Source organism: Emys orbicularis, chromosome 21 (genome assembly GCF_028017835.1).
Source record: "Emys orbicularis isolate rEmyOrb1 chromosome 21, rEmyOrb1.hap1, whole genome shotgun sequence".
In the NCBI taxonomy this organism is placed as follows: Eukaryota; Metazoa; Chordata; order Testudines; family Emydidae; genus Emys; species Emys orbicularis.
In genome coordinates, this window is record NC_088703.1 from 4,924,506 (window position 1) to 5,037,316 (window position 112,811).

Below are 112,811 nucleotides of genomic sequence, written 5' to 3' on the forward strand. Positions count from 1 at the left end.
CCCTCGCTGCCCCTAACTCCCCTGGGCAAGGCTCTGCCAGGCCAAAAAGTAACCCCCGGACCTTTAGGGTTCATAAACCCTCCAGAACTGACTCCTGGCCTCTTCCTTTCTTCCCTGAGCTGTCCCCTGCCGGCCCCTTGCAGAGCCTCCGAGTTCCAGCCGAGCTGCCCCTGCCGGCTGATGCCAGGCCCGTCAGCAGGGGGGACTTGGGGGCAGGCTTAGTGATCACGAGGGGGGCCGGAGAGCCAGGGAGGGAGGGGCACTGAGTGGAAGAGGGGGCCAGCTGGGAGGTTGCTCAGATTGACCTGGAATAAGAGGCCCCATTGCGTTGGGTCAAGCCAGGAAGGTTACTTCCTGTGGGGAGCAGTGTGGGGGTAGCAAGGCAGTTCCCAGGCTGCTGCCCACCCGGACGAGTGACTGGGACAGGGGGACGGGACTCAGACCTAGGGGTTACAGCGTTGACAGTGGAGGGGCCGATGGGTGCTGCCCTCCCCTCTCACCCCTGCTGGGGGCAGCGCCGCTGGGCCTGATGCGAAGTGTTTGGTCTCCAGGGCTGCTGCTGCCCTCATCCCAGCTGTGTAGCCCACGCTGCCCCATTAGCCCCCCCAGTTTGCAGGCCAGCCAGCCTCCCGTGTCAGATCTCCTCCTGCCCCTGGCCTGCTTGGCGCTGCCCTGGATCCTGGCCCCATCAGGTCCTGGGGGGGCAGCCCTCGGCCTCCTTGGCTTCCTACCTTATTGTAGCAATAATCCCTTCCCATGAGGGGTGGGGGCCTCCGAGCAGGCGACTCCTGTGTGACACTACTGCTTCCTTAGCACAGGGGTGCGTGCCTACCCTGTGACGGGAGCTCCATTCATCCACCAACGGTTCTCCTGCCCTCCGACTGCAGCCTGGTTCTCAGCCCATCCCCAGCGCAGTCCGGGCAGAGCCTGGCACCTGGAGTGCTCCCCCCAGAACACTAAACCCCCATGCTGTTCCCAGGGGGCAAGGCCACCCTTGCCAGGACTGGACGCGAGCGGTGTTACCTGGGATGGCTGCACTGGTCAAACGCACGCACGCCAGTGCCAGCAGGCTGGGCGTTCCCCTGGCAAGGGTTGGACACAGCCATGCACAGAGCCTGATGGATCCCACGGCGTTCAGAGCCGGTTTGCGGTAGGGTCGCCCTCGCCATCACCCCAGCAATAAAGTCCACATACCCGGGGCTCCAATGCCTTCCCTTCCTGCCGCCACCCCCTCCTCCCCCCCCAGACAGCGACCTATGCTCTGCCCGTGGGCACATGACCCACCCCCAGCTCGGCTAACGTCACCTAGACTGCAACCCTGCTTGAGAGGCAGTTGGGTCTAATGGTTAGGGCAAAGGGCCTGCTGGGAGTCAGGACTCCGGGGTTCTGTTCCCACTCCTTGGGGAAGTCACTTCCCCTCCCGGCATCTCCCTTTCCCTGTCCTCAAGGGGGACAGAAATTCTTCCTCCCTGCCCCCTGTTTGCAAAGTGCATGGTGCCGTTGAGCGGCTGAGGGTTTCTGACGTGGCGAGGGTAACAATCTCCCACATCTCAGCAGGGGTGAAGTCCCCGCTTTGGCTTGGACACTAACCCATCGCGCCGTGGGGTGCCCCCTGGAGCCTGTGGCATGTCATGGGATTCTGCATGAAGCAGCGACAACACCAGGAACCAGACCGACGAGGGGGGGACTAAAAGGGAAATGTTAGCTTTGATCGCAGGGCTCTCTCAAACCTCTCCACTGTGGTGGGGGCTGATTCCACCATGGCCAGAGGGGTGCAGATCACTGCCCCCTGGTCGGTATCCCCTGCCATCTCTTCATTTCATCTTCTCGCCTGTAACAAAGAAAAACTCCTTGTATATTCTGTACAAATGAAATCCGATGGAAACCGAACCCAGAGACACCTAAAGGGCTGAAGCTAAAGTGACCACAAACCATGTTATCACTGTGTGATAGTCTCTACCGCTGGCATTTTCAAACCGACTAGCGATTGTGGGGTGCCAGCTCTAAAGGGGGGGTGTTGCTGAGCCAGCTGCCTTCTGGCAATCAGGCCCCGTTAGGCCATGTCGAGGCAGGGGAGCTGCCCAAGAAATCAAATCGCTAGCCGCTCTTGAAAACCTCGGCCTACGTCCCCAATATACTGTATGTATCGGTGTGCTGTATTTATCCAAACTGAGAGCACTCGCCTTTTTAATGCCGTTTAACTTTTTATTGTATATTTATTTGACCTCTTTGGGTTTTTTTTTTTTGTCCTGTTTAATCACAAGACTGAATCGTATGTGAAAAAATCTGCCTCAATAAACCCCCTTTGGAATAAGAAGCAGGTTCTTTCCCCTCCTTGTTACTGCATTGAGCTAGGTCTATGCAGCATTCGTTGGTACAGATGGGGGCACACTCTCACTCCCCCGCTGAAATGCAGCCACCTCTGGGGCGCATCGTGTAGCGACGTCGCACAGGATCAGTTTAGGATAGGAAGTGAAGGAGAATCTGTTATCCCATTGAAACTGCAGGGGGAATCCAAGCTGGGCTCTGCCCTGCACCTCAGGTTTGACACTGACTCGTGGGTGGGTGGTGGTGGGGAACAGGACATGCCCTGGGAACTTCAATGAGCGCAAGGTTTCAGGTTTAGGTCTGTCTGACTGTGCCTCCAGCAGCACATCACCCCCTAGTGCCCAATGCACCACTTCCTGAGGTTTCCTGGCCCCCTCCCGACCAAGCCCTGACCCTGCTCAGGCCCTGGTGCGGGGCAGCTGCTGCAGGCCACCTGCGTAGCATGTGGTTTGTCTCCTGTGTGCCTCTGCTCATGTGGGCATTTCACACACACACGAGCCTTTCCCAGGGAAAGCATTCTGTGCCTTCTTCCAAAGGGGTCAAACTCTGGAAGGGTCATTTGCTAAAGTATCGGGGATTTGCTTTGCCTGGAGCCAGGAGGAGCCTGATCCAGAGCCACAGGGAGGATGGGGAGGGACTGGGTTAGAGGAGCCCTTTGCTGTGATCTGCAGCGGGGCAAAGGGGATCCCAGGCAGATGGGCTGTTAATCGGAACTGGCCTGGGGTGTGAGAGACGGGACATCCGTCTAGCTGGGCCTGATAGTCTGAGCTGGTGGGGATGGGGGGAGATACTGGACGTTCAAGATTTGCGATATTAAAACAAAATGAATGTGACAGATCCCGCTCTGCACTGCTCGCTCCGCCGCGTGGGCCCCATTTCCCATCCTGCGGGGCCTGTCAGAGCCCCCCCTCTTCCCTGGAGTTACAATATTTGCCTTCCTGCAGCCTCGGAGAGGCCCCCAAGACTTGGCTTCCAGGCCCAAGAGCAACTTGCAGGGGTTTACATAGTTAGCGAAGCGAGAGCCCAGCTGACATTCCCCAGCGCAGGCACAGGATCAGCTCAGCGGGATGCCACTCGCCTGGCAGAGAAGCTCCCCCTAGGGGCAGGAGAGGGGTGATAACATCAGCCCCCCCCCGCCCTTCTCCAAACCTGCCCCCGAGACCGCACCATTAGCAGCTTCCAGGAGCCCATTGCAATGGGAGTAACTCCATCTGCGTCTATTTCCCCTGGCCGATGTTCGCCTGTCACCGTGACCCTGCAGTGCACCCACCCCGAGCTGGGAGCGGTGCCTGGTCCCCAGCACCAGAGTGGGCTGATGCGTGGGAGCTGGATGGTAATGAATGGGCGTTCACCTGACTGGATCCTGAGAGCCCACAGGTGGCTGCTTAGGCCCCTGGCAGGCTTCCAGCATTGCAGAGGAGAGCGAGGTGAGCCTGATTGACTCCTTCTGTGGCCCTGAGCAGAGCTCCCTTGTGGAAGGGACGGGGGGGGACGAAAGGGGCTGTAGGGGCAGCTGTTGGGAGAGACATTGCCATGGGCACATAGTTTCTCGAAAGGAGAAGGGGGTGTGTATGTGGGGGGAGGGAATCTCTTTGCCCTATTGTGACTCCACTTGCTGGTGCCAGCAGGGTCCCCCCGTGCTCCCAAAGGAGCAGGGAAGTGCTGAGACCCCAGCCTCTCCCCCCCCCAAAAAGGTAGGGAGCAGTGGGGGGGCCCAGCCTTCCCAAAGAATAGTGGTAATGGATCTCCAACAGACAGCTCTTGTGAAGGTGGGTGTGGGCCAGGAGGGAGTGTCTCAAGGGCCCTCAACTGCCTTCATCTGGCCTTGCTTGGGTGTCTCGGATTAGAATAATAGAATATCAGGGTTGGAAGGGACCTCATGAGGTCAGCTAGTCCACTCCCCCTGCTCAAAGCAGGACCAATCCCCAGATTTTTGCCCCAGATCCCTAAATGGCCCCCTTAAGGATTGAACTCACAAGCCTGGGTTTAGCAGGCCAATGCTCAAACCACTGAGCTATCCCTCCCCCCCGCAGTCAGTCACCTAGGGGCTGAAATCCGCTGGGCCCCTTGAGCTGACGGCCCCTAGACACGTGTGTCTTGGAGGAGGTTCTCAGGGGGTGTTGTCGGCTCTGCAGTAGGGGCTGTCTCTGTTCTGTGTTTGTACAGCCCCTAGCACAATGGGGCCCGGTCCAGGACTGGGGCTCCGAGGTGCTACCATAATACACCTAATAGCAATAAAAATGTACAGCCCCCTAGCACAAAAGGTGCCTGGTGTTATGTCTGGAGTGCCTAGCCATTACTGTAAAACACCTAATAGCAGTGAAAAAATCGCTAGCCCTTAGCTCAATGGGGTCCTGGTCCATGAGGTGCTACCGTAATACATCTAATAATAATGGGGAGCTGACTGGGTGCTTGTGCCTTGACCCCCATGCACAAGACTGTTTCCCCTGGGATTGGCTGGGAGGGTGGGGAAGATGTTAGCTTCCTAAAGGCTTGGCTGTGCCTAGAGCTCAGGCCCTGATTTCTGGAGGGGCTGAGCCCCCCAAAGCTAATGGGAGCTGCAGGTGCTCTGGGCCAAAGTTTCCCTCCCCCATGCTGGGCTGAGGAGCTCTGTAAGGTTTATTTATATGGATGGATTGTTTTTTAGTAGGTTTGAAATTTGCTTTCAGCCGCGGCTGCCAGGAAACTTCCCGGACCGTACACAAGTACACCCACCCACGGCTTGTATTTATTTCCAAGAAGCAAAAGTTCCTCAGAAAAGAGGAGGAACTGGTTTTGAACCAGCCAACCTGGGGGCAGAGGCTGGGACTCATGGAAATACTCCCGCCCCTGAAGTCCCCAGCAAAGATGCCCCGCTTCCCGTTATGTTCCTCCTAATGTTTATTTAATTGGGATGCTCCTTTTTCTAAAGACGGGAGTGCTCCCCAAGTTGAGTAAGGATCGGGGCACAGCAGGGGGGCCTGTGGGGCAAGACTTGAGAGGCCTCAGCAGAGCTGTGTGTGTGGGGGGGGAGAGATCAGGGCTGGGCTAGCAGAGGGCTGCGGGTCGGGCTGGAGGGGGAGCCCAAGGGCTGCGGGATAGAGGGGCTGTGGGATAGAGGGGCAGCGATCGAGCTGGGGGGGGGCAGGGGCTGTGAGCTGAAGGGGCAGTGATAGAGCTGGGCAGGAGGAGGCCGGGGCTGTGGGTCGGGATTGAGGGGCACTGGTAGAACTGCCCTTTGGCTGGCATGGGCCAGTTCCTTCCCAGGGCTGTTGGTGGCCAGCTGCTTTGTGCCTGCAGCCTGGGACCCCTTCCAGCCGCTGTTTGCGTTGGCGGTGGCTGGGGGTGGGGCAGCACCTGCAGAACCTGCCCAGAACAAAGCCCCTCTCATCCCGCACCCAAACCGGCCTAGGCCTGGCTGCATGCAGGGCAGGAAAGCCCAGCCTGCCCTCAATCCGCTTTGAGGCTCCTGAGAGGGTGCGGCCGGGTCTGCTCTTTCCCATGTAAACAGGGCGGGGCTGGGGCTGTAAGGCTCCGAGAGCCCCTGGCAGAACTCCCAGCAACTCGGCAAGCCATCTGCTCAAAGACCACGCATTGCACACACATGAACCTGCACAAACATGCATTGCACACGCATTGCACACAAATGAAAATGCTTTGTACATGCATTGCATACGCATGAACACACATTGCACCCACATGCCCCATACACAGAGGCACATGCGCGGTGCATACCATTTTGCAGAAACATGCCCGTTTGAGAACACACACACAATCTCCGCACACCCAGGCATGCGCGTGTACCCCACAAACCGTCGTGTCCGCCAACACACGGGAGCCCATGCACATCGGTACATGCTTGACTGCATGCACACCCCCGCCAGATACGCCAGCAGGACGGGGCGCCCGCACGTGCGTATCTACCCTCACCTGCTCACCCACACGCAGGGGCATGAGCTGGGGCAGCGCCGGTCTGCGGCGGGGTGCCAGGAGGGCCCTGGGTGTAGTTGACACGCCCCGGGTGGCTGGGTCGGAATGCTGCCCAACCTGTCGGGCTCCTTCTTCCCCCCCAGGGCAGGGAGGGTGGTGCAGGGCCAGGGCAGGAAGCTGACTCTCTGCTCAGCTTCCCCTTGCCCAGGGGCAACTGCCGCTCTAGCTCTGCATGGCCAAGTCTCCATTACTCCTCCTAGCAGTGGCTGGGAGCCCTCTCCTTAGGGCCCCTTCCCATACCCCTCCCCTCCCTCCTGCTTCCAGTGCCATTAGCTAATAATCCCCAGGGCACAATTAAGGAGCAAGTTCTACTCCTCCCCCCCTTCCCAGTGCTGTACTCAGGAGCGGATAGGGACAAATCAGCTCTTTCTGGTCTGACTCCTCTGTACTTAGATTGGCAGCGCTTCGGGGCAGGAACCGGCTTTGTGTTCTGTGTCTGTACAGCGCCTGGCACAATGGGGTCCTGGGCCATGGCTGGCCCTCCTACCCAATACTTGAATAAAGCTAAAAGCAGTAAGAATGGACAGCGCCTAGCACGACAGGTTCCTGGGGCATGGCCCAGTGAGCTGGGACTCAGGAGACCTGGGTTCTCTCCCCAGCTCTGCCCTGCTGGGTGAGTCACTTCCCTGCTGTGTGCCTCAGTTTCTCCATAGGGAGAACGACGCTGACACCTGGCTTTGAGCTGGCTGGCTGGCAAGCACTACAGAAGAGCTGGGGAGTGACAGGTTGTGGGCAGCTCCGTGCCAGCCTGTGTCAATGCTGTTCATTCTGCAAATATTTGGCTGCCCTAGACTGGAATAGCAGGTTTGGTTCCGTTTGCTCCAAAGGGGAGCCGACACATAGCAGGGGCCAGACCCGAGTAAAGACCAGGAAGACTGAAAGAGGTGTCAGTCCACATCCAGATCGGGCTGACCCGAGCGTTCGTCCTGCTCCCCGCAGCCTCAGACCTGGCTCACGTCCAGCGGCCGGCATGCTCCACCTCTGACAATGTTTGAATCCGGTGGGTTTCAGACAGATCTGCTCTAGGAATTATTGTGGGGACGTTCTCTGGCCTTGGGATCTATGAAAATCCTCCTGTTGCAGGGCCTGAACCAAAGTCTCCGCGATGGGGTCAAGAGGTAACTTTCCTGCTGGGCAGGTTATTCCTTCATTGCCCACCAGGGGGCACCTTCCTCTGCAACAGCTGGTGCTAGGGCACTGAAGGAGATGGGATACTGGGGTAGATGGGCCTTTGGCCTAATCCCTACTTCCTTCCCCTTATGCGAACAGCCCTCGCTCAGCAGGTCTCACGCTGGGAACATCCCCAGGCTCCTCTGCTCTGTCCTCTCCCAGGCCTAGGCAGTCACGGCTCCAGCCCCCAGGTCTCTGTGGGTGGGGGAGCTCCCAACCCCTCCAGCACTGGGTGGCAGGATGTTTGTCTAAGGCAGGCCATGCAGAGACGAGAGCAGCAGTGAGTGGCTCTTCTGAGCCCTGGAGGGGGAGTAGGGATTATGTGTCCACCTCCCTTCCTCCCCTTGCCACCTTCCTGGGGAAAGGGGGAGGGGGTATGGGGACCCAGAGACGGGGGTCCCCGATGGGGAAGCTTGCTCCCAGGATGGTCACATTAGAGCTTCTTCCAGGGTCCTGGATGTGTTGACAAGTGCCATGTACAGATGTGCAACCCCATGCCTCTACATGTTTGTGCAAACATGCCCCTGCGCATGCGTGTGCCAACACATGTACAAACACACACTGCACACAGACATGAGCAAACACCTCTGCAACCATGCCCGGCACCCCTCCATGTGCAAACACACAGGTGCACCCAACGGGCAACTCTGCAAGCACGCTGATATCACACACAGGGGCTGGAGCAGATCAGAGAATCTGGCCTCTTGTCTCTCTCATCCTCACGCCTAGCACTGGCCGCTGCCTTGTCCCCCACGCTCTCCCCACTGAGGTGACGGCCTGAGAGCCTTCTCCTCTGCAGCCCCTACCCGCTGCAGGGGCCTCCCTGGACTCGCTTGGGTGCAGCCCTCCTCCCCCGTCCTTCTAAGGATGCCCGGGGAGAGGCAGAAGGGTGCAGGAAGGACCCCAAACCACGGGCAGAGGGATCAGGCTCCCCAGCGTGGGGGGGGGGGGGTACTGACAGGGGAGAGAGGGGTCCCCAGGCGCGGGTGGTCCCAGCAGGGGGCGCTCTCTCTAGGGCAGCGGGGCACTGACGGGGTGGGATGTTGGGGGGTGGGATGTTCCCCCAGCAGAAGGGGAACACAGGAGAGGGAATTGTCCGCTGCCCCTCCCCTCAGCGCCTTGTTTCGTGGGGGACTCCAGTCACCCATGGAGACAGACGGGGCGGGGGGCGGGCTGCCCCCCATCTGCCTCCAGTGGGGGACAGCAGGAGAAGTAGGGGGTGGCTGGGGCGCCCCGCCGCGCTCTCCCGAGGCAGGGTGTGGAGAGAGGTGGCGGGGAGGGTGGGGGGGGGGGAAGAGTCGTCTGACTTCATCCCCGGAGCTCGCCATTGGCCCCGCGGCCCGTCACTCACGGCACTTCCTCCTCAGTCCCGGCCGCCCGTAAAGTTTGGGGGGAAGAAAAAGAAAGAAGCGGCGGAGAAGAGCGAGAGGCGCCGGCCGGGTCCCCGTGCGCCCCCAGCCGTGCCAGCATCCGTGCGCCCCGGCCGTGCGCCCCCGGCCGTGCCAGCGCCCGTGCGCCGCGCCCCTCCGGGATGCGCTGCCCCCTTCGGATGTGACAGCCAGACCCGGACGCCTGGGCTCGGGGTGCAGGGGCGGGGGAGTCTGTGCGTCTCTCCGGGGGGCTCCATGGCCTCCCCACCCGCCTGCGCCGGCCCCCCGGCTTTCCCCTCTTCCCCCGGGACCTCGGGAGGCTGCCTGGCAGCCCCGGAGCCCGCGCCGCTGGCGCCTGGGTCCTGCGCCGCTTGCCAAGGGGTCTCCTTCCATCTCCAGATCGGGCTGACCCGGGAGTTTGTCCTGCTCCCCGCGGCCTCGGACCTGGCTCATGTCAAGCAGCTGGCGTGCTCCATAGTGGATCAGAAGGTAAAGGGGGGGGGGGGAAGGAAGCGCGACGGGGCGGGTGTGGGGCGGTCTGGGGGGCAGGCGCTGCCGGAGGGACCAGATAACTCCGGGCCCAAGAGGCGGGAGAGGCTCTGTCGCTCTCTGTGTGTGTAATTGTGTCTAGATCGTCCTGTGTGTGTGTGTTTGATTCTAAATTGGTGTGTGTGTGTGTGTGAGAGAGAGAGAGAGGCCATGTGTGATTGCATGTTGTGTGACTGCGATTGTGTGGTGTGTGTATGATTGTGGTGTGTGACTGCGATTGTGTGGTGTGTGTATGATTGCGGGGTCTGTGTGTAACTGCGATTGGGTGTTGTATGATTGCGCATCTGTATTGTGAGTGTGTGACTGATTGCATGTTGTGTGTATGATCGTGGTGTGTGTGTATGACTGTGCGATTGCGCGTTGTGTGTATGATTGTGGTGCATGTGGCAAGAGTGTTTGCATGACTGTGTCTCTGTATTAAGACTTAATGTGTGTGCCTGGAATTGCGTGCGTCCACATGGGTGTGTGTCTGGGAGCCTGCCTGTATCAGCTGCTTGGGCTGGGAAGGGTTAACTGCAGTTGTGGTGTTTTGATGCTGTACTGTGCATGGTGGAGGGACAGGCAGGCCTGGGACAGGGATCGATGGGGAAGGAAGTGGGGTGCAGAGGGGAGGTGGGAAGCTGTGTGGGGGTAGATAGGGTAATGAAGCCGGGCAGTGGGGCCAGACTCTGGGTTGGGGCTGGGTCCCATCTCTGCCTGACTCCCCCCTGGGGGCGGGGGTTTCATTTGGTTGGAAATGGCAACTTTTGAGATTTAAGCTCTGAGTTCGGCGCTCCTCGTCCTCCCCCAGGTAAGGGGGTCCTCTGGCCCCCGCTCCCCAAAACAGCAGGGCTTCAGCCAACGAGTGGAAACTCTGCCCGTGGCTCCTTGCCTGACAGGAAAGGGATGAGGTTTTCTAGCTCCCAGAGGCCCAGCTGGGTTCACGGAGGCCCGTAGGATGAGCCAGACCTGAGGGGACCCCTCCATCCGCGTTCTGGGGGGTAACAGGGAAGGAGCTGTGGGGCCAGGGTCTGGTCTGGATGCTTGGAGGTCTGGGAGTTCAGGGCTGGGTATCCGTGCTGGGAGTTTGGGTCTGGGTGATGAAGATTCTGCAGTTCGTGTTTCAGGGACACCCTTGATTGCTTGATTCCCAGTAACGAGCTCCAGGACTGACCTCCCCTCACATATCCACACATGTCGTCCGTCCCCCCGTCCCCCCCGCGCTGGTGTCCTTCTCCCCTTCGCCTGGGATCTTGGGGCACAGGCTGTGGAGGCCTAAAGGGAAGGGGAGCAGAGGGATGCATCACGAACCTATTTCATGCCCCCCCCCCCCCCGCCCCTGGTCCAAACTCCGTGCTGTTGGGGCTACCTTTCCAGTTGAATCTGCAGTCCCTGCACGGGAGCCATCAGGGCTGGGAAGCCCCAGTGGCTGGGGATGAGTCTCTCCCTCCCCCCCCCGCTGTCTGGGGAAAGGGCCCCGTCTCCCTCTGCTGGATCTCTTAGCTGGACCCAAGTTATACCCTGTCCCAGAGCCTGGGCAAGGAGCTACTTAGTGGCTGGCTCGGACGCCATTAGTCAGAACTGATCCAGATCACTAGCCCTTGAGCTTGGCCCAGAATTGGTTAATCCCCGAGGCCTTGGACACAGTAGTTTCTGGCGGGGGGTGGGGTGGGAACAGATGCCCCAGTGTCAGAGAGCCCTTTTGTGGGGTTTCGGGAGATGTCCCTCTGGGAGTGTAGTGCACTCATTGGGAGGGGGGGGGGGACAGGGACAGGAAGGGCACTGTGGATGTGAGGCATGCAAGGAGGGGAGGGTGCTAACTATAGGGGGCACGTGGAGGAGCCAGCCTAAGAGTAAACAGGGGCAGCTCTTGGATGAGAGACCTCAGAGATGTGCAGGAAGAGGCTTTGAGGTCAAGTGGGAAGGGCACAGGATTGGGAGCCTGGACTCCTGGGTTCTATCCCCAGCTGTGGGAGGGAAGTGGAGGCTAGTGGTTAGAGCAGAGGAGGAGGAGGAGGAGGAGGAGGGGGGGGGCTAGATGTCAGGACTCCTGGGTTCTGTCCCCCAGCTCCGGGGTTTAATGTGGCCTTGCATTCAGCACAGGAGACTGTAAGGCCTTGGGCAAGTCGTGTCCTCTCTCTCTCTGCTCTCCTTGTACTCTACTGGGCTTTGAGATCCATGGATGCGCAGTGCCACTGAAGAGTTGTGTTACTCTCTGTAGGGGGCACTCTCCCTTGGATGCAGTATAGGGGCATCGCCTGGAGGCCCCAGGCAGGGATCAGCCCCAGCCTGGTGCTAGGGGTTAGGGTGCTGCTGGAGGCGCTGTCTGCTATAGGAAATGCAAAAGCAAGGCCATGATTGCTTGTGGTTATTAAAGCTCCCACGGCTGCTTTTCACAAGGAAAGGGCTCTTAGCTCAGGTCTCCTGGCTAAATTCCAGTCTGGGTAATTGTTTTCCACTTCCTTAAATTCCTGCCTGTAGTTTCAGTTTGGCTCATGCTTCACTTCCTCCGTTCTGAACCATCGAGAGTTTGTGTGGCTGTTAAAGAGCTGCTGCGCCTCACCCCAGAGGTGGCTGCATTTCAGTGCTGGGTGTGGGAGCCCTGTATAGAGATCCACCATGCTCCACCCCAAAGGTGGCTGCATTTCAGTGCCAGTGTTTAAATTTTGCTTGGTGCTTTGTGGATCTTCAAGGGCCCGTAGAAATATGAGCGTGCCGGTTACTAGGCCTTGCCCTGATCTTGATCTAGCCTTGAATAGAGGGCCGGTCCCTGATGCATGAGCTGGCCCAGAGAAGAGCTCCCTCCCTTCGGGTTTATTGCCTGCTGTTATGTGCCTGCTTCCTGCAGATCAGTAACAGTTTTGGCAGCAGCTGGGAGAAGGGAAAGCGTGACTCAGGGATTAACCCTTGGCTGGCCAGCCCAGGAGGAGGAGAAAAAGGCTGGGTTTGACCATCCCAGCTCTTTGGAGATGCCCTAGAGCGGTCCAGCTGGCCTCGTAACTGGGGTGTGTGTGGTTGTTCCCACTTCCCCTGTCAATGCCGCTCCCCCCAAGTCTTCTCTTCTGGTGGGTCTACAAGGGGAGCAGAATGGGGCATCAGAATCACCCCCCCCCCCCCGCTCTCGCAAGACGCCTTCTGCCCCCCAGACCTGCCTCCCTAGCTGGATATCCATTCCCTGCCTCCAGAGACAGAGGAGCGAGGGAGGGAGACAGGCTGCTCCCCCCAGGCCGGCACTGGGGTGTGGTATCACAGGGGGGCTGGGATCCACCCCCTGCAGCCCGGGGAAGGCCCCTAGGGGAGGTGAAGAGGGGATTCGCCAGGCTGCAGCTGCTTTTGTCTCTTAGGGGGCTGCCACGCTCCACCCCAGAGGGGGCTGCATTTCGGTGCTTGGAGGAGATTCCCCATAGCTTACCAGGGACAAGGCGTGAACTGTGCGCACGTACTGTCCCCCCCCCTCCCTCCCCCCATCAGTTGTCCGCATTTTGGAGCAGGGACTGTCTGTCCTGTGCCAAGTGCTGCACAGACACAGTGAGGGACGGGGCTGTGGCTGGGCTCCTAGGCACTACCGCAATACAGCTAATAGCAATAAAAACGTACAGCACCTAGCGCAATGAGGTCCTGGTCCAGGAGTGGGGCACCTAGATACTACCATACTACATCTAATAGTTATACAATACAATACAGAGTAAAACAGCCTCTGGCATAATGGGGTCCTGATCTGTGACTGGGTGCTACCATAATACACCTAATAATTAGGATCACCTGGGCATTGGCTGATCTACCACAGGCTGGGTCCTATTGGGGTGGGGGGCACTGAACCAAGGTAGAAAGAAGAGCACTTGGGGGGCCTTCAAGAGACCAGACACGTTGTGAGGAGCAAGGCCCCGCTGGCCTCGTCTCCCAGCTTTGAATCTGTAGCTAACTGGGGTGGACTTTGAATTCCTGGGATGTTATCAGGGACTGGGCCCTGCCCATGGAAAACGCTCTGGCCCAGCGTGCCTGTGCATGGCTGCCCTCTGCTGGGCGGTGTCAGAACCGCTCACTCGTGTGTCATAGCCTCGCTGCTCGTGGAGATTCTCCAGCGGTGCTGGGCTTTCCGGAGAGGGGGCCTGGGTTCTGTCCTTGCTGCTGTCGTGAGGTCGGGAGGCCAAAGTCTTGGGAGGCTACAGGTTTTGTACGTTACATGAGACAGCAGGAATGGGAGTGAAGCGTCATGACAGGTGAGGGCTGGAGGGTCTTTCAGGCTGCTAGATTTTAACCCTTTTGGACTGGAAAATATGATCTAAAAATCCAAATCTAGGTGAAGTGTCTTTTTAAAACAGTAATACTCAAAACCATTTCTCGCCGTATTTTTTTTTTTTTTTAAATCCTGTTTGTACAAATATCAAACCTTAGATTTTAGGCCTCAAAAGAAACCAAGTGTCCCCAGGAATAGTAAATAATTATTATTGAACAGAATGTGGTAGCACGTAGAGATGTCTAGTTTGTGCCCCATTGTGTCAGGTGCTGTACAAAACATGGCAAAAACAGCAAGTCTCTGCCCCGGAGAGCTTGCAGTGTAAAAGACTCGACCTACCAGCAGGGTGAGACGTAATTAATACAGCTTCTAAGTGGTTACTATAGTATTAATGTCGCTAAATAATTAGTAGAGGTGCTCATTATCTTCTCTTTTGCTCACACTTCACCCAGAAATGATTCCAAATAAATTTACAATTCTCGTCATTGTATTGCAAATCTTGTGAGATTTTGGGTTTGTTCCCCCTCCCCCCATAAATAACCTGACTCCTGCAGCTGGGGATTACCTGTGAATCTCAGTTTACATTTTTTTGTTTTTAAAATGTAAGTTCTTGTGGTTGTGGACAAAAGCTTGAAAATATGGGCCCTGAGATTCTATGATATCAGAAGGCAAATGAATAACCCCAAATCTATTATTTTTAAAAAAAATCTCATGATTTTTTAAGACAGTCTCATGATTCTTGGGGTCTCTTTTTTTTATACTCTTTTTTTTTTATGCCTCTGCTTCTGGGGTGGAAGGAACGCAGCTCTCTGAGTGCCATGGAGACGCTGCCCAGTCGTGTGGGGTGGGGAAGTGAAGAACTCTTCCTCCCTTTACCCCTACAGGGAGGATTCAGGCTGGACAATTGTCCCGGCCCCACGGCGGATTAGGTCTGACGCCGGCACGGGTCTAGCAGCCCGGCTCACAGTCATTGACAGTCACAAGTGGGTGGGACCGTTGGTTTACGGGGGGTTCAGCTGTTCAACTCCCCCTGATTCACTGGGGAGGAAGTGCGCCTCCTACTGACCCACCAGCGCCGCTCCCTGCAGCCTGGGATCTATGGGCAGCCCGTGGCTGCACGGTGCAATGCTGCAGCTTGCACCGTTGACCTGTGGGAATGGGGGGGGGAAAGATGCTGTAATTAGCCCCCCTGCAGCTGCCGCCGCCCTGTCTCCCTGCACCTGGGAAGCAGCGAGCTGCTCCCCTTGGCCCGCGTGCTCCGAAACACTCATCCACGGGGTTAATCTCCTGTGTGAGAATCGAGACGGGCAGCCCTGGTGGTGGGATCCAACGATGCATGGCAGTGCCAGAGCCGGGGTCTCCTTGCACCACAGGCCTGGAAAGGAAAGTTAGGCCCCAGGGGCACCCTTTGAACTTGGCGTCCTGTTAGGTGGGAGTTACCCTTAGTAGGCAAAAGGGCTCTGGGAGCCAGGACTCCTGGGTTCTTTCCCCAGCTCTGGCAGGGGAGCGGGGTTCAGTGGTTAGAGCGGGGGGGCTGGAATTCCTGGGTTCTTTCCCCAGCTCTGCTTCTGACTAACTTAGCATCCTTGGACAAGGCACTTGGCCTCTGCTGTTCCTCAGTTCCCTCCCTGTGTGGTGGCTCCTCACAGCCCCTGTCGCCCAGGCCAGAGTTGTTGTTGCTGCATGGAGGAGCCTGGCTCCTCAGAGGAGGAACCGGGGGGAGGTGGGGGGGAGTGCAGCATCGGCACCTGCGCCCAGCCCTTCGCTGAACTCTCTGGGCCCCAGGCCAAGAGCCCTGCTTCTAACCACGTCCTGACAACAGGCAGCCGGCTGCAGCCGCAGAGCTGGGGCATGAGCCCTTTCCCCGAGGTCCCTCGTGGGCTCCTTGCCTCCCCGCTGCCTCCCCCCTGCCCAGAACCAACCAGGCCTTGGCCCTGTTCAACCCAGCTTGAGATGCAGCTTCCCCAGCCCCTCCCCTGCTTGGCTCTAGCTCTCTGGGGCAGCCTTTCCTTCCTGTCTTCGGTGGTCCCCAGCCCAGTGGTATCTGGGCACCACACACTCTCTGGTGTATTTATCCTCATAAGCCCTCCCTCTGAGGCACGGTGGTGCTGTTCCCCCCCCACCCCATGTTATAGATGGGGAAACCGAGGCACAGAGGAGCTAAGTGACTTGTCCAAGGTTGCACAGAGGAGCCTGTTGCAGAGCTGGGAACTGAACCCGGGGTCTCTTGAGTCATCGCCCAGCCCCTTCCCCACCTGGCCCTTCATGACTTTAGTCATGTCACCCCCTAAGCCCAGGGCACATCACGGTTACACCCCCCCACCATCCCAGCCCTGTGGCTCCTACTTCATGTCCCAAGATTCCCTGTGTTCTGCTCAGTAATACCCTGCCCCCACTTGCCCGCACCCGGGCACTGGCCTCGTCCGGAGCTTGTCTGGAAGGGTAAGATGTTGAGGGAAGGGTTGTCTGTCTCCCTTCCCCTCCTTCCATCTGCAGTACCCTGTCTGTCCTCCTGTCCATCTTCTGTCCATCTGTCCTCCTGTCCATCCTTCCGTCCACTGCCTGTCTGTCCATCTGTCCATCCTTCATCCACTCCCTGTCTGTCCATCTATCCTCCTGTCCATCCTTCCACCCATCCACTGTCCGTCTGTCTCTCCATTTTATCCTCCTCTCCACCTTTCAACCTCCCTTTCTGCCCATCCACCCACGCTGGGGCTGGCTATCTCAGCGCAGATCGGTCTGTGTCTCGGCCTCCTGGTCTCAAAGAGAGGAACCTGCTTTTCCGATTTCAGGCCTAGTTCTGTCCGTGCCAGCCTTGGGGATGTGCGCTGAGCTCTCCGGACAGCTCCCCCTGTGAGTGAGGGGTTTTATTGTCGCTTGGCTCGTCATGAGAATGAGCTGGGCGGTTTTGGGGGGGTGGGGGGGTGTCTCTGCAGAATCGCCATGGTGGCATTTTGGCTTCTCTGCAAAAGCTGAAGCGGGGTGGTTTGATCCGGGTCCCAGCACCTCTGAATCCGTCCTGGAGTGGGGAGTTGGGTTCAGAGAGCTGTCCCCGTGTGTGTGTGTGGGGGGGGGGGGGTGAGGTGGGGGGGTGTTGGTGTTGGAGAGGGAAAAGGTGTCTTGCTCCCCTGAGCTGAGCTTGCAAGTTGGCTGATCAGGGTGCATCCGTGGGTGTGTGAGGCGACTCCTCCTCCTGGCGCCGATGGAGTGGAACGGCCCGGGCCCTGCTTGGGCAGGAGGAAGGAAGGAAGGGGCCGGAGATCAACTGGAACCAGATCGCTCCTCGCCGGGGCCATCTCAGAGCCAAAAATAACCCCGCCGATTTGCATAAGCAGCTGGAGGGAGAGCGCGTTAGCCCCTGTGCCCAGGCTGGCCTTTGTGGGCTCTGCCATCAGATGGGGGGTTGGGGGGGGCCCTGCCAGCTGACACTGGGGGAGCCAGAGCACCCAGTCCCACTGTACCGCTGGGGAAACTGAGGCACGGGGGAGCTGACGTGAGTTGCCCAGGGAGTCTGTCTGCGGCTGAGCAGGGCCCTGCTGTCCACTGATGGGATAACACGTCCTCACCTAGCAGGCTGCCCCAGGCACCTGTGCATCAGACCCTCGTCCCCTCCTGGCCGGAGGAAGCCATCGGGGCAGCCGTGGGGCCTTTGGCCTGGGATCCTTTCTGTCTCCTCCAGACCCTTAAACACCCCATGTGCCAGCCCCATCTCCTGGCACCAGCGTTGCCTTGGGGATGGATCTGGGTGGGGAGCTCTCGGAGCAGAGGAGGGGATGCACTAATGGGTCGCCGGGCCCAGTCTTTCCTCCCCAGCTCCTGACCTTGGGTGGGACCCCCAAAGTCCAGGCTGGGCTCAGCAGACATGGAAGGTACTGGGGGCAGCTAGAAGTTTGCAACAATGCAACCACTGCTCCCCACCAGCTGCTGCAACTCCTGTGAGCTAGGGCTTAGAGCAGGGCGGGCTGGGAGCCAGGACTCCTGGGTTCTGTCCCCAGCTCTGAAAGAGGAGTGGGGGCCAATGGTTGGATGGGGGGCAGGGCTGGGAGTCGGGATTCCTGGGTTCTATTTTGAGCTCTGTCATTGATTCGCTGTTTGATCTTGGGTGAGTCACTTGCCACCTCTGTGCTTTGGTTGCTGAATGCAGGCCTGGCTGCTCCCGGCCCTGCCCCTCTCTGGCTCAGTAGTGGGTGGGGGTGTCTTGGGCTGTATATGCCCCCATGCAGAGGCGCACTGGCTCGGGGTGTTCCCTGCCAGCCAACAGGGTATGGAGCCGCCTTCTGCTGGATGTTAGGTCTGGTGAGCTGCGGGAGGGGCTCTGAAGAACATAAGAATGGCCATCCTGGGTCAGACCAGTGGTCCATCTAGCCCAGTGTCCTGTCTTCCGACAGTGGCCAATGCCAGGTGCTTCAGAGGGAATGAACAGAACAGGACATCATCAAGTGATCCATCCCTTGTCGTCCAAATTTCAGCTTCTAGTAGATTTAGGGACACCAAGAGCATGGAGTTGCATCCCTGACCATCTTGGCTAATAGCCATGGAGGGACCTGTCCTTCAGGAACTGATCTCATTCTGTTTTAACCCAGTTATACTTTTGGCTTCACAAAATCCCCTGGCAATGAGTTCCACAGGTTGACTGTGCGTTGTGTGAAGAAGCACTTCCTTTCGTTTGTTTTAAACCTGCTGCCTATTGATTTCATTGGGTGACCCCCTGGGTCTCGTTACCTGAAGTGGTAAATAACACTTCCCTAGTCATTTTCTTCACACCACTCATGATTTTATAGACCTCTGTCATATCCCCCATAGTCATCTCTTTCCCAAGCTGACCAGTCCCAATCTCCTCATATGGAAGCTGTTCCATACACTTAATCATTTTTGTTGCCCATCTCTGTACCTTTTCCAATCATATCTTTTTTTTGAGATGGGACGACCAGAACTGCATGTAGTATTCAAGGGATGGACGTACCATGGATTTCTATAGGGGTCTTATAATGTTCTCTGCCTTATTATCTGTCCCTTTCCTAATGGTTCCTAACATTCTGTTCACCTTTTTGGACTGTCCTGTATGTTAAGCTGGTCTTTTCAGAGAACTATCCACAATGACTCCAAGATCTCTTTCTCGAGTCGTAAAAGCTAATTTAGACCCCCTCATTTTGTATGTAAAGTTGAGATTATGTGCATTATATGCATTACTTTGCATTTATCAACACTGAATTTCATCTGCCATTTTCTTGCCCAGTCACCCAGTTTGGTGAGATCCCTTTGTACCTCTTCGCAGTCTGCTATGGACTTAGCTATCTTGAGTAATTTTGTATTGTCTGCAAACTTTGCCACCTCACTAGATTAGTTAGGAATATGTTGAACAGCACAGCCCAATACAGATCCTCGGAGGACCCTGCTATTTATCTCTCTCTACTGTGAAAACTGACTGTTTATTCCTACCCTTTATTTCCTGTCTTTTACCCAGTTACTGATTCATGAGAGGCTCTTCCCTCTTATCCCATGACTGCCTAAGAGCCTTTGGTGAGGGACCTAGTCAAAGGCTTTGTGAAAGTCCAAGTACACTGTGTCCACTGGATCATTCTTGTCTACATGTTTGTTGACACCCTCAAAAAATTCTAATAGATTCATAGAATCATAGAATATCAGGGTTGGAAGGGACCTCAGGAGGTCATCTAGTCCAACCCCCTGCTCAAAGCAGGACCAATTCCCAACTAAATCATCCCAGCCAGGGCTTTGTCAAGCCGGGCCTTAAAAACCTCCAAGGAAGGAGACTCCACCACCTCCCTAGGTAACGCATTCCAGTGCTTCACCACCCTCCTAGTGAAATAGTGTTTCCTAATATCCAACCTAGACCTCCCCCACTGCAACTTGAGACCATTGCTCCTTGTTCTGTCATCTGCCACCATTGAGAACAGCCGAGTTCCATCCTCTTTGGAACCCCCCTTCAGGTAGTTGAAGGCTGCTATTAAATCCCCCCTCATTCTTCTCTTCTGGAGACTAAACAATCCCAGTTCCCTCAGCCTCTCCTCATAAGTCATGCGCTCCAGACCCCTAATCATTTTTGTTGCCCTCCGGACTCTTTCCAATTTTTCCACATCCTTCTTGTAGTGTGGGGCCCAAAACTGGACACAGTACTCTAGATGAGGCCTCACCAATGTCGAATAAAGGGGAACGATCACGTCCCTCGATCTGCTGTTACTTATACAGCCCAAAATGCCGTTAGCCTTCTTGGCAACAAGAGCACACTGTTGACTCATATCCAGCTTCTCGTCCACTGTAACCCCTAGGTCCTTTTCTGCAGAACTGCTACCTAGCCATTCGGTCCCTAGTCTGTAGCTGTGCATGGGATTCTTCCGTCCTAAGTGCAGGACTCTGCACTTGTCCTTGTTGAACCTCATCAGGTGAGGCGTGATTTCCCGTTACAGAAGCCGTGTTGACTCTTCCCAACATATCGTGTTCACCTGTGTGTCTGATAATTCTGTTCTTTACTCTAGTGTCAATCAATTTGCCTGATCCTGAAGTTAGACTTAACCGGCCTGTAATCGCCTTGGTGTCACATTAGCTCTCTGCTGATTTAAGCGATAGGTTACCTACCATAGTTAGTAGTTAGCAATTTCATATTTGAGCCCCTTCAAAACTCTTGGTCCTGGTGGTTTATTACTGTTTAATTTATCAGTTTGTTCTGAAACCTCCTCTATTGACATCTCAATCTGGGACCACTCCTCAGATTTGTCACTGAAAAAGAATGGCTCAGGTGTGGGAATCTCCCTCACATTTTCTGTAGTGAAGACAGATGCAAAGAATTCACCTAGCTTCTTCTCTGCAATGCCTTTGTCTTCCTTGAGTGCTCCTTTAGCGCCTTGATTATCCAGTGGCCCCACTGATTGTTCGGCCCACTTCCTGCTTCTAATGTACTTACAAACAGTTTTGCTGCTAGTTTTTGTGTCTTTTGATAGTTGCTCTTCAAATTCTGCCTTGGCCGGCCTAATTATACTTTTACACTTGACTTGCCAGAGTTTATGCTCCTTTCTGTTTTCCTCGGTTGGATTTGACTTCCAGTTTTTAAAAGATGTCTTTTTGTCTCTAGCTGCCTATTTCACTCTGCTGTTTAGCCATGATGGCATTTTTGGGTCCTTTTACTGGGTTTTTTTTGGGGTGTGTGGGTGTGTGCATAAATTTAGTTTGAGCCTCTGTTATGGTGTTTTCAAAAAGTTTCCATGCAGCTTGCAGGCATTTCACCCTTGTGACTGTTCCTTTTAATATCTATTTAATTAGCCTCATCATTTTAGTGTAGTTCCCCCTTTTTGTAGTTAAATGCTGCTGTGGTGGGTTTCTTAGGTGTTTCCCTCCCTACATTGATGTTAAATTTAATCGCCATATGGTCTCTATCACTGAGTGGTTCAGCTGTATTTGCCTCTTGGACCGGATCCTGTGCACCACGTAGGGCTAAATTAAGAATTGCCTCCGCAGGGTATTTACCACATGGCTCTGCTGTGTCCCCCAGCACTGAGCCATGACCTCCCCATCCCATGTCTCTCTGTCTGTCTGTCTGTCCTCACAGTTCCCAGAGTGCGGTTTCTACGGGCTCTATGACAAGATCCTGCTCTTCAAACATGACCTGTCGTCCGCCAACATCCTGCAGCTGGTGCAGGTGGCCGGAGACATCCAGGAGGGGGACTTGGTGGAGGTGGTGCTCTCAGGTAACACGCGCGGGTGTGTGGATGAGGGAGAGAAAGAAAAAGGGCTGTGTGGGTCTCTACACGCCTTCTGTCCCCTGCTGGAGGGGATGAGTCCTGCTCTGTGTGTGTGTGTGTGTGTGTGTGTGTGTGTGTGTGTGTGTGTGTGTGTGTGTGTGTGTGTGTGTGTGTGCGCGTCCCTGCTGCCCCCTGCTGGAGGGGATGAGCCCTGCTCTGTGTGTGTGACACCACCACACACTTGCCATCCTTTCCTAGACGCTCACTAGCCTATCCGAGCTCTTCCCACGCAGCCCGCTCTGCACTGGCTCACACCTGCCAGCGCCGTAGGCTGTCCAGCTGCTGATCCTGTCCTGGTGGTGCTTGTTCCCCAGCCCGCGGCAGCGATCCTGACTCGGTGGCGGCGGCTGTGTTGCTTGCACTGTGTTGGCAGAAGGCTGGGCGGACCGATGGGGCGCTGAGGGCTGGGCGGGGCAGAATGGGGCCGCCCCCGGGGCTGGCGAAGCGGGTGCTACACCGGCACGACACTGCCCCTTGGCACGTTGCCGTACGACAGGCAGGGCCTGGTTCGGGATGCTTCATGGCTGGAGAGGACGGGACACAGTGCCACGGGGTGCTGGGAGATGGCAGGGGACAGGACGTGTCTTGGTGCCAGGGGTCCCTGGGAAGAGGCTGGGATATAGCGCCAGGTACCCGGGTACCCATCATGGCGTAGTCACTCCGGGGCTGAGGGTGGGTGGGGAGCTTCCCCATGCATGGCTGTGGGCCGCTCCCTGGCGCCATCGCTCTCCTCCGCTGCTCCCCGCCCACGGCTGCTTTCGCTCCTGCCGGTGCCCAGGTGCTGTTTTGAGTCAGGGCCGCCCGCGCGCGCCCCGGCAGGAAGTGGTTTGGGGGCCGGCTCCCTGGCACGAGACCTGGTGGGGGGAAGGGCAGGGGCGCGGCAGCTCCGAGGCCCGCGGTGATGACGTTTCCCCCCCCCACCACCCCCCACAGGAAATCCTGCCCCGCGCCCGCCCAATCTGTGCCAGCGGCCCCCCTGTGTTAGAGAATCCCCTCTCGCCAGCAGGGGGCGCCCCTGGCACCAACAGGGGGGTCCGGCCACTGCCCAAAGCGGGGTGTTGGCTATGGATCGTTACGGGGAGGTGGGCGCAGGGAAGTGGATCCAGCCGGGCCCACATGCTCCCGGGGGCAGCCGGTGGGTCTGGACTGGGCCGTGCTGTTCCCTGAGCTCCCTCCCTCTTGTCCACCAGCCTCGGCCACCTTTGAGGATTTCCGGATACGTCCGCACGCCCTGAACGTGCATTCATACCGCGCCCCGGCCTTCTGCGACCACTGCGGGGAAATGCTCTTCGGCCTCGTGCGCCAGGGCCTCAAGTGTGACGGTACGGAGCCCAGGGGGAGGGTGTGGGGGTGTCTCCCCATCTGAGGCCAAGGGACTGGCTGACTCACGGGGGTGGGGAATGGGACACGGGGCCTTTCCCCTGTAGGCGATGCCGGCTCTGATCTGGCCCCAGGATGGGGGACTGGCTGGCGCAGGGGGGTGGGGAGTGGCTGTTCGGTGACCCTTGTGTGTAATGAGTTGAGGGGGGGTCTCAGCCCAGTTTGAAGGGGGTCCCACTGCACAAAACAGTAGGTGAGAAACAATCCAAACTGTCCACAAAGCCCCACAGACTGAGCAGACATAGGGTGGGGGCACTCCTATACCCCTGGGGGGGCGATCTCTCTAGGGTGGGGGCTGGCATCGCTTTTCACCCCCCAGGTCACCTCTGCCTGGCCTGCGGGGTTGGGGGGGCAGAGTGCCTGGCACTGGGGAGCTCTGCTTTTGACCTTGGGGGCACCAGCGCGTGGCTGTGGCCCCTTCGCCACGTGTCCTGTCCCAGCCTCGGGACGCAGCCGGAGACGGAGTCATTTAGCATGTAGGTAATTAACCAACTTAATGCTTAACCTGGGCTCCGAGCCGTCCCGTTAAACCAGTGTCCCAGCCGGATCCACGCTGGGGCCTGCCCCACCCCTTGGGCTGGGACCGCTGCCCAGAGCCATGCCCCCTGCCTCCCCATCCATCTGTCTCTCTTACACTTAGATCGTAGCCTCTGTGGGGGAGGACTGCCTTGGTCTTCGGACAGCGCCATGGGGCTCTGATCCTGCCATGGGGCCCTGATCCCATACTGGGCCTCCCCCACCCCCGGGCCCTCCCGCCGCCCGTCCGGTCAGAAATGTGACGCAGGCGGCTCCTCCATATTGCAGGTTGTGGCCTGAACTACCACAAGCGCTGCGCCTTCAACATCCCCAACAACTGCAGCGGGGCCCGCAAGCGCCGCCTCTCGGCCACCTCGCTGGCCACCTCGCAGTCCCTGCGTCTCGCCACCTCCGAGTCGCTGCCCTGCGCCTCCGACGAGCTGGTAAGAGTCCCCGCTGGGTGGGGATGGGGACCGCTCGGCTCTGCATCGCGGGCCAACCCTGGATATGGCGCTGGCCGTGCGTCATGGCCACCTGAGCTGTGTGTCAGGCCCCCTATACTGCCTGGCTCAGGGAGATTCTTCTCAGGCTGGAGGGGCAGGGTCTGGGTGCTGGGGATGGGAGCGGTCTGGGGTCCATCCTCACTACTGCTGGGTAGTTTAGAGCCGTGGCCAAGGTTCATGCCCCAGGAAGAGTGGGGGTGGGGGTGGATGGGCAGCCCCTGGGTGTCACAAGTTCAGGTCTCGACCCAGCTCTCAATGTACTGGGTCCCCAGCTGGAAGTCCCACCACCCCGCCCCATGGCGGCGCTAACTGGCCCCCTCTGTGGCTGCTGCAGCGCTGGGTTGGCCATGGAACGTGACTCCCCCTCCCCTGTGGCTGGTAGAGGGCAGGGCACGGGGCCTGCGCTCTGGAGCTCTTGCCTCCATGGGTTATAATGCCCACTCTCCCCCACTCGCCCTGCAGAGCCGGAGCTCCATGGAGACCTTGCCCCGTCGGCTCACCAGCACCTCCTACATCGGGCGCCCCATCGAGCTGGACAAGCTGTTCCTGTCCAAGGTCAAGGTGCCCCACACCTTCCTCATCCACTCCTACACCCGCCCCACTGTCTGCCAGTTCTGCAAGAAGCTGCTCAAGGGGCTCTTCCGCCAGGGCCTGCAGTGCAAAGGTGAGTGGGGAAGGGAGAGCGGGGGTCAGGTGGGAATCAGCCATTCTCCAAGAAGGGCCAAGGTAAGGAGAGGGGAGCGCTGGGTGCACACGGCCGGTGGAACTCCCTGCCACTGGAAGGTCCAGCGATGCAGCTGGATGTAAGAAGGGGCTGGGTATTTCTATGGGAAAGGGCTTCCACTCTCATGCTTCAGGGCCTGGGATGAGTATCAGAGGGGACAGGAAGGAGATTCTCCCCACCCGCTCCACACCCACCCCTAAAAGGGAGGAGTGCATGTGCTTTCCTTTGAAGCTTTCTTAATTGGCTGCTGTTGAGAGGTGGGACACCAGGCTAGATGGGCCCGTGGGTCTGATCTCGGGTGGCAGGGCAGCCAGGAGACTGGCTATAGAACAGAAATGGCTCCACCCCGCTCTGAAATTATTCTTATTTATTAGGTACATTACGGTAGTTCCAAGGGGCTCCCGTCATAGACCAGGACCCCCTTGTGCCAGGCACTGTACAGGCAGCTACTTCTGGGGTGGGACGTGACAGCTGTCTGACAGAGAACAGCAACAGCATACAACAGTGAGGGGATGGGAAGAGGAGGAGAAGCCTTTACCTACAGGAGGGGGAGATTTCGGGAGGGGCAGGAATGGACACGGCTGGTGGGGTTTGGCTGAGACCCTGGGGCTTGCAGCCTGGCTGGTGCAAGGAGTCGGGGAGGGGGTTTGTGTCTTGTTCTGCCATCTCCCCGGGAGGGTGGGGGCACTGTCCCTGCCGCTGCACAGCGCCTCCTGGTGAGACTGTGGGGTACTGCAGGGCATTTTGGGAAGGGGGGCGGGACGGTGGAGAGACAGGGCCGGAGACCTCCGTGCTGGCACCCCCCTGACGCTCACCCCTCTTTCAGACTGCAAGTTTAACTGCCACAAGCGCTGTGCCACCCGGGTGCCCAATGACTGCCTGGGCGAGACGCTCTTCAATGGCGGGGGTGAGTGGCAGTCGTGCGCGGGCGGAGGTGATGGTGGTGTCTTGGCGCTACTGCCCAGGGGCTGGGGAGGGGGATGGGACTGGGGGTGGGGATCCAGCCCTAGCCCTGGCTCACACAGCGTGTGGGCTGCAAGACGAGTCTCCTTCGTCCCCTGCCCGCCCAAGGGCTGGGATCCCAGCGTGGCAGGGTCCTGGGGGGCAGTTCTGGACACCCGGGGTTGCAGCCTGGCACCGGCAGGGCCCCCCCTTCCCCCGGTGCCGTTCCCACGGACTCTGGTGCTTCCCCCCCAGACGTGCCCATGGAAGACGCCAGCGACCTGAGTGATGCCGACAAGAACTCGCTGATGGACGAATCGGACGACTCGGGCATCATCCCCGGCTCCCACTCTGAGAATGAGCTCCGCGGAGGGGACGACCCCAGCAAATCCCAGGGGTACAGCCCTGCCCCCCGAATCGCCCCTGCCCTGCCCCTCCCTCCCCAGCAGCCTGGGCCAGAGTCCCCCTGGCTTCAGGCTACCACCAGCTGGCAGCTGCGTTTCCTGGTGTGGGGAGCAAATATCCCCTGACCACTTCGCCTCTGGGTCTGGGGGACCTTCCCTGGGATTTCCTGTCCCCCCCCTCCAGCTCTGATGACCCTCAGTCCTGACCCACAGCCCCCCCAGCTACCCCAGCCCTGGGCTCCCCCCGCCACAGCTCTACCCTTACCCCTCAGTCCTGACCCACAGCCCCCTTCCTGCTATCTCAGTTCCGGGTTCCCTCACCCACAGATCTGCTGATGCTCCTCGGTGCTGATCCACAGCCCAGCCCCGAGGTTCCCTGCCTCCACTCCCCCACCCCCCGCAGCTAACGTGTCCGGTTGTTCTCCCCCCCCCCCCCTCCCCAGCTCCATGGGCTACATCCCGCTGATGCGGGTGGTGCAGTCGGTGAGGCACACGACCCGGAGGTCGAGCACGGCGCTGAAGGAAGGCTGGGTGGTTCACTGTAGCAGCAAAGACACCCTGGTGAGTGGGGGCCAGTTCCTCCGGGGAAGCCAGGCTCAAGAGCTGGCTGGAATGGGACGCTAAACTGTATTATACTGCACCGCCACCAGGTGGTGCTGTGAGTAAAATACCCTATTTAAGCTAACCTCAGCTGTCCCTGATGGACGCAGCCGGGGTGGGTAAGTGAGCTCCACAGCCAGGCCAGATCTGGTACAGGAGGATGAGGAGATGCCAGGAGTGGGACTAAGAACAGAAACAAGAAACAGCAGTCAAGGTTGCAGGCAGAAAAAAACAAAAAGTTGCAGGATCTCCTCAACATGCCCCTCTTCAAAGCCCCACAGAGCTTTATCTTTGACAAACCTTCACACCGGACAGACTGGAAACAACTGGTCCCCCCCCCCCCCCCCACTACAGAAGGGATGTGGGCAAATTGGAGAGAGTCCAGCGGAGGGCAACGAAAATGATCAGGGGGCTGGGGCACATGACTTACTAGGAGAGGCTGAGGGAACTGGGGTTATTTAGTCTGCAGAAGAGAAGAGTGAGGGGGGATTTGATAGCTGCTTTCAACTACCTGAAGGGGGGTTCTAAAGAGGATGGAGCTGGGCTGTTCTCAGTGGTGGCAGATGACAGAATAAGGAGCAATGGTCTCAAGTTGCAGTGGGGGAGGTTTAGGTTGGATATTAGGAAACACTATTTCACTAGGAGGGTGGTGAAGCACTGGAATGGGTTACCTAGGGAGGTGGTAGAATCTCCATCCTTAGAGGTTTTTAAGGCCCGGCTTGACAAAGCCCTGGCTGGGATGATTTAGTTGGGAATTGGTCCTGCTTTGAACAGGGGGTTGGACTAGATGACCTCCTGAGGTCTCTTCCAACCCTAATAGTCTATGATTCTAAGATTTTACAAGATCTCGCATTGCTGCCAAGCTCCAAAAAGAAACTGGAGATATCCAGCTATCGTCTTTAATGTGTGCTATGGGGAAGCAGGCAGAGCATGTCTTTAAATCCTTTGACTTTAGCGAAGCCAGTCACAGAGATGATGGTGAAAAGGTTCTGGCTGTGTTTGATGCATACTTTATACCTCAGAGAAAAGTGGTTTATGAAAGAGCATGTTTCCACCGGAGAATTCAAGAACCAGGGGGAAATGTTGAAAGTTTTTTAAGAGCTCTGCATGCATTGGCTGAAAACTGTGTTTCTGGGAATGCAAAACACGAAAATATCAAAGACAGGCTTGTTGTTGGGTTAACAGATAAAAATCTTTCACAGCAGCTCTGATTGAGGAGGGATTTAACCCTAGCCGCAGCTATCCAGAGAGCAAAACAGTCAGAATTAGTCACACATCAGAACAAAAGGCAGGAGCAACTTGAAAAACCTAAAAGTAGCTTCGGCTTGGTCTACACTATGATGATGCATGTCCAGCTAGAGGCGCATGGTGTAATAATTGCACCAAATATGGACATTTTTCAGCTGTTTGCTGCACCAAAGCAGTCAGGGAGTTGACTTGTATTACAGACAATCAAGAAACATGGCTTCTGGGATCTATCACTCGTGATGATGTAGAGCCTGCCTGGAGAATGAAATTGAATACTCATGGCAAGACTATTGACTTTAAATTGACTCAGGAGTTGACGTCACAGTCATCTCAGAAGGGGCTTACAATCACCTTTGACTTCTCCCAGAGCCGAAGTCACCTGACGCAGCTCTGAACTGCAGGGGCCAGTTCACCACAGAAACAACTTACAGAGACAAGAACTTTGTGTTCAGAGTGAGATCAAAGACCCAGCTGCAGCGTGGCAGCCATGATGTCCCAATTTTATAGGGACAGTCCTGATATTTGGGGATTTTTCTTATACAGGTGCCTATTACCCCCCCACCTCCTGTCCCAATTTTTCACACTTGCTATCTGGTCACTCTAGCCATGATGGGCCTAGCGAGGAGGGTGGAAGAACTCGACGGAAGATTTGATGATATTGGGCTTTTGAAAGGAGATCCAGTACAAATCACTGTAAGAGACAATGCTGAACCATACAGTGTACAAACACCTCTACCAGACAGACCATGGAAGAGATTAGCTGCAGACTTATGTAAATTCAGAGGATAACATTTTGTGGTTGTTGTGGGCTGTTTTTCCAGGTATATAGAGATAATGTACTTGAAAGATATAACATGTCGCAGTGTTATCGAGAAACTGACGTGCCTGTTCGCTCCCTTTGGCATTCAAAACAACCAGTGATGGACAACAAACCACAAAGCGCTGCAGCAGAATTTAAATTTTTCGCACGAAATATGATTTTGATCATATTTCCAGCAGCCCACATTACCCACAAGCAATGGAGAGGCTGAGAGAGCTGGGCAGACAGCCAAGGAAATCCTACTGCAGGACGATCCATTCCTTGCTCTTCTGAGTTACAGATCAACACCAATAGCAGCTACTGGATCCAGTCCAGCACAACTCCAGATGGGAAGACAACTCAGAGCTACTGTTTCAACTTTGGAAAATAGCCTATCTCCAAATTGCCTCGTCATGAAGAGAATAGCCAAATCGCGTAAGAAGGCTAAAAGAGCTAATGGACACTTTTAAGACAAAAACAACGAGGAGTCCTTGTGGCACCTTAGAGACTAACAAATTTATTTGGTCATAAGCTTTTCTGGGCTAAAACCCACTTCATCAGATGCATGGAGTGGAAAATACAGGAGCAGGTATAAATACATGAAAGGATGGGGGTTGCCTTTACCAAGTGTGAGGTCAGTTTAACAAGACAATTCACTTAACAGCAGGATACCAAGGGAGGAAAAATAACTTTTGAAGTGGTAATGAGAGTGGCCCATTTCAGACAGTTGACAAGAAGGTGTGAGTAACAGTAGGGGAAATTAGTATTGGGGAAATTAGGTTTAGGTTTTGTAATGACCCAACCGTTCCCAGTCTTTATTCAGGCCTAATCTGATGGTGTCCAGTTTGCAAATTAATTCCAGTTCTACAGTTTCACATTGGAGTCCATTTTTGAAGTTTTTTTGTTGAGGAATTGCCACTTTTAGGTCTGTTATTGAGTGACCAGAGAGATTGAAGTGTTCTCCTACTGGTTTTTGCATGTTATGATTCCGGATGTCAGATTTGTGTCCATTTATTCTTTTGCGTAGAGACTGTCCAGTTTGGCCAATGTACATGGCAGAGGGGCATTGCTGGCACATGATGGCATATATCACATTGGTAGATGTGCAGGTGAACGAGCCCCTGATGGTGTGGCTGATGTGGTTAGGTCCTATGATGGTGTCCCTTGAATAGATATGTGGACAGAGTTGGCACCGGGGTTTGTTGCAGGGTTTGGTTCCTGGGTTGGTGTTTTTGTTGTGTGGTGTGTAGTTACTGGTGAGTATTTGCTTCAGGTTGGGAGGCTGTCTGTAAGCGAGGACTGGCCTGTCTCCCAAGGTCTGTGAGAGTGAGGGATCATCCTTCAGGATAGGTTGTAGATCCTTGATGATGCGCTGGAGAGGTTTTAGTTAGGGGCTGTGATGATGGCTAGTGGCATTCTGTTACTTTCTTTGTTGGGCCTGTCTTGTAGTAGGTGACTTCTAGGTACCCTTCTGGCTCTGTCAATCTGTTTCTTCACTTCAGGAGGTGGGTATTGTAGTTTTAAGAACTCTTGATAGAGATCCTGTAGGTGTTTGTCTCTATCTGAGGGATCGGAGCAAATGCAGTTGTATCTTAGATCTTGGCTGTAGACAAAGCTGGAGGCATGGAGGTAAGTATAGCGGTCAGTTGGTTTCCGGTATAGGGTGGTGTTTATGTGACCATCGCTTATTAGCACTGTAATGTCTAGGAAGTGGATCTCTTGTGTGGACTGGTCCAGGCTGAGGTTGATGGTAGGGTGGAAATTGTTGAAATCTTGGTGGAATTCCTCAAGGGCCTCTTTCCCGTGGGTCCAGATGATGAAGATGTCATCCATGTAGCGCAAGTAGAGTAGGGGCGTGAGGGGACGAGAGCTGAGGAAGCGTTGTTCTAAGTCAGCCATAAAAATGTTGGCATACTGAGGGGCCATGCGGGTACCCATAGCAGTGCCACTGACTTGAAGGTATAAATTGTCCCCAGATCTGAAATAGTTGTGGGTGACGACAAAGTTCAGCCACCAGGTTTGTTGTGATGGTATCGGGGATGCTATTCCTGATGGCTTGTAGTCCATCTTTGTGTGGAACGTTCGTGTAGAGAGCTTCTCCATCCATAGTGGCTAGGATGGTGTTTTTTGGAAGATCGCCAAAGGATTGTAGTTTCCTCAGGAAGTCCATTGCCAACATTTTTATGGCTGACTTAGAACAACGCTTCCTCAGCTCTCGTCCCCTTATGCCCCTAATCTACTTGTGCTACATTACCACTTCAAAAGTTATTTTCCTCCCTTGATATCCTGCTGTTAAGTGAACTGTCTCCTTAAACTGACCTCACACTTGGTAAGGCAACTCCCATCCTTTCATGTATTTATACCTGCTCCTGTATTTTCCACTCCATGCATCTGATGAAGTGGGTTCTAGCCCACGAAAGCTTATGCCCAAATAAATTTGTTAGTCTCTAAGGTGCCACAAGGACTCCTTGTTGTTTTTGCTGATACAGACTAACACGGCTACCCCTCTGAAACTTTTATAACAGACGTCACTCAGTTAGAGAACTGCCCACTCTAGAACCTGGTGACCATGTTCGTGTCCAGTTGGGTAGAGAAGAAGGATGGACATCTCCAGCTGCCATAAAGAAAAAGAATTCAGCGCTCAGGTCATACGTGATCGACACCAACAGTGGAGATGTCAGCAGACACCGTCAACACCGATAGTTTGTTCCTCAGCAAGAGCAAACTCTGCGGATTGCGTCTGCAGGACAAGATGACGACTCCCCAAGGTTTCCAAATCGACCACGGTCCCTCGTTGCAACTGCTGGCCAGCCAGATGGCCGAGTCGTTCCGCGTTTGGGTCTTGTAACTAGAAAACCAGCAGGATTCAGAGAGATGTGACAAACTGAGCCACTGTGAATGGCACAGACAGCGTGATGGTGTAAATAGTGCACATGGTTGGAAGGGAGATGGAATGGGATGTTAAACCATATTAGACTGTTGAGCCACTAGCTGTGTGTAACGTACTTTAGTTAAGCAACTCTTGGCTGGTTCAGGACCATGATGCCGGCCTGGGGTAAAGATGGACTGAGGGGGACCCCACTTCCCCCCCCACCCCGAGCTGGGCTGTGACCATCTGCCTAGGGCCGAGCCACCAGCCCCACGCAGTGGTAGACACCCCCATGGGAACTAAGTTTGTTTCTTTCCTCTCCCCAGAGGAAGCGTCATTACTGGCGGCTGGACTGCAAGTGCATCACGCTCTTCCAGAACAACACCTCCAGCCGCTATTACAAGGTAAGCGCCCTTTGCTCTGCCTGGGGCTTGGCCTCCGCGGGACCTGCCTGGTATGGGAGTCACAGGGGAAGAGCAACCTGTCAGAGCCCACCTAGCCCGTCCCCCTGCCCCGCGGGGTGCAGAAATTGTTCCTGATGGTCTGTTTCCCCAGCAGAGATGGAGATGCCCCTCAGGGCCCACCGAGCCCATCCCCACCCAAGGCAGAGTCATCCCCGACTGTCTGTTCCTCCTAGGGAGGTGGGGGAATTGTCCCTGACGGACTGTATCCCAGGGTTTGTAGGTTTCAGTGTCCCCAGCCCTTCCCTTGGGGAGATGTTTCCCCAGCCTGGCTGATCAGGTTCTCCGGCTCCTCCATTGAGTTTCACGCTGTAACTCCCGGCTGTGTGTGTGTGTGTGTGAGTGTGTGTGTGTGTGAGTGAGTGTGTGTGTGTGTGTTGTCACCACACCCTTTGTGTCAGCGGCCCCACACTGATGACTCAGACTGCTCAAAAATCTTTGGACAAAAAAGTCCTTTTTTCCGTCAAAAGACATTTTTGGCACCAAAAAAGGGAAAAAGTTTTAATTGTTGAGGGTTTTTTTTTTTTTTTAATGGAAATTCTCAGCAAAAAGGCACCCGCTTTTTTTTGTATGTTGAAGTGATGTCGAATTCCCACTGTCTCTTGAGTTCCCCTGCCCCTTCGTTTTCTTCCCCTTGGAAAAAGTTGGTGGGACGTGAAAGTGTGTATTGTGGGAGGAGGGGGGGGGGAGAGATTCCACTCTTTTCCTCCTTTCCACTTGAAAAGTTTTGGGGGGAAATATTTTCAAATGTCTGAATTTCTCTCCGTTTTTTAAAACATTTTACAAAAATATTTCCTTTATTTTCCACTGTGGGGGGGAAAAGAAGAAAGAACGCTTTTTTTTTTTTTTTTTTTAAACAAAAAAACGGTGTGTGTTTGGGGAAGAGAAAATGAGGGAAATAAATGGGGGGGGGGGGGAGAACCCTGAAAATTTGGAGGGAAATCAAAGGGCCCAGAAGCCAGGCTGGGCCGAGCTACTCTGCATTTGGCCCCTGAGCTTGCGGGTGGGTTCCCGTTGCAGGAAATCCCGCTGTCTGAGATCCTGGCGGTGGAGCCGGCCCAGACCTTCGCTCTGGTGCCGCCGGGCGGCAACCCGCACTGCTTCGAGATCGTCACGGCCAACGCCACCTACTGTGTCGGGGAGAACTGCGCCCCCGCCCCGTCCACCGCCAGCCAGCAGCACAGCGGGGTCGGGCTGGAAGTGGCCATGGCCTGGGAGAGCGCCATCCGCCAGGCCCTCATGCCCGTCATTCTGCAGGATGCTCCCAATCCTCAGGGACAGGCCCCCCAGAGTGAGTGAGAGCCCCGAGGCCTGGGCTGGGCTCCGGGGCGGTGGGGAGAGCGGGCCCCTACCCTGCTCCCTGCAGCACAGCGCCCCCTAGCACCGTGTTGGGTCATTGGGGCCAGCGCTGACTGTGAGGGGAGAGCGCCCCCTATTGAGCCCACACCCCGCTCCCTGCAGCACAGCGCCCCCTAGCACCGTGTTGGGTCGTTGGGGCCAGCGCTGACTGTGAGGGGAGAGCGCCCCCTATTGAGCCCACACCCCGCTCCCTGCAGCACAGTGCCCCCTAGCACCGTGTTGGGTCGTTGGGGCCAGCGCTGACTGTGAGGGGAGAGCGCCCCCTACTGAGCCCACACCCCGCTCCCTGCAGCACAGCGCCCCCTAGCACCGTGTTGGGTCATTGGGGCCAGCGCTGACTGCGAGGGGAGAGTGCCCCCTACTGAGCCCACACCCCGCTCCCTGCAGCACAGCGCCCCCTAGCACCGTGTTGGGTCGTTGGGGCCAGCGCTGACTGCGAGGGGAGAGCGCCCCCTACCGAGCCCACACCCTGCTTCCTGCAGCACAGCGCCCCCTAGTGCCACACTGGGACATCGGGGTCCTAAAGAACATCACCTATTGGGTCACCATCACCGCCCCCTGCAGTGCTCTGGGTGTCTCCCATCCCAGTGCAGGCTGGTCCCTGTTTGGATCGTCTGGGAGCCCAGCCCGAAGCACCAGCATCCTGTCAGACCCTTCTGGGCCTAGCCAGGCAGTGTCCCAAGTGTGGGAGGTGATTGCCCTGCAGGGGGCGATGCCGATCTCACCTGGGGAACACCGAGTCGGTCCTGGGGATGGAGCTTGGCGTCCGCGTGGCTGGGAGGATCTCAGTCCTCAGATGCTGCAGTTCCCTGGGGATCAGGGTTAAGGGCTGGGAAGGGGGCGGGGACTTGACACGCCATTCCCCATGTAGGATTTCATGCCCTGGACACAGTATACGGGGGGGAGGGGAATCCTGATTGGCTCAGGCCAGGCCTGTCTGGTGCCAGCTCCTAATCAAAGGCCCCTTTTCCCTTCCCAGGGCAGGCATCGCTCAGGATCTCCGTGTCCAACAGCCAGATCCAGGAGAACGTGGTGAGTAGAGGCCACGCCCCTTCTCTTTCTGCCACGCCCCTTCTCTTTCTGCCACGCCCCTTCTCTTTCTGCCACGCCCCTTCTCTGTGTATGTCCAGACCCAGGAGAATGTGGTGAGTAGGGATTCCCCCCACCCCATGGCTCTCTGTCTGTATATAAAGAGTGGAAACATGAACCAGCGGCTAAGGAGGAGGACAAAGGAATAGCATGAGCATGTAGGGACAAAACCAGAAAGGCTAAGGCACAAAATGAGCTACATTTAGCAAGCAACATAAAAGGCAATAAGAAGAGGTTGTATGATTACCTCAGGAGCAAGAGAAAGGTGAAGGAAAGTGGAGGCCCTCTCCTCCTTAGCTGGGAAGGAGAACTAATACCAGGTGACCTCAGGAAGGCGGAGGCATTTATGCCTCTTCTGCTTCAGTGACCTCTGAAAAGGTTAATTTGTGACCAGATACGTAACACAATTAATGGTAACAACAAAAGGGAAGAAGTGCAAGCCAAAATAGGGGAAAAAACAGGTTAAATAAGATCGCTATATTCGAGTCGTCAGATGACATTCACCTGAGGGTACTTAAGTTGCTAGCTGAAGCAAAATCTCAGAACTGTTGACAATTATCTTTGAGAACTCCTGGAGCACGTCAAAGGCTTTGTGAAAGTCCAAGTACACTATATCCACCCAATCAGTCTTGTCCACATGCGTGTTGACCCCTTCAAAAAATTCTAATAGATTGGTGAGGCGTGATTTCCCTTTGCAAAAGCCGTGTTGACTTTTCCCCAACATATCGTGTTCATCTATGTGTCTGATAATTCTGTTCTTTACTATAGTTTCAACCAATTTGTCTTAACTGGCCTGTAATTGCCTCTGCAGCCTTCTTAAAAACTCGGTGTCACATTAGCTCTCTGCCAGTTGTCTGGTTCAGAAGCTGATTTAAGCGATAGGTTACCTACCATAGTTAGTAGTTCTGCAATTTCATATTTGAGTCCCTTCAAAACTCTTGGTCCTGGTGACTTATTACTGTTTAATGTATGAGTTTGTTCTGAAACCAAATCTATCAACACCTCAATCTGGGACCCCGCCTGTCTCTATGCCCCGCCCCTACATGTGATGGACACCCTCCCACCCACCCGGATGGGCCGACATGACCCTTTTTCTTGTGCTGTTGCAGGACATAGCCACAGTTTACCAGATCTTCCCAGACGAGGTCCTGGGCTCAGGGCAGTTTGGAGTTGTCTATGGAGGTGGGTTCATGGGGAGGACGGGATGCAGGGCCTGCCACTGAGTACCTCTGGGGTGGGGTGCGGTGGGTATTTGTACAGGGATCGCTCACCCAGCAGTGCACTGAGATGCAGCTGCCTCTGGGGTGGAGCGTGGGTGGGGGCTGTTTAATGGCTGCACAGGAATGCTGCAGATCAGTTCGGAAGGGAAATGGAAGAAGACTCCCGTGTCCAACCCTATTTTGGGTAGGGGAGATTAGCTGGCTTGGCGGGTGGGGAATGGGACATGGAGCCTGTCACCTTTAGGGGGCGCTGGATCCAATCTACCCCCAGGGTGGGGGACTGGCAGGGTCAGGGGGTGGGCAATGGGACACGGGGCCTCTCCCCTCCAGGGGGTGCCGGCTCCCCTGGGACGAGGACCCTAATGCCTCTGTTCTGGCCCCCGCCAGGGAAGCACCGTAAGTCGGGCCGGGACGTGGCAGTGAAGGTGATCGACAAGCTGCGTTTCCCCACAAAGCAGGAAAGCCAGCTTCGCAACGAGGTGGCCATCCTGCAGGTGAGAGGGGACGGACGGACAGACAGCGATGGCGCCCGGCTCCTCGCTCCCCCGCCCTGGAGAGAGCACACCCCCCACCTCCCATGGGACCCGCCTCGGGTGTCCTGGGGCTTGACTGGCTTAGGGGCAATTCTGAGAGCTGGCCCCGAGGTTGCTGCTCGCTGCAGTGAGTTGCACAGGTCTCAGTCCAGGTCCCAGCAGGGCAGGGAGACATGGGTTGAGCCGGCCGCTCTGGGGGAGGCAGCACATGGGGCTAGGATTTGCCTGGAGCTGGGTGGCTCATGGGGGTCACCAGCTCCAAGGCGGGGTGGGGCTGGCGGACGGGTGGATTCCCTGCCCCCGCTTTTATCCCTCCTCTCCCCGGCTCCCAGAGCCTCCGCCACGCAGGCATAGTGAACCTGGAGTGCATGTTCGAGACGCCTGAGAAGGTGTTTGTGGTCATGGAGAAGCTGCATGGGGACATGCTGGAGATGATCCTGTCCTCGGAGAAAGGCCGGCTGCCCGAGAGGCTCACCAAATTCCTCATCACCCAGGTGAGACCCGCCCCCCCCCCCCCCAAGCTGCCCCAGCACCGCGGTTTGTCCCCAGGGCCACTGGGTGGGGGAGTTCACCAGGATGGGCCAGGGGCATGCGGCTGTCTGTCCTGCTGGAGGGGACCGGCCCTGATCCGTGTGTCCGTCTGTCTGGAGGGGACCGGCCCTGAGCTTTGTGTCCGTCTGTCTGGAGGGGCTGAGCTCTGCTTGGGGCGTGTCCCTGCTGCCTCTGGGGTGGCCCAACGCAGCCTGGTCCCTCAGCTCCTCCCTGGGGTGGGCCACAGGGGGAACAGGCAGCACCCCCTCCCTCCCCTCCAGCTGGTGGGGTCAGGCCTCCGCACCCCTGGCTGCTCTCTCGCCCCTATGCCCCTGCCAGCCCCTGGGGGGCGCCCCCTGCTGGGCGGATGGGGGGAAGGGCCTCGTAAGCTCTTGGGGCAGCCCTGGCCCCACGCGCGATGTCTGACCTGCCCCGTCCCGGCAGATCCTGGTGGCCCTGCGGCACCTGCACTTCAAGAACATCGTCCACTGTGACCTGAAACCGGAGAACGTGCTTCTGGCCTCCGCCGAGCCCTTTCCCCAGGTGAGACCCCCTCCCCCTGGTTGGACTGCCCCTCCCCCCTCCATGTGACCCCTCCCCCACGTGAGATCCGACCCCGCCCCCAGGTTGGACTTCCCTAACCCCCTCCATAGGGACCTCTCTCCCCAGGTACGACTGTGCCACCACTCTGCACAGGGATCCCTTCCCCCAGATGAGACCCCCCCAGTCCCCTCCACAGGGACCCCCTTCCCCCAGGTGAGACTCCTCCCGCCACCGCCCTCTGCAGGTACCCCTTCCCACTCCCTCTTCCCCTCTGCTGTTTGTGACACCCCCACCTCCCACTGTGGAGACCCCTCATCTCTCACAACTCCTGGGGCATTGGGGAGAGAGCCCCCCACCCCGCTCCCTGCAGCACAGAGCTCACTGGGGCATCGGGGCCAGGGGGAGAGCACCCCCTGCTGAGACCCCTCCCCCGGCTCCCCCAGGTGAAGCTGTGTGACTTCGGTTTTGCCCGCATCATCGGCGAGAAGTCGTTCCGGCGCTCGGTGGTGGGCACCCCGGCCTACCTGGCCCCCGAGGTGCTGTTGAACCAGGGCTACAACCGCTCGCTGGACATGTGGTCCGTGGGCGTCATCATGTATGTCAGCCTGAGCGGCACCTTCCCCTTCAACGAGGACGAGGACATCAACGACCAGATCCAGAACGCCGCCTTCATGTACCCGCCCCACCCCTGGCGCCAGATCTCGGCCGGAGGTACCTGCCCGGGGGGAGGGGGGATCTCGGCCGGAGGGACCTGCCCGGGGGGGAGGGGGGATCTCGGCAGGAGTGACCTGCCCCTAGCGGGAGAGGGGGAGGGGAGATCTCGGCAGGAGGGACCTTCCCTGGGGGGTGGAGGGGGGATCTCGGCCGGAGGGACCTGCCACTGGAGGGGGAGGGGGATCTTGGCCAGAGGGACCTGCCCTGGGAGGTTGAGGGGGGATCTCGCTGGAGGGACCTGCCCCAGTGTGTGTTCTGGTTGGGAGGGGGATGTCTGTTACCTCCTAGTGGCAGGACCCAGCCACTACAACAGCTGGCTGCGGACTCCCAGCTATGGGGTTTGCACCTCAAGCTCTAATGGCAGTGTGGGGGGAGCTCAGACTGCTTGCGAGGGGGCAACACCCCCAACTGACACCCCCATCCCTGCAGCACAGCACCCCCAGCAGGAAGGCCTGTGTTGTCGGGGCACCATACCCGCTATCCCCACACCCTGTGGCTTTCCCCAGGGCAGACTCGGGCCCTTCCCGCCCCCGCAGGCTGCTCCATGACTCCCCCGTGCTCTCTCCTCCTCCAGCCATCGACCTGATCAATAACCTGCTCCAGGTGAAGATGAGGAAGCGCTACAGTGTGGACAAGTCCCTGAGTCACCCCTGGCTCCAGGTATGTAGGGGTGGCCCAGCCATGGCCTGACAGCCTCCCCCCAGACCCGGCAGCGTCCCCCAGCCCTGCCCAGGTCCAGAGCCGTCACCTAAGGGAACGCTCAGGAGGACTGTCGCTATTGCTATGGAGAGGTGGGGAAACTGAGGCACGGCGAGGGGCTGGGACTTCCCCAAGAATCCTGTCTCCCAGCCCCCTGCTCTAACTGCTAGACCCCACTGCCCTCTTACACAGCTCACAAGCCTACTGCCGTTGCCCCTGGGCCCAGTATGGTCCTGCAGCCGCTGCCCTCGGTTGCAGCAGCAGAAGGGACTATGGAGGCAGCTGGAGGTGGCGGTTCTCGTGCTCTCCAGCAGGGGGCAGCACCGACACACGCTCCAGACGACCTGTTGCAGGGTGATTTTGGTGCTGTCCCATAGGGGTCAGCCGACACACACCAGCTGGCCCAGTGCAGGGCACTTCTGGTGTTGTCCACTGGGGGGCGGTACCGACACATGCCAGCCAGCCCAGTGCAAGAACAAATGGATATAAACTGGCCGTGGGGAAGTTTAGGCTTGAAATCAGACGAAGGTTTCTAACCGTCAGAGGGGTGAAATTTTGGAACAGCCTTCCGAGGGAAACGGTGGGGGCGAAAGACCTCTCTGGCTTCAAGATTAGGCTAGATAAGTTTATGGAGGGAATGGTTTGATGGGATAACATGATTTTAGTCAATTAGGCAATAACGTGTCATCGCGGGTAAAATGAGGGTCCGGCTGGAGAATCTTGCCTGTATACTCGGGGTTCTACTGATCGCCATATTTGGGGTCGGGAAGGAACTTTCCTCCAGGGTAGATTGGCAGAGGCCCTGGAGGTTTTTCGCCTTCCTCCGCAGCATGGGGCAGGGGTCGCAAGCTGGAGGATTCTCTGCGACTTGAAGTCTTTAAATCACGATCTGGAGACTTCAACAGCTGAGTTAAGGGAAAGTGGGTGGGTCAGCTTTTGTGGCCTGCATCATGCGGGAGGTCAGACTAGATGACCACAATGGTCCCTTCTGACCTTAAAGTCTATGGGCACGTCTTCACTACCCGCCGAATCGGCGGGTAGCAATCGATCTATTGGGGATCGACTTATCGCGTCTAGTGAAGACGCGATAAAATCGATCCCCGATGGCTCTTCCGTCGACTCCGGAAATCCACCGCGGCAAGAGGCGGAAGCGGAGTCGACGGCGGCGCGGCAGCAGTCGACTCGCCGCCGTCCTCACAGCCAGGTAAGTCGATCTAAAATACGCCACTTCAGCTACGCTATTCACGCAACTTCAGCTACGTGATCTTAGGTCGACCCCCCCCCCCCCCGTAGTGTAGACCTAGCCTATGAGTCTATGAGTCTAAGGCGGTTCTGGTGTTGTCCAGCAGGAGGCAGCAGTGATGCACCTGGTCCCTGTTAACCCGTTGCTGCCCCTGCAGGATTACCAGACGTGGCTGGACCTACGGGAGCTAGAGACCAAGATGGCCGAGCGCTACATCACCCACGAGAGCGACGACGCCCGCTGGGAGCAGTTCGCCGCCGACCACACCCTGCCCTACCCTGCCCACCTGCGGGCCCCCCGGAGGCCGCCCCCTGAGGAGGAGGAGGAGGGGGAGGGGGAGCTGCAGGGGCTGACAGAGAGGGTCAGCATTCTGTGAGCCTGGCCCCCCACCCCGTGGCAGAAAGAAGACCCCTCCCCCAGCTCTGGTGGAGGGGGTGGGACAAGACGGACCCCTGGGGATGGGGTGAAGGACACCCCTGCCCCCGCTTTGTGCTGTGGGGACGTGGCTCCCCCTGCTGGCGCCAGAGCAGACAGGACGGCTCCCTTTTCCCGACTGGTGCACCCCCGCCCGCCTACCTGCACGCCCGCCCCTGCCCACGGGGGCCACTCTCAGGAACCCCGAGCAGGCGCCCCTAGGGCTGAGGAGAGGCAGGGGGGGGCCCGGGGATGGGCTGGGGGCCCCAGGACATGGCGAGGGGCCTAGGCAGGGCGTGACGCCTGGCACAGCTGCTGAGGTCGCTTGGCGCCCGTCTGGACAGCCCTCGGATCCCATGGCGCCCCGGCTAGTGCAAGAATGGAATAGAAGAGGACGGGGTGAGAGGCCCGGGGCCTCAGGGAGGGGGCCTGGCAGGTGAGCCCAGGCTCCTGGGGAAGTGGGTGAGGGCCCGGCGCTGAGATCGGGGGCTGAGGGCATGAGGGGGGTGGAGTCCCAGGTGCATGTCAGGGACCTGGGGGTGGCTGAGGGGTCCCAGCGATGTAGTTAGGGGAGTGGAGGGAGGGTGCACGATGTACTAGGCTTCTGTGGTTATGAAGGGGGGGGGGTCCCAAGGGCGTGGGGTTGGTGTTAGGGGCCTAAGCTATGAGTGAAGGTTTTTGAGGGCATGGGGCCCCTCCCTGCACCCACTCTCCCTGGTCCATCACTCTGGGGGCAAAAGGGGGGGGTCTCCATTTTGGGGAGCACAGAGGGAGCTGAGCCCTCCCCCTCCTGTCTTCAGCGGGGTAGAGGGGAGAAGTGTCCCCCCGCACCCCAACCCCTGCTGGCTCCAAGCCGTCTTGGCCAGACCGAAGCCGCCCTAGGCCGAGCCCTGCTGGATCTTGACGCCCTGCTCCACATGTGGCCTGCGTGGCCATGTGCATCCTGGCCCGTGCACACGCGTGTTCACGGCAGGGCCAGGGGACGGGTGCGTAACTGACGAGGCCGATGGAGGTGGGGCTGATCTACCCCGTCCTGTGGTGGATGCTCGTACGGGGCCGTGTGTGTATAAATAAATAGTGAACAGAACCCGCCCAGCCTGCCTTTGAACTGAAATGTACGCGACCCCCCTGCGCGGGGCGACGCTGAGTCTCCCCCCCCCACCCCAGCTGGAACGGACAGGGTGGGTGTGATCGCCCCGCACTACAGCTAAAAGCCCCAGGTATTGCTAGAGGTGACCCTGCCCCCCTGTAGGGCACGAGGTGCAGCCTGGCGCAGGGCTGGGGGTCACGCTTCCCGAGGAAGCGCCTCCGAAAGTTTCAGATTTAGCCACACTCCGAAGTTATACTCGGGAGCCAGGGATTCTCCTCCTGCCGCTCCCGCTGGCTGTGGGCAAGCCCCTTCCCCGCTCTGTGCCTCCATTTCCCCAGCTGTACAATGGGGATAAAGACATGGCCCCTGCTTGATAAAGTGCTCTGAGCGCTCCAGAGGGAAAGGCCTCGATCCGAGTCGGGGGGGGGTTGTTTCTTTTAAAAGCAGTGCCTGTTTGGGGTGGGCATTGGAGCCCGACAACGCGGGTCAGGCGGGAAAACAACTGGATCCTCGCGGGTTGGGTCAGCTCTGCTCCCGCCCAGGGGGCTGGCGTGGTGGCAGCTCCATGCCCTGCTCCGGGCGGACTTGGGTAGAGTTCGCTTGTGGCCTAAAAACAGACCTGAGCTGCTCTCTAGCGTGGATGCTTGTTATATCACTTGGAAGTTGACTTGCACCTGTAAATTGACCAGCACCAGCTCAGTTGATAGATACCAGGTTTAAAGCGCTATTAAGGCATCCATGTGGAAGAATGGGCGCAGCCGTGTGTCCGCCAAGGGTCTCCCGTTCACACCCCTGACACAGGCACTTGGGCCAGGGGAAAATCTGTGTGTAGAGCCAGTCTCAGTGGGTAGCCAGTCCCCCCTTCCCCCAGGGCGACTGGGGCTCCGGGACACACCCCTACAGGAGTCTTCGGTGCTGAGGCGAATGGAGGTCTGGTTGGAAGTGCTTGGAGCCCAGGGTTGTGCCGGGTGGCTAGGTAGCAGGGCCTGGCTAGTCAGGAGCCGCGGTTAGACAGACCCCGCTGTGCCCATGGAGGGTCTTCCTTACAGGTGGAGCTGGGAGCACGGCCTGGTGTGAAGGGTGCCCACCTCTTCCCATTGCAAGCCCCCCGTTTGCAGGCCCTTGGCCTTTCCCAGACGTTAGATGGTTTGGCCTGGAACGTCTCACGCTGGGCGTCTGCTGCAGGCTCGGTGGGTTTTTTGGGGGGAGTGGTGGTGGGGGGGAATCGCACCCAGATGTCTGAGCGTCCCTGAGACCGAGGCGCGGGAGAATGACGTGTCACTTGCCCCAGGTGGAAACTTCTGGCCCCCCTTTCTTTGCGCAGCTCTAACGCCCCCATGGGTTGGAGCCGGGACGTGCGAGGTGGCGGGGGGGTCGCCCTGAGGACAGAGATGTGCTGGTCCCAGTCCCAAGCTGGTGGCTCTCCCAGGCGAGGTGTTGGTTGACCTTGTATCTAAGGCCCAGGAGGCAACTAGTCAAAGGTAGCGCTAAGCCCATCTCCCTTAAAGGGCCATCCCATCCCCCGGCCACTAGGCTTCGGGTTTAGGGAGACGGGGTGAAATATGTGACCCTCCACAATGCCAGAAGACGTCTTGACTCCCACTTGCCCCCATCCCCGCATCTGGGAGGGGAGTGGGGGATCTAGTGGGTTAGAGCAAGGGGGAGCCAGGACTCCTGGGTTTTATTCTGAGCACGGGGAGGGGAATAGGTTCATGTGGTTAAGCGAAGGGGAGGGAGGGAGGCTTCTCGCCCCCAGCTCCTCCGCCGACTCATTGTGTGACCTGAAGCAAAATAACCGTCACTCTCGGCTCTGAGCCGTCGGTCGGTTTCTGAGGAATTCCAGGGGACCAAGTGACTCTGCGTCACGCCAGGAGCCCACACTGGAATTACCGGGCCCGTCTGCATGGTGTAGGGAGACAGGGCTGGGAGCCGCGGGCTGTCCCCTGCACGTGGAGCCATTTCTCAGTTCTCTGCTGCTGTGAATCCCCAATGGCTGCCGGACGTAAACAGGAAACCACCGAGAGCAACTGTCTGGGTGGGGACCTTAGGACACCCGGGAGCCAATGTACCCCGACTCCAGGCCTGCCTAGCCCCAGGGACCCCGTCAGAGATCAGGGCAGGGGAGCGCGGTGTTCCCAGGCCCGCAGTCGTGACCAGTGGGTGGCAGATGGTTACTGGGGGGGCACAGACTTGGTTAGTTCCTGTCTGCACGCCTGGCATGACTCATTTCTGGCTGCCGTGTGAATCATAGCATCATAGAATCAGAGAATATCACCATTGGAAGGGACCTCAGAGAGTCATCTAGTCAACCCCCTGCTCAAAGCAGGACCTAATCCCCAACTAAATCATCCCAGCCAGGGCTTTGTCAAGCCGGGCCTTAAAAACCTCTAAGGAAGGAGATTCCACCACCTCCCTCACCTCCCTAGGGAACCCATTCCAGTGCTTCACCACCCTCCTAGTGAAAAAGTTTTTCCTAATATCCAATCTAGACCTCCCCCACTGCAACTTGAGACCATTGCTCCTTGTTCTGTCATCTGGTACCACTGAGAACAGCCTAGATCCATCCTCTTTGGAACCCCCTTTCAGGTAGTTGAAAGCAGCTATAAATCCCCCCTCATTCTTCTCTTCTGCAGAATAAATAATCCCAGTTCCCTCAGCCTCTCCTCATACGTCATGTGCTCCAGCCCCCTAATCATTTTTGATGCCCTCCACTGGACTCTCCAATTTTTCCACATCCTTCTTGTAGTGTGGGGCCCAAAACTGGACAGTACTCCAGATGAGGCCTCACCAATGCCGAATAGAGGGGAATGATCACGTCCCTCGATCTGCTGGCAATGCTCCTACTTATACAGCCCAAAATGCCATTAGCCTTCTTGGCAACAAGGGCACACTGTTGACTCATATCCAGCTTCTCGTCCACTGTGACCCCTAGGTCCTTTTCTGCAGAACTGCTTCCTAGCCAGTCGGTCCCCAGCCAGTAGCAGTGCATGGGATTCTTCTGTCCTAAGTGCAGGACTGCACTTGTCCTTGTTGAACCTCATCAGGTTTCTTTTGGCCCAATCCTCTAATTTGTCTAGATCCCTCTGTATCCTATCCCCACCCTCCAGCGTATGTACCACTCCTCCCAGTTTAGTGTCATCTGCAAACATGCTGAGGGTGCATTCACGCCATCCTCCAGATCATTAATGACGATATTGAATAAACACGGCCCCAGGACCGACCCTTGGGGCACTCCGCTTGATACCGTCTGCCAGCTAGACATGGAGCCATTGATCACTATGAGCCCGACGATCTAGCCAGCTTTCTATCCACCTTATAGTCCATTCATCCAGCCCATGCTTCTTTAACTTGCCGGCAAGAATACTGTGGGAGACCGTATCAAAAGCTTTGCTAAAGTCAAGGAATAACACACCCACTGCTTTCCCCTCATCCACAGAGCCAGTTATCTCCTCATAGAAGGCAATTAGGTTAGTCAGGCATGACTTGCCCTTGGTGAATCCATGCAGGTGAAGCATCAGTTGGGGGGTTTCTAGCGGCTCGTGGCTTTCAGAGCGTCTCCGGCCGCCCCTCCACGCACTATCTGGCCTGTCTGTCTGGGGCTCCTAAAGGCGGCTAGTTTAGTACATGAACGGTACAGGGGTAGTAAGCCTGGTCTTGTATTTATCCAGCACCTCTCGGCCAGCAGGAGCCCAGCGCCCGTCACAGGCGATCCATGGAGGGGCTGCAGCCATCGCTGAATTGCAGCCACTTCTGGGGTGGGATGTGGTGCGGGTGGCAACGCTACGCAGCCATTTGGGGTGCTGTCTCCCCACCCCACCTCAAGCACCACAAATCCTCCCCTCCCCACGCTCGGCTCACCAACAGCCCCTCGCTTTTCCCTGTAGCTCCTCCCCTGCCCAGCTCCCCTCCCCCTCCATTTGCTGCAGTCTGGGCTGAGTGCTGGGGGGACCTGATCCTCTCCGAGGCAGTGCTGCCCCCATACCCGGGTGAGATGCTACAGGGCTCTCTCAGTGCTGCAGGGGGTGGGGCGGGGGGCTCGGTAGGGGGCGCCGTGCTACAGGGGGCGGGGCAGGGGGCTCGGCAGGGGGCGCTGTGCTGCAGGGGGCGGGGCGGGGGGCTCGGCAGGGGGCGCTGTGCTGCAGTGGGTGGGGCAGGGGCTCGGCAGGGGGCGCCATGCTGTTGGGGGTGGGGTGGGGGCCTCGGCAGGGACCACTGTGCTACAGGGGTCGGGGGGCTCAGTAAGGGGCGCCGTGCTACGGGGGGCGGGGCAGGGGGCTTGGCAGGGGGCGCTGTGCTGCTGGGGGTGGGGTGGGGGGCTCGGCAGGGGGTGCCGTGCTACAGGAAGTGCTGTCCTATCATAGGTCCCCGCTCAGACACTTTTCCTGGGGGTGTCAGGCCGAACCCTGGCCCAAGTCCCGCAATACCAGCCTGCCCCCCTCATGCCCTCCACCACTGTGACTTGGGGGGCACTGAGTGCTCCCGAGGGGGCTGTGCTCAGCGTCCACTCCCAGGTGCAGGGATCCAGGCCAGGTACTTCCCGGGCCCCGAGCCACTTACAGCCCTCAAGTGCTTTTGCTTTATTTGCCTTCACATTTTTGCAGCTTGGTCTGGGCTCTCCACAGCCTGGCCCTGCCCCCCCCCCCCCCCGCCCAGTTCTCCCCCCTAGTGCTCCATGGCCTGGCCCCTTCCTCCCCTGCCCGCCTGCCACCTTTCGGATATACAGGAATTGGAGATCCCAGCCCCAGGCAATGCCCCTGCTTGTCCCTGGGAAGGGGAAAGATGTTTTGGGTATTTGAATTATGACCTCCCTGCACAACCACCTACCACCCACTGTCCATCCTCCCACCGTCCATCCACTGTCCATCCCCCACCATTCATCCATCTACCACCCACCGTCCATCCACTGTCCATCCACCTCCCACCCACTGTCCCTCCATCCACCCACTGTCCAGCCACCTACCACCCACTATCCATCAACCCACTGTCCATCTATCCACCACCCACCATCCGTCCACCCACCTATCACCCACTGTCCATCCACCCACTGTCCATCCCCCACCATCCATCCACCTACCACCCACTGTCCATCCTCCCACCGTCCATCCACTGTCCATCCCCCACCATTCATCCATCTACCACCCACCGTCCATCCACTGTCCATCCACCTCCCACCCACTGTCCCTCCATCCACCCACTGTCCAGCCACCTATCACCCACTATCCATCAACCCACTGTCCATCTATCCACCACCCACCATCCGTCCACCCACCTATCACCCACCGTCCATCCACCCACCATCCAACCACTGTCCATCCCCCACCATCCATCCACCTACCACCCACTGTCCATCCACCCACCCTCCATGCACTGTCCATCCACCCACCATCCATCCACCTACCAATCACTGTCCATCCACCCACCATCCATCCACCTACCATTCACTGTCCATCCCCCACCATCCAGCCACCTACCACCCACCCACCCTCCATTCACTGTCCATCCACCCACCATTCACTGTCCATCCCCCACCATCCAGCCACCTACCACCCATCTACCCAACATCTTTCCACCCATCCCTGCATCTCCCCATTGATGGATCCAGCCAGCCATCTACCCCCTACCACTCATTTAGCCACACTCCTATCCATTTAGCCACCCCCACCCATCCTGCAACTGGGACACCATTTTGCCGCACTGTGACAGGGCCTTCATTTACACCCAGAAGAGCGAGTGAAATGGCCACGTCACCCATGGGTGCGCGGCATTGGGGGAGCGTGCGCAGCAGCCGTGCGTGGTGCGAGGCAGCTGTGCCGTGGCCGTGTATGGCGTTGAGCGCCTGTGCCCAATGGCCATGCACGGTGTGAGGCGGCTGTGCGTGGCATTGGGCGAGTGTGTCCGGTGGCACTGGGCGAGCGTGCACAGCGGCTGTGTGTGATGATAGCCACGGACGAGTGGCAGGTGTGCGCTGACCTTGCTTGGCGCTGAGCCAGCGCATTGTGCGCGCGCGCTGCCCGTGTTGGCCTGGTATGGGAACGGGGGCACTTGCGCCATTGGGGATTCCAGAGCCAGCCCGCGTGCTGCTTCTGGCAACGTCAGCAATGTTTCCCTTTTGCCCAGCACCTCCCAGCCTGCCAGCCCTGGTCGCCCCTCTCAGCCCTCCGCCTGCCCTGGGGAGGGGAGGACGCGTCGGGGGCAGACGGGCCCAGGGGTGGGCCACCCCCTGGACAGCCGTTGGAAACCCCCTTTCCGGTTTGTGTGAAATCCCGGACTGCGCTTCCTAGAAATCGCTAGTGTGGGACTGCGGGGCGGGGGTGGGGGCGGGCAAGGGTGTCTGCTGGCGAATGGCAGCGGGGCGGGCAGAGCTGCCAGCCATTCACACGCCAGCTGTGGTAGCGGGGGCGGGCGGGGCGCGGGGGAGCCTTTGAGGCTGCAAAGGAGCCGAGATCTGAGGATGCATCTGTGCCCCTGAGCTGCTCCGGTGCCAGCGTCCCCCCAGGCTGGGGGCTTCCACTCAGCTCTTCAGAGACCCTCCCTGGCGGCTTGGTATGTGCCTGTCCCCCCCCCCATTCCCCTGCTCTTGAGATCAGTCCCTGGGGAGGGGAAGGGGAAGACTGGGGCATGCAGCTGTACAGGACCCCCCACCCCAAGCCATGCCTGCTGCCTCAGGGGCAGGGGTCGGGGGGGGGCAGACATGGGGGACTGCCTTGTGGAGCAGGGGAGGGAGTGTGAGGGGGGCGGTGAATAGCGAACCCCTCCCTGCCAGATGCCCCCTCCCCCAGGGCCCCACAAGTAAATAAACTGCAGGGGGCGCGGTTTTGGGGAAGGGGGGGTCTGAGTGGGAGGTGAGGGCACATGTGTTATACCTAGGGTGACCAGACAGCAAGTGTGAAAAATCGGGACGGGAGTGGGGGGGGGGGGGGGGAATAATAGGAGCCTATGTAAGAAAAAGACCCAAAAATCAGTACTGTCCCTATAAAATCGGAACATCTGGTCACCCTAGTTATACCGGGGGGGGGGGAACAGGGTGCTACATCCAACCCCAGCTGTCTTGGGGCCACAGAGGTGGTCCCCCATCTCACACGGACATAGGGGGCACAGGAAGGGCCAAGCCAGCTGTTTGCCCCCCAACTTCTCCCAGAGTCAGCACCAAGCCCACCCCACCCTCCTCCCAGGGCCCTTTCCACACGCCAACATGCCCTGCACACACACAACCCACACAGCACATGCGTCACCCCGGTACATTGGCTCCTCCACACACGTCACTGTTACACGCCATCCCCTGTGAGAGAGACACCACGTTTCACACCCAGCCACCCAGGCCAGTCCCCGTGCATCTCTAACACCCACAGCCATGCAACTCTGCCAGAGATCCCCAACCACTGTACAAGGGTAGGTCGGTACCATTAACCCCTGTGCTACGGATGGGGAAACTGAGGCACAGAGTGGGGATGTGACTTGGCTAAGGGCAGTGGCAAAGCCAGGAATAGAACCCAGGCAGTCTGATTCATAATCCCCCCATGGCAAACATTTTCCCTTCCCAGGAACAGAACCCAGCTCCCACTACCAACCCCCACTCTGACCTCTAGACCTCACTTCCCTCCAAAAGCTGAGGACAGAACCCAGGCATCCTGATTCACAATTCCTCCCGCAACCCTAGTCCCCACCCTGAACCAGGAACTGAACCCAGGAGTCCTGATTCCTCAGCCCCCCCCCTGCTCTAACCCCTAGACCCCACTCCCCTCCCAGAGCTGAGGCTAGAACCCAGGAGTCCTGGCTCCCAGGCCAGTGCATTGTCTACTAGACCACCCTGCTGCATACAGATACCCCCTGGCCCCCATAAAACCTGCCAGCTGCATGTGCCACCTTGGCCCCCCCACTGAGGACAGTGCCCCCTAGTGCGCACAGCGCCCCCTAGGGCACCAGCTGCAGTTCTGCTACCCCTGTGGGAGATCCCCCACTCGTCGTGCGGCAGGACGGGGCTCCCGCCCCCACAGCCGCACGTCCGGCTGCCGCATGCACCATTCACCGCCTGGCGCACGTGTTCAGTGCTCAGGCAGCCCAGGCAGGAAGCCGGGCCCCAGGTTAGTGTCGTGGGGTGGGAAAGGAAATGGTTGCACCACAGCGCACCTCAGCCACCCTTAAAGAGCCAAGGCCCGCTTGCTGGAAGCCGGGTGTGTGCGGGGTGGGGGTGAGGATGGTCAGTGGCCCGTTGGCGACATGCACGGGCATGCTGAAGTGGGAGGCCTTGGGAGCGCCAGAAGCACGTGGGCTGTTGAGGTCCTTGGCCAGGCTTTGTTGTGTGCAGTGTCGGCTGATGGCTTCGTCCCACTGCAGCCGGTGGGCGAAACCCTGGGAGAGCTTTTCAAAAAAGATTGTTACGAATGTGTATCAGCACCTACAAGCCCCAGTCATGGCCCAGGCCCCCACGGTGCTAGGAGCTGTACATTCATATTGCTATTAGGTGTATTACGGTAGCGCTTAGAAGCCTCGGTCATGCGCTAGGCCCCCCACATGGTAGTAGGTGCTGTACATTTGTATTGCTCTTAGGTGTATTACGGTAGCACCCAGGGGCTGCAGTCCGGCCCAGGACCCCATTGTGCCTGGTGCTGTACAAGCAGAGAACAATGATCTTGTGTTTTCTCACCTGTTTGCTCATTGGTTCCCCCCACCATGTGTGAGAATGACAGTGAGGCCGGATTCCTCACATGCACCGCGAAGAATGCGGACTCAGTGCACGGCCGTGTGCATCCCTCATATGTACTGCAAGGAGTGGTAGCTACGCTGGAGGGTGGGGATAGGATACAGGGGGACCTAGACAAATTAGAGGATTGGGCCAAAAGAAACCTGATGAGGTTCAACGAGGACAAGTGCAGAGTCCTACACTTAGGACGGAAGAATCCCATGCACTGCTACAGACTAGGGACCGAGTGGCTAGGCAGCAGTTCTGTAGAAAACGACCTAGGGGTTACAGTGGACGAGAAGCTGGATATGAGTCAGTAGTGTGCCCTTGTTGCCAAGAAGACCAACGGCATTTTGGGCTGTATAAGTAGGGGCATTGCCAGCAGATCGAGGGACGTGATCATTCCCCTCTATTCGACATTGGTGAGGCCTCATCTGGAGTACTGTGTCCAGTTTTGGGCCCCACACTACAAGAAGGATGTGGAAAAATTGGAAAGAGTCCAGCAGAGGGAAACAAAAATGATGAGGGGGCTGGAGCACATGATTTATGAGGAGAGGCTGAGGGAACTGGGGTTGTTTAGTCTGCAGAAGAGAAGAGTGAGGGGGGATTTGATAGCAGCTTTCAACTACCTGAAGGGGGGATCCAAAGAGGATGGATCTAGGTTGTTCTCAGTGGTGGCAGATGACAGAACAAGGAGCAATGGTCTCAAGTCGCAGTGGGGGAGGTCTAGGTTGGATATTAGGAAAAACAATTTCATTAGGAGGGTGGTGAAGCACTGGAATGGGTTCCCTAGGGAGGTGTGGGAATCTCCATCCTTAGAGGTTTTTAAGGCCCAGCTTGACAAAGCCCTGGCTGGGATGATTTAGTCGGGGGTTGGTCCTGCGTTGAGCAGGGGGTTGGACTAGATGACCTCCTGAGGTCTCTTCTAACCCTGATATTCTATGATTCTAAGAACGCGAACTCAGTGCACACACACATACACGCACACACACACACGCCACCCCTGGCAGGAGCTCGCGCTACACCGCAACGGAGACCAAAGTGCACAGATTGGGAGCGCACAGCCCCTCCCCAAACCCAGCAATGCCCACCAATTAATGCTCTGCCTCCCAGCCCCACATCTGCCCCTTGCCCCACAGTCCTGACATGGCTGCTGGTTCTTAGCCCCACATCGGCCTATTCCCCAGCCCAGCAATTAGCTGAGCGCCAGCCCAGCCTCATGTTGCTTCTGTACCTGCCTGCCCCACACCAGTGAATTTTCTGTTCCCAGCCCTTACTTCTGCCCCAACCCATCTCAATTCTTCCCCCCAGCTCCAATCTGCCCCTTGCCCCCAGGCCCATGTCAATTCTGCCCTCTAGCCCCACATCCTCCCCTTGCCCCCAGACCCATGTCAATTCTGCCTCCTCGCCCTACATCTGCCCCTTGCCCCCAGACCCATGTCAGTTCTACTCCCTAGTCCCACTTCTGCCCCTTGCCCCCAGACCCATGTCAATGCTGCCCCCAGCCCCACATCTTCCCCTTGCCCCCCAGACCCATGTCAATTCTGCCCCCAGCCCCACATCTGCCCCTTGCCCCCCAGACCCATGTCAATTCTGCCCCTCCAGGCCCACATCTGTACCCAGTCACACCTCTGCTCCTTCTACTCAGCTCTGATTGGCTGCTCTCCCCGCCAGGAGGTGAAGCAAGCGGGAAAGGACAGCCAGTCAGTTTGTGTGTGTGCTGCCCCCTGCTGGCGGGGATGAGCCCAGCTCCGTGTGTGTGTGTGTGTGTGTGTGTGTGTGTGCTGCCCCCTGCTGGCGGGGACGAGCCCTGCTCCGTGTGTGTGTGTGTGTGCTGCCCCCTGCTTTAGGGGACAAGCCCTGCTCCCTGTGTGTGTGTGTGCTGCCCCCTGCTGGCGGGGATGAGCCCAGCTCCGTGTGTGTGTGTGTGTGCTGCCCCCTGCTGGCGGGGACAAGCCCTGTGTGCTCTGAAGACACCGTTGATGGGGGTGTGTGTGGAGGTACCTCACTGCTATTAAGCCCCGCTCTCTCTTTGCAGCGCCGCCCCCAGCACCATGCTGAACGCCAGCGCCCCCTGCCCGTCCAACGCCTCGCGCTGCGGGGTGGATTTCCAGGCTGGCCAGGAGCTGGTGGTCTCTCTCTATGGTGCCGTCTTCCTGCTGGGCCTGGCCACCAACGCGCTGACCCTGTGGCCTATCGTGCAACAGGTGCGGCTGGGCAACGTGCTGGCCGTCTACCTGCTGGGCCTGGCCGCCTCCGACGTGCTCTACCTGCTCACCCTGCCGCTGTGGATGCTGTACGTGTGGCGTGGGCACCGGTGGACCCTGAGCAGCCTGGCCTGCCATGCCGCCGGCTTCGTCTTCTACTCCAACATGTACGTCAGTGTCCTGCTCCTCTGTCTCATCTCCCTGGAGCGCTACCTGGCCGTGGCCCACCCGCTCCGCTCCCTGGGCCTGCGGAGCCGCCGCTCGGCCGCCACCGCCAGCGCCCTGGTGGCCCTGCTGGTTTTCACCTTCCACGTGGGCATCGCCCTGCGCTCCCCGGAGCCGCTCAACGGCTCCTGCTACGACAGCTACCCGCTGCAGCCCGGCGTGGCCAGGTTCAACTACTTCCGGGTGGCCGCTGGCTTCGCGCTGCCCTTGCTGGTCCTGGGGGTCTCCTACCTCAAGATCTTCCAGGGGGTGCGGGCCAGCGGCACCCTGCTGGGCTGGCAGAAGGCCAAGGTGAAGCGGCTCTCGCTGGGCGTCATCGCCATCTTCCTGCTCTGCTTCGCCCCCTACCACCTGCTGCTGCTGGTGCGGACGGTGGCCTCCGCGGTGCTAGACGGCTGCTCCCTCTGCTCCTTCGAGCAGCGGCTCCACCTGCCCTTCTCCCTGGCCCTGGCCCTGTCCAGCCTCAACAGCGCCCTGGACCCCGTCCTCTATGCCCTGGTAAGCGACAGCATCAAGAACGATCTACGGAAGGTGTTCGGCTACATGGCGCGCGCCCCGCCGCCCGGCACAATCACCTCTCTGGCCTTGTGACCGGGGCTGGCACGGCACCGACCGAGGGAGACTGGATCGGGGATGCCCGATGGCGCCAGAAGGGGGAGCTGCGTGCTTAGGAACGTCGGCCTTGCCCACGGGAGAAAGCCTGCAGCACCATGCCCGATGGCACCAAGAGACGCAGCTGGATCCATGGGCGGATGCCCAAGGCTGGAGGGGAGGGGTCTGGGGCCCAGTAAGGGCTGAGGGGGTGGCTTGCCAATGAGGCTGCATAGACGGGGGCATTGTGGGAAGGGGACAGCCCTGCCTCGGAGCTTGCGCTCAGCGGCCGAGCGGTTGCTCTCTGTTGCTGGGATCCCGGGCGCTGCGTGGGGCTTGGGGGGGAGCTAAATCTGCGAACTCTGCAGAGAACGGGGTACGGGACAGGAGATACTCCAAAGAGGGTGAAAGATTATTTAGGGGGAGCACCGAGGAGCAGTGAAGACAGAGTGGGTAAAGCAGGATATGATTCCCTAACAGCGAGGCTGGGGGATCCTCTCTGCCGGGGACGGAGCCCATCTCATCGGGGACTTCAATCGAGGGGTCCATGGTGTTGAGAAGAGGGCGTCTCCACCCAGCAAGAGATAAACTGTTAACAAGCCCTCGTTCACTGTCCCAACACTAAAGTGTGGCCCGGGGCTGGACATCAAGTTTTGCGGGTGACTTTCACTGCAATAACCACCAATGAACATCTTTTAAACCTTTTCTTACAAGGACCCTGAAAAAGAAGGGAAAACAGTCCAAGTCCTAAAGGAGGCTTCTCTTTTAACGAGGTGTCAGCGCCTTTAGCAATAGAAGGTTGTTGTAATAGCTCCTGTCTGACAGTCTGTTAAATAGCATGAAAAGTGGGATGAACTGTTCTTTTTGGGGGGGGCGGGAAACACAAGGGATTTCTGATGGTCTGAAGCCGCCGGTGGAGTCCGATTCTGCCTCCTTTAAGACAAACACACATGAAAGGGGAGGGAAAAGAACAACCAAGATAGGAAACGCAGCATCTGTGGCTGGTGCCGTCTCTCTCCTGCAGCCTCATTGCTGGAGACACACAGGCCCAGCCCACGGGCTGATCAGCCGCGCCGAGACCTGGCAAATTTGTAGCAGCGTTGGGGCTGTTTAGGGCCCTGCTTTCAGTGGCCTCTTTGGTCGCAGGCTTGCAAAAGTTGGAGTTGCATTGGGTGGCGGAGCCGGGCGCTGATTACACAGCTGGCAAAAGGAGGGAGGAGGAAAGAAGGCAAAGGAAACTGACACATGGATGGTGGTGGGGGGGGGGGGAGCAGCAGGGAGCAAGTCTCCCACCCCCAGTGTGCCGAGTTTGGCCGAAGCAGCTGGAGAAAGATGAATTCACACTGGAGCAGGTGCAGAGAAAGGCTGCCGAGCTGATCGTCATGGATCAAAGTGCTGATCTCATCAGAGGCGTTTGACAGAGCGGGGCTTGTTCCGTCTGCGGGGGGATCCGATTGCGGGGGGGGCGGGGGTGTCCCCGGGAAGGGAGAAGAGCTAGCGAAGCTAAGGAGAATGTTGGCACCAAATGGGAAGAAACTGATCGTTTTTCTCAGGAGGGGAGGGAGGGTCTGGGGCAGTCTCTCAACTGGAGCCATGGCAGGGCAGACAACCATCATCCGCAAAATGGCAGAATCCTCCGGGGCCCTCTCTCTGACCGGCTCTGTTCAGGAGGCCTGTCGGGACCCGGGTGAGAAAGGCCCAATGGTGCCCAGGACATGGTGGGGGTGGCAGCTGTGATAGAAACGCACTCCACGCCAGGCCACGCACTCACTGGCCAACTGACATGCAGCCCGGTGACTTCAGACATTTCCTCCCATTTCTAGACTCTTTCAGCCCGTTGCCATGCCGACCCCTGACATTCCCAGGGGCCCCTTAGCCCTACGGCTTTTAACTTAAACGATCCACCCCGGATCTGCCCGTTTGTTGCCAGCTTTTCAGACTCGGTTCCCGGACCAGGCTGATGACTTTTGTCCCCTCGGACAACTGAAAATCCAGGCGTCTTTACCGCGGGCCCTGGAACGCAGGCCGACGGGACTGCCTCGGCTGTGCAGGCCAGCGCTGACATGGTGCTAGCGGCACTCTGGGCCGTACAGACTGCAGGGTGAGTGCCCAGCTAATGAATAAGGACCAGGATCTGAGCCTTGTCCTTTCTACTTGCCCATGGGACCCACTAGTAGATTCCGCCCCCCACCACACACACGTCAGATCCATGAGCAAACTCGGTCAGGTCCAAGACGCAGCAGAGATTTGGATCCACGGGGACGCGAGGGGATGGAAGTGTGGGGGGCCACAGGGTTTGCCTGGCTACGGTGGTGTCGGTGCCCCACGGGTTGTTATTGCCGTGAGGTACAGAAGCACCAACGGGCCCTAACTCAAGCAGCGCTAAGATGCGTATGTCTGCTCCTCCCAGCTCCAGTGTGAATGTACTCCCAGCCACGCCATCCCCTCCCCCAACGGCCTAGGAACTGGTGACATGGTTTTCCCGTCTCAGGAAAATAGTCAAGATTTGGGGAAATTTCCCCGTCTCGAACGGAGATGAAGAGTCCAAATCTCGAAAATGTTCGCAAACCGAACAGCCAACGTTGGTTTGGGTTCAGGTCGCTGGAAACGTTTCGTTTTTTAATTTTCTTCATTTCGGTTGAAACGACAATTAGCCTCAGGTGCTACCGGAAAAAGCCTTTCAAGCCAGGAACCGGCAATGTGCCATTCAGACGACAGCAAGATGGGACATTTTGACAATTTCTAAACTTTTTTTCACCCTTTTTTTTTTTCAAGTCAAGAAATTCCCCAGAATTGACCCGGCCCTGTAAACAGTTTTGGTTTTCAATGAATCGACTTTTTTGGATGGGAAAAGTCTCATTGAAAATTCCCTGACTTACACCATGCTAACATATAACAGGCACTGACGCTAACAGAGCGTCCCCCTCTAGTGGCAAGGCGCCGGCTAGCGGTTTGTAACTTGACTACAGTAACGGAGCTAATATAGCAGTTTCCTTGGATCATGCTCTTAAAGCCAAAGATCCAGGGATCCGTTCCCGCAGAGAGTCAGCACACACCGTTGCTTGTCCGTCTGCCTCACCCTTGCTGAGCATACAGTCTCCTTGGCCCCTTCAGCCCTCGGGGGCCTGCTGGGCTGGTCGTTTTGAATCTGGATGCAGCTGTCTTACTAAATTCATTATTCTCTCGTGCGTGACTCGCACCAGCATGGACTAGTCTGATTCTGCTGTTCTTAGTTTGGAAAGTTTCTGGGAGGGGAGTGGGGTCTAGTGGTTGGGGGGAGGAGTGGGGGCTGGGAGCCAGGACTTCTATCCCCAGCTCTGGGAAGGGAGTGGGGTCTAATGGATAGAGCAGGGAGGCTGGGAGTCAGGACTCCTGGGTTCTGTCCCCCCCAGCTTGGGGAGGGGAGTGGGGTCTAGCGGATAGAGCAGCAGGGGGTGGGAGGGCCTGGGAGTCAGGACTCCTGGGTTCCGTTTCCAGCCTTGCCTGCCTTAAAGACAGGCAGGGGTTTATTAAAAGTGCCCAATCAATGAGGCCTTTTCCCCATATGTCTGTGCTGTCATGACGCATTCTGGCCCCCAGAGGGGGGTATCGGCTTCTTCTACAGATGCATGAGCCCAAACCCTTTCTCCTTTGCTAGTGCTGGGGTGACTGGACTGGGGGAGCAGGCCAGGGTCACTGGTGGGGCAGGCCATGGTTGGGGGGCTTGGGGCTGTGATACCAGCACCCTTCCCCAGCACTAAATCCCCTTAGAAGTTAACTGGGGGGCAGGGCAGCGTTTTGATCCCGGCTCGACCTGGGGACACCGATCCTGTTAATCCCCCGCCCCAGGCCCTAATCCTATTGGAGCTGGTTAAATCTCCCCAGCCCCTTCCCGTCTGCACTGGCTCTGGAAGCTGCAGCCTGGGGAAGGGGCAGCCTTCCTAACCCCATACCCCCAGCCACTCTGCTCTCCCTGCAGCCAGGCCCCTTTTTTCCACCATCCCTGCTACCCGGCCTGTTTTTAGCACGGCCATTTTCACCGTCATTATCCTCCGCCAAAGAGAAGGTGACTTGATCCCAGTCTAGCAGGGGACAAATATTTAATCCTGGGCTCTTCAGTCTAGCAGGGACAGGTCTAACACGATCCAGTGGCTAGGAACTGAAGAGGGACAAATTCAGACTGGAAATAAAGGGGTAAATTTTCAACAGTGCAAATAATTCACCATTGGAGCAATTTCCCCAGGGTGTTGGTGGATTCTCCAGCCCTAGCCATTTTTAACTCAAAATGGGATGTTTTATTAATTCATTCAGGGCAGTTCTCTGGCCTATGCTCTCCAGGGGGCCGGACGAAATGATCTCTGCATCCATGGCTCTCTAGATGAAGCTGTGACTATGATCAGTGTGGTCTCTTCAGGCCTTATCTCTATGCTGTGAATCGCTGCTCTTGCAATGGGCACTTCCATGTCCGCCGTCCTCCCCCAGCCCGGTTGCGTGGAGTCCAGCCTGGCCCGGCAGGCAAAGCAGACCCCTCCTCTGCACAGACACGTTTCACTCCATGATGGAAGCCAGCTGTGACCCACGTGCTGGAATTCACAGTTCGAACGAGGATGGTAGCCGCTGCTCCGGGATAAGGCATGTGCCTCCAGTGGGGCTCTGTGGGGTGAGATGGTGTGCTACATAAGTGGAGCGGGGCTGGCATGTTGTGGGCTTGTTAGGGGCTCTTGTTGGAAGCAGCAGGAATAGTGGGCCCTGGGAGATTTTCCAGGATATGGGGGGATCTAGAGGGGCACTGCAGGTATATGGGGGTATCAGGGACAGCAGGGGATAGGAAGTATTGGGAGGAGGGATGAATGGTGGGAGGCTGCGATGGGAACATGGAAGAGATCGGCGGGGTGGGGAAGGAGGGCGAACATTATGGAGTGGAGGGATTGAGGAGACTGCCTTGGGGGAGGAAGCCATAAATGGGGGGCAGCGTGCATTGGGGAGGGGCTAAATGGGGGGCAGCGTGCATTGGGGAGGGCGCAAAGGACCACTGGGGGCTTTACCAGAACCAGCAGCTCCCCATTGAATCAGCGGACCCCTCTCCTGGGTCTATTTATAGTAGGCAACCCTGGCTCTCAGACAGGAGCCAGCCAATCAGGTGCTTGCACCGTCCCCTGGTAGGTAGAATGAGTGATAGCCACACCCCTCTTGCAGTGGGTAGAGCTGTCACTGCTCCTCCCGGGACGAAATGGATGAACCAATGGCTAGGTGCGGGAGGTGTGGTCATGCAGATTTCACTCAGGGTCTCAGCAAATGGCAGCATCCATGGGCGTGACTATGCAGATAAGAATGTGTAAATGAATCATTGGCTGGGAAGGGGAGGCAATTTAAACAGGGTGGGTGGAGCCAAGGATTACATTTTGGGGCGTGGCTATGCAAATAAAACAGGGCAGGGGAGTCAATGGTTTCAAATTTAACAGGGTCGGACAACCAATGGGTTGATCTCAAGGTGTAGCTATGCAGATAAAGCAGTGCGGGAGATCCCGTGGGTTCATGTGAGGGCGTGGGTATCCAGATAACTGAGGTCAGGAGAGCCAATGGGTTGATATGAAGCCGTGGCTATGCAGATGAGGTAGGGCGGGAGAACCAATAGCTTGATCTGAGGGTGTGGCTATGCAGATAAAACAGTGCGGGGGAACCAATTGATCGGCTCAAGGGCGTGGCTATGCAGAGGAGGCAGGGCGGATGAGCCGACGGCTGTGTTGGGAGGGGTGTCTATGCAGATGAGGCCGGGCAGGCGAGCCAATGGCTGTGCTGGGGGTGTCTATGCAGATGAGGCCGGGCAGGCGAGCCAATGGCTGTGCTGGGGGGGGGGTTATGCAGATGAAGCGGTGACAGCGCCGAGCTGCCGCAGGCGGAGCGGTTCGGCTGCGCTGTCCGGGGCCGCAGGGGCAGCAGCGGGAGCCGAGCCGGGGGGATGATCCGGGCGTTCTCCTTCCCCGTGAGCCCGGAGCGGGGCCGGCTCCGGGGCTGGCTGGAGGGGAGCCTGGCCGGGCTCTGCGAGCTCCACCTGCTGCGGGAGCGGCAGGAGCGCCGGGTGCAGCAGGCGCTGCGCCTCGGGACCGAGCCCGCCGAGCAGGCGGCCGGGGAGACCGAGCCGGGCAGCGCCGGGGAGCCGGCCCCCGAGGAGCAGCTGGTGAGTCCCGGCCGGAGCCCCGAGCGCCTGGGGACGGGGTCCGGAGAGCGGGGGCGGCGGGGCCGAGGTGGGGGTCCCGGGACGGGACGGGGGCTGCGGGGCCGGGACTCGCTGGGCACAGTCGGGCTAATTCCAGGGGGCTGTGTCCGGCCTCCCCATAGCTAAGCGGTTGCTGCGGGGTGTGTGGGATACATGGGGCTGTTATGGGGATGTGCGGGGAGCCCCAGCTGTGCGGGGTGTGGGGGGTGCATGGGGCTGGCATGGGGGGCAGTCACCACTGTGTGGTGTGTGTGGGGGTGGTGGTGGTGTATGGGGCAGTTATGGGATGTATGGGGCTGTTATAGGGGTGTGGGGGGAGCCCCCAGCTGTGCAGTGGGGGGTGTACAGGGCTGTTATGGGGGTAGCCCCTAGCTGTGTAGTGTGTGGGGGGGTCTATGGTGCTGTTTTGGGGGTGTATGGGGCTGTTATTGAAGTGTGGGGGGACCCCCCAGCTGTTCAGTGGGGGGTGTACAAGGCTGTTAGGGGGGTGTGCGGTTTATGAGGCTGTTCTGAGTGGGTGTGGGGGGAGCCCCTAGCTGTGTAGTGTGGGGGTCTATGGGGCTGTTATGGGGTTGTGGGAGCACCCAGCTGTGCAGTTTTAGTGTTTTCTAGGGGTAGGGGAGCCCCCTTTTCCTGGGGCAGGTGAGCAGGAGGCTTCCTCTCCCCTTCCTTTGTGTATTTAACTTGCATCGAAACATCTCAGACCCCCTGGCCTCTGGGAGCCCCTGGGCCCGGCCTGTGGCCTGACTCAAGTTGATGGCACCACCATGTCCTAGGTTACATTGTCCCCTGCCCTGTGGTTGGAATCTGTTGATCTTTGTGTGTTTTCTCTATGGCAGTGTGGTTAGAGCAGGGAGCCTGGGAACCAGGACGCCTGGGTTCTATCCCTAGCGTTGGGAGGGGAGTGGGGTCAGTGGTTAGAGCAGGAGACTGGGAGTCAGGCCTCAAGGGCTCTGTTCCCAACAGAAGCAACTCAGGGCCAACCTTGCTTCCTGATTTGGATGGGCTTGCAGTTTAAACTGCTTTTGGATAATGAATCCGGTAAGCAACAAAGTAGTGAATTATTGTGTGACCATGAGGCATTAGTTGGTAGATCTCCCACTAAGTATAATAGCAACTGGGCTTTTAGGGTCAGGGTTTTCCTGAGAGCTAGAGAAAGGAGGATATTCCTGATACCTTTGGATAGATGCGAGGGGAAAAATGGGGCCTGTGAAATGGCGAAGCGATAAACTGAAAGTAGAAGAAAATTAATTCTCTCCTGCAGTGATGCTGGAACAATTTTTATAGTGGGGGTGCCGAGAGCTATTGAATCCAACTGTAAACCCTGTATATGATGAAAACCACTTCAAGTCAGGGGGTGTGGCAGTACCCCCAGCATCCCTAGTTCCAGCACCTATGCTCTCCTGTGTAGCACAAAATTAACTTGTGGAATTCCCTGCCACAGGATGCTACCAATGCACAGTGCTTGGGTAGGAGTTGGAAAAAAGTTAAGATTGTTTTTTAATACAAAACCTCACCCTCATGCTTCAGAGCTGATCACTGGCTAATGGTCAGGAAGGCACCCAATCCGAGTGCACAGTTAGGTCCGTTTCCTCCACGCCATCCAGGAGAGAATGTGGATCTAGACTGGCCCATTGGTCTGCTCTGGTGCAGCAAGGAAGGGGGTGGTGGGGACACTGCACTCAACAGACCATTGATCATTTCTGTTTTGGCATCTTCAGGAACAGAATTCAGCCTGTGCCCAGTCCCAGTGCTAATGCAGGGGAAGGGCTGTCTTGTCATTGACCGATTAGACCAAGCACCTATTGTCTTCTCCTCCACGTGCGGGTGGAAGGGAAGATCCTGCAGGCTGTGGGGCTATGCTGGCATAAGGCAGCTAGGGGGAGGCCGGAGACGGCAGGTGAGGTGTTCCTCTGAGGTCTGACTGGTATTTAGTCTTGCCGTAGCTGGGGTGCCAACTGGGGATCAGGGCCCCGTTGTGCTGAGCGCTATGTGGGCAAGCCATAAAGAGTCCCTGCCCCAGAGACCTTCCAGTGCAGGGCTGGATCCCTAGCTGGGGTAAATTGCCTGTAACTCCATTGGAGTCAGTGGGGCCAGATCCCCAGCTGGCATAAATCAGCTTTGCTCCACTGACTTCATTGTAGTGCTATGGCAAGCCCTCTGGGGCGCGGGGTGTCTGTCTGTCTGTCAGAGCTTGTCAGCTTCTCTGGTGCATGGGCTGCGTCCTCCCCCATCTCATTCTCAGCCTGCTCAGAGGGGAAAGCAGGTGGGGTGGGAGTTGAAAGTGGGGGGGGGGTGTCGCTCATAAAATACGCGATTGTCCGGTCATCAGGTTCCTCCGTGACCCCAATGTCACTGAGCCGGAGTCAGCTAGGACTTCGGTTGTGTGGCGAGATTCCTTGCAGCGCTGTCCTAGCCAGGGAGGGGCTGGGGTTGTGGTGAGCTTCCTCAGTGCGGTGTCATAGCTGGAAAGGGGTCAGTGGTGTGGTGAGCTTCTTCACTGTGGTGCCCTGCCTCTCCGAGCTCAGGCTGTAGCTGGGAGTGCTGGGTGGGGCAGGTCTCTCCCCCAGATATGGTCTCCACAGGCTGGAGAGAGGAATGGGGCAGGCTGCCTTTCCCTGGTGTATGGGGTAGGTGTTGGTAGGGTCTGTGCCACCTCTGAGCTGGCTCTAACCTAAGACCCTGCAGTACCAAACCAAACTGTCCCCAGTGGCTCTGGAGTGGGGTCGGGGGATGTTGTGTGGGTCTTGTGTCTCTTTGTGTAACAAGCCCTGGGCAAAGGTGTCTGTTGGGCACGCGGGACCAGCTTACCTCTTGGAAAGTGGTAATAGCTAAAGCTATTCTCACTGGAGTGCTTCCCTGAGTGCATCTCGGCCCCTCCCTGTCGCAGCAGGACAGACAGATGGACAGCATTGCTGTGCTGTGCTCCAGACTGCTGCCCATGCCGGGGGAGTTAGAGTAGTCAAGGTCATGCTCCAGGGCAGGAGCTGGGCCCTGGAGCAGGGTCAGGAAGGGGATTCCTCAACTGCCCCTGCAGCGCATTCAGCCAGTAGCATGGCTGATTCGGAAGCCTTGGATGTTGACTGGTGCTGGTGGCAGGGTGCTGGGCTGACGTCATGTAGTAAATATCTTCATCCCCACCCCCATGCTCTAGTGTCTCTTAACATTGCGGCAGTAGGGGAAGCTACAGGACTTGAGTGGCTTGGTGACCTTCCTCCTAGCAGTGACCTGGGTGGATTCTACATATAGGGGGAAATAGAGGCACAGCACAGATGGGGGAGTAACATACCCTGAGATCACCCAGCAAATCAGTGTCCGAGACAGGAATAGAACCCAGGACTCAAGGCACCAATCGCTTCTGCTGTAACCACTAGACCCCACTCCCCTGTCAGAGCTGGGGGTAGAACCCAGGAGTCCTGGCTCTCAGGCCCTGCTGCTCTAACCACCAGACCCCACTCCCTTCTCAGATCTGGTGGTAGAACCCAGGAGTCCTGACTCCCAGCCCCCCTGCTCTAACCACCAGACCCCACTCCCCTCCCAGAGCTGGGGGTAGAACCCAGGAGTCCTGATTTCCCCCACTCCTGTGCTCTAACCACCCCCCACCCTCTTGCAAGGTGCTCTGTATTTTCAGTGCCCTGGATGTGCTATCTTGCTTTCAGCTCCGGCTTTGCCAGCTATTTACTGATTTAATAAAAAGATTTTGCTCTTTCTCTCCCCCCCCCCCCCGATTTAATTAAATCGACTTCACGTTTGCGGAACCGCTGTCAAAAAGCCCGGCAGCGTCTTCCAGCAGGGGATTAATGGGGCGAGCAGCCAGCAGCCAATGACAGGCGTCTGCTTTGCATAGTGATGAGATCCTCTGGTGGGGCGGGGGGGAGCTGGTCTGGAGGGTGTTCCTTGGACCTTGCGTTGAGGGAGGGCACTGGAGCTGTGCGGCCCCGGGGACGAGGTTGCAGTCAGATCAGGATGCTGAGCGCTGGGTGAATTCGTCCTGCTGCAGACACAAGCTGCGTGCCTTGGTGCTGATAACGCTGCTCCGGCGGTGGGATAATGGGCCGACGAGTCCTGCTGTCACCCCAAGACTGTCTGGGCTCCGGTGGGGAGGGAATGAGTCAGCCGGAGAACAGGCTGCCTGGACTTCTGTGTCTTCCTTACACCCCTCCGCCCCTCCCATCTTGACTGTGTGTCAGTGGCGTGGTGAGCTGCGTCTGAGCAGTGCCAGCTAGACCCCAGGGCCAGGGCAAAGCAATCCAGAGTGCTGGGCCCAACCTCACATAGGGTACTTCCTTGGCCCCGCCCCTGTGCCATGACTCCGCCCCCTCTTGTATTGGGCAGGGGTCACGCACTCAACCATCCTATTTCTCCTCCCCCCGCCCCCTTCTTTGGTCTTGATCTTCTGGCTGGGCTGGGGTCCATTCCCGAGATGGGGAGGCGCTTTCCTCCCTCAGAGAAGGTTGGGAGTTTTTCAACAAAATGCCCCCCCCCCCCCCCCACTGGGAAACGCTGATGCGTCAAAACCCAAATTTTTTGTGGGAAAGTTTTTTGGTTTTGACAAATTTCCTGATTTTTTTTTTTTGGTGGGGGGGAAGGGGATAGGAATTGTCACCACGTCCCTGTAGTCACATTTTCCAAAATGAGAGAGTTCCAGGTTGTTGGTTTTTGGGGGGGGGGGAGAAAGGGAAATTTGAAGTTTAATTTGGGGGGGGGGGAATGTAAACAAGGCAGATAAGAATAAAAAAGCTTTCAATCAACACGAAACCTTTCAATTGGACCCAGTTTTCTTCTGCTTCTATTTCCTCTACTACTACTTCTTTCTGGATTGCTGGTTGGTGAAAATTTTCAGGATTTTGACTTTTCTTCCCAATTCGGGACAAGAAAAATAGAAAATTCTTGAGGGATGGGCAATCTGTTTCCCATACAGCTGTGCTCCCCACCCCCCATATGTGTGTGTGTGTAGGGGAGGGGGGCTTCTGACACCATCCCAGCCTGGTGTGGTGAACTTCCTCAGGGAGGTGCCCTGGCTGATGGAAGTTAGGACACCCCCCTCCCGCCCCCGGGGTGTGGTGAACTTCCTCAGGGCTGTGCCGGTGGCTAGCATTGTCCATGTCTTTAGCCTTGGCCTGGCCATTCCCGTGATGCGCTGTCCGGCATGCGCTCTGGCAGGCCTCGTCGGTCCCCTGCCTTCCAGATGGAGCTGGGGCGTGTGGGAGTCTTGCCGGGGGTGGGGGGAAACACGTGAACTGTCTGGAATGGGCCGGCGGCCGGCGGGCTGAGGTCGGCTCATGCCTGAGACATGACGGTGTGCGAGGCTGCGGCTTGGCGGCCGGAGCAGCCCCGGTTTAGGGTTTCCTTGGGAGAGATGCTCAGACAAAGCAAAGCCCAGCCACGCGTCCCCGGCTGCAGCGTCCATCCCCCCCCTCCACGCCCCCCCTTCCCCCCCCCCCACACCGCCCCACTGGCTCCAGTTGGGGCTGCCTTTCCGCTCGGAGTCTGATTTCTCCTCTCTGCTCCTCGTTTCTTCAAAGGCAAAAGCTGTTGGTGGCTCACGATTGAGGCTGGGGGCCGTGGGGGTGGGATCCTTGGGCAAAGTGCTGTGCTGCCTCTCCCTATGCCTCGCTCTCCCCGTCAGTAAAACAGGGGTAATAATCCTGCTCAGACGGTGCAGCGCCTGGCGCGGGGAGGTGTGGGGGGGGGCGATCTTGGGTGGGGAGGCTGCAGAATTGAAGCAAAGCTGCTGCCAAGGGAGTAGCAAGAAGCAGGGGGTGAGCCCGTGGTTACAGAGGGGGAGCTGAGCCAGCCAACCCCCCCCCCACTTCCCACTGGACTTTAAATCAGCGGGATGGGGGAGGGCTGAGAGTTGTCTGCATGAGGCAGGGCTGGTGGCAGCCGACAGCTGCATGGTCAGGGGCCTGGCGGTAGCTGCTGGGGGCAGACTGGGCCCCTTGGCTGGGCTGGCTGGAGCTGTTTCGCTTTGCCTGCCCCCCCACCCCCATTCCTGGCCGCCAAGGGATGCTGAAGGGATGCAAGGGGGCAGGCTCCTGCCTGGTGCACAGCCTCCCTTCCCCCACCGCTCCCTCTTGCGCCTTATCTCTGCTTTATTACTTATGGGCCATAACTGCTGGGCTGGGGGGCTGTGCCGAAAGGAGCGAAACTCCGGCCTGGACTGGCGGGGGAGGGAGCGAGCTGTAGCTAGCGGGATGGATGGGGCAGGGAGGTTGCTGGTGCCAGGACGGGCCCCATTACGTCAGGGATCTTCCTCTGCATGTCACCCCAACGCAGACCCCATTATTCCCCCAGCCCCAGAGAGCCCTCAAGACAGACCCTGTTGTCCACCCTCAGTAAGCCCCCTCCCAATTGACCTTAGCACAGACCCCCATCACACCCTCTCCTCCTGGGAGCCCCCGCCCTATCTGACCCCAAAACAGACCCCATTACCCCCGCCCCTCCTCAGTCACCATGTGTCTGTGCAGCGCCCGGCGGCCCCGATCTTGGTCCCTGTGTGTCTGGGCAGCGCCCGGCGCGACGGGGCCCTGATCTCGGTTTTTGTGTGTCTGGGCAGCGCCCGGCGCGTCGCGGCCCTGATCTCGGTCCCTGTGTGTCTGGGCAGTGCCCGGTGTGACGGGGCCCTGATCTCGGTCCCTGTGTGTCTGGGCAGTGCCCGGTGTGACGGGGCCCTGATCTCAGACAAGGAAAAACAAGAAAGAAGAAAAATGAAGCCAACATGGAAACCCCAAAGTAGTGACATTAGTTGATCACCCAGCCCGGAGAGCTTCTGATGTGTTCTTGGACCTTGGCCGCCCTCCTCAGCTGGGGAAGCATATTCAAGGACTGCCCCCCAGTCTGGTCCTCTCCAGCTCAGTCTGTCCCTTTCTCGTACCCTGTGCATTAGGATCACACATGGCGCTTCTGTCTAGCTAGGTCCTTGTATGGCCCCATCACCGTGGCAACTGTGCAAGCCCATCACCATGGTAACTGGGCGCCTGATCTTCACAACACCCCATTTTACAGATGGGCAAGTGCTGCACCTCAATTTCCCCAGGGTCACACAGGGACCATTTGTGACAGAGCTGGGACTTGAACCCTTGTCTCCTGTTGCCTTAAAACCCGAGGCCAGCCTCATTGCCAGAAACGTTGTTGCCTTGAGACTGGAGGGTGAGTAGCAGGCCCAGATGGAAGGAGAGCTTGTGAATTCTGAATAGATGCTTAAAAAAATCTAAGGGCAGGGGTCTGCTCTGGTGCCATGGGCCAAAAATCTACCCCACCCCGGTGCTGTGTACTCCTCCCCCCAGAGGTGGCTGCATTTGACTGCTGCTGAGTGTGTGCGCACAGCTTGTGAAAAGATTTGAGATTCGCTAGGGAAACAGTGTAACAATATCAGACCATTGCCATCTTCTGGATAGACTTGGCACGGCTCTGCTGAGTGTCATAAGCCCTGTACTGCTAACACCTACCTTGTGGGAGATTCTCCTCAGCCCAGATGGGCTTTTGTGGCAGGAGGTGCTGGGTTCTATCCCTGTTGTTGGTGGGAAGTTCTGAGCTACCACAGACCTTTCTCCAGATTATCTTTCTTGAGCGTGTCAGTGGCTTGCTGGAAAGATTACCACGCCGTGCCATGCCGCTGATTGTGGTTTCAGTTCAGGTGGAGGCATTAGCAGCTGTTAAATGCCGCAGGAACAAAAGAATCTGCTTTTATGCAAATATCCCTTGTAATTAAGAAGGCAAAAAAAAAAAAAAAACCTACCGAGGGGGCGGAAAGCCGCAGAGAAGATGCTGAATGCACAGCCTGGGATGTTGCTAAGTATAGCAGTGGCTAAATCATCCATGGCGTAACTCCTGTGAGAATCAATGGTGTAACAGCTCAGGAAGTTTTTCAAAAGTACTCTGGATCCAGGCTTCAAGTGCAAATCCCTCTAAGGTCTTCCATAGCCTAACAGGGAAAAATCATTTCTAGGTATATAAACCACACGCACTTCTGTGGAGAGAAATATACATGTATTCAGATTTTATTTATCACGTGCCCTGGCCCAAGACTACTTAGAGAATAGGGCACACAACGGCATTTGGTATTAAAGAAAAATAGGCAACCCCCAATACCCACCCGATAAGAGAAATTCCGCCCCCTCCCCCCATATATATATTTCCCCATATCTAGCTAATTAAAGAAATTCAGTCGTGGAACTGCCGGTAAGAAACCTAGGCTGTCTCTACCAAGATCCTTTCCACACCTCCAAAGCTGATGCTTCTCTTCAAGAATGGATGTTTTTTGTAAAAGCGCCGCTGGAGTTCAAACAGGAATTAATTTGGGGTTATCCAGGAGCTCACACCACATGATCACAATGGTCCCTTCTGGATCCTAGAAATGCTCATTCAAGACTCCATCAAATGAAGCCAACCTTGATTTTTGTTCTGAGAAAGGATGTTGTGTTTTTCCCCCCGCAGCGAGTTAGGAATCAGTACCAGCCCCGAATTAATGGTCATTTACAAATTGGTTTTGCAAGCGTAGAAGATGAGAAATTTCGTCCTTCGTCAAAATCGGTGGTTTAATTTTAACCGCCCAAAAAAAATTGTAATTCTTTTCCTCGTTAGCAAAGCGAAAGCTTTGCAGGGATTAAATGTTGCTATGGGAGCACCTGGGTAGTTTTTTTTAACAAGCTCTTGTTCTAATGATTTAAACCTCATTCCAGAAATTATGGCTGGGGAATAATCTAGGGGAATTAGATGCTTATGGAATTCACATGCCTACCTCCCGTAGGAAATTCCAGTCCTGTAAGTCAGGTGGGATCATTCATTGTCTATTCCCCTACACCAGGGCAGAGTTGGTGCGTAACAATCTAAAGCCACTGACGGCCCAGGGGAGTTAGGAACCTCAACTGGTCAGGCCCTTTTGTAAAATCCTGCTTGGTGCCTCTCTGCATCTTGAGGCATCTAAATCTCTTTGTAAGCCTGGCCCTCCGTGCCCGAGGCGAACGGAGGGGATGGGGATGAAGCACCTATAAGCAACAGGAAATTTATTTAAGTTCTTTTCCTTTTAAAAATCCTTTAATGCTTGCCATTTGTATGACGCTTTTCAGTCACGGGGTGCAAAGCGGGTTAGTACGGCCCCGCCCCCTGGTTTACAGAAGGGAAACTGAGGCATGGAGGGGGAAAGCAACTCCCCCAAGGTCCTTCAAGAAGTCAGTGGCAGAGCTGGGGAAAGAACCTAGCGGTCCTGACTCCCAGCCTCCTCTGCTCTAACCACTAGACCCCACTCTCCTCTCGGTGCTGGGAATAGAACCCAGGGGTCCTGAATGCTGGTGCGAAACATTGGCCTATGGGTCATGCGCTTTCCTCTGTGCTGGGTGTTTTTTACACACGTGTGTGCAACGTACGTCTCCAACTGTTGTTCCTTTTTTTTTTTTTTTTAAATACAGCCTCCCCATTTCTCCAATCAGGAAAGCAGCCTTGACTGTCCAAGAGGAATTTTCCTGTGGAGAAATGGGAGCTGTGCTTCCCTCCAATAGACTTTTATGGTCCGTCATCTCCTCTCCTCTTGGCGGTGGGGGGAGGGCGGGGGACAACGCGGAGCGGCAGCTTCTTTAAGGGAACGCAAGAGTGAGACCGAGGGAACCGATACATAGCTCAAGCTGATTACAGCCTGCAATCCCCTTGGCGGCGGTTGGCTATCAGGATCCGGTGTGCTAAAGGAGCTCGCTGTAACGGCGAGGAGAGCAATCTGCGCTGAACTGCACCGCGGGGACCAGCAATAACTAACTACTTAGTTCGTGCTTTGGCCTGCCCTGCTACCACCTGAGCTGGAGGCAAAATGCTGGCCTGGCACTCAGGAGACCTGGGTTCTCTTCCTGCCTCAGCCACTGGGTGAGTGGCTGTGCCTCAGTTTCCCTAGCTGTAAAATGGGGGTTGTGATCCTGCCCTCCTGTGCCCTGTGAGATTTCATGGTGAAGAGTGAGGCTCCCCCCTGCTCCCCATTCAGCTGTAGGGTGGTGCCAGCCCCAAAACTCATGTGTCAGCTCCCCCCAGAATCATGAGATGGCCTTACACTATCACCAGACTTTCCCAAATAATGGGGTGCGGGGGGATTCTCTCCATGAGCCTTTAGGGCATCCCATTTTCTAGCTCTGTCTCCTCTACCACAAGCCCTACAGACTTCGATCTGGGGTAGGTCAAAGCGCAGTCTGGGACAGTTAGTGCATGGCAGGCTACTGCCAGGTAGATTCACGCCCTAGCTTGTCGCGTGCTAACAGTTCATCTAGACAAGCCCTTACTTCATGAAGGGAAAAAAAATGGAAGCAGATATTCTCCCATGACTCCGGGAGCTGGGTCTTGAAGTGCAAGAATCGGCAACGCTGGATTATTATTTATCATTGTATATCACAGTACCACCTAGTGGAGATCAGGGGCCAGTGTGCCAGGCGCTGCATGGCCACAAAGTCCCTGCACCAAAGAACTCTCAGTCTAGGCAGGAGAAGCAGAGAGAAGTGATTTGAAAACTCCGTATAGTCTGGGCAGAGCCAGAAATGGAGCCAGGGCCCCTATCTCCCAGACTGGTGCCCTATCCACCGAGCCAGGCTGCCTCTAGCTGGTCCAACCTTTCTACCTCCTAGGCTAGTACAATGTTGGATGTGCTAGCCAATATGGCCAAGCTGGGAGATTTACTAGCCAGAGGGATAAACCTGCAAGCCAGATGCTGATCTGAAATATGGGGGAGGGGGGCGTAAAGACCTAGCGAGACCAGCCCATGCCTCCGTTCTCCCACTACGGGAGACGAGAATGGGGGCTGGGACGCTTCCCCCGTCTCTGCTCTTCTGGGTCAGCCTCTGCTAGTAGGCGTAATGAATCTGAAGCCACCTCTGGCTGCTGGCTCGGTGAAGGGTGGAACATTGAAACCTGGCAGGAAGTGAGAGAGAGAGAGAAACCCCTACTGTGGTATCCTATGGAACTCCCTGCCACTTGATATTATTAAGGCCAAGAGCATAGCAGGATTTTAAAGGAAGGGTTACAAGTTTTCCATATAAAAGAAGACTAGGAAGTTTTGGTAGAAGGGATATAAGCCTTCATGCGTCAGGGCATACGTCTACCCAGGGGTCTGTCAGGAACTTCTGCTCTCGGCCGGGTATTCCATCATTGCCCATCGAGGGGGCAGGAAGACCGGTTCTTGCATCTTCCTCGGAAGCAGCTGCTGCTGTCACAGACACAGTTCCAATGCTCAGGCATGCTCAGGCCTTTTATCCTGCGCCGGACTTAAAATGGGTGGAAACGGCCCCTTGAGAGTCCCTCCCCCGCAAGGGCTTCTCCCCAGCCAGTGTGGAGCTGGGGTAAGAGGACCTTGATCCCAGCCCCCGACAGCGGGGGGCATTGTCGGAGCACACTGCGCTGTGGCTATTCTCTGTCCTCCAGAGGCAACAGCGTGTGAATGAGAGTAGCCCTGAGGCTACTAACCCCGGGGGCTGGGGGAGGCCTAGAATATGACCGGGGGGGGGGGGGGGGCACTGTGCAAAGGGGCTTAAAACCACCTCCCACCATAAACACTGGGTAGGATAGCTGGGAATCGAGTCTCACAATACTGTGCTAGATGAGGTGCTGGTCGAATCCGGCCCAGCAGGTCCTAGGCCAAATTCCTAGTGCCTGTGTGGCATGCAGATTAGAGACTCGCACGGCATCCAAGCCACCATCCATTTGCTGCGCTAGCCACACGTCCAGAGCCTGGCCCTTGGCTCTGCGGGAAGCTGGGTTGCTGCCCTGAGGTTACTTTAACTGAATTCTACATTTTAACCCTTTTTTAACCTTGACCTGAGCCGTGAAAGGCGCAGAGTTTTATCCGGCTGGATTCAGCCAAGCCCTGGCGCTCGGGAAGTCATGGGATCTGACGGCACTTTTCAATTTCTGGTTGCTGCGATCTCTGCTTTAGCTCTGCTGCGCCCACCTCCCTGCTTACGGCCGTTAGCTGGACGATAACGGCTCTGCCGAGGTCTGGCTTGTGTCTTTGTCTCCTTGTTGCTCCAACATCCAAACATGCGTTTGAATGCAGCCAAATGCAAGATCGTGTGTCTAGGAGCAAAGAATGCAACTACAGGGGGGACTATATCCTGGAAAGCAATGGCTCCAAAACAGACTGAGGGGTCACGGTGGCTGTCGTCTGGCACGTTTATACTGGACACTCAGTCCAGGCTCTGACTCCGGTTTGGCCCAATGCCCCCCCCCCCCCTTGTGTCCACACACAAATTGCTCTGGCTTGGGTCAGCAAGCACTCACCTAGGACCCTGCTAGTGGGGTGCATCCAAGCCCTGCTCCTGGTGTGACTCAGGCCCGAGCCCCATCATTTTGCAGTGTGGACACAGCCCGAGTCGGGCTGCAGACCACGTAGTGCCGTGTGGACGTGTTAGCATGGCTGAGAGACCCTGGCCCAGCACTTGTAAACTTTGCAAAGCGGTGTGGACGCTCAAGCGTGGGCTTGGAAAGGCCGAGTCCACATGCCGGGGTCCACAGACCCAGGTTCGCAATGCAGTGTAGACGCACCCTGTCAATCCCATCCTCGACCTGACAAACTGTCTGAGCAACCATTTCAAGTGCAAGGCCCTGATTGGCTGGCATTGGAGTAGGGCCTTCAACCTGGTTTGCTGTAGCCCTAGCGACCGCCCTGACCACTGGGCTACCCAGTCTCTCTTTTTGGCCCAGTGGCTAGTTAATGACTTCTACAAAGGGGTGAGATCGAGGCTGATTCTCCAGCCTGGTGGGTGGGGCGCTCCTCGAGGAAATGGGAAACACCGGTTCAATTCCCTGGGCTGGACCATGCCTGGTTCTCATTCTAGTGCTCTAGGCAGGAGAACTGAGCAATCCATGTTTAGTTTTAAAGGGATGGAGTGGAGAGTAATGGTTAGAGCGGGATGGGGCAGGGGGAGTCAGGACCCTTGGGTTCTGTTCCTAGTTCTGGTGGGGTTTAGTGGGTCAGAGCAGGGGGCTGGGAGTCAGGACGCCTGGGTTCTATTCCTACTCTAGGAGGGGCGTGGAGTGCAGGGGGTTAGAACAAGGGCGGCTGGGAGTTAGGACTCCTGGGTTCCATTCTTTGCTCTGCCATTGGCTCTCTGACCTTAGGCAAGTCAGTATGTCTTATGGAAAAGAGGAGACTAAGGGGGGATATGATAGAGGTATATAAAATCATGAGTGATGTGGAGAAAGTGGATAAGGAAAAGTTATTTACTTATTCCCATAATACAAGAACTAGGGGTCACCAAATGAAATTAATAGGCAGCAGGTTTAAAACAAATAAAAGGAAGTTCTTCTTCACGCAGCGCACAGTCAACCTGTGGAACTCCTTACCTGAGGAGGTTGTGAAGGCTAGGACTATAACAGCGTTTAAAAGAGAGAAATTCATGGTGGTTAAGTCCATTAATGGCTATTAGCCAGGATGGGTAAGGAATGGTGTCCCTAGCCTCTGTCTGTCAGAGGATGGAGATGGATGGCAGGAGAGAGATCACTTGATCATTGCCTGTTAGGTTCACTCCCTCTGGGGCACCTGGCATTGGCCACTGTCGGTAGACAGGATACTGGGCTAGATGGACCTTTGGTCTGACCCGGTACGGCCGTTCTTATGTTCTCAGTTTCCCCATTTGTAAAACAGGGATAGTGCTGAGCAGGTGGGACTGGGAATCCGGACTCCTGGGTTCTATTCATTAGAATGGCCAGACTGGGTCAGACCAAGGGGCCATCTAGCCCAGTATCCTGTCTTCTGACAGTGGCCAGTGCCAGGTGTTTCAGAGGGAATGAACACACCAGGGCAACTATCGAGTGATCCATCCCCTGTCGCCCAGTCCCAGCTTCTGGCAGTCAGAGGTTTAGGGACACCCAGAGCACGGGGTTGTGCCCGTGACCATCTTGGCTAATAGCCATTGACAGACCTGTGCTCCAAGAACTTATCTAGTTCTTTTTTGAACCCAGTGATACTTTTTGCCTTCACAGCATCCTCTGGCAAGGAGTTCCACAGGTTGACTGTGCGCTGGGTGAAGAAATATTTCCTTTTATTTGTTTTAAGCCTGCTGCCTGTTAATTTCATTGGGCGACGCCCTGGTTCTTGTGTGATGTGAAGGGGCAAATAGGGCTTCCCTAGTCCCTTTCTTCACACCAGTCCTATTCCCAGAGGACTTGAACCTGGGTGTCCCATATCCCAGGAATGCCTCCTAACCTCTGGGCTGTTGGCTGTTCCAGGCTCTCTGTCTGTCTGTCTGTCTGTCTCTCTTTCCCCCCCCCCCCGTGGTGTTTTTGTGAGTAATTTCAAAAGGTCTCGGTTCGTTCCAGTGTGAAATAAAAACAAATTTCAAAACCTTGACATTTTCTGCGGACGGGGATTTGTGCTTTCTGACCAGCCCCCAGCGTTACCTCTGTATACAGCTACCGGGATAGCGTGTCCACACTCCAGACAGGAGGGGGGAAAGCTCACAGAGAGTTCAGAGGTGAGCAAGTCGAGATCTGGAAAAGCCACCTCCCAGCACGCGAGGGAGGGAGCTCAGTCTATTTAGCTTATTGAAAGGACAGCTAGGAGGCAGCTTGGTCTGGGTGGATAAGCATCCACAGGGGGAGATCTCTGGTGTAAAGGGCTTGGTAACCTACCAGACAAGCCATAACAAGAGGCAGTGACGGGAAGCTGAAGTTAGAGAAAATCAGACTGTAAATAAGACTCCAGTTTTTAACAGGAAAAGGAACTAACCATTGGAACAACTGACTGAGGGGCAGTGGTGGATTTTCCACCGCTTGGAGGCTTTCTGCTGAAATCGGACATTTCTTTCCCGCTCTAGCTCGACCACAAGATATGGGCTGGAAGGGGATTCTCTGGCCTAGGTTATATAGGTCAGACAGGATGATCAGAATGATGGTCCTTCTCCGCTTAAAATCTCCGAATCACCACAGTAGAGCCCCAGCCCCCCCACCTCCGTAGTCACTCCCTGCAGAGTTTCCCCCAATCCCACCCCAGATCTCCTTCCCCTGTCTTCACAGAACCCCGAGTACTGCTGAGATTGTCACACTTCCTCTGCCTTTCTGACTGTGGCTCCAGGGCGTCCTGTCTAAATGTATTCCCCCCCCCCCCCGATGTCTGTATGTGGCTCTGTTCTGTAATTTATCCCATACGCTCTCCCTGGCCCGATCTTTAATTCGGCGAGGGATAGCTCAGAGCAGAATGAATGTGGAGGAGCCCCACACCTGGTTCTCATTTGAGCTCTCTTTTGGAGAACGGAGCAAACTATGTTTAGTTTTAAAGGGGAAGGGATGGGATTTAATTGCTAGAGGAGCAGGGATGTGAGAATCAGGACTCCTGGGTTCTATTCCCAGTTCTGGGAGGGGAGTGGGAGCCAGGACTCCTGGGTTCTATTCCTAGCTCCGCCATTGACTCTCTGGTTGTAGGGAAAGTCAATATGCCTCAGTTTCCCCAATTTGTAAACCAGGGAAACCGCGGAGCTGGGGAGCAGAAAGGGTTAATATTTATACAGTATCCTGGAGGTGTCGAGTACCGCATACATGATTATATTTGCTGCCTTGTGCTGGTGAGAGGCAAGAAGTGGAACTGATTAGAATCGGAGTGAAAACAACCCAGCTGTGTTTCAGGGTTCCTGAGCGAGGCAGGAAACCCAGCGCATAAATAGGATCTTTGCAATCTCTAACCAGATCAGATCCATTTCACTGAGGCAGGTTGCCTGATATTGCGCTGCAACTAATCTTAGCCACGAAGCCAGGAGGAAAGTAGGCTAGATTTAAATATACACCAGGCCTCTTAATGCAGAGGTTTTTTTTTTTTTTTTTTTTTAAATGTGATTTCATATGATTTTAAAAATTGGGAGAAGAGAGGATTTCATCCTGTGGAGCCATATTGATCCTCCCACACATGCGAGGTGTCATCAGGGTTAGAGTCATTGGATTCACAGCGCAGTCCTGGTAGCAGTAGTAGGCTGTTATCTTCTATGTGGATCTGCCACTAGAGGGGGAGGAGAGACACGTGTTGACTGTGGGTTTCACAGCTATATGCTGACACCAGAGGGATGTTGAGGCTCATGACTGGTCCTCCTCCTATCCCACTCCCTCTTCCTACCTGCCTCTCTTCCGTTTCCCCCATCCAGCTTCCTCATTCCTCACCCTTCTGCATTCCAGCCTGGCAGCTGTCTCCTCTTCCATGCTGCATGGTGCCAACAGGGGGAGCACTCGGAAAGCCAGAGAGAATCTCCTTGCTCTTTGTTCTGCATTGCCCCCGCTACCCCCCAGCATCCCCAAGGAGCAATTTCCAGGAGTCCTGCTCAGCCCCTGTAGCCCTGGGCTGGAGCATGTTCAATTGCTCTGTTGGGATGGTGCATGGGCAGTCTGGTTGGCACACAGGACAGATTCTCAGGGGAACAGCAGAAGGCACATCCCTGGCCCCTCTGCCAGATTTCAAGTCCCTGCCCCAAAGCATGTGGGCACTAGAGCTTCTCAACCAAATGGCTGGAAGAAAAAAATTTTGGGGGGGGGAGCATGGCCAAAGCGCTGTATTTCCCCCTAACTTTGTTCTCAAAAACAGCTGACCTGTTTTAGCTGAAACTTTCCAGAAAAATTCAGCCGGAGGCTGACACCCAGCATGGAAAATTTCAACCTGAACAGCTAAAGTTATAAGTAACTGAAAACAGGCTCTTATAATGGAAACTGTCAGACAACCTTAACGATTGACATCGCTATCTGGGCTGCCGATAACACACCCATGCAAATCACAGATCTAGTGCTCCTTGCCGTTGTATCCCAGGATGTATCTTTCAGCTCCATCCTTTACCAGAGGCTAATCGTGGCTGCTGGCAGTTGGATCGGGATTGGTTTTTCAAACACATTTGTGTGTGTGGATTTAGATGTTTGAAATGCGCCAGCACCAGATATTACAGAGCTTAGCAGGATTCCAAAAAGGATTAGCCATTTATAGGAATAATAAGAACGGTTGCGGCTACACGCGCTGGGATGAAAATTTACATGGGATATAAATCCGCCTGCCTCGGTGTATAATCCCACTGCAAACGGATGGAGATTGGGAGAACTTCCCTCATAGGCAGGTTAGTTGGTCACAGTCCTATCCACAGTGGCTTGCAGCTGCCTCTGAAATACCTGGACTAGCCACGGGGAGGGGGCTGCTGGGGAATATGGGGCACTGCTGGGATCTGTCACTTCCTAGAGGGGGATTTTAAAGTTGTTTTCCGGTTTAAAAATCTTTGGACCAGGAGCTCAGCTGGTGCAAATTGGTGCAGCGCTGTTTGCTCCAATGGAGTGATGCTGACTTACACCAGCTGAGGATCTGGTTCTATTCATTCCAGTGTTGCTGGGCCAACTCCAATAGAGTGACCCCCATTTACGCCAGTTGGGGGCCCAGACCCTTAGCTGACATCAGTATCTCAAAGACAATAATTTGGTTTTTATTTTGATAGGGCCCCTTGAAAAAAAATTCTTTCCACGCTGTAGGATCAAACAGACCTTTATGGCTGGCATTTTAACTCCCAGGGCTCCTGGGTTCCCAGCTAAGGGAGGGGAGTGGGGTCTAGTGGATCAGAGTGGGTAGGAGGAAGGGGGCTGGGATCCAGGACTCCTGGGTTCTATCCCTGGCTCTGGGAAGGGAGCGGGGTCTAGTGGGTTAGAGCAGGAGGGCTGGGAGCCAGGACTCCTGGGTTCCATTCCTCACTCTGGGAGAGGAGCATGATTTAGTGATTAGACTGTCAAATTGCCAACAGGCTAGCTCAGACCAGGGCTAGCCGACACAGCAGTTAAAACCCCGATGGCTGCTGGTTCGGCCATGGGACCTGTATGGCTGGATCATCTGTCCATCTGGCCTTCTGGCAAGGGAAAAGTGCAGCGAACACATGGGTGATGCATGCAGGTCGTTTCAGCCCTTACATGTGTACTTAATGTGGTGCCTACATGCACCCTTATAGTAAGGTGCCCAGATACCGTGGGGATGGGCATGGGATAGTAGGATAAGAACTTGACTAGCGCCATTGGAGGATTTGATGGGGCAGAAGGTCCAGTGGCCAAGGCCATTGAGGGCCAGCGGTTTTCCAAAGCCCAGCATCCACACCTGGGACCTCAGCACTCAATTCATTTAGGTCGCTAAATGGAAATTCTGGCCTGGCTTGTGAGTGCTGCCCCCTTCTGGATAGTCCATGTAACAATCATCTCAGGTCCTGCTCTTGCCCCATTAATATAGCATCTGAGCACCCCACAAACTTTAATGTAAGGATCTTCCCAGCATTCCGGTGAGGCAAGGCAGCTATGCCCATTATACAGATGGGGAAACTGAGGCACATAGAGCCTTGTGTCCAAGGTCACCCAGGGAGGCTGTGGTGGAGTCTGAGGCTAGAGTCCCGGACTGCTAGGCTATCCTTCCCCGTCCCTCACCAGCCTTGCTCTTTCTCTGCTATCCAGACCCTGCTACACTGAAGCCGAAAGACCTGAAGAAAACAAACCCTCTGGTCCCCCCAGAGTTTTACAGTTTTTTTGAGGTGGGGGGCATAGTTAGGAAATTTGCCATTTTTACATCCAGCCTCTTCACAAAATGGCCGGACTTCACCCATGAGCCTGACACCGAGGGCCTCTGGGAGACAGACGGTGGAAACAGAGGGGGACGGTTAGGTGCTGGGTTGGAGGTCAGGAATGAGGGGGGGGGGCATCGCCCCTTCCATGGGGGTGGGGGTGTGGAGAGATTTATCAGATGTCCCTAGAGCAGCAGGATAATCCCTGATTTTGAATGTCACTCGTGAAGGGCGGGGGGGAGGACATGGGCTGTATTTATTGAGTACGGGGGTGGATCTGGGATAGGATGGGAATACCCGCCCCACGGCCCCTTTGTCTGCCGCCCCCTGAGCTGTAATTTATTCATCGACGTTGCCGTTGTAGGAGGAATAATTAATTTCCTCCGGCGTTGACCAGGTGTCGCCCCCCCACTTTCCCCAGGAGCCGTGATAAATGAACCCCCCCCTCAATCTTTGAGCTGAAATTCACCCCAGGCAGAGGGGAAGGCAGCCAGGCGTGAAGCAGAGATAGCGGGGATGGGGGGGGGGGGTATGTGTGCACGTGTCCCCAGTGCAGGGCTGGGGAGCTCTCCCCAGGGTGGTCTATGTTGGAGGGGTAGGGGAGGTTTTCCTTTCTCTCCTTTCCCCCACTCGTTCATTCTCTCACTCGTTTTTCTCTCCTTTTGTTGTTGTTGTGTTTTCTGTCTGTCTATCCCCACGTAACCCCATCTGTCCGTCCGTCCGTCCCAACTCCCAACACACCTCTCCTTTTCCCTCTCGCGCCCTCTTGTTCGATTTCGCCTGTCCCGTTCTTTCTCTCCTCCCCTGTCTTTTCTTTCTCTCTCCTGGGGCAGGAGAGCCGGTTTGAAATGTCACCGGAACCCACGGGCTGGGGCTGACGGTGGCTCGGGCTGTGGGCTTATTACACCTTTTACGAACTGACTTGTAGCCAGGCCGCTGTTCGGTTGACGTGAGGTGTTAAGAGTTTGCCTGAACTTGGTGGCGCTGATGCTTTAGGGATCCAGGTTTAACGTCCGCTGGCTGTGTTGTGCTTTGTTTTATTCCTGTCTTGGTATTTTAGAACATTTTTTAAAAGTTTTAATGAAATTTGATGTGAATAAAGGTGTTTTTCATGACGTCTTCTCTCCTTTTCTCCCTGTTCTTCTCTCTCCCTCTCTTCTCTCCTCCTTTTCCTCCTTTCTCTTTCTCTCCGTCTCTTGTTCTCCCCCGCCCCATCCCGACTGGCTCTGGCCCCGAACACAGAACCCCCCCCCCCCCACCGGCGCCTACCCCGTCTCCTTGCAGCTCGGGAAACTTCCCACCACCTCCGTTGGGCCCAGGAGTTCTGGGATCCGGCTGCCTCCTGTTTTCCTGACCTTATGGGGCAGGGTAGAGGCCAGCACAGGTTCCAAAGAGCCTGGGGCCGTCTCCTGGCTCCCTGGGCCTTGTTTCCCTGGGCGGCTGCACACCCCATATCTGGGGGTGGGGGTTGGGGTATCCCAATGCAGTGGGGCCAGGTGGTAGCTGTTTCCCCTCCCCCCCAGCCCTGGAGCTGTCAGCTCCCCCCCCTTCCCTGGGGTGAGGACGTCTCCCCCCCCCCCCCCCCCCACACTTTTGTCTCCAGCAGAGTTTGAGCGACAGCCCCAAATGGGTCTCATTGTCTCCCCCCACCCATCTGTCTGGAGGTCAAAGGTCACCCAGCGGACCCTACCCCCCCCATGTGGGCTGTCTGCGGCACATCCCCCCTCCCGCCATATCCCCTCCCCCAGGGTGCAAAGTTCAACTGAATGTAAACATGGTGGGGGCGCTCAGGGGCTAGCTGACCCCCCCCCCCTGACTATCTACCGCTGATGGGGGGTGGCAGTTTGAGCCCTGATTTTTGGGAGAGGGCTGAGGGGGTGATGTGCAGCAGTGGCTTCTGGGTGGGGGGCACTGTTAGGGGGGTAGTTGAACCCCCCCAAATGGGGGGGCTTGGAAGGCTCCTGTTGCTGGAGTATCAATGCCTCGCTAACATCCCGCCCCTCTCTGGTTCCTTTCCAGGATGCGCTGCCCGGGCTGATGTGGGAACTGGAGCAGCAAGTAGGGGGGCTGCGGCTGTACCCCGACAAGGCCTGCGGGGAGGCGGCCGAGACGGACAGCTGGCCCAGCTCGGGTAGGGACCCCGGTGGTGTGATATGGGGGATGTGTGTCTCAGATCGGGGGAGAGATGCAGCCGACCCTCACCCCCGGTTATCCCTGCAGGGAAATGGGACCCCAGAACTGCTTCTCACACCCCAGATTCCAAGCTGAGGCCCTCCCAGGGAACGGGCCAGCTGGCTGCCCCATGGGCTGCTCCCATCCCCCGTCGCAGGTCCACGGTCAGCTGACCCAACCTGCCCCCATCAGCAGTTCCCACAGAACATGGGACCAGTCCCCTCTACTGCTCTGGGGCCAGTGCCCCCCACACATTCCCCAGTTCTCCTCGTCTTCCCTCTGCCCCTCCAGCCTGGTCTATCACTGTCCCCCCATCACCTGCCTCCCCCTTCCCTGCCCGCAGCTGATGGCTGCCTCATCCCCTCCCCCCAACTGATGGCTGCCCCCCCACGTCCATCCCTGCCCCCCTGCTCATGGCTGCCTCTTTCTCTCCCCCATGGCTGTCCCACAAATCCATCCCTGCCCCCGCAGCTCACAGCTGCCTCCGCAGCTCACAGCTGACATCTCTTGCAGGTTTCTACGAGGGTGCCTCCTCCGCGGTGGCCTCAGACTCGCCGGCCTCCGGCTTCGGGGACTCTTCCGGCTTCCCCTCCGTCTCCGGCTCCTGCTCCCGCATCGGCCAGGCCGAGTCGCGTGGCAGCTACGCCAGTGAGCGCCCCAAGTCCGTGGGTGAGCGGCTGCCTGGCTCCTGAGAGACCAGCGCAGGGCTGGGGTCGCCCTGCTGATCTGGTGGGGGGAGGGAAGGATATGGGGCCAGACGGGCCCATGGGTCGGGTCCTGGGGGATACCGGGCCGGATGGGGGCTGTGGGTCGGGTCCTGGGGGATACCGGGCCGGATGGGTTGTCAGGGACCGTCCGGTCCTGGCCGAGGAGAGTTGGGGGGTGGCGAATGGGGCTGGCCTGTCTCTGGGGTTGTCTTCGTCCCTATGGGAGCGAAGAGGGCAGAGCACTGCCCCCACCAGCTGGAGCCTCCCTGCATGGGTCTGTCCCTCCCTCTGTCCGCGGGTCTGTCTCTCAGTCCGTCTCTCTCTGTCCCACAGGCGAGGTGGGCAGCAGTGGCAAAGACAGTGCCGGGCGGGGCATGGTTCCCCGCTCCTACTCGGCCCCCTACTCCAGCTCTCAGGACTACCCCTCCGAGCCGCCCCCGCGCCTCCCGCCCCGGGACAGCCTGGACCCCTTCCTGTACCCCAGTCCCCTTCACGCCGTGGCCATGCAGAACCCGCTGCTCCGCGGCCGCCTCTACGATGCCACCCCCTTCTCACCGGGCCTGGCCTATGGGGCGGAGCAGGCCGGGGGGCTGGAGGAGTTCGGGGGGCAGGAGCTGCCCTGTTACCCCGAGGCCGCTCACTGCCACAAGGTGGAGAGCTACATCTCGCGGCTGATCCGCCGGCGCAGCCAGCTGGCGCGGGGCGGCAAGCCCCGGACTAGCCTCAACGCCGAGCCGCCCGCCAAGGCAGTGGCCCGCCAGAACAGCCTCTGCAAGAGGCCCTCGGAGCTGCTGGCCCCCCAGGCAGACCGCAAGCACCCCCCGGCCATGGAGCGGGGCAGCAGCACCCCCTCGCCCTGCGGCTACGAGGGCGGGGCTGGCGCAGCCGCCCGGATCTGGTCGTCCTGGGACGCCGCGGCCGAGAGGACGCTGGCCGGCAAGGGGGCCCCCGAAGGCTACGCCCCCCCCCACTCCAGCCTCAAGAAGCCCCCCAAGCTGCAGGCGCTGGCCCACCTCCGGCCTGCCCTGTCGGTGGATCACTACGAGGAGGGGCCGGGCGAGGACGGCGCCCACGTCAGGAATGGCCAGGAACCCCCTCCCTACGAGGAGAGGGGGGGCCGCCCCCCGCTGGCCTGCACCGAGGACGGGGCCTGCCAGATGGTGAAGGCGCAGTACATCCCGGCCCAGCAGCCCCCCCGTGCCCAGCAGGCCCACCGAGGGGCCAAAAAGAAGCCCCCTCCCCTCACCAAGGGGCGCTCGGTGGAGCTGTCACCAGAGCGGGCCCCGGTGACGCCCAGGGAGAGGCCTCGGGCAGCGGCGATGCCCAAGAAGTGCCGCTTCACCGAGGAAGGTGGGGAAGTGCCAGGGGGGCGCCGGGCTAGTGCCAGGAAAGGCTCCCCCCGGGGCAAGAAGGCTGCGCGCTCCCAGTCGGAGAACAGCCTCGTGAACAAGCCGGGCGCCTCGGGCACCAAGTACCACACGGTGGAGAGGGACGAGGTGGTGCTCAAGCCGTCCCGGCAGCGCCGCCCCCACCCCGGCGCCGCCGGCTACCGGAAGTGGCGCTCGACGGCGGAGATCTGCCAGGAGGAGGCGGGCGCTGGGGAGCCGCGGCGGAGCCGGCGGGCGGGGCGGAGCGGTCCGGGCGCCGCCTCGCCCCCCCGCAACGTGCTGTACGGCTACGCCGGGAGCGACTCGGAGTGCTCGGGCGGGCGGGGCGGCGGGGCGCGGCGGGCCCCCGTGTGCCGGCTGGAGGAGGGACTGGCCTATGGCGACAGCGAGTCCAGCCTGAGCGAGGGCGGCTCGCCTGCCTTCAGCACCGGCTCCAGTGACACGGACGAGAGCAGCGGGCTGGTCTGGCCCCAGCAGCTGTCGCCGCAGCTGGTCGCCAGCGCGGGGCCTGGCCAGGCCGGCGGGCGGCCCAAGGTTTTTGTCAAGATCAAGGCCTCGCACGCCCTCAAGAAGAAGATTATGCGCTTCCGATCGGGCTCCCTGAAAGTGATGACGACGGTGTGAGATCCTGGGCTGGGGGGGGGTGTCTAATCTCCCCCCCCCCGCCATCCCCTGCAGCCTGGGGGTGCCCCCGACGCACACCCTCTCCAGCCTCCTCCACCCCCCAACCAACTCTGCCCCATACCGCCCTGGCCTGGGGCAGCCTAACCCATTCCCGGTCTATTCCTCCTGCCTGGTGGTGCCCCCCAACAAACCCTGCCCCATACCCCCCTGGCCTGGGGGGGCACTGACCCCCACCCCCATCTACACCCTCCAGCTTGGGAGTATCCCCTGACCCATACCCCTCCAGCCTGATCCACCACACTCCATACCCCGTGGCCTTTTGAGGGGGGCTTGACTCACCCCCCGCATCTACCCTACCCGGCTAGGAGTGACCCTCTCCCAACCTGCTCCAACCCCTTCACGATTATCCAGCCCACCCCCACCCTCAGCCTGGGAATGACGCTTGACCCAACCCCCAGCCTGATCTACACCCTGACCCGCCCTAGCCTGGGGGTTCCCCTCGACCCCTTATTCCACCCCCCAGCCTGCCAGGCCCCTGACCCACCCTGGATCCATGCACCCCCCCTCACCTCATGCCCCCCACTCCTACTTGCCTTGGGAGGGGCACGTCATCCCTCCATCCCACCTAGCTTTGGGGCCTCTTTGATCTCCTTTCCCGCCGGTCCAGTTCTCCTCCCAGGGTTGCCAATTTTGGTTGGATGTATTTCATCCCGTGACATCATCTTTAATTAAAGATTCATCTTTAATTCCTGGAGACTCCAGGACAATCCTGGAGGGGTGGCAACCCTGTCTCCCCTCGTCCCCAAACCCTTCCCTCTCCAGCCCCGTGATGCAAACGTCAGGCTGGAAGCTGGTCTGTTCAAGCCCTCAGGTTTCATTTTTAGCAGAGGTGCAAGATGCCCCCCCACCAGTCTCCATGGGCAGGGGGATGCCATGAGGGGGCAGGTGGCGCTGGCTGCTAGGGGTCAGTGGGTTACATTGCGGCCGGGCAACTGGTGCTAAAATTAATTGGGGAGGGAATTGGGTGGGGGAGCTGCAGTCTGCCCTGGGTTCCCTTCACCATTGTTCGTGAGCACTCATTTCCTGGTGCGAGACCCTCGCTGCCAACCCCACACCTGTCCCAGGGGAAATTATGGCACCGGGAAAACCCTGATGCCGAGCTGCAGCGGAGACGCTAACGGTGAAACCGGGGCACTAGTGAAATCGTGGGCCCTGGGGTGACGCCCCCCGCATGGGGTGGTGAGCTGCGTTTGGGCCGCTAGCCAGGAGATTGTGATGCTGATGCGATGGTGTCTGAACGGACGAGCTCTTCGGGTCTGTTAATGGTGGCGCTGTGGGCACTAGTGAGCTTGTGCCAACACCCTGGTGGCTGGCACTGAGCCGTGCCTGGGGCACGAGCACTGTAATCGTGCCCCACTAGTGTTCATCGCCTTGCTGGGATCTGGGCCCCACCAGGCTAACAGCAGCTTCTGGGTTAGGACAGACCTCTGTCTTTCCCTGCACCCACGGATCATGCCCCAGGGCTTCGGCGTGACGGATTAAGGGTGCAGAGATCTCAGGATGGTGGCACCCCCGTCCTCTCCCTTTGGGAGCCTATGCCTGGGTGTATGGACTCTAGCTGCCCCCCGCACATGCTCCCACCGCTGCAGCTCATCCGATACTCTAGGAGCCCCTGATGAACGTGGCGGGCAGGACGGGGGCGTGAGATACAGGGGCCTTTCCCCTCGAGCTCCCAAGTTCCAGTCCCGCCCAGCTGGGTAACGCTGCCCCGTCTCCCCCTCTGCAATTAGTTTGTTGGGTCTCAACTCCCACCAGGAGCCCGGGCGCTGCTCACCATCCCCCTCCGTGACAGGGGTCCCTCCCGGCCGGGGCTGAGACTGACTCGGCAGCATTTGGGGTGCAGGCGTGAGGTTCCCCCTGCCCGGGGTTGTGCCCACTCTGGGGCTAGACCAGGAAGGATCCCTCTCCAAGGGTCACCATCTCAGCAGCGATAAAATTCCCATCCCCAGTTGTGTGGGTTTCATCTCTGCCAGGGAGGGGGTGGGAGTGGGAGCCCAGGGCCGGTTACTAAGGAGATCCAGCCTGTTCCGTTACATCGCTCCCCTGAAATAGACACCCGTGCCCGCTACACAGATAATTAACTGTGTTATTCCCCTGCCGCAGACCCTGGCCCCGCTAGCGGGGGAACGGCTGGGCCAGCACTTCCATGGAGCGACGTTCACCGCGTCGCATGCTTTTTAAATGAACGTATTTATTATTCTGATTTTGTAACGTAACTCCCCTGGAGTCCGCGCTGTACATAGGTACCTCCCTGGAGTCTGTGGCAAACCCCCCTGCCAGTTTTGTATTTCTATATATAATTTCCCCCTCCCCTTCACCCCGTTTTTGTAAATAAAAATCAGTGTTATTTGTGGAAGTGCTGCTTTACTGGCGGGGCGGGGGGGTGGAAGGCAGGGATTGAAGCACCCACAAAGTTAAGGGGGCAGGTTGCTGAGCAGTATTTGTTATTATGGTAACACACAGAAAACCCCACTTGAGATCAGGGCCCCGTCGCGCCAGGTGCTGCCCAGACACACACTGACCGAGATCAGGGCCCTGTCGGGCCGGGTGCTGCCCAGACACACAGTGACCGAGATCAGGGCCCTGTCGGGCCAGGTGCTGCCCAGACACACAGTGACCGAGATCAGGGCCCCGTCGCGCCGGGCGCTGCCCAGACACACAGTGACCGAGATCAGGGTCCCGTCGCGCCGGGCGCTGCCCAGACACACAGTGACCGAGATCAGGGCCCTGTCGGGCCGGGCGCTGCCCAGACACACAGTGACCGAGATCAGGGCCCCGTCGCGCCGGGCGCCGCCCAGACACACAGTGACCAAGATCGGGGCCCCGTGGTGCCGGGTGCTGCCCAGACGCACGGTGACCGCTGCCCAGACACACACTAACTGAGATTGGCGTCTCATGGGGCCAGGCACTACACAGTAACTGAGATCCAGACCCCCCATTGCATGCAATGCATGTCGGTGAGTATGCAAACAAGTGGCTTTTGGTGTGGCACGGGGTGGGTGGAGCTAGATACCCTGGTGTGGCTGGGGAAAGCAGGCCCCACACACATGCCCTGTGACTGACTGGGGTGGAGAGCTAGTGGGTCAGACCCTGGCATTTTATCCACCTCCCCGTGCCTGGCATGGGTCAACCCCCCCCCCCCCCCATGGCGGCATCATCCCACCTCTGACACCAATAGTGAATTTGGAGGGAGATTCCAGCCTGCAGTCATGTCCATGGGCTGCTTTGAGCTCCAGGCAGTCACTGTTAAAAACACTCAGCCCAGAGACCCTTATGAAAACCAGATGCTTGAAGCAGCCAGGAAAACGTTCCTGCCTTCCAAATTCTTTCCCTCGGCCCCAGGAACGCCGGCGCTTGGCCCCCTCCCCTCCCCCCTCCCCGGCTCTTGCTCAGCTGAATTATTACGAGCTGTGGACAACACGCACATTCTCCTCCTCGAGCCGTGCTTGGAAGCCAAAGTGTGGAGCCAGTTCTGCTCCCTGCCCCCCGCCACCCCGGCTATGCAGATGGTCTCTGCTCCCCCCAGCCTAGGCTGCTGTCTCCCCCACTCCAAAATCTGAGCTTCCGCACTCTCTGCACCCCCACTACGGCGTTGTGCTGTCTCTCCTGCTCCTGCACCCCCACACCTGTGCTGTTGTGCTCTCTGCACCTCCAAATCTGGCCTGCTAAGTCCCATGCCCCCTTGCACCCCCTTATCTGAGTGGCAGTGCTCTGCACCCCTCTCCCCCCTATCCCAAGCCTAAGCTGCTGTGCTCTGTACCCCCAAACATGAGCTGCTGAGCCCCTCTCCCCATGTACCCCAGTGCTGAGCTGCTGTTTGCTGCACCCCAAAACCTGAGCCGCTGAGCCCTTCTCCCCCTGCACCCCCAAACCTGAGCTGCTGAGCCCTTCTCCCCCTGCACCCCCAAACCTGAGCTGCCGAGTGTCTTCCCTTTCCCACCCTGCCTTGTGCATGATACAAATGAGGGGTTCACCTCCCCATGCCTCTCTCTGTGGGTGGGAATGGGACACCCCCACTTGAGGAGGCAGAAGGTTCTCCCTCCCCCCATTCACACCGGTGCTGCAGGCCAGGATCTGCCTGTCCCCTCCCTGGGTGCTCCATCTCCTCGCATGGGGGAGGGGGGAAAGAAGGGAGCATTGGGCTGCCTCCCGTTAGGGGAGCCTAGGGTAGAAACGGGGGGGGGGATTGATCCAGGGAATGGGGGGACCACACCCTTTAATTTGTACCATCTGCAAATCACACTGAAACTTGAGCAGAGCGGGTGGGGGGAGGGTTGGAGGTTGTGGGGTGGGGAATGGGCTCTTGCGGGGCAGGATGTGAATATGTTGGGCTCCCCCAAAAGGCAGGGGGGGTGGTTGGCTCTGGCTGGGGTGGGGGGCTGGGCTGTGGGAAGGGGCTGGTGTGTAGGAGGGCTGGGGATGTTGGGAGGCAGTGGGGGGGCAGGGATCTGGCGGGGGGAAGCCTGGGCTGTTGGGAAGGGTGGGTTGGGCTCTGGGCTCTGCTGGGCATTGGGGGGGGGGGGGGGGCTGGGGGCTGGGCTGTGGTGGGTGCGCTGGGATCTGGTGGGGGGCTGGGCTGTGGCAGAGGGGAACGTGGGGAGGGGCCGGCTGCTCTGCCTGACTGAAGCGGCTGGGCCCGCGCTGCGCTGGGGTCGAACGCCTGCCAGATGTTAGACAGTGGCCCCCTTTCATGGCCTGCCCCGAGCCAAACCCACCAGCCGCTGGGACTGTGTGTGCTTCACGCTGGGGCGGGGGGAGGTGCGACGGGCCTGTGGGACCCACGATCCCCTCCCCCAACACCCAGTGGGGATGGGGCTGCTTAGCCAGCGCTGGGGGGGGGGGGGGGTGGCTGTGTCAGATCTGTGTGTGCGGGCAGGTGGTGCCCCATTCCTTGGCACCAGATGCCTCGATCCCAAGGCCGGAAGGATCCATTGCAACTGGTTCATCTGACCCCCCTGCGTGGCACAGAACTGCATGAAATAATCCCCAGAGCAGATCCTTTTCAGGGCGGGGGGGGGGGGGCAGGGAGGAGGGGACCCACCCCTCCTGCAGCCACACCAGATCTTTGCCCTGGCGGAGGCCCAGACCTGGGCGTGCGGGTCTCTGGGGGACTGTCGTGCCATGGCAGGGTTCTCCCAGAAGCGGGGGTGGGAGTCCTGGGGGGGCACATCAGGGCAGTGGGGCTGGACAGTACAGCTTGGAGCTGGCAAAGCACCACTTGCCTCCCGAGGGGCATTGGCACTAGGTGAGGCTGCGGTGCTGCGAGCTTCCTCCGGGCAGTGCCGGTTGGGGAGCGTGATGCTGCAAGCTTCCTCCGGGCAGTGTCAGCTGGGGACTGTGGAGCTGCGAGCTTCCTTACAGCAGTGCCCCAGCAGCACCTGACACAGACAGAACAGAGTGAAGCAGCGATTTCAGCGTGAATCCCGGTGTGGGGCAGGGGGCAATGCAGAGGGAGAGCTGGTCTGGGTTTGGGAGGACGTTAGCACGCCTGTAGCCCCTGCTCCAGCGATTCCCCAGCATCGGGCTCAGCCCACGGACCCTCTCCCCACACGCCCCGGCTGCCAGCAGGAGCCAGGCCCAACTGGGGAGCTGCTAAACTGCAGGGGACATGAAGCCTGAGTCAGGCAGCACCTTCCCACGGAGCCGCTAAAAATACCTCACAGGCGGTGGCAGGGACTGAGCGTTGCCAGACTCCCCCATTTCTCCTCCCCGCCCAAGCCCCAGATTGCTGCGGGATGGGGGCTGAGCTCTGCTCCCCCGGGAAAGGGGTTAGTCTGCCCCAGGAAGGGGCCCGGGCGTGTCCACACACACCTGCTTCGCTCCTACCCTTCCTGGCACATGGAACTGATGGCAGGCAGCTGACCTGAGTCCCAGCTCCCTACACTTGGGGGCAGGGGAAGGGTTAACTCTCTTTGTGTTCCTCACATTCAGGGCTCGGCCCAGTTCCTGGTCAGGGGTGCACCCCCTATGGCCCGGGGGGCAGGGAATAGCCACAGCGCAGTGCGCTCTGGCCACGCCCCCGATCCGCCCCCTACGCCAGGGGTTGGGGAGTGGGGGAGAGTCTCAAGGGGCAAGGCGCCTACCCGTCCCTTCGTCTGGATCGCCCACTGCCGAGAACTGGCTTCTACTCCCGATCGCCGCAGTGCTGTGAGCTTCTCCAGGGCAGTGCCGGCTGAAGCCTGCTTGCTCCTGCCTTCGGGCACCGTAGGGTTAACAAACTACCTTACCCACAGCGGGGTGCCTCCCCCTCCCACGGGCATGTCCCCCAGGCAATGAGCCAAGCTGTGCCCCCTGCCAGTCGTTCTATCCTGGCCCCTTATAGGGTGCCCATTGGGCTGGGTCCGAGCACCTAAGGTCCTGCTAACGGACAGTCCACAAGCCGGGATGGTGGCAGGAGGCAGGATGGTGCCCTATGGGGGGGCAATGAACTACCTCATGCCCCTGGCACCCTGGGGTGGGGGTAATTGATCGGTTTGGCGTCACGGGGCTAACTTTTCCGGGACGGAACAACTGGCCAATATTACAGTGGGGAGGAGGCGATTAATTAAGGTGGCACCATGGGGCCGATTAATGAGTCTGGGGCCGCAGGGGGTAATTAGACGGGAGCTGCACACTATGAGCAGGAGAATGGCCCAGCCTGGGGGCCATGAGCCAGGCTGGGCAGATGGGGGAGAGCAACCCAATCTAAGGGGACAAAGGGGCTGGGCTGGGTTTGGGCCGAGGGGACTAGGGATTCTGGGACAGTGGGGCAGTTCTGCAGCAGAGGGGCCCCCGCACACGGCCAGCACCCAGCTGGGGACTCCAGCGTTGTGAGCTTCCCCACAGCAGTGCCCTGCCAGCACCCAGCCGGGGACCCCAGTGCTGTGAGATTCCCCTCCGCAGTGCCTGGGAGGGCTGAAGGTGGTTTTTGGGGTGCTGCTGGGAGGGCTGAAGGTGGTTCATAGATTTTTTTTGGGGGGGGCTCTAGCACCGCAACCTGGGCAGAGGAGATGCAAGTGGACAGGATTGTCCCACAATGCACCGGTGCCCAGGCACAGGGCAGGCATGAGTAGCCAAGGTGGGAATGATGGGATGCATTGGCAAGTGCTGGGAGCTGGCTGGCTCCTCATGTCAGTGCCCTGGGGGCACCCCGTGAGTTCCAGGTTGGTTCAGACTCACCCATGGGTGGGGGGGGGGGAGGCTAGGGCAGGACACTGGGGTGGGCTGCCTGCCCTGAACTGGATGCTAGTCTGGGGGCAGGGGGGAGGGTCTCTTCAGCAATGCTGAGAAAGTCTGGGGGGGGGGGGAACTCCTTGTCTAAACAGCTGCTGCGGCCCACTCCAGAGGTGGCTGCATCTCAGTGCTGGGTAAAAACTCCCTGTATAAAGAGCCCATGCATCCCACCCCAGACACAGCTGCATTTCAGTGCTGGGCAGAGGATCCTTGTATGAACAGCTGCCACACCCCTCCCCAGAGGTGGCTGCATCTCAGTGCTGTGTGAACAGGATAGAACAAGAAGCAATGGGCTTAAACCGCAGCAAGGGAGGTTTAGGTTGGACATTAGGAAAAAGTTCCTAACTGTCAGGGTGGTTAAACACTGGAATAAATTGCCTAGGGAGGTTGTGGAACTTCCATCTCTGGAGAGATTTAAGAGTAGGTTAGATAAATGTCTATCAGGGATGGTCTAGACAGTCTTTGGTCCTGCCATGAGGGCAGGGGACTGGACTCGATGACCTCTCGAGGTCCCTTCCAGTCCTAGAATCTATGAATCCCTGTATAAAGAGTCCCTGTATGCCATGCCAGAGGAAGCTGCATTTAATCACTGGGTGAAGGTTCCTTGTATAAACAGCTGCTGCACCCCACCCCAGAGGTGGCTGCATCTCAGCACTAGGTGAATTGTTCCCTAAAAGGAGCCCTTTCTCTGTCTCGTTTCCCTCTGGAATGTGCCCGATTCCTCCTCCTTCCCCGCCCCCCCCCCCCCGCTATCGTCCAGATCTTAATGAACCGATTCCACACCCCAGCTTTCCCACCCCTCGCTTCTTCCGGTATCAGAACTGGCTGGTGCCGTCGCCATGGCGACGGTATTGCAAGCGCCTGCCTCTGGATAAGTGGGCGAAGGGACGAGAGGATTATGTTAACCCTTCCGCCGGCTCCTTCCACGCCAGCCCTCCGTGCGAAGGAATCCCAGGGCTGGCCGAGGAATCGAGGGGAAAAGCAAAGCCGCCTCCCTGCAGGGCCCGTCTACACTAAGCCGGTAGATGTTGCAACAATATTTCTCCGGGGTGGCAATATTTGGTCCGTGCCACAGGGATGGGGCCTTTAGTTCAGTCTTGGCCAAGCCACGGATACAGGGCTAGGAAGCCGCATGTGTTGCGGCAGGTCCTGTCCCCACAATGCACTGCTCAACACCTGACAATTACCCACAGCTCTCTGCTCCCAGCAGCGGGGGCTAGCACCACCCACGCCAGGAGAGCGTGGGTTTGCACCACCCTTTAGTGACCGCTCCATGGCTTCAGGAGGCGGCTCTGCCAGCCAGGGCCGCCCAGAGAGGGGGGCAAGTGGGGCAATTTGCCCCAGGCCCCACAGGGGCCCCCACGAGAATATAGTATTCTATGGTATTGCAACTTTTTTTTATGGAAGGGGCTCCCGAAATTGCTTTGCCCTGGGCCCCCTGAATCCTCTGGGCAGCCCTGCTGCCAGCCGGTCCTGTCGCTCCAGGGACAGAGACGCAGGTCTGACGGCCCCCGGGTTCGAACGCTGGGGGACATGGAGTGGGGGGCAGGGCATCCTCGGCTGGGCGGTCCCAGGGCACAGGGCACCGGCGGTGCGGAGGGGCTGAAATGACTCTACCAAGGAACCGGTGTCTGGAATCCACATCCCTGAGAGATGTAGCCACCGTACATGTCAAGTGTAGACAAGCCCATAGGGCAGGTGCAGCCCCGGACGCTGAGCATATGAAAGATGGGTGGGGTTGTTACAACGGGTGGGTGCCCCAAAGAGGGGAAATGTTTGCAGTAAATGCTGACGGTCTCAGGGAAATGCTGCTTGGTGGTAGGGTTTGTTATTGGAACCAGCCTGAGTAGTGTGGGCGCAGCATTGCCTCCTGCTGTGAGGAAGCGGAACTGCTATGTGTGTCATAGACCCATCACTGCTGGTGTGGATTCTCCTTTGGCTTCAAGTGATCTGGGCTGGTGGAGGAGGAGGATTTGTGTTTTACCTCAGCCACTGTTAGGAAGTATTAGGAGAAGATGGCTACTAAACAAAAATAGAGAGGGGTCGCTTTACACAGCGTAGAGTTGCGGCTGCCTCTGGGGTGGGGCACGGCAGCTGTTTATATAGGGATACCTCATCCAGCGCTGAATTGCAGCTACCTCTGGGACAGGGCACAGCAGCTGTTATATACAGGTGTATCCCTTGCCGGGTACTGAGATGCAGCCGCCTCTGGGGTGGAACACAGCAGCTGTTTATACAGCAATGCCTCCCTCGGCACTGAAATGCAGCCACCTCCGGGGTGGGATGCGACAGCCATTTAATGGCAAAATTAAACACCGTTTGGGACAGAAAGCCCAGGAGAATCCCGTTTCCAGGGTGGGCTATGGGGGAAAGGGAGGGCAGCGTCACCCAGGCTTGGTGCTCCAAAGGCTACATAAAGCCTCAGACTCTTTGGCAGTAAGTGGTGACCGAAAACAGTAAAAAGAACAAATAATTAAATAGTGAGTCCCGGTCTGAGTGGCTGCAACGTGTCAGGACACCCGGGCGGCACTACCCTCTAGGGGGGCACACGGGCGCTCGGAGCTTCCGGCTGGTAATTTGGGGGGGGGAGAGGGGGGTTGCAGGGGAGGATACAGCAGGAAAGGAGCTAGATGGAGGAAGTCCATGCCCCCCGCCTGTCCCAGGAGGACAGGGATGTGGGGCTAGGAAGGGTGCACATGGGAGCTGGTCCATGAACTGGATTGGTCCTGTGGTGCTCATTTGCCCTCATTCTAGCCATCTTTCTCTGTTGCCCCCCACAGCGACCCCCTCCCTGCCATGCAGCTCCTTTAATGGCCTCGTCTTCCCCCCTCCAGCTGGCCCTAAAGCCCTCAAGAATGGGGCCAGCTGATTCCAGCACTCATGCTCCCTCTTTTTCCCTCCCCCACCCTCTCTACCTCTTCCCCCTCCTCCCTTTCCCCTTGCCCCATCCTTTTCTCCCCCCCCCACCTTTCCCCGTCCCCTCTCTTTCTAGCCCTCCATCACCCCCGTCCCCCGGTCTGGAATCCGTGAGGCCCTTCCAGACGCTCCGCTGGGATTTGCTGGGGCTAATTTTAGCCCCTCAAGGCCCTTAAGGCTGCCATGGCAGCTGCAATGGGGCTGGCGCTCAGAGCCGAGAGCGCCCGCCTCCCCCGTGACACCAGGGCAGAGGGGCGCGTGTCCCAGCCAGCTCAGAGCCCTCTGCGAGGGCGCGGCTTCCTTGCACGGCCGGGCACGGCCCGTGCCGCGATCTCCCGCCTCCCCCGGAGATTCGCTCCTGTCCCACCTCATCACAATTGCGTGTGCCACGCTCACCGCAGCACACGTGGGCACACGCGCTGCCACGCTGCGGGTCGAGCAGCGCCTCTGCTGTCACTTCCCCATTGGGCACTGAGCCCCCCCGCCCTCCTGCAGCGTGTACACCATTGCACCGCCGGCCACAGCCCTGCACACAGTTCACCCGCGGCACCTTCCTGCCCACACAGCACGCTCTTGTGAAACACGAGGGCAGCCCCTGGAGCCCGGTCAGTTTCCGGCTCATGCTGAAGATCCCAGCAGTTTCTGGGACATCTTCGAGCCCGGCAGGGCCTATACCGATGTCTAAGGCCCTCTCACCCTGCATGGACCCCCATGCCCTCTCCAGGTGTGAGCTCCATGGGGTGGGAGGGCAGGAGGAGGAAACCTTCAGCTGGAGAGACCCTGGGCGCTCTCCCCCATGCACCCCACTGCCCGCTGTCTGCCAGCTCTGGGGTCTGTGGCACGTTCCCAGGCGCTGTACGGATCCCCTGTCCTTCGGTGCCCCCATGTGGGCAATGCCAGAGCTGCACATGGGGAGGACGGCCACAGAGTGCAAAGGATCGGACTCGGGGTCCCAGCGCCAGGGACGGGGAGAGACAAAGCAAAGTCATTGCACGTAACAGAGAATCAGGGAGCAGGGGCTGGGCAGGGTCCCGGGGGATTCTGGGTAACTGGGAATGGGGCACTGGGGATGGGCAGGGCCTTGGGGGATTCTGGGTAACTGGGAATGGGGCATTGGGGACAGAGAGGGCCCAGGGGTTTCTGGGTAACCGGGAATGGGGCGCAGGGGCTGGCTGGGCCCTGGGGGATTCTGGGTAAGAGGGAACGGGGCACAGGGGATGGGCAGAGCCCCAGGGGATTCTGGGTAACAGGGAACGGGGCGCAGGGGATGGGCAGAGCCCCAGGGGATTCTGGGTACCAGGGAATGCGACTGGAAAGGTCTTGTTGCTCCCCCATTGTCTTCTCCAAGTGCAGTTGCAGGGTAGCCCCCCCATCTCAGGGTGCCCTTTTGCCCGTGAGCTGGAGCCTTCCAGGGTCCATATCTCGAGAGGAGTCTGGGTAAGGCCTGGAGCCTTTTGGCCTGCTGAGGGCGAAGGGGATACGGGCAGCCCATTAGGCACCCACTTACACACAGCCAGTTTGGGCTGCAGCCCATCAGCCATTTCCTCCAGGGACCCCTTGCTCTGGGGCTGGGATTGCTCCAGTGGGGAGCCGGGCACAGGCCAATCCACAGTGATAGAGAGAAGAGCACCCCCAGAATCCTGGGGCCACATTCTCTGTGGGTCAGTGGGGAAGGCAGGGGGGAAGGGCACTTCCATGGTGGCACATGGCATCCCTTGGCACTGGGCCACATAATGGCACAAGGGGCAGAGAACAGGCCCTGTGAACGGAGCGTGTGTGAGCATGGGGCCGGCGTGTGTCTGTGCACATGGTGTGTGTGTGCACAAAGGCTTCCGTGTCTGGCTGTCCAGTTGCACCAGTGTGTGTCAGTCCAACCATTGGGGGGGGGGTGTCTGCGTGCACCTGAGTGTGAGTGTATATGTGTGTCCATCCACCCTTCCACGTGCGCCGGTCCATCTGGCTGTCCGTGTGTGTGCCCCATGGCTGTCGGTCTGTGCCCACGTGTCTGTGTCTATCAAGGGGTTGGGGGAGGGTGTTTGCCCTTGGGTCTATGTGTCCGTCCCGCCGTGTCTGCCCGTCTGTCCAGCCATGAGCGTGCTCACGTCTGTGCGTCCGTCTGTCCTTCCGTGTGTGAGCACGGGGCTCTGGTGCTGGCCCTGCCTTCCCCCACTCTGCCAGCTGCTGCGAGCCACCCTGCTGAGCCGGCGCCCCCCGGGGGGCAGGGGGAGGTGACACTCAGAGACGCTCCACACCAGAGGCTGCTGTGCCAGGGGAGCCGACGCTGCTCACTCCATCCAGAGAGAGCGAGAGACCCGGACACTTTGGCAACAGGTAGGAGCTGGCTCAGCACCCCCCCTGCACCCCATGTCCCCTCCAAAGTGACCCACCCCCTCCTAAACCCCCCTGGGCTAGGGCTCTGACATGGGGAGTGCTGATCTCCCCTCTGGGCAGCTAGTGCCGAGCGGTCGAAGGCTCCCTGTTAGCTGGAGTGAACCCCGCTCCCCCAGGAACTCCTGGGACCCAGCTGGCATGGATCCCCAGCTGCTCCCGGAGCATCCGACAGCCACGATCCCCAGCGGCCAGGGAGCAGCTAAATCTCCCCCACGCCCCAGACGGCTCCGTGCAGTGCCAGCGGGGGCTGGTCTCCCTGCCCTCGGGGGGCAGATGCCAGGCTGGGGTGCAATCACGGCTAAGGGGGCATCTGGTCCTTCTCCGTCCTCCGCTCCAAGGGTCTCAGAGCCTTTGCCAAGCAAGACTAACTGCCTCTTTCCCAGCATGCACGTCAGGCTCCTTCGCCCTGTTTCAGGGAGGGGGGTCAGGGACAAAGAGAGGAAGGGGTTTGCCCAGGGACCCCCAGTGAGTCAGGACTAGACCCAGGCGCTCTGCCTCCCAGGCCCCACAGCTCTGGCCCCCTAGACTCCATTCTGCTCCCAGAGCTGGGGCTAGAACCCAGGAGTCCTGACACCCAGGTCCCCCACCTAATCTCTACACCACCCTTCTCTCCCGCTGCTGACACTTACTCCTTCTCCTGCACTCCCCCAGTGACAGGGGCCAGCCTGAGAATAACGTATGAACCTCCGTGCCCAGATCTCTGCCCATTCTTAGAACTGAGCCATCTGTCCCAGATACAACAGAGATGGCACTGGTGTAAGAAGACAGATAGATAGATAGATAGATAGATAGATAGATAGATAGATAGATAGATAGAGGGAGTGTAAGGGGATAGATAGATAGATAGATAGATAGATAGATAGATAGATAGATAGATAGATAGATAGATAGAAGGGGTGTATGGGGATAGATAGATAGAGAGGGTGTATGGGGATAGATAGATTATATAGAGGGGGTGTATGGGGATAGATAGATAGAGGGGGTGTAAGGGGATAGATAGATTAGATAGAGGGGGTGTATGGGGATAGATAGATAGAGAGGGTGTATGGGGATAGATTAGATAGATGGATGGATAGATAGAGGGGGTGTATGGGGATAGGTAGATAGAGGGGGTGTATGGGGATAGATAGATAGATAGATAGATAGATAGATAGATAGATAGATAGATGGGGTGTATGGGGATAGATAGATAGATAGATAGATAGATAGATAGATAGATAGATAGATAGATAGATAGATAGATGGGGTGTATGGGGATAGATAGATAGATAGATAGATAGATAGATAGATAGATAGATAGATAGATAGAAGGGGTGTATGGGGATAGATAGATAGATAGATAGATAGATAGATAGATAGATAGATAGATAGAAGGGGTGTATGGGGATAGATAGATAGAGAGGGTGTATGGGGATAGATAGATTATATAGAGGGGGTGTATGGGGATAGATAGATAGAGGGGGTGTAAGGGGATAGATAGATTAGATAGAGGGGGTGTATGGGGATAGATAGATAGAGAGGGTGTATGGGGATAGATTAGATAGATGGATGGATAGATAGAGGGGGTGTATGGGGATAGGTAGATAGAGGGGGTGTATGGGGATAGATAGATTAGATAGAGGGGGTGTATGGGGATAGATAGATAGAGGGGGTGTATGGGGATAGATAGATAGATAGATAGATAGATAGATAGATAGATAGATAGAAGGGGTGTATGGGGATAGATTAGATAGATGGATGGATAGATAGAGGGGGTGTATGGGGATAGGTAGATTAGATAGAGGGGGTGTATGGGGATAGATAGATAGAGGGGGTGTATGGGGATAGATAGATAGAGGGGTGTACGGGGATAGATTGATCGATCTATCCCCAGAAGTTCTGAAAACTCTTTATCCCCTGCTCACCTTTGTTTCCAAGAGCTGCCGCCGAATAACCCAAATCCCGGGTGAAGGTGAGTTCTATGCAGGTCGGGATCCATACTGCAGGCCCTAAAACTGAGTGAGATTCCCGGATGGGTTTTGCAGGCTCAGCAGCTTCCGATCCATTCGGGTCAGCACCAGAACCAGACCCAACCCCGGACTCTCCTGAGGCGAGGGGACACGCGTTCCACCCGGCTCTGGGGCCTCAACTCACCACGCTGGAACGGAGTGGTCCAAGGGCACGTGGGAGATTTGATTTGTAATAACCCCCCGTGCCCCCTCTTTCCTGCCCCATCTCTGCCCTCCCACCACATGCAGGCCAGTGGCAGCGCAGAGCCAACTGCGCCATGCATTGGCTTGGCTTCCCGGGCAAGAGCTCTGTGGCCCTCCCAGAGAGGGCACGAGTCCTGCTCGATGTACAGATCTGGAAGGAGGGAGGGCGTTTGTGCCTCCAGCAACGGATAGGGGTCAGATTCCAGGTCCCTGCGGCGGGGGACAGATCTGGAACTGAAAAACAAAGCAGCCGAGGCCCAGCCCCTCTGTTATTTACCTGCTGAGAGCAGAGATCAGGGACCAGCATCTCCCCCCGCAGCAGCTGTGAAGCTAGGGAGGGCCTGGGGCAGTGAGAGGAATGCAGCTGGCACTTCAGGCCGCGTGGGACATCTCCTCAGCACGGGAACGTGTCTGCACGGGCCCACCCGTGCACGCTCACCGTGTGCAACCCCCCCTGCATGCACATGCACACTCGTGCACATCCATGCACACATGTGCAAGTCTTTGCACTCTCATGTGCACACTTTTGCACACACATACCCGCCCCGTGGTCTTGTCCTCGCAGGCGCATGCCCATAAGCCCTTTTCCTCACATGCCCTTGCACACATACATACATGTGCACGTCCTTGCACTCCCATCTGCACACTCATGCACTCCCATGCCCGCATCCCCACAGGCACAAATGTTCGTAAGAACCTGCGCCCGGGAACACACATCCATTCAGACATGCATGCAGGCATTCGTGCACTAACACATGCCCTGGCACTAACTTGCACGTGGATGCACGTCAGCGTGCCAGCGCACGCCAGCAACACATGTACCTTTAGCTCTGCTGTTTCACGTGCAGGTGGCCTTCCTCGCTTACAAACGGCATACACCCTGCAGGCTCATAGTGCTGTGCAAATGAGATGCCCAGACATCTCCCCTGGTGTTTTCTGTGCGGAAGAACTGGGTCGGGGTGGGGATGGGGGGCCTTTACAACAGCACAAAGCAAGCGGATTTGACTTGAAGTATCACCCCCAAACTCTAACCGACCCCCTTAGAAAAACTTCTCTGCATTTCACTAACCTCCCAGTCACCCCCTTCCCTAGTATTTTAATAACTGCCTCTGCCCGAGGGGTTCTGGCGGGCCCCCGTTCCTGACGGAGACTCTGTCACCCCAATATTCCTAGTCCTGATCGGTGGGACCTTCCCCGCCGGAGCCATCTTCATGGGATTTTACAGACCGGATCAGAACCTAGAGCCGCCAAGATTCGCAGTGTTTCAGGCCACCCTCCACCCCCGGTCCCCGCACAGCTACGGGTGGGTTGGGTAAAGGCTGCAGGCACCGTCCTTTTAAAAGCCCTGCCCCGGGCTCCTAGCCATGCAGTGCCCCCTGCTGTGCCACGTAAGTGCTGGCCTTCCCTGTGCCAGCCTTGGAACAGGTGACATTTCCCTGCACCTGGCTGGGCAATTAGCCGGCTGCTTTGAGCATAGCTGATCAGGGGCCTCCTGCGGGCAGGGCTGGAGGGGAGGGGGAAGCTGCTGAGCGGCCCTAATTAACCAGGCCTCCCAGATACGGCTCCCCCTCTTCCCGGAGTGTGGCTAATTTCCCTTCCTTGGATCAAGTCTGAGGCGGTGGGCTCCCCGCGGTCCCCAGCACAGCCAGCCTCCAGCCCCCTTCATCTGCAGCCCCCCCCCCCCCCCCCCCCGGCCCAGCGGCTCCACTGAGCTGCCTTTAAGGTTTAGCTCCGTGCTGGGGGGAGGCGTGGCTGGAGCAGAGAGCTCAGGGTCGGGGTGGGGGGCAGGGTGAGCTCATAGGCGCACGCAGACATACACACATACACATACATGTACTCTGCTTCCTTCCCCAGACGGGAAGACGAGCTCTATGCAGCTGGAGAGCGTGTATCTTCCCCCCATTCCGCTCGCACGCGGGTGCTCTGTAACTGAGATCCCCATAGGGTGACCAGATGTCCCTATTTTATAGGGACAGTCCCGATATTGGAGCTTTTTCTTCCATAGGCGCCTATTACCCCCCACCCCGTGTCCCGATTTTTCACACTTGCTGTCTGGTCACCCTAGATCCCCATCAATGCCTCACATAGGAGCCACTCAGCGCGGATGATTCTGTCACTACTGACCAGGAGCCGTCCTGGAGCCAGCACCTGGAGGGGAAGGGCCCCGTATCCCATTGCCCGCCCGCCTGAGCCAGCCAGTCCCCACCGCCCTGGGGCTGGATCAGAGCTGGCGCCCCCTATAGACGAGGGAGCTGGGAGCGTGCGAGGGGCAGGCGCGGCCCTGGGGCTCGGGGAGTCGTGTCCCGATGGTGACAGCAGCCCGCGATGAGTTACATCTGCTCTCTCTGCCCCCCCCCTTCCCCTTTCTCCCCCCGCTCCACTCGCCCCTCCCCGCCGGCTCCCTGCAGGGCAAGCGCCTGGCTGGGGAACCATGTCCAACAACATGGCCAAGATCGCCGAGGCCCGCAAGACGGTGGAGCAGCTCAAGCTGGAGGTGAACATCGACCGCATGAAGGTGTGACTCTCCCCCCCCGCCTCCTCCTCACATGGGCGTGCAAGCCCCGCCCCCGTGCCACTGTCTCCACTGCTGTAGAAGCCCCACCCCTAATGCCATCCCCTCTGCATGATGTGGGGGGAGCTCCCGGCTACTCCAGCTCCGGCCTCTCCCAGAAGGGGGCGCTGTGGGGAGCGGGGCAGGGGAGCTGGCTGTGGGGGGAGCTCCCGGATACTCCAGCTCTGGCCTCTCCCAGCAGGGGGCACTGTGGGGAGCAGGGCAGGAGCTGGCTGTGGGGGGAGCTCCCGGATACTCCAGCTCCGGCCTCTCCCAGCAGGGGGCGCTGTGGGCAGCGGGGCAGGGGAGCTGGCTGTGGGGGGAGCTCCCGGATACTCCAGCTCCGGCCTCTCCCAGCAGGGGGCGCTGTGGGCAGCGGGGCAGGGGAGCTGGCTGTGGGGGGAGCTCCCGGATACTCCAGCTCCGGCCTCTCCCAGCAGGGGGCGCTGTGGGCAGCGGGGCAGGGGAGCTGGCTGTGGGGGGAGCTCCCGGATACTCCAGCTCCGGCCTCTCCCAGCAGGGGGCGCTGTGGGGAGTGGGGCAGGAGCTGGCTGTGGGGGGAGCTCCCGGATACTCCCGCCCTGGCCTCGCCCAGCAGGGGGCGCTGTGGGGAGTGGGGCAGGAGCTGGCTGTGGGGGGAGCTCCCGGATACTCCCGCCCTGGCCTCTCCCAACAGGGGGCGCTGTGGGGAGTGGGGCAGGAGCTGGCTGTGGGGGGAGCTCCCGGATACTCCAGCCCCGGCCTCTCCCAGCAGGGGGCGCTGTGGGGAGTGGGGCAGGAGCTGGCTGTGGGGGGAGCTCCCGGATACTCCCGCCCTGGCCTCGCCCAGCAGGGGGCGCTGTGGGGAGTGGGGCAGGAGCTGGCTGTGGGGGGAGCTCCCGGATACTCCAGCCCCGGCCTCTCCCAGCAGGGGGCGCTGTGGGGAGTGGGGCAGGAGCTGGCTGTGGGGGGAGCTCCCGGATACTCCAGCCCCGGCCTCTCCCAGCAGGGGGCGCTGTGGGGAGTGGGGCAGGAGCTGGCTGTGGGGGGAGCACTGGCTGGGAGATCGCCCAGTGGCTCTGTGGCCAGCAGAGGGTGCTCTCCCTGGGCTCCAGCTGGCGTGGTTAACCCTTTCCTCCCCGTGGCAGGTGTCAAAGGCGGCGGCGGATTTGCTGGCCTACTGCGAGGCGCACGCCAAAGAGGACCCGCTGGTGACCCCGGTGCCCTCCTTGGAGAACCCCTTCCGCGAAAAGCGGCTCTTCTGCATCGTGCTGTGAGCCCTGCGGCCAGCGACTCAGCGCACCCCCCCCCCCCCGGGCTGCAGCTCCAGAGCGGCACCGCTAGCTTTAGCGTAGGGGAGCGGAGAGTGGGTCAGAGACCAGCGAGGGGGGACACTGGGGCTGCAAACCCTGACTGACCTGGGGAGTCTGCTTCACCTGTCCTCCTCCCCCCCCCCCCCCCAGTGAACATTATCTCTGACGATTCACCCTTGGCTGTTGTTCCCAAGATCAATAAACACACTGCTGAGTTACCCTCCCTCCGCCCGTTCATTGCGTCCCCAGCCCCTGTCCCCCCACACCCCCAGCTCCTGTCCCTCCTGCTGCCCCCACCTGGTCACTCAGCCCACAGCCCCTGTCCCACCCACTGCCCCCACCTGGTCACTGAGCCACCAGGTCCTGTCCCTCCTGCTGCCCCCACCTGGTCACTCAGCCCACAGGTCCTGTCCCTCCCACTGCCCCCACCTGGTCACTGAGCCACCAGGTCCTGTCCCTCCTGCTGCCCCCACCTGGTCACTCAGCCCCCAGGTCCCGTCCCCCTCCCACTGCCCCCACCTGGTCACTCAGCCCCCAGCTCCTGTCCCACCCACTGCCCCCACCTGGTCACTGAGCCACCAGGTCCTGTCCCTCCTGCTGCCCCCACCTGGTCACTGAGCCACCAGGTCCCGTCCCCCTCCCACTGCCCCCACCTGGTCACTCAGCCCACAGGCCCTGTCCCTCCTGCTGCCCCCACCTGGTCACTCAGCCCACAGGCCCTGTCCCCCTCCCACTGCCCCCACCTGGTCACTCAGCCCCCAGGTCCTGTCCCTCCCGCTGCTGCCACCTGGTCACTCAGCCCCCAGGTCCCGTCCCCCTCCCACTGCCCCCACCTGGTCACTCAGCCCACAGGTCCTGTCCCTCCTGCTGCCCCCACCTGGTCACTCAGCCCCCAGGTCCCGTCCCCCTCCCACTGCCCCCACCTGGTTACTCAGCCCCCAGGTCCCGTCCCCCTCCCACTGCCCCCACCTGGTCACTGAGCCACCAGGTCCCGTCCCCCTCCCACTGCCCCCACCTGGTCACTCAGCCCCCAGGTCCCGTCCCCCTCCCACTGCCCCCACCTGGTCACTGAGCCACCAGGTCCCGTCCCCCTCCCACTGCCCCCACCTGGTCACTCAGCCCCCAGGTCCCGTCCCCCCCCAGAATGGGACCCCTGGTTCTAACTTCCCTCACCCTGCTGTTCCAGTCTGGTCACTGAGCCCATCCTCCCCTGCTGCCCCAGATTCCACCTCCTTCCCACCATCCCCACCCAGATACTGAGCCCCCAGGTCCCCCCCAAGTCCCCAGGTTCTCTCTTCCCCCTGCTGCCCCCCACCCGTCACTGAGTCCCCAAATTCCATCTCCCCACCATGCCTGCCCAGTCACTGAGACCGCAGGCCCTGTCTCCCCACAAGTCACTGAGCGTCCAAGTTCTGTCTCCCCCCCCCAGCCAAGACCCCAGGACCGATCTCTGCCCCAAGACCCCAGGTTCTGTTTCCCTCCGCTGGACCCCACCGAGTCACTGAGCCCCCAGACCCCATTCCCCCCTGAACTCCCAGGGTTCGTCTGCCCCCGCTCCCCACCCACTCACAGTGCCCTCAAGCCCTGAATCCCCAGGTCCTGTCTCCCCACCCCCGCTGTCCCCATCCAGTCACAAAGCCCCCAGGGCCTGTCTCCCAGGGGGATGCCCAGGGGTGGCTGACAGATATTAAGGGACTCAGTCCCCTCCTGTGTAGCAGGCTCTGTGGCACCGTGGCCCTCAGTGGGGGGAGGTGAGGCTGTGTGCCCATCGCCCAGGCCCCCACAGCGGTGCTCTGTCCCCGCTGGGCAAGCGGGTGCTGTGGGTGTGAGGCCTAGGGGTGCCATGTGTCTATGAACAGGGGAGGAGCGGGGCGGGGGGAACCAGCTGCCCCCCATCCCAGCAAGGTGGGGGGAGGGGGGGACCAGAGTCCGGCATGCTGCCCCCTCCCCTGTTATAACAGGGTGACAGCCAGGGCTGTGGGAAGAGATTGGAGTTTACTGGCAGGACCCGGGTCAGAGTGACTCTGGGTTAATGTGCCTGCCACACAGCAAGGGCCGGAGCCGCCGGCTGCACTGGGAGCTGTTACACACGTCCACACACATGCACAACGTCCAGACACACACATGCATGCCTGGATGCACACACACACACACATGTACACACATGGATGAACACACATGCATGCGTGGATGTACACACCTGCACACAAGCCTGCATGCCGGTATGAACAGGGATGCAAACACAGACCCATGCCTGTATACACATGGATGCACACATGCATGCATGGATGCACACGCATACCTACAGACACATGCACATGGTGGCGTTGGAACACATTTAATAGAGGGGGGGAACTGGGACAGGGGTAAGGGGGCAAGGCTGGGACCACACCCACCTGTAGCAAGGTGTCACGGACTCACAGACCGTGCCCGCTCTTGGCCCCGTGCGGTCCGTGGGGGGTGCCCCTTTTAGTGAGACAGCCCTTCTCGGGGGTCCACTCTCTCTCGGGGTCCGGCCCCTCCACCTCCTGGATCCGCACCTCTCTGAGCCTTAGCACATCTGTCTCTGCCGTGAGCCCCCTCAGGGAGTCCACTCGCTCTGGACCCCCGGGGCCTCCACCCCCGAAGGGGTTGATGCAACCCTGTTCTCTAGACCGGAGTGACTCTCAGCCAGCATGAAACAGAAGGGTTTATTGAGAGTTGAACACAGCACAGGAAACTCTCTGACCCTCAGGCCTGGCCTCCCTCAGCCCAGCACATCCCAGTCTCTCTGTATCCAGGTGGGCTCTGCCTGCTTCCCCTCTCCAGCCCCGAGCGCGCTGGGCATCCGAGATCCCTGGCCCCAGGCCCCCCTCTGTCCATTGTCTTCCCTCCAGGTAAACAGGGTCGTAAACCGGGGCCTCCTCTCCTGCTTCTCCCTCTGGCTGGAACCGGCTGGTTAGGTCACTGGGTCCTCACTCTGCAGCCCATTGTCCTCCCACTGGCCAGAACCGGCTGCGTCTCCTCAGCTGGGCCTCTGGGTCACCAGGTCGCCAGGTCACCGGTAGCTGGGGTATCCATCCTCCCGGCCACCGGCTGGGTCCCCACATCCTCTCTCCGGTCCTCTGCAAAACACACTCCCTCTCCCCTCACCTCGTTAAACCAGTAACACCCAGGGAAACTGAGTCCCACCCCCTCCGCATGCAAACCATTGAAACTCCACAGAAAACAAGAAAACCCCCCACTTCGTCACACAAGGATACACCTGAAATGGGGGGGGGGGCTAAGGAGGGACCCAAAGATGTTGGGGTGTACAATCACCTGCCTACTGAGGTGCTAATGGGTAATGTCTTGGAGGACTGGCCGGTTGGCACTCAGAGCGCCTTGGTCCTTATCCAGAGCCAGAGCTAGCGAGGGACATGGGACCTTCCGAAGGGGGGACCAAAGCACCGAGGGTAGGGCTTGACAGGGCTGGGCCGGAGCCTCTGTCCCAAGGTGGGGAAACTGAGGCACCACCAACCAGGGCTGTATTCTCCAACCCAGCAGCTGAATTCCAGATGGAGCTGCAGGAGGATCCCTCCTTAGAGAAGCTGAGGGCGCTTGGTGGCCACAGCGGTGCAGGACACCTGGAGGAGGCCCGCCGGGAGCGATTCCTGTGGGAGACGGGATTCCTGTACTGGGAATGGGCTGGTTTGGGGCAAACAGAACCATGGAAAGCCAGGAGGCAGGTAGTGGTCCCCCAGAGGTACCGCCGCAGACTGTTGCAGAACTTTTACTGGCCCGGGGTCTTTGACGCTGTCCAACAGTACTACAGGTCCTGTGACTCCTGCCAGAGGGTGGGGAAGGCCCGGGATAAATGTAGAGCAGCTCTGAGACCTTTGCCCATCATAGAGGAGCCTTTCCAGAAGGTGGCTATGGACATAGTGGGGCCCCTCAGCAGGGCGACCTGGTCGGGGAAGAAATACATTCTGGTGGTGGTGTATTTGGCTACGCGCTACCCCGAGGCGGTGGCCTTGTCCTCTATCGAGGCAGACACCGTGGCTGACGCGCTGCTGACCATTTCCAGCAGAGTGGGGTTCCCCAAGGAGGTCCTTACAGACCAGGGGTCCATCTTCATATTGGCCCTGCTCCAGTGCTTATGGGAGAAGTGTGGGGTCCGGCACACCTGGGCCTCGGCATATCACCCTCAGTCCAACAGGCTGGTGGAGAGGTTCAATGGGACCCTAAAGATGATGGACCAGCACCCGCAGAACTGGGACAAGTATTTACCCCACCTGCTGTTTGCATACAGGGAAGTACCCCAGGAATCCAGGGTTTTCCCCGTTCGAGTTGCTGTATGGGAGGAGAGTGAGGGGACCCCTGGACTTGATGAGGGACAAGTGGGAGGGGAAGGCCTCTCCCGATGGAGAATCAGTGGTGGAATATGTACTGACTTTCCGGGAAAAGCTCATGGAGCTCATGGGCTTGGCCAGGGGAAACCTAGCCAGGGCACAAAGGAAGCAGAAGGTCTGGTAGGACCGCGCAGCACATGCCGGCTCCTATGCTACCGGGGACCAGGTGATGCTCCTCATCCCCGTGAGGAGGAACAAGCTGCAAGCGGCCTGGGACGGCCCCTTCACGGTCATCAGACAGGTAAACGAGGTGAACTATATGGTGGAACTGTCCAACCGGGCACACAGCCACCGGGTGTACCATGTCAACATGATGAAGCCGTACTGGGACAGGGAGAAGTTGGTGCTGGCTGTGTGTGGGCAGTGGGAGAAGAAGGGGTGGGTCTCCCACCTGAGGCTGGAGCTGACCCCTCGCTGGAATCAATTCCCCTCTCAGACCAGCTAACCCCTGTCCGGCAGGCTGAGATCAGAGAGGTGCTACATTCAGAACGGCAGCTGTTCTCCAGCCGGCCTGGGCTCACTAACCTGGCTGTTAACCAGGTGGAGACGGGAGCTAACCTTCCCATCAGGTGTTCAGGGTCACTGGGAACAGCCCAGGACCTGGCGAGAGAGGGCGGAGACATGCTGGCTTTCGGGGTGATCCAGCCGTCCTCCAGCCCCTGAGCCTCGCCCGTGATGCTGGTCCCCGAGACGGATGGGTCGATCCGGTTCTATGTGGACTATCGGAAGGTCAATGCCATCACCATGTCTGATGCCTACCCCATGCCTAGGACTGACGAGATCCTAGATAAGTTAGGGGGCGCCCAGTACCTCACTACCATGGATCTCACCAAAGGCTACTGGCAGGTGCCTTTGGACCCGGAGGCCAGGGCGAAGTCCGCCTTCACCACCTCAATAGGGCTCTTCGAGTTCCTGATCCTGCATTTTGCCTCAAGGGGGCGCCTGCCACCTTCCAGCGCCTGGTGGATCAGTTACTGAGGGGGACGGAGGACTTTCCTCTAGCGTATATTGCCGATATCTGTGTCTTTAGCCAGACCTGGGAGGAACATGTGTCCCAGGTGAAGAGGGGGCTGGGACACCTCCAGGATGCAGGACTGACCATAAAAGCTGGAAAGTGCAAGGTGGGGATGGCAGAGGTGTTATACCTGGGCCACAAGGTGGGGAGTGGCCACCTGAAGCCGGACCCGGCCAAAGTGGAGGCAATCAAGGACTGGTCCGCTCCCCAGACTAAGAAGCAGGTCCAGGCTTTCATTGGGATGGCGGGGTACTACCGGAGGTTTGTGCCACACTTTAGCTCCCTGGCAGCTCCCCTTATGGACAAGGTGGTCTGGACTGAGCAGTGCCAGAGGGCTCTCTGTGCCCTGAAGGGGGCACTTATCCAAAGCCCGGTGCTGGTAAACCCGGATTTTAGCAAACCCTTCCTGGTGTTCACCGACACGTCAGACACAGGGCTGGGTGCGGTGCTGATGCAAACCGATACTAAGGGAGAGACACACCTCATTGTGTACTTGAGCAAGAAGCTGCTGCCTCGGAAGCAGCACTATGTGGCCATGGAGAAGGAATGCCTGGCCATGGTGTGGGCCCTTAAAAAGCTGCAGCCGTATCTATTTGGGCGGCGCTTCACTGTGTACGCTCATCATTCGCCCCTGACGTGGCTGCACCAAATGAAAGGGGCTAATGCCAAGCTCCTGAGATGGGCCCTGCTCCTCCAGGGTTATGACATGGAGGTGGTCCATGTGAGGGGGCGTGCCAATGTTATAGCCGATGCTTTATCACGGGGCGGGGGCCCTGAACTTCCCCAGGTCTCTGGCTAAGTGACCTCGCTCCGTTCAGACTCGAAGTGGGGAGAGATGTGACGGAGTGGGGGGGTTTCTTGTTTTTTTCTCGTTTTTTTTCAATGGTTTGGATGCAGTGGGGGTGGGACTCAGTTTCCCTGGGTGTTACTGGTTTCACGAGGTGAGGGGAGAGGGAGTTTGTTGTTACAGAGGATCGGAGAGGGAATTTGGGACCCCGGTCAATGACCTGGAGAATGGATACCCCAGCGACTGGTGACCGGGAGGCCCAGCTCGGAAGTCACAGCCGGTTCTGGCTAGTGGGAGGACAATGGGCTGTGGAGAGAGGACCCCAGTGACCTGACCAGTCGGTTCCAGCCAGAGGGGGCCAGAGGACAGAAGAGAGGAGAGGAGGCCCAGGCGACCCTGTTTACCTGGACAGAAGACAATGGACAGAGGTTGGGCTTGGGGCTGGTGATATCAGATGCCCAGCTGGGAAGCAGGGGGGCTCAGGACTGGAGAGAGGGAGCAGGCAGAGCCCTCCTGGATGCAGGGGAGACTTAAATGTCCTGTGCTGAGGGAGGCCAGCCCTGAGGCCCTGAGCGTTTCCTGTGCTGTGTTCAGACGCTCAATAAACCCTCCTGTGTTACGCTGGCTGAGAGTCACTCCGGGCTAGAGAACAGGGTGGCATTATTCCCTCTAGGAGTGGAAGCCCCGGGGGTCCAGAGTGAGTGGACTCCCTGAGGGGGCCCACGGCGAGAGGCAGACGTGCTAAGGCTCAGAGAGGTGCAGTTCCAGGAGGCAGAGGAGCTTAACCCCTGGGAGAGAGTGGACCCCCGAGAAAGGCTGTCGCACTGAAGGGGGTTCCCCCCAGGGACAGCACGGGACAAAGAATGGGCATGATCTGTGAGTCTGGGACAGCCTGGCCAGACACAGCCCCTGCCCCCTTCCAGCAGGGAGGTCAAAGCCCCTTCCCAGGTAGACGCCGCTGGAGGCAGCGAGTCCCTTGCTGGGATTCCCGGTGCCAGCTCACCACGTAGTGGTCATCCGGGGGAGTGCTCTTCAGTGCAACTGGCCGTGGGTGCTGGGTGCTGGCCAGCAGCCAGCCTGGCTGGGGGAGCGGGACCACACAGCACCCATTGCCCCCAATGCACTGCTGCTCCCGCTGGTCGTCGCCAGCTAAGCCGCGTTGGACCTGGCGAGAGCTTGGCTGGGAGCCACCCAGGGAAAGCCGGGGGCTGCCCCAGGAATGGAAGTGAATCAATGCCCCCCCCCAGCTGGAGGGGAAGCATCACCCCGCGGTTAAGGCTCAGCTGACCCAGGTTCTGGTCCCAGCTCTATCAGCCTCTCCGGGCGAGTCACTGCCCGCTCCCTGCCTCAGTTTCCCCTCCCACCCATTGCGTATCTCGATTGTGCGCTGGCAGGGGCCGTCTCTCACTCTGTGCCTGTGAGCACCCATAATATCACGTCCATTGCCCTGGGTTGGGGGCTGTGCTCAGAAGGGTGGGGGGGGGGGGCGGGTCAGGGCAGGCAGGAGCTGCGGCGTGGTGGTTTATTGTGTCCCTTTGCGGGGTGGGGGCAGGGACTGGACACTGCGACACCCGGATTGGGGCACTCTCTGTGCTGGGAAGATACGGCACAAGGAAAACCCCAGCGCTAAAAGCATGGGGAATGCCCCCCCCAAAACCAGCCCCCTGACCCCCCTTTGAGACCAGCCCTGTTTCCCCCCCCTAAGGGAAAAGGCCAGGGCAGCTGCCCCATCACTCAGTGGCAGGAAAAGGGGCCAAACTGACTCTGGGCTGCCCCCCCAAGTGACTCCTGAGGCTGGGTTCCCCCCAGTGAGTCTGAGCTTCCTCCCCATGGATGCTCCTGCCCCCCCCCAGTGCCGGAGCTCCCTCCATGACTCCTACTAGGCTCCCCCCACGCAAGGTTCCTGGCTCCGTTCCCCTGTCCCTGTTTCTTGTTCTTCGCAGAGTCCCTGCGCTGAGCCAGCCCATAAAGCACCGTGACTGCTTTACTAGCCAGCCTCCCGGCTTGAATACCTTTCCCCTAAGAGGAAGAGTAAACAGGTCCCTGCGTGGCTGCCCTCCCTACTGCTCCCTCGCAGCCCGGCTGCCCCTGGCCATGTACATTCATGGGCATGGAAAGAGACGAGGCCAGAGGGACCCAGCTGAGCCCAGTGTACCCCGGATCCGGAGCAAGGCATGGCCCATTCTGACACAGCCCAAGAGACACTCGCAGCTGATGGTCCAGGCTTCCCTCTCAGCCCCCCCATTTCTCTGCATCCTGCTAATGTGGCCCGTTGCACCCCCTTGGCTTGCCCAGTGCACCCCCTTTCCCAGTGTGTGCCCCCTCCCGCAATCTGCCTCCCCCCGTGGAGCCAGCCACCTAGCGATTGCCAGTTGTCTATCCAGGTCTGAGGAAATGCACTGGGCTGTCGAGGGAATTAGCTAATGAATTAGCCAGTCACCTGCCACATTTGTGCCTTATTTCTAATGGGAATTTGTCTGGCTTGAACGTCCAGCCACTGGTTCTTGTTCTGTCTTTCTCCCAGCCCCAGCTGCTAACCTTTGGCCTCTGTTCCACCCCAGACGTAGCCGCATTTCAGACTCCCAGACTGGCCTGCAACACTCACCTCTGGCTGCAAGCCTCAGGAATTATTATGCTGCTCGGAGCAATCAGGGCCTCCCAGTGCCTCTCTCGTGTCTTTGGAACATGATATCTAAATTGCTTACCGCTCCCATGATTAGGCTCCAATCTCAGCCATGCTCAATTATTTACAACCCTATTAGCTACTATTGATTTACAATCCTTCCTGCTCATCAGGGCTGTAATTGCATCTGACTTTCCTCCGTCTCCCTCTCTGCATCTAGGCCTCCAGCTCTGAAACTTGCATCATGTCTCCAGCCCTGCCTGGGATGTGCCAGCTTGCGGTTAAAGCGATACAGCCGCTTTCCCACCCACCCCCACTCCTGCAACCCTGGAGTGCCTCAGCTGAGATGAGCAGCGGCCAATGCTAACAGCATCGACGTGGACTGTCAGTAGGTTTCAGAGCCAACGCCGCCTTGAGCTGATTGGAGGGCTGCCTTCGAGCTGTCGTTTCAGGCTCTGTGCAGACTCAGGCAGAGAGCTCCGTGCCGGGTCTGTTTGGAAGGCTTTCCTCGTGAGCGCTTCAGGGCAAGGAAAAATTGCCAAGGGTGCAGAGAAGAGCCAGGGAAATTAGTCGAGGACTGGCTGCAATGCCTTATACTGAGCTCAGGCTGTTTAGTTTATTGATAAGGAGACTGAGCAGTGACTTGCTGACAGTGTTTCAGAAATTCCCGGGTGCTAAAGGGCTCTTTCATTTAGTGCAGAACAAGAACCAGCGGCTGGGAGTTAAAGCCAGACACATTTCAGTGAGACCTGCAGCCTGATTTTTAACAGCGAAGGTGACTGAGCAGTGGAATCAGCTGCCAAGGAAAGTGGTGGATTCTCCATCTCCGAGTGCAGACGGGCGGCCTTCCTGGAGATGTGTTAGACAAACCCAAGTCACAGGGCGCAGGACGGGGGGGGACTGGAGGAAGTTCTGAGGCCTGCGAGATCAGCGCAGGTAGCTTAATGGTCCCTTCTTGGCCTTAAACTCGATAAATCTTCTTCTGGGCTTTTGTAGTGCCCACGGCCCTGTATGTTCTGAGTGCTGCTGTGGGGTAAATAGATGCTCGTAATAACCCCAGGGCTACTCAAAGCCAATTTAAATCCCATGGGATATGGTGAGTCAGCAGGGTAATCTTGGTACGGTCAAACCAGTAGGAATCTAGGACTGGGAACTGGCTTTCAAGGTGCGCCAGGTGATCCATGTCTTGTGTGTGTGATAAGGTGAGAGGCAGGAACCTGTGCAGCTGGAATCCATTCATAAAAAACAGTCACGGGGGCCTGCAAAGTTTGGGGAGGGTCTGCCTGGTGGTTAAGGCACCTGCTTAAGCATCAGGATACCCAGGTTCAAGTCCTAGCTTAGTGATAGAGAGTGAGCGATTTCCTTGTGCCTCAGTTTTTCCTATCTGTGTAATGGGGGTGATGATACAAATGTAGCTCTAGCAATGAAAATGGCTATGTAAGAGTGAATTATTAGCATCTGAGCCACCTATTCTGACTACCAGAGACCAGACTAGTTCAACCACTGGGATTTTCTGGTTTGGCATAAAGCAAACCACTAATGAAGAAGTCAGTTCTTATTATTTATTTGCATTATGGTAGTGCCCACCTGAGATCAGGGCCCTGTCGCACCGGGCGCCGCCCAGACACACAGCGACCGAGATCAGGGCCCCGTCAGGCCGGGCGCCGCCCAGACACACAGCGACCGAGATCAGGGCCCCGTCGCGCCGGGCGCTGCCCAGACACACAGCGACCGAGATCAGGGCCCCGTCGCGCCGGGCGCCGCCCAGACACACAGCGACCGAGATCAGGGCCCCGTCGCGCCGGGCACTGCCCAGACACACAGTGACCGAGATCAGGGGCCCGTCGCACCAGGCGCCGCCCAGACACACAGCGACCGAGATCAGGGCCCCGTCGGGCCGAGCGCTGCCCAGACACACAGCGACCGAGATCAGGGGCCCGTCGCACCGGGCGCCGCCCAGACACACAGCGACCGAGATCAGGACCCCGTCGCGCCGGGCACTGCCCAGACACACAGTGACCGAGATCAGGGCCCCGTCGCACCGGGCACCGCCCAGACACACAGCGACCGAGATCAGGGCCCCGTCGCGCCGGGCGCCGCCCAGACACACAGTGACCGAGATCAGGGCCCCGTCGCGCCGGGCGCTGCCCAGACACACAGTGACCGGGGTTAAGGCCCTGTCGCGCCGGGCGCTGCACAGACACACAGTGACCGAGATCAGGGCCCCGTCGGGCCGGGCGCTGCCCAGACACACAGTGACCGAGATCAGGGCCCCGTCGCGCCGGGCGCCGCCCAGACACACAGTGACCGGGATTAAGGCCCTGTCGCGCCGGGCGCCGCCCAGACACACAGCGACCGAGATCAGGGCCCCGTCGCGCCGGGCGCCGCCCAGACACACAGTGACCGAGATCAGGGCCCCGTCGCACCGGGCGCCGCCCAGACACATAGTGACCGGGATTAAGGCCCCGTCGCGCCGGGCGCTGCCCAGACACATAGTGACCGGGATTAAGGCCCTGTCGCGCCGGGCGCTGCACAGAGAGAGTGAGACAATCCCTGCCCCTAAAGAGCTATGGGATCCCACAGGGCGTCTGCAGCAAAGCCGAGAAGTGACCCAAATCGCTGGGATCCCTGGCCAATGCCTGAGATCAGCCTTTGCCTCCAGCGGGGCCCTCAGCCTGGCCAGGCAGGGCTGGCGAGGGCGGGGGGAAAGGGGGACAATTGTACCTGAGCTCAGGAGGCCCCCACCCAAACCTCTGCAACTGGAGTGACGTGGGAGGGGCTGGAGCCCCAGCTAACAGGGTGTCCCAGGACCCCGAGATCCTCTTGCTGGGCCTCCTGCCTACCTTCAGTGTGTTCA

The 112,811-nt window shown here is 58.3% G+C and overlaps 4 protein-coding genes across 6 annotated transcripts; all 4 read left to right on the forward strand.

Annotated features, from left to right (window-relative positions):
• The first annotated feature begins 9,267 nt into the window (after positions 1-9,267).
• PRKD2 (protein kinase D2) lies at positions 9,268-40,109 on the forward strand. Of its 3 annotated transcripts, none has more exons than XM_065420829.1 (18): positions 9,268-9,326; positions 21,164-21,302; positions 22,547-22,678; positions 23,541-23,727; positions 24,220-24,419; positions 25,306-25,422; positions 25,677-25,787; positions 26,229-26,386; positions 31,668-31,745; positions 32,823-33,093; positions 34,141-34,193; positions 35,360-35,432; positions 35,858-35,964; positions 36,336-36,497; positions 36,979-37,077; positions 37,521-37,788; positions 38,366-38,451; positions 39,891-40,109. In XM_065420829.1, exons 3-18 carry the CDS (start codon positions 22,639-22,641, stop codon positions 40,107-40,109), a joined length of 2,229 nt encoding a protein of 742 aa, XP_065276901.1. In that variant the 5' UTR covers positions 9,268-9,326; positions 21,164-21,302; positions 22,547-22,638. The 3 variants fall into 3 exon arrangements, with proteins under 3 accessions (XP_065276901.1, XP_065276902.1, XP_065276900.1); XM_065420830.1 differs by having other exon boundaries at positions 23,541-23,712; positions 24,226-24,419; XM_065420828.1 differs by having other exon boundaries at positions 23,541-23,695; positions 24,218-24,419; positions 25,306-25,386; positions 25,677-25,818; positions 26,269-26,386.
• An 11,862-nt stretch (positions 40,110-51,971) lies between these two features.
• Positions 51,972-52,940, forward strand: LOC135892915 (probable G-protein coupled receptor 132). The gene has a single exon (XM_065420677.1). It carries the CDS (start codon positions 51,972-51,974, stop codon positions 52,938-52,940), a length of 969 nt encoding a protein of 322 aa, XP_065276749.1.
• Positions 52,941-58,878: 5,938 nt separating this feature from the next.
• On the forward strand, positions 58,879-82,545 carry DACT3 (dishevelled binding antagonist of beta catenin 3). Its single transcript, XM_065420668.1, has 4 exons — positions 58,879-59,097; positions 79,674-79,785; positions 80,340-80,495; positions 80,867-82,545. The coding sequence occupies exons 1-4, from the start codon at positions 58,879-58,881 to the stop codon at positions 82,543-82,545; spliced, it is 2,166 nt and encodes a 721-aa protein (XP_065276740.1).
• A 17,202-nt stretch (positions 82,546-99,747) lies between these two features.
• On the forward strand, positions 99,748-101,123 carry GNG8 (G protein subunit gamma 8). Its single transcript, XM_065420989.1, has 2 exons — positions 99,748-99,831; positions 100,995-101,123. The coding sequence occupies exons 1-2, from the start codon at positions 99,748-99,750 to the stop codon at positions 101,121-101,123; spliced, it is 213 nt and encodes a 70-aa protein (XP_065277061.1).
• Positions 101,124-112,811: the final 11,688 nt, after the last annotated feature.

What these genes read in the sequence shown, in the direction of transcription:
- LOC135892915 (XM_065420677.1), top strand. Translation starts at nt 51,972, where the DNA reads ATGCTGAACGCCAGCGCCCCCTGCCCGTCCAACGCCTCGCGCTGCGGG.
- GNG8 (XM_065420989.1), top strand. Translation starts at nt 99,748, where the DNA reads ATGTCCAACAACATGGCCAAGATCGCCGAGGCCCGCAAGACGGTGGAG. An exon ending in TGAACATCGACCGCATGAAG is followed by an intron (nt 99,832 to 100,994) that starts GTGTGACTCTCC and finishes TCCCCGTGGCAG; the next exon opens with GTGTCAAAGGCGGCGGCGGA.
- PRKD2 (XM_065420829.1), top strand. Translation starts at nt 22,639, where the DNA reads ATGCTCTTCGGCCTCGTGCGCCAGGGCCTCAAGTGTGACG. An exon ending in ACGAGGTGGCCATCCTGCAG is followed by an intron (nt 35,965 to 36,335) that starts GTGAGAGGGGAC and finishes CCCGGCTCCCAG; the next exon opens with AGCCTCCGCCACGCAGGCAT. An exon ending in CCAAATTCCTCATCACCCAG is followed by an intron (nt 36,498 to 36,978) that starts GTGAGACCCGCC and finishes CCGTCCCGGCAG; the next exon opens with ATCCTGGTGGCCCTGCGGCA.
- DACT3 (XM_065420668.1), top strand. Translation starts at nt 58,879, where the DNA reads ATGATCCGGGCGTTCTCCTTCCCCGTGAGCCCGGAGCGGGGCCGGCTC. An exon ending in CGGCCCCCGAGGAGCAGCTG is followed by an intron (nt 59,098 to 79,673) that starts GTGAGTCCCGGC and finishes GTTCCTTTCCAG; the next exon opens with GATGCGCTGCCCGGGCTGAT. An exon ending in GGACAGCTGGCCCAGCTCGG is followed by an intron (nt 79,786 to 80,339) that starts GTAGGGACCCCG and finishes CATCTCTTGCAG; the next exon opens with GTTTCTACGAGGGTGCCTCC.